At 43.1% G+C, this 121,896-nt stretch overlaps 1 protein-coding gene across 1 annotated transcript; it reads right to left on the bottom strand.

The window, feature by feature from the left end:
* Window positions 1–11,045: 11,045 nt before the first annotated feature.
* Window positions 11,046–109,585, bottom strand: MYOCD (myocardin). The gene is made up of 15 exons (XM_012777447.2): window positions 109,221–109,585; window positions 70,609–70,674; window positions 65,922–65,965; window positions 60,834–60,889; window positions 59,448–59,523; window positions 54,857–55,018; window positions 41,113–41,288; window positions 37,934–38,059; window positions 33,610–33,866; window positions 32,351–32,504; window positions 24,118–25,044; window positions 21,840–21,983; window positions 21,227–21,355; window positions 18,775–18,832; window positions 11,046–16,811 (listed from the first exon to the last, which is right to left on the bottom strand). Exons 5-15 carry the CDS (start codon window positions 59,461–59,463, stop codon window positions 16,240–16,242), a joined length of 2,721 nt encoding a protein of 906 aa, XP_012632901.2. The 5' UTR covers window positions 59,464–59,523; window positions 60,834–60,889; window positions 65,922–65,965; window positions 70,609–70,674; window positions 109,221–109,585; the 3' UTR covers window positions 11,046–16,239.
* Window positions 109,586–121,896: the final 12,311 nt, after the last annotated feature.

The following is a 121,896-nucleotide window of genomic DNA, read 5'->3' as shown; positions in this document are numbered from 1 at the left end:
AATAGATGAGAAATAGCATTATTATACTGTTTTAATTTACACTTTTCTACCACATTAAACATTTTCCCATGTTTTGTAGCCATTAGTATCTCTTCTTTGGTTTATTAATTCTTTGTGTCTTCAGCCCATTTTTCAGTTGTGGGTTCCATATTTTCTTATTGGTTTTTAAAATCTCTTTAGTGATATTAATTATACTAATGCTATTGTATCTAATGGCGAATGTTTTCTCTAGTTTAGCTTTTCCCTTTCAGCATCTCTAATGCTGATTTTTATCTTCCAGGAATTTTTACATTTTTAATGTGATCAAATCCATCAATCTTTTCCTTTATGTTTTATTGCCTTTGGTTTTAATGCTTAGAAAGCCTCCCTTATCCCCAAAGGATAGAAATATTCAACTATATTTTTTACCTAAAACATTTATGTGTTATCTTCCTTTATTTATAGTAAGTTTTACATTAAACTTTTAGTACCAAAATGTTAACCAAATCCAGTAGTTTTTTACTCATTTGTTCCTCCGATATAAATTTGAAATAACTCATCAAATATAATAGAATAATTCTATGTCACACATGGAAATTAGAGAAAGGTCCTATTTGTGATCAAATGGCACAAGTGATTTCTGAGTGAAGTGAATTCTGACTGGGCAGAATTTACCGTGTGGTAACCCTTTGGGGGAAATTAAGCTGAGATCTGCGCTGTTTCTAACACACCACCTTTTTGGCCATCTCAGCCACCAAATCTGGACTAACCAGGACTCTCTGTGTGAGCCTGAACAAACAGAAAAAAAGACTCAGTAGTTCAATGTCACAGTGATGATGACAAAGCAGATAGGAATAAACCACATGGCCAAGTACTCCTATGAGTGTTTTAGCATACATTATCTTATCTACTCTTTAGAAGAACTCCAGGATGAAGGGTTTATCATACCCATCAAACAAACCAAAGCTCAGAGGGTGAATTGCCGTTCAAGCATAAGAACTGGGACTGAAACCCAGGTTTTCCTAGTTCACATGTCTGTACTTTCATTATAGGCTGTTACCTCCATAACACAGGGAGACTAATCTGAGAATTCAGAGAAAATAGCTTCCAGTGAAAAAGTTATGCAGGAAGTAAGGGAAGTTTTTTTTTTATTTTTCTCACTCTAATTTGTATTCTTGGTGAGAACTGAGAGAACGTTGCTTTAATATAATAGGGTCTGGTTGCCGTGAGAAAGAGCCACATTAAACCAGAAAGAGTTCTTGGATAAGAAACACATGACTTCCAAACTAATGAAACTCAATGGAGGCAGGAAACAGCAGATTTGGTACTGCCCAAAATGGAAGTAGTGCACTGGAAGAAGGGCTGCAAGAATGCTCCCAAAATTCAGAGGGAAAAAGTAGGTAATGCAATGAAATGATGAGGAAAAGGAAAAGAGACATGGAATTGTTTTCCAAAACATTCAGATATGTAATAGAATTTCCAGACCATATGATGAAGAAGAAATAACCATAAAAATATTAGAAAAACATTTTGCAGAGCTGAAGAAAGGCCCAAGTCAAAATTAAAATAATTCACAAAGTGCTAGAAAATATTACAGCAGGTGGGAAAAAAAAAAAACCCTAGATATATCTTGCTTAAAATTCTGAATTGCAAAGATAGATACAAATATAGACATAAGTACTATAGAGAAAAAAAAGAAGTTTGTCTCTGGAAAGAAGAGCTGATGTACCCTATGCTTTGTGCCTGCAGCACTCAATGCCAATAATGTTCGGAGCAACATTTTACAAAGCTCCACAGAAACAGGTTGCAAATCAAGTGTAACTCAAACAGTCTACATATGGCCCAATATTCACAAACAAGGACAAAAAAGGTCATTTTTCAACATGTAACTGGAAAGGTTTATCAACTACTCATCCTTTCTGAAAAGAAAATATTATTCAAAAAATTGTTTTTTCCAAAAGAAATAAAAATAAAAAACAAGAGAGAAAAATTTCCTCATGACCTTATGGTAAACAATGATTTCTTAAACATGATACCAAAAACTCTAATCTCAAAGGAAAACTGATAAATTAGACTAGAGAAAAATTAAGAACTTTTGTTCATGAAAGGATGCCATTAAGAAAATGAAAAGGCAATCCTTAGAGTGGGATAAGTTATTTGTAATACATACATGTGTGAAAAAACTCAACTTCGGAAGTATAAAGAATCCTACAGATTAATAGGAAAAAGGAAAAAAAAAGGGAAAATGGACAAGAGACTTGAATAGGCACTTTACCACAGTGTCTATCTAAATGGCCAAAGAACATATGAAAAGTTACTCAACCTTGTTAATCATCCAATATGTACCAATTGGTATTATAATGAAATACCACCACATATCCACAGAATGGCTACAGTTGAAAGAGACTGGCTAAACCAGTGTTGATGAGGTGGTAGAGCAACTGGAACTCTCATATATTTTGGTGGGAAGGAAATCAGTACAAGTACCTTTCTTCTTTTCGAGATAAAAGCTTAATTCATTAATTTTTTTCTCATAATATTGAAAAGCACTTCGGAGAACTGTTTTGTAGTATCTGCTAAGGCTAGGCAGTATGCATACTTCATGACCCAGCAATTTCACATGTTCGACAGAAATGTATACATATTTGCAATAAAAGGCATGGTATAGTCACACAGTGGAATACTATATGGCAAGGAAAATGAATTATTACTGCTTCACCTAACAATGGATGAAAATATGGATGAATTTCACAAAGAAGGCTGGGCAAAAAAGCCAGATTCAGAAAAGTACACACTATATGATTCCATTTACATAAACAAGCAGAACAAATCAATGATAATAGAAGTCAGGATAGAGCTTACCTTGGGGGCGTGGGAAAAGGTACAGTAGGGTACAGTGTCTACAGTTCTGGCAATAGAAATTGTCCTATTTTTTGACTTAAGCAGTGGTTACATTGAATATACTCATTTTGTAAAAATTTATCTAGTTTTACTCTGGTGATTTATGCACTTTTCTGTAGTATATTATATTTGAAAAACTAGTGTTTATATGTAAATTATCAAATAAACACTTAAATACTTGCATATTATTATATAAAGCAGTCTTCTAAGCTATCTCTTACATCAAAGAAGAAATCAAGAATGTAATTACACAATATATAGAAATATATTACTATGTAAGCATTGTATAAAAACCCATATTTTTATCTCAAAATTGTACTCAGAAGCAAATTCATATAAAATATTTTCAATATTATTGGGAAAATATAAATGAATTAAGCTTTTATCTCAAGAAGCTCAAAAAGCGGAAAAATGCCAAATCAATATGAAGAAATATAGAGGAATAGACTAATAAAGGCAGTATAAGAATATGGATAAGAAAAATAAAATTCATTAATAAATATAAATGTACTGTTATGATAAAACAGTAAAAGAAATATATGCCAAGCCCAAGAGAGAAAATATAAATACACAACATTAGGAATGAGAAAGGGTAGTAGGTTCAGATCTCAACCTGCAAACACAGGTGTATTTGCTATAACTGGACTTTGTATTTTGAGACCCATTCTAGGAGTAGAAGAAACTTAATTTTAGGCCTTTGAGATTTAGCTCCCCTTTCCTAGGTTAGTACTCAGTTTTCTTGGAGGCAAGGGGTGTGTTGCATGTATATTTTGGAGGGTGGTGGAGAGGCAGTTCAGCTTCAAGTCTGGGTCATCATACTTCTTTGCCATCATCTGCTAAGAAGCCTGTATCTGTCCAATTTCTGGATGTTAGTTTATGTAGGTCACTGTTGAGTGCCCCTTCATTGCAAACCATGAGACTTTTTTGCGAGTCTCTCTCTTTTTCACCTAACTTCAGTTCATGCTTTTCACAAGTGCTAGGAGATAATTCTACAGCTTCCATGCCACTCTAGGTGATAGGCAACTCATTTGCACCTGTCCAAGGCACTCCAGCAGATGCAGTCTCTTGGATGGCCAGAAATCCCCTATGGTGATTGAACAGACCTCAGAGGCTGGCTCAGATCTGTCTGTCGGTCTTCCTGGATCTCACAGAGCAAGGACTGTCCATGCCTTGCTTGCATGTTAACCTTAGACACCTTTCCTTCCCTCAAAGAATTTGGTGGTGGAGACAGGGTAGATGCCTGGGGCAAGAGGTAAAAATACCTAGGGAGTAGAGCAAGGAGGGAATTCATCTGTTGGTTGATCATCAAAATCTCACGTAACAACACACAGAGGCAGAGGTCAGAAAGATAATTTTAAGAGAATGTGATCAATAAAGAGCAAATCTTTAGCAGGCATATCATGCTGGGCAGGCGCTGTGGTAGAGGCAGGGGTATAGAGGTAAATACAGACTAGAATTACCCTTGAATCCTCCCTTTATCCTTCCTCTTCTTACTGCACCTCTTCTAGTCTACCAATTTGTAAGTCCTTTTGTTTCTGGTACTGCCTTCTGCAGGCGTCCTCAAACTATGGCCCGCGGGCCACATATGGGCCACCTAGCACATTTATCTGGCCCTCCGGGTGTTTTTGGCACCGCTGTCTGTCCTGCTTAGCAGCCGACTCATCCCAGGCCCACAGTGCACATGTGTGGAATGTGCATTGCACTCTCCAATGGTCTGAGGGACAGTGAACTGGCCCCCTGTTTAAAAAGTTTGAGGACCCCTGGCCTACTGAATACCACTGAATCTGCCCATCTTCCTCCACTTGATTGGTCACCACTCTGGTCTTCTGTCTGGGTGTTGCAGCAGCTCTTCCCAATCCTCCTTTCCCCCAACCCTGGCTATGCCACCATCCTCTGTTCCAACTGCTCTAAAACCCTTCCAGCTTTTTGCAATGCACTTTATCTCTTTGCCTGTAGTTTTTCACACATGTGAATCCCTTTGGTGGGAATGCTAGTGCCTCCTCATCTTTGATGTGCCAAACTAAATGTCTAGGAAACCTTCCCTACCCACTCCCCTGAATATGTTCTTGTCCCAACTATATGCTCTAATATCACCCTGTATTTCTTCTACCATGGTCCTTACCACCTTTTATTGCAAACACAAATGATAAGAGCTAACATTATTGAGTATTTACTATGTGCCAGGAAGTGGACAAAGTCGTTTGAAAATATTATCTCATTTAATTTGCACCACAGCTTGGAGAGGTAGGTACTATTATTCACCCCATTTCCTCAGAAAGGAAATTGAGGCTTAGAACAATTTTTAAAATTTGTCTTAAATTGTATAAGTGGTAGTGATAAGATTCAAACTGAGGTCTCTCTCATCCCAAGCTCTTGCTCTCTCTCTCATCTGTTGACTGCACACCTGGACGAAGACTCCCTTCAAAACACAATCAATGCAGGCAGTGGTTAATTCTTTCTGAGAGGCTTCACCTTTGCTGTCCCCCACTGAGAGGTTGCTGGGATGAATTCTTTCCACAGCCCTGAGGCTGGGTAAAAACACCATGGCTCACGTCCCTGGAGGTCTTAGGCCCTGCTCAGGCTGTAAGCGCCAGCAGATCAGACCTTATCTCCTCTGCTTTCATCTCCATACTGCTGTGTGCTCCCTCGCCACTGGTCCAAACTCTCACTGCTCCTTTCCAAACTTCCTCTCTGTCCTAGGATAAATCAATAGTAGCTGTCCTGCAACATCAGCTACTGAATTGCATCTCTCTGCTGAACTCTCAAGTGCAGGTTGCCCTATCTCCCCCTGCCCACATTCCTTGGGATTTGACTTTGGGATTGAAACCCTCCATCTCTCATCCCTGCATCTACACTGCTATTAATTCATCTTCATGCAAGAGCTCCTGCTTATTGAAGGTTCTGCTATGGGGCTATGGGGTTCTACCACTCTCCCTCCTTCCTTCCTATTGTCATCTTCGTACTTCCTGGTTGTTTCCCCTCATTCGAATTTTGAACATGGCTTGATCTACTTCTGCATTCCATGTCCTGCTGTCATTCTGTGTTATACTGATGTCTACATGGCTGGGCCACCCAACATGCTGGCCTTCCAGCCTCTTACATTGTCCACCCCAGTGATTTTGACATCTGCTTCCTTTCAGCTACTTATCCCCAAAGAACCCTTTGGTCTTCATATTGAGCTTCCTTCTACAGAATCTTAAATTCAAACATGGGACTCTTTTTATTTATGGGGAGTTCTCAGTTTAGTGACCTCTCTTGATTTGTATAGGTAAGGCAAATAGGCTGCCACTGTTCTGAGGACAGATATCCCCAAAACCCAGATCAATATAGCTACTTCTCCAAATACCTCTCGTTATAGAGAATGCTGAAGAAGGGTGGATCAGTTTGTATATGGATCCCAGAGGCTTTGAGGAGGAAAGAAACCAAGAGGCCAAGCCCTTGGCTTAAAATTAGAAGTTAAAGAGAACTTTCAGGCCTGGGTAGAGTGGGTTGGATCTAAAGAAGAATGGGTATCAGGCAAGGGGCAAGGTTGCCACTTAAATTACCCTGAAGCTAGAAAGAGGTAATACCAGTGGCCTGGACCCTGCACCAGGTCAGCTGATCAATTGGGGTACATGAATGTGGATGGGGGTTCCATGTCCTCAGGTGGCATGTATTTAGGGTGACCATAGTCCTGGTTTGCCTGGAATAGTCTTGGATGTGCTTATAGTCTTGGCCTCCTTTAGGATTTAGCATTGGTCCTGGACAACAGTGTCATGCTCTAGATGACAAATTATGTAGTCACCCCCACTGGATCATGCATGTGATTGTACAGAGGGCATTATCTCCTTACGAGTTTGACATACAGCAGGAGCATGGAGGACTCATATCCTGTCCTGGGCTTGGGAGAGTAGCAAGAGCACAGGATTTAACACTCTGTTCTAGAGGGTCATGTCACTCAAAGAGCAATGGTGCTCTCCCCTGGGGGAGTCCAGCCTCACTTTATAGGGGATTTCCTTGCCTGAGCATGACACCCAGGGAGTAAGACCACGTCTACTAAAAAGCCTGTCCAGCTGGTGGCAGTAATTTGTGGAAAGTCCCTGGACTCCCGTCTTAGCAACTGTGACACCAGTTCTCTAGCCTAGAGGCTAAAAGCACCTCAGCCCATCTCAACCCCTCTAAGTTGATTGTTGTACCATTCTCTAGTATTAAAGAATATACATTTCTGTTCCAGTTCCACTACAAAAGACAGGAGCATGGGGTCTCTCTTTCCATCAGTGGACACAAAGGCATTCCTTGATATTTGGGAGTGATATGGGTTTTGGGGTGATAAAGTGGACTTCCTATTAATCTAGGCATGTGGAGCACGAGACTTCCACTTTGAACCATTCCTGGGAAACTGTTATTTATCTCTACTAAACTCTAATATTATTATCATGATGATGACAATAAAATTACAGTATTAGTAGTATTGCATCAATACTTGGTCCTCTTCTAGTTTCTTGATTTCACCACTTTCTGAGACCAGTCTTCACCTACATATACAATAACAGTGTTTATTCCATGGTTCACCATTTTACTTCCTTTTCAGTCATATCCCGAGTTACCCAGTTCTGTTTTCTTGCTTTTATACCCATTCCTGCAGCATCCTCAACTTGTCTCAACTCCCGTCTCTGCTTCTCTGCTTTTAATGCCAGTAATGGGAAGTCCCACCATTGTGCAGAGGGCGTGATCTTCAGCCAAGTTTTCCAACTCTTCCTAGGCATCCATCCCGATCTTCTCATTGATTTTCTCTCCTCTTCTCCATGGCTCTTAATCCTGTCTATCTCCATTTTTACTAAAACTTCCCCCCACCAGATGACCATTGTCTCTCCATCTTGCTTCCAGTATGAAATGGAAGCTGCCACCTGAGAACTCCCTTGGTGTCTTCCCAAGGCACCTGCTTCTCTACGCACCCTCCCTTTTCTTTCCTGCCACAGCTACCGGTTTTCTTTTTCCCTAAAGCAAAGCAACCTGGATCTCATTCTCTGCCACCTTCTCTCTTTTTATACTACCTAATTACCATTAGCTTTTAAATCAACTCATATTTAATAGTTAGCTCCTCTTGAAAATGAATCCTTTTAATGTTCAACTCCCCGCTATGGCCTTGTGTGTCTTCTGCCTACATTGCCATACTTCTTGAAAGACACAGCTGGATTCACCTTATCTCCTTTCAATTCCTCACTCTACACCTGCCTGGCCTCACCACTGCAAACACATTGCTCTTTCTCAGCTTGGTTACCAGCCACCTCCTCATTAGTCAATCAAATGAACACTTTTCAGTCCTTGTCTTAGTGGAACACAGTAGCATTAGACAGGATTAGAGACCCCATCTTTCCTGAAATTCTCTCCAGCCTTGGTGATGGAAATACCACCCTCTCCTGGTTTTCTATCCACTCCCTCTCATTCTCCTGTGCCAGTATCTTAAACGCTGTCATTCCTCAGGATCCTCTTTTCTTCTCACTCCACACATTGTGTAGGTCAAAGCTCTTCCTACAGTCTCAATTGATGCCAATGTGCTGACTCCTTCCATGTCGGTATCTCCATGCAAAGGCTCTCTGAGCTCCAGACCTCCCTAGTGAAGACTTTTGGCTTGAGTGTCCCACAGACACTAGACACTCAAACAGCAAATTTATTATTTTTCCTGCCAAGTAACTCTTCCTCATTCTGAGTCTCTTACTGTGACCGGCACTAACATACACCAGCATCCAACTCTTCTTCCCCCAAATCCAAAGCCCCTCTTTTCTTCACCACCCCCACCCAATGCTCAAGTCCCAGCTTTTCCATTCTATTAACATGTCCCGTGCCTACCTTCATCTCTCTGTTCCCACCACCACTTTCTTAGTAGAGACCACCCTCTGCCCCTTGACAGGGTTATTGCCACAGGCTCTACTTTCACTCTTGCCACCCCAACCCCATTATTCTTTGCATACTGAATCCAGTATGTTGGGTTTCTCATCATTTCTCTTTAAGTTCTCATGTCTGTAGAATAAGGAGGACACCAGTGATTTACCAAACAAATTTACAAAAATGTACTGGGCTGCCCTTCCCTTGCCCTTGACACTCCAATCCACACCATAGCTGGAGTCATCTTTCTAAAGCGTGAACACTGTTAACAGCACTTCCTTGCTTAAAACCCTTCAGTGAAACCCACTGTTTTAAAGAGCAGTCCATACTCTTCGATGCATCTTATGAGTATTTGACTTTGTAGTCTGGTCCAGGCTTGCCTGTTCTTATGGGTTGAATTGTGTTCCCCCAAAATGTACACATTGAAGTGCTAACCTTCAGCACCTCCAAGTGTGACCTTACTTAGAGACAGGGTCTTTACAAAGGTAAGCAAGTTAACATGAGGTTATTAGGGTGAGCAAGTTAACATGAAGTCATTAGGTGAATCCAAGATAACTGGAGTCCTTATAAAAAGGGGAAATTTGAACACAGAGACAGACACACACAGAGGGGAAGACAATGCAAGATGCAGGGAGAACACCATGTGGACACAAAGATGGCCATCTGCAAACCAAGAAGAGAGGCCTGGGGCAGCTCACAGCCCTCAGAAGGAACCAACCCTGCCAGCGCCTCGATTTCAAACTTCTAGCCTCCAGAACTGGGAGGCAATACATTTCTGTTGCTTAAGCTCCACAGTGTGTGGTACTTTGTTATGACAGCAATACAAATTAACATAGCTCCCAACTTTTTCTCTTTTCCTTCCTACATTCCCACCCTCAACGTCCCTACTCTTCCTTTCCACTCTCTAGCTATCCTGAACTTCTCACGTTCCCTGAACATGGTAAATTCTCTTTTATCTTCCGGCCTTTGTGCACGCTGTCTCCCTGGCCTGGAATGCTCTTTTCCTTGATTGTTTGCCTGCCCAACTTTTGTGTCATTAATATCTTGGCTTGGTGGTCTCCTTCTCTGAAGATTTCTTCCCGACCATCCTTCCCCACCTCCACTCCCAAGACTTTAGTAAGCCTGGTGGCACATAGCACGCACTTTTCAGACTGTGTATCGTTCCCTGTGCACTTGTTTGTCTCCTCTCTAGATGGCAAACTTCTTGAAAGCAGGGATCATGTAGTAGAAATCTATTTCTGTGTCCATCCCCTCATTTGGTAAGAGCACCCCAATTTTCCCTTAGAAAACCTCACCTTCTCCATTATCAGTCCATGAGAAACAAATGACCCCATTCCACAGCTCAGGGCTGAGTGGGGGATCCAGGTCCTGGAAATCAATTTGTTCCTCCTTCTCACAGCCACAGAGATGGCTTCAGGGATGGTCGGGACCTGCCCAGACCACTGAGAGCCAGCTGTGAGATTCCTGCTGGGACTCCTAGGAATGAGAAACTCTCTTGTGGCTGGAATTGCCACACATGGGGCTGCTGGCAACCTTTGACCTTGTTGTTTCTACACGAAGAAAGCCCACCAGGAAGTAAGGCTGATTGAAGGCAGGGGAAGACAGAGCCATATGGAGAAAAATCAGTTCTTGGCTACATCAGGGCTTGGGACGCCCATTGCAGGGCTCTTTCATGATATCATAGGTCCTCTATGTGGTTTATATATTCACCAATGAGATGAAGACAAGCAGGAATAAAATTAGGAGAGAAAAGCTGATAAAACTAGGTCTTAAACAGTCTGAGTTTATACATATCTTATGGGCCATCTTGATGCCCAGCGTATTCTACATTATTATTCAATGTGCTCAGTTGCTAAACTGATGAAAACATTGGGTTGACTAAGGTGTGTGTGTGTGTGTGGGTGTGTGTGTATTTTAATGGGCATATAAGCAGCTTGAGGATCAGTTTTGCAAACATCCTCATTATATTACTATGACCAGTAGTAAGTGCAAATGCAAATAAGATGGGTGGTGCTTAAGCTGGGGGGCTGTGGAGGGGGCACATCACAGTCTGACTCTTGGCTCTGCCACTTTTTCAGTTGTGTAACCTCAGGCACTTTATTTAGCTTCTCTGAGCCTGGTTCTCTCCATTTGCAAAAACAGGGATAATAATGGCACCACTCCATGGGGCCCTTGTGAGAATAAAAGGAAATAATACACGTAAATGGCACATAGCACACGGCCTGGGTACATCAGACAGCCAAGGAAAAAGGTTTCTTTTTAAAATAAACATTTTATTTAAAAATATACGCATTTTTTTTTTTTTAAAAAAGAACACATGCCAACTTTGGTATTTTAGCCACTGCTTCTTGCCTTCCCAGTCACCCACATTTCTTTCTGGTTATGTGGAGTTGAGCAAAGGAGACCAACACGAAAACACCACTACGCAGGGGCCTGCAGAGAACACATGCTTGCTCTTTGGTTCTCTGGAGAGTGCCTCTTTGTGCTTCCCCGAGGGAGGACTTTCAGCACCCAGCAATACATTGCCCCCCGTCCTCATGCAGGCCATTGGAAAGGCACTCTGGAGGCATTGTGGGTTCTGTTCCCTTGGAAAACATTAAATGGCTCCCAGGATCCCAATCTTCATACTCTCTTTCCCCACAAACACTCAGGAGATGTTAAGCCATTTCAAAAAATAAACGCATGCTACCAGTGTCCATGGTAGGAGCAGATGGTTAAAATAAGCACCGGAGACATTCAGGGGGTTGTTTGTCTTAATCCATAGGGAAAAATCACCAAATTCTATCATCAGAAGGGAGCCTACATGTTATTGGATCCAATGAGTCCTATTACCATGTCCCTGGCAGACGATAATGAAATTCTTCCCAGATCCTTCCTGTCTTGAAATCATTTCCCCATGGACAGTCTCCATCTAGCCCGGGGTTCTCTGAAAAGGTGGACTCTAGAATCAAACCCAGCTCCTTGACACAACTGGCCAGCTCTCGGCACTATATGACCATCTTGTTCCAGGACCTGGACTCTGTGTCTCTATTATTACCATCTGCCTTATAAAACATCTGTACCACCCTACTGGTTTAATATTAGATTTATGGGAAAACCAAGACCCCAGATTCTTTTCACTCCAAGTTTTCTCATATCTGATGGCAAACTGTGTACCAAACTGTGATGGCAATTGTGGGCTTCCTGCTGTGAGGAGGGCAGCCAGTCCTCTGCATTGCCTCCCTGCTCTTTGGAGCTTTCCTCTTAAGGGATGGGGTCTCACCATGGATACCCTGTTTCTCCCCAGTAAGTGTCCCTTTTGTCTAGAGAGCTTGTTTGATAATTGAGGGTAGGGGTAGGACCAAAAATAGTGTTTCCTCCACCCTCTCCTTGTTTTCAAGGGGCTTCTGTATCTGGCAACGAAAACAAATCTTCAAACTCTCACTGATGTTTTAAGTGGTGGGAGGTTAAACGATCTTCAAGGGATTGGCTACTGCCGTGTGACAGCAAAGAAAGAGACAGGAATCTTGGTGTAGGAGAGAGCTTTAGCTAAAAAGGGCCCTTCAGTTTCCCTTCTGAAAAAAAAAAAATGAAGAATCCTTTTTATTATAAAGAAATGGTTTTCCAATGTGAGGACTGGGAGATTCTCAGTGTTCTTGCTTATAGACACTACAAATGCCCAGTCATTCAAAATCTGAACAATCTGGGCTGAATCAATTCAGTATTGGAGAACTGAAGGTTTGTGTGCTTTGCTCATGGTAGTCATCAAATAATTATCCACTGGATGAGTGGGTTTGATGTGGGAGTTTTCAGTCAGACCAGAATCTGTTTCTAGAAGAGCTGATTGAATTTAAAATAAATAATATTTGAAAAAAATTGTCTCGAATGTTTGGGATAGGTTTTATTGATTCTTTTTTTTTTTTTCAGATTGGAAATAAATGGTTTTGAAAGCAAAAGGCTGAAAGTTCATAGACCCTTGAATATTCAGATGAAGGCTGTCTCAGTTTTTTTTATTTACTGGTGCAATCATTGTATTGTTAAGAATGACTTCTCATTTAAAAATCTGTGATTCATTTTACATAATGTGACACCTCAGCTGAACTGAGAGGTTCATAAATCAGGAAGTTGGCCTCTTTTTATTCTTACCCCCACCTCTTCCTCTCTTCCTCTCTCTCTCTCTCTCTCTCCCCCCACTGCCACTACCCCCATAATAGAACATGTGTTGTCCCAATATTGATTGTTAGAAGTAGGGCTGCTGCTGATGGGTGCTGGCTTACTGGAAGTGCTTGCATGAATACGTTTTCTGACTCCCTTGGGTAAGTATGAATCTACCAGACTGCGGCAACATTAGGAATCACTGCAAATGTCTGCAAGTTCCCATCACCGTGGGGACGCCAAGGATCTTAAGAATACTGCCTGTGGTCACCTTCAGGTTCTGAGAGCATTCAGAAACTTGAATGTGGACATCTTCATAAGTCACTGTACATCTTTTAGTCATGCCTGATTTGTCACCCCAAAAGAGGACATATATAACAGTTTAAATAAATTTAAAATAAAAAATCCCCAATAGGAGACAGATGAATTAACATGGATTATCTGATCCACTGAGAGCAGCTAACTTCATCAATTTTCTCCCAATTATCTCCAGTTTTCCCCCTGACCTCCGAATCTCACATCTGAGCTGAGAAGAGACAGGGCGAATATGTTTTGTGGAGACGGCAGGAGGAAGATGAGACCAGTTGTCCAGGAATCTGCTCTTTGGACTGTGCTGGTTTGCAGCAGCCAAGTCATCTTTTGTCTGCTGTGCATGTGGATGTCAGTCCTGGGGAATACCCTAAAAAGATCCTAGTGAAAAGGCACAGTCTGGCAAAGTACAAAGGACCCCAAACTAGGTCTAGTCCCTCAGATAGAAACACCCAAAGGAAAAAGTAATTAGCATTCTGACCAGGGACTCAGGGCAGGGAAACCATGTGAGTTTGTTTTCCAAAGGAAGTAAGGGGGGGGGAATAATAACACACAAATCACAAAACATGATACCTGAAACGTGTACTGACCAGCAAGCTTTGTCAAGGCCCCAATAAAACGTCCACCTCTGAGGAATGAACAAATGTGTGGAATGTGTTAATAAGATTTTCTTCCTCATAGCTTCATCTTCAAAGAAAAGACTGGTAATTTTCCCCTCTAGATTTCTGTATCTGATGACTGACATAAAAGCAAAATAAAACATTTACCATGTGGATCTTTTGAAGCACAGTGTGGATCAAGGAATGTAAAATGGTTTTCATGTTCCTTTTATGCTCCTCTACAAGAGATTGTGTTACCATTTCCAGCTGCTAATGGTGAAGCTGTTCTGTCTCTTCACATCCATATTCATTGCCAAGGTGAGCTTGTTCGTGGTAAGCAAGTGGCTGGCTGTGAGTCATCAGTTGGAGCCGTTAGTCATACACAGAGAGGCAACGTGTAGTCTGGTTGATTGATCAGGAACTCGTAGTGAGAAAGGCCAGGTATCATTCACAGCAGAATAACAGTTAAAGGCTTTTGGTATTGAACTCTGTAACACTGCTTTTCAAGATACACGTGCACACACGTGTATGTATGTATACACATACACATATTTAATATACACATATGTATATATCTATACACATGTGTATATATCTATACACATGTGTGTATATGTATTCCCCGCCGAATAAGATTTGGCAGCTTTCAGAGTAGCAGTCACCAAAAACACTCTGTGTTCACACATTTTTACAAGTTAACAATGGAATGACTTCTAAATCTTTGGTTTATCAAAAAGAGAACTTCTAAAATCACAACATTTTTGATTATTTTCTCTATAAGTGCACAGTGAACAACATTTTTTTTACAAAAGAAGAAAACAGTGCCTTAGTGATTTAAATAAAAAAACAAAATAATAGCAATAGCTCCTTTCTACAGCATGCAATACTATAAAATGGTGAATTGGAGCCACAGTGAGCCTGACAGAAACTGTCCTGCAATTTGAGTTTTTCCCAACTCCCAGCCAAAGCACGAGAGGTAATAAGGAATGCACATTGGACCACTGTCTTTTCCCTTCCATCGCTTTCAATGTGCAATTGTGTTTTCTTTCAGAAACTCTGAAATACTCTCTCTCCTGCAAATATCTTCCATATTTATCTTTACAATATAATGATTTCCAATTTCCCCAGAGCAACACAAACTGGTGGTTGCTTGTCGATCAAATGAGAATAGAATGATATTTGTGACTGGCGGACCTAGCCACCAGTTTCTTCCTAATGAAATCCTTACAACTTCCTTTTGCAGAAAACTGTGCACGTGGAGAATGAGTTCTCCAGAAGAACCTGGATTGTTAACATGTTGAAAGAATGGCTTTATCAGGAGTGTGGCAGCTTGTGAGAACTGAGAAGTCCTCCCCTCCCAGTGTTGGGGCAGAAAAAGAAAGATTGTCAAGAGAGGAGCAAGAATGGATTGATATCGTGAAAGAAGAGTGGAATGGGAGAAAAACTGATAATAAGAGAATGAAAAAAGAAGTTGGGCCTCCATAAGTGTTACAGTAACCCACGGTATGTTTCCCAGCGTATGTGAAACGCTGCTGTTCCCTAGGCCTGTCTGAGTGATCCCTGATGCCGCCTCCTGTGCCTGCAGGTAACTTTCCGTCTGCCCCTGTGGTCTTTGGAACGAAAGGGGGCTGGGCTGGAGAAGCTGAGGCATCTCGTTCAGGGGCAGGAGCTTTTCCTGCTTCAGGGTCCTCACCTATGACACATGCTTATCCGCACAGAGACGGTGGGAATGACTGGGCCACTGGCTTAAGGAGAAGAAAGTTCTGGATGGAGTTCTCTGGACTCAAGGCAGGTTAGTTGTTATCAGTGACCACAGAGTCCTGGCTACAGGATCGGAACCGCCCTGGTGGGGCAGTTCTATGGCAGAGGGCAACTGAGCTGACTTTGCTTCCCTGGGAACGGATTGGTTCTGTCCCTTGATTCTGTCTCAAGAGCTCTTTAACTGATGCTGGGTCTAGCGTCTCTTAAAAGACAGGCCATGGAGACCTGGGCCATGGCCTCCACCATGGTGTGTCTTCCATAACCTTTGGGGGGGCTGGCTTCCCTGTACGCCCCAAACACTTTACATTTTCTTCCCACAGGATGTCTAGTAAGCTCATGGGAAAAGCTTATGCCCCAACAATGCCTGAGAAAAATGATGGGCTAAAAAAATACTGACATTTGAAAAGGCAGTGAAAGAATTTTTTTTTTGGCAGCCTTAATCTGAGAAAGCAAATTTTTGATTGCATTGCTGAAATAAATCATTAACAGGTACTGAATGCTGGTAAATATTACATGATATGTATTTTAAAAATTGACTCCTATTTGTTCTTGTCGATTGTCACAGAAGCCTCCGTTGCTTCTCTTAGATTCACTCCTTCTTCTTCTTTTGGATATTATAAGTATTTATGGTTGCATGCATTTCCCCAGGGAATTCCTCCTGGTCTTCCTCAGCGCCTGTGCGCCAGGTGTTCTACCACTGCTGTAAGTGAAGGTCCATGGGGGAATTCAAATTGAGATCCGTGACATCCAGGAAATCGATGTTAAAGATGCTGGGGCCGCTGGTGGCCAGGGAGCTAAAGCCGGGTGTGGAACTAGGTGGCGTGAGGTCCAGCCACTCCATGGTTTCCCAGGGAGACTCGGTGAAGCTCAGCTGCAGCCCGCTGCTGTCCACGGAGGAGGGTGAGAACTGTGTCTGCATCGGGGACAGGGGGCCTGGCAAGATCTCGTGTGCACTGAAGAGGTCTTCCGCAGCCTTCCCGGAGAACCCATCCACGATCCCGTCGAAAGCAGGCTCCTCGCCCCCAATTTTCAGAAGCGCGACGTCACTCACCTTTCCTAAGGGGCTCTGGGAATTTAGTAGGACTTCGAGGTGCTCATCGCTGTCGGTGGCGTAGTGGTCAAAGGGCATCTGGCCTCCTGAAGACGCTTGTTCGAAGGAGGCAGAGGGCTTGGGGAGGACGGCGGCTGGGCTCCGGGAAGGCCCGGGTAGCTTCGGGACTTTTTGCAGACACGAATGATCCTCTCTGGCATCAGCTGGCATTTCTGTCAGTGAAACACAGTGTGAATCGTTAAATCACTTCAAATTGCACACGCCACACTGTGTGCGTCTTTGGAATGCTTAGACACTGCCCTGGTTGCTGCTCATGGCCTCATCCCTGAACTGCTGTGCATAATGTATCCCCAATTCGCTCCCCAACCCTTTTGTTCTGGGAATTCTGGTCTGTGATGATCAAACTCTGCCCTCTGAGCCCTGGCTGCATCCTCCGCAATCCTTGGTGGGGGCCTGATGGGAAGTGACGGGTACCCGCCCACCGCCACGTTCAGATTGTCCCCCTGCCCAACTTCTCATAGCTCTGCACTGGTTCTGGGCTTTGGGTCTCCGTCCCCAGCCTCCCAGTCAGTCCGTATCCACCGCAAACTCTACTCCCCAGTCCATCATCTTGGCGCCACTCCAACTGCGCGCATTCTCTGTGACTTCAGCGTCCGTCCTCGGAATCCCCGGGGCCTCCCAGGGTCTCACTCCCCCCGCAACTCCAGCGATGCGTCTGTCCCCACCCTGTCACACATGCCCTGTAGCCCTCTGAAAGCGCAATTTCCAGCAAAATCTGCCACTCTCTGTTCATCCCCATCCCCTCCCTCCAGGTCATGGATGAAATACCCTCTTGACAATCACTCCTCAGCCACTTGGACTCAGGCCTCTACTACTAATCCACTGCCTCTACTATTTCATCACTGCTCACCAGGCCCTTGCAGGTTTCACCTCTTTCCTTGTCCAGCCAACAATCTCTGAGCCACTGTGACAGTTACACTGTCACAGATACCCTCCTTTCACTGCACACCCCTGGCAAAACCCCACACCTGGATGAACCTCACCATCTGCCCTCTCCAAGCCTGCCTTGGACCAGCAGAACATTTCAAGAGGAAAGTTACGCAACGAAGCCAACTGCTTTCACTTTAGATTCAAGTTGTCAAGTCTGCAACTGGCATTTAAGGCTGCCTAACAATCCTACCATGTTTCTCTAGAAAATTCACCCGTGATTAAAATTCATAACTGTCCTTCTTTTCTTGAATCTCCCATCCTCCCCTCCTGCACCCTCACTTTTTGCTGTTCTTGCCACATACGTCATTAAAAAAATACAAGTGTATTTGACGTGAACGCTGTCCTCTTTCAATCACAAAACTTACCACATACACACACCTGTACCTATCCCTGTCCTGTGGCAATGGAGGAAATGTCTGTTCACGTGCTTGTTGTCCACCTCCCATACCAGACCGTGAACTCCAGAAAGGTGGGGCCTTTGCCGGGTGCGGCATTTAGCCTAGAACAGTGCCTGCCACCCCTCTCAGAGTCCTTTGCTGCCTCTTTCCCTGAAACTTTAAATGTGGTTGCTTAAGAGTTCAGTCCCAAGCTCTTTCTTTTTACCTACACATCCTCCTTAGGTTATCTTACTCATTTATATGTTTTCAAATTGTAGGTATACACTCTATAATGTTTCTTGAAATAAATAAACAAGTGGATTAAAAGGAGGCAAAAAGAACTTGTTGATTATCTTTTATTGCTAGCTTGAATAACATTTAAGCCTGAATGGACTATCCCGCAGAAGATTACTAATTGAATTTCATTTTGAGGGTAGGTAGCACAAAGCTTTCATTATTGCTTTGTTCTTATTCTTAAAATCAAGAAGACAGGGACGTTGAGATTAGAACAGCAGAAAGAAATAGTGTAGCAAGAGAAAACATTTAGGGAAATAGGGATTGGGCTGAAAAATAAAAACTGTTCAAATGATTGGTAAGAAATGTTCCTAGCACAAAGGCAGTGAGGAAGCATCCACTATGCCTTCTTTTATCTGCTCCGAAAGTGCACAGGAAGTTCAGAGGAAATAATTCTACCTGTGGACTACCTGGTACATATGACTCACAGAATGCACCTGACCTTGGCCCTAAGAGCTCATTCCCTAGAGTATGCTCAGAGTGTCCTGATGGATGGGACACGAGGCGGTCTTACCTCCACTTTCAATGAGGACATCTAGGAGTTCATCCATCTGCTGACTCCGAGTCATTTGCTATTATAAATTAACCAAATGAGAATAGAGAAGTTAGAAAGTGGTTACTTCTATAGGAAATCATTAGAAACAGTGCTAGGTTTTTGAACTAGATTTGGTTCATGTCTATTTATTTATTTTTAATTGTTGTAAAATACACATGACTTAAAATTTACTATCTTAACCATTTTTTTTTTTGGAGACAGGGTCTCACTCTGGCTAGAATGCAGTGGGATCATCACAGCTCACTACAACCTCAAGCTCCTGGGCTCAAAGGATCCTCCTGCTTCAGCCTCCCAAGTAGCTGGGACTACAGGCATGTACCACAATGCCCAGCAAATTTTTCTATTTTTTGTAGAGATGGGGGGTCTCCCTTTTGCTCAGAGTGGTTTTGAACTTCTGGCTTCAAGTGATCCTCCTGCCTTGGCCTCCCAAAGTGTTAGGATTATAGGCACAAGCCACCACACCTGGCCTATCTTATCCATTTTTAAGTGTATAGTTAAGTGGCATCAAGTACATTCACACTGTTGTGCGACCATCACCACCATCAATCTCCAGAACTCTTTCCATTTTGCAAAATTAAAACTCTGCACCTGTTAAACAATAACTTCTCACCCCTGTTTTTCCACCCCCTGCCCCTGGCAATCCCCATTCTTCTTTCTGTCTCTATGAATTTGACTATTCCAGGTCCCTCACATAAGTGAAATCATAAAGTATTCGTCCTTTGTTACTGGCTTATCTCACTTAGCATCATGTCCTCAAGGTTCATCTATGTTGTAGCATGCGTCAGAATGTTCCTCCTTTCTAAGACTGAATAATACTCCATTGTATGAATAGACCACATTTTGTTTATTCATTGATCTGTCAGTGGATCTGGGCTGTTTCCACCTTCTGGCTACAGTGAATAATACTGCTGTGAACATGGGTGTACTGGCTGAAGGTTTTTGAATGATGTTTCATTAAATCTCAGCATTGATTTTAGGCAAGTAAACTACTGAATGAAACAATCTACTACAACAAGAGAAGGGGAAAAGAAGGCAGAGTGCTTCCCAGCTTGGAGTACTATAGAGTAAACTCAGTAGTTTGAGAGGTTTCCACCCCAGGTGTAGGGCACCCTAATACACAGAAAATAGCTTTTGCTCATTTTAAAGTGACTCAAATCTATTTCTTGTTTGAAATCTGTGGGTTTGGCCCAAGAATGGGGCTCATATTTTGTTGGTTCCTCATTGCAATAGCTTGATCCTGTAGACACTGGTAGGGCACACCCCTCCTCTCTCTTATTTCTGGAAGTCCACTCTGCCTGGCCTTTTTCTTTGGAAACCGTGATGGATCAGCTGATGTTTACAGATACCAGGGAAAGGGAATGGGGAGGACAAGGCATACATCTGTCCTACAACTCTGCGAGCCCAAACCCTATAACATAGGCGCTAATTGTCAATACAGACGAGGGCACTGATCAAAGAATGAGTCGTTTGCCAGTCCAGAAGGTACGAGATACCTGTGGGGTCTGGCAGGGGACGTAAATGGGCCAAGTATAGAATAAGAAAGAGAGGTAGAAAGCAGTGCACAGCTGAGGCTCTAAGTGACAGGGGACACTTCGCTTTAGGCGATTGTTGTCTGGTGGAAATGTGGCTCCCGGTTGCCAGATTCTCTGGTTTTTCAGAAATGAGCAGGCCCACTTTGCATAACATGTCCTGATATTTAAAACACTCTCTAAGCCAAACAATACTTAACTGTAGGCTACTGGTATCTGTGGGATACCAGCCTGCAGCAACTGATGTAGACTTTCTTTCCGGGTTGAGCACACAGGAAAAGCTCTCTGATACCTCACCCACGCTCAGACCACTTGAAATATAAGATCAGTAATTGTCTTTCTTTTTCTTACTTTTTTATCTTGAAACTTTCCAGATGCAAATGAAAGCAGAAGATACAATGAACCTCCCTGCATTCATTACCCAGCTTCAATGACCACCAATATTTTGCCAACATCACTGAATTTTCTAGCTAGAAGGAGCCTTAGAAAGTACTGCCCTGACAATTGCTCTCATATCTTCGAGTATCTATCACGTGCCCGAAAAATGTGGTAAATACTAGATTATCCAGAATCCTTACCAGTAAATCTCGTCCCTATTTTATAGAAGTGGAATATTGGCCCAACCTTAGTGGAAATGGCAGCCGGCAGGGGGCAGAGCTGGGCACCAAGGCTGGGCACGTAAACCTCCTCTCTCTCTGCCTTCCACACCTTCTATACACCTGCAACACCTGACTATAGTTAGTATCTAGGTCCTTTGCTCTTTCTGGTGGGGAGACTCCCGACACACTTAATATGAGAATTTACAAACTGCACAAAGTTTAATAATACGACACAGTGTCCATGTAGTCTATTCTTCTGTAAAGAACAAATCACACAGTTACCTGCTTTACGGCATCTTCATAGGAGGGAGGCTGTGTTACCTCTGAAACTGTTGGACTTGACTTAGAAAAAGTTGGGGATGGAATTGAAAACTTTGGCCCTGTCTTATCAGAAGAGTGTAAGCCAGCCATCTGTGTGGGTAGAATACAGAGAAAAGCATTCAATTCACGGTCAGAAACGATACTGCTTCCGTTCTAGAAAACCCCATAGCCAGTTCCATCTCTTCCTGTTTCCACAGAGATGCACTGTGACCCCAACTTTCTGGACCTTTACAGTCCTGGCTACGGATCCATATACCTCTCTCCTTCTCGAGCATTACTTTCCCATATACCCTGATTCCAAAATGCAACTTCATACAGACTGCCATAGAAATACTGTGGCCATTTTAGTCATCATGATTTCTGGGATGAACCTAGGAGATGACTCCTTGGGATACCTCCTAACTCACACGTGTATATCCATTTCCATGCATTTCTAGTGGACTTGCTTCTTGCTAAAATGAAATTTAACTCTGCCTTTAAAGGAAACCTCATCATTCATTTTGGAGGACAGGGGCCACAGAAGGGAGAAGAGCCAAAGTTAATTCCAGGTTTAAACCTTTTTCCAGGTGCCTACCTTTTGCTGTACACCCGGGCTTTTTGGACAAGTGTTGCCCCCAGGACCGTGACTGCTATCTGCCTGGGCTCCAGAGAAAGGTGGGCAGAGGTTGGAAGAATGGGAAGCAAAGCTTGGAGAATGGCCGTCGTGTGCCCCTGAGTTCTGTAGAAAGGAAGAAGTGACACATTAAATGGTCAGCAGTGGCTTACTTGAGTGGGGCCTTTGCCCTGCCCTGTGTCCCCTTGTGTCTTATCTTTGCAAGCCTTCCTAAATTCCATTACCAAATGAGCTTGCCTAAAACTCTTGGTTTTGTACATATCACCTAGTGCTCAAAGACTTCCAGTGGCTCCCACGTATCTCCAGCATAGGGTCTGTACTTCTGTACTTCTAACCTGGAGAAGTGCTCAAGACTCAACAGTTTAAATTCTACTGTAGCTGCCACACACCTCCCACAACAGGCCCCGTATATTCTACCTCCCCATCTTTGTTCACATGGAGTGTCCTTTCCTGCTTCTCTACTTTTTAATGCTACACTTCCCACCAGACCAACCCCACTGCAAAAGCTTCCTGGACCTTTCTAGCCCTTGTGATCAATCTGCCCCCTCCCCCGTCAATTTGGTGCAGTATTTAGTGTCCTAAGTGTGGATCGGTCATGTTATCTTCTATTGTTCTTTATCTTTTTATCATGAAAGTTTTAATGTCTTCAAAGAATCTTTGTAAACCACAGTTCTTCTTGGGAGTACCAATATCATCAGAATTGAAAGTGTTGGTCCAGAGCTGTGTCTCAAGTATGATTTTTACCCTCGTTGTCTCAGACAGTATGCACTCAAGAAATGTTTGCTAATGATGATGACGGTCCATTTAAGCCCCGGTTCCTCTCGCAGTGCCCCCTGAGGAGTGGGCAGCATTTGCTGGAATGTGTTGTTCTGGTAGGTTTGTAAAAATTTATTCCCATTGCCTTTTGCCATGCCTCATACTCTCAGAGCAGAGATATTCCATGTGAAAGGGGCACACACTTTAGAATCTACTGATCTTGGTTTGCGTGATCCTGGCCAAGTGGTTTAAGCTCCCTGAGCCTTGTTTTCCTCAACGGCAAACACACAATAATAAATTGGAGGTCATAGTGTTGTTGTAACAATTAATGAGATTACTTATATATATGCCTCTTACTATTTGACATGTGGCAAGTATCTAATTAATGTGAGTTTTCTTCCTATTCCTTTTCTAATATAGATTTTAGAACCTTTTGATGGTGTAATTTTCTTTCTCAAATAGATTTATATAGACTTTCCTAGTAATTCTTCAGCTTCATGTGCAAAAGGAAAATCTTTTCTGATCACCTTGGTCTAGTCTTTGAATTAGTAACTCTTCCAAGCCATCTCCTATGACCTTCCTCTCATTCTGCTCCAGCCACACTGGCCTTCTTTCTGATCCTTGAACATTTCCTGCAGGCTCCAACCCTAGGACCTTTGCACTTGCTGTCCCTCCTCTGCCTTCAATGCTTTCACCCCAAATATCCACAGGATGCTTGCCTTTACCTCTTTCAAAGTTTTGCTCAAATGTCCCCGGCCCTTCTATTTAAAGTGGCAAACTGCAAATTCCTCACATCTCCTTTCCCACTTTTTCTCCATAAGATGTGCCATCTTCTAATACATCATATAAATTACTTTTAAATTTTGCTTACTGTTTTCCCATGAGAAAAGGGATTTCTGTTTGGCTAGTTCAGCACGAATGCCCAGAGACTAGAACAGGGCCTGACACACAGCATGTGCTCGGTGAATATTTGCACTATGCAGGTCATTACACACAGAGCAGAGTGAAATCTGGTGACTTCCCTTTGGCCCTCTTGAGGAACTGGTTGGCCTATGGTAAGGTTTGACACCAAGGAGTCTTGAGAACCACTGTCAGCAAACCACAGCCCAGAGGCCTAGTCTTTTGCTCACCTCTTGTTTTTGTAAATAAAGTTTTATCGGAACACAGCCATGTGCATTGACTTACGAGATGTCTATGGCTGCTTTCCTGACACAGGGGCAAAGCGGAGCGGTTGCGGCACAGACGGCGTGACCCGCAAAGCCAAACGTATTCACTTTTTACAGAGCAAGTTTGCGAAGCCTTGGAGGATGAGTTTGGCCTACTGCGAAGGCTCTGGGAGGTGCCCTGGGCCTTGGAAGTCGGCCCTGGGCCTTGGAAGTTCCAACATCAGCTCGGGTGGCTGGAAGCCCGCACCCCACAAGTGCAGAGGGAGCGTGCCCGGCCTGGTGGCCTGGTGGCCCGGTGGCCCGGTGCGGCGCCTTACCTGTGCGGGGCAGGCCTGGCTGCCGGCGGGCGGGGAGAGCCGGGGCGCCTCGGCCGCTGCCCCCGCGGGCGCGGGCAGGAAGTAGGCGTTGTTGGGCGACGGGGGCAGGCTGATGTGCTGAGGGCTCTTCACGGCCCCGAGCGGCGAGTGCTGCGGGGAGCACTGCGGGCTGAGGAACGTGGAGGAGAGCACCCCGGTTTGAGCCGAGGGCTCCGCGCAGTGCGCGAGTCCCGGGCCCGGGAGAGGGGCGGCGCCGCAGGCCTGCACCGCCGGGCTCTCCGCTCTGCCGCCCTGCCGTGTCGCCGAGACTCGCTGGGACGCAAAGGGACAGCTGGAGACAGCCTCCTCCTGCTTGATGGGGGCGGCCAGGAAGGGCAGCGGCTTCTGCTCGGGGCAGTGGCTCCTCTTCTGCTTCTGCAGCTGCATCCGCAGCTCCTCCACTTGCCTCTGCTCCTGCTGCAGCTTCCAGGTGAGCTCGTTGATCACCTTCTGCTTCTCCACCAGCATCTTGTCCTTCTCGGAGTCCGGCCCGTCCGGCTCGGCCCCGTTCAGGCCGCCCGCCAGCGCCTCCTCCGCGCACAGGTGGGCCGGGGACGCGTGCAGGCCGAAGGCGGGGGACGCGTCGTTGAAGGTGTCCGGCAGGGACCCGGCCACGGACAGGTCGGACGAGGCAGGCGAGATCGGGGGGCTGGAGCTGGTGCTGCCGAAGTGGTAGAAGCCGTTGGACAAGGCGCTGGTGGACGGGGAGGACTGGTAACTGGGCAGCGTGCTGGGGGTGACCGGGAAAGTGACCGTCGTTATGTCCCCGAAGTTCGGCACCGGGTTGCCGGAACAGTCCTGGAAGGGCCGGAGCCGGTCCATGAGGGCCGTCTTGGTGCCTGACACCGGCAAGCCCCGGATGCGAAGCTGCTGTCTTAATTCAGAGACCTAAACAAACCAGGACGCTGTCAGTACGCTCGCTAACAACAACGTCTTCGAAAGTGTGTTTATTGCATTAATACGATGAGCTTTAAAACATCACAAATGCAATTTTACCATATCCACCTCTGTTTAATACTTCTTTCCAATTTCATCTCCTATCCCTGATATAAATTGGTTTTGCCCAATTTTAACAATTGTTTTTTTTTTACCTATCCATGTTTCTGCCTGGGTTTAGACACAAGTCCTCAAACAACAGGCCCAAAGCGCAGCCAAGCGCAGGTCAAGTCTGGAGTTGACTTTGAGAACCATGGGCCCCATGTTAACATGTACGTCCTAGTTTAGATGACTGGCTGGATAATAGTCATAAACGGAGGGAGAGTACTGGTGATAAGATCATCCATCCGAATTCTGACCCTTCCTGCTATTAGCTCAACAATCACTTTGTGCCTCAGTTCCCCTTCTGTGAAATGGAGGTAATCATACCTACCTGATACAGATTTGCAAAGGTTAAAATGGCTTAAAATTTGTAAAGCACTTGGACTAATGTCTGGCAAACAGTTGTGTAATTCGAGGGTTTACTATTATTATAATATTATGTTGACTCACATGTTATCCCCACAGTTTTTATAATGCTCATAAATTGAAAATTATGAATATCCACAAGTGCGAGAACTGGTTAGGTGAATGATGAGTATGCAAATCATGGAATACTTCAGATCCATTAAAACTGATGTTATAGGCCGGGCGCAGTGGCTCATGCCTGTAATCCTAGCACTTTGGGAGGCCAACTCGGGAGGATCACTTGAGCCTAGGATTGGAGGCTGCAGTGAGCCATGACAATGCTACTGCACTCTAGCCTGGGCAATAGAGGGAGACCCTGTCTCGAAACAACACAAAAGAAAACAAAACAAAAAACTGATGTTATAAGTATTTGTTGACATTGGATGATGAATAATTGTTTATGGTATATTATTAAGTGAAAAAAAGTTTAAATTGATTCTATTTTTCTAAAAATTATATAAACAGTGTATGTATATGTATATATTTCAACCTATGCTTACATATAAAACTCTTGGTTTTGTATATTTTAAAGTGACTCAAATCTATTTCTTGTTTGAAATCTGTGGGTTTGGCCCAAGAATGGGGCTCATATTTTGTTGGTTCCTCATTGCAATAGCTTGATCCTGTAGACACTGGTAGGGTACACCCCTCCTCTCTCTTATTTCTGGAAGTCCACTCTGCCTGGCCTTTTCCTTTGGAAACCGTGATGGATCAGCTGATGTTTACAGATACCAGGGAAAGGGAATGGGGAGGACAAGGCATACATCCGTCCCACAACTCTGCGAGCCCAAACCCTATAACATAGGCGCTAATCGTCAATACAGACGAGGGCACTGATCAAAGAATGAGTCGTTTGCCAGTCCAGAAGGTACGAGATACCTGTGGGGTCTGGCAGGGGACGTAAATGGGCCAAGTATAGAATAAGAAAGAGAGGTAGAAAGCAGTGCACAGCTGAGGCTCTACATAAACATATGCTCAAATATTAATAATGGTCCTCCTTAACTGTAGGCTCTAAATATTTCACATAAATATATTAATTCTGTAATTAAAACAGGAAACATTAAATACCTAAATTTCAATAGTTTTGTAAAACAGAAAACTATGGAAATATTCTTCTGATATTCTGTAGGGAAATATCTTTCGAGCATAAAAGGAAAGAAAGTAATCATAAAAATATTGAAAACAACGGTTAAGACTTACGTCCAAAAACTATAAACAAAATGAAAACACAAATAGCTATCTTGGGGAAAAAAATAATTGCAGCCCAAATAAAATGTTAAAAATCTTAGTGTATCCAGTGTGCTTATCAATTAAAAAGAAAAAGATTGATACCCAATATAAAAAAGGGCAGAGGATATGATCCAGCTCTTCACAAACAAAAATAAAATTTAAAATATGGCCAATAATATATGTATACTATCATCAGTGATACAAGAAACACAAATAAAATGAATATGTACAGATGTTTCTGTTTATTAAATTGAGGAAGAAATGAATAACAACACTTTGTGTTAGGGAAGTAGCAGCAAAAATACATACATAAAAATGTTTTTAAAAAAGAGAATAGCTCTTTAATACCTGGCTATTCAAACTGTGGTACTTGGACCAGCAGTATTGATATTCACTGGGAGCAAGTTAGAAGTGCAGAATCTCAGGTCCCTCCCCAGACCTGCTGAATCAGAACCTGCATGTTAACGAGAGCCCAGGCGATCTGTGCACACAGTAATGTTTGAGAAGTGCTGCATTAACATGCTGCTTCTGGGAAGAGGCTGGCGTAAACATTTAGGACAGAAATTCAGCAATATGTGTCCAGAACTTTAAAAAATACTAATATATTTTAATTCAGGAACCTCATTCCCATGTAGTTAGCCTGGGGAAATAACCAGAGAAATTAATAAATGTATGCACAAAGGTCACTGAAATCATATTCCGAATAACAAAAATTTGGCAGCTAGTTAAATGTCCAGCAGTGAAATGTTAAGTAGGTGGTGGAATGATATGCTGCTATTAAAAATAGAAATTTTATTGAATATTGAAAGTCATAAAAAATGTTCATGATGTGTTAAGAAAAAGTATGCCAGAAATTTATGTGCACATAAATTTTTTAAAACAATTATTTTGAAAAAAATACGTTAGTATGCATTTTCAATCTAGAAGGAAATATAATCTGTAATGCTTTCAGAGAGTCTTAATTATCTTTTAAAATACTGTTTATTTTTCTATACACTATCATACTTCAACAGTGAATATATATTTTACTTTATATATCAGCTAAAAGTTATCAAAAAAGGATTGAATTAACTTATACTAGCAATAAATATGCTATTTCCCCCATAGTCTTGCTGGCATTATTTTATCATTTTCTTTTAGACTTGCTGGTTTGAAAAAGCACAAAATGGCAACTCATTATTGTTTTAATTTTGAATTACTTAAAATTAATGGGTCCTACATTTATTTTTAGAATCTTTTCTGGCACTGAATAATTTAAACTACATTATTAAATAATGCAGCTCATATTCTAAAATAAAATGAATACTGGTTGAGTTCAATTTACCTTAAATTTCAGAATATTGTGCTGTATGGGCTTGTTTGGCACAAAGGTTTGTATACATCTCTTTGCTAGATTCGCTGATGGATAATCATGGATAACTTTTAAAGCTATTTATTATGGAAACATTCAAACATACACAAAAATAGATAGAAAAGTCTAAAGAACCCCATGTACTTATCAACCAACTTCAACAATTATCAACTCACGACCAATCTTATTTCTTTTATACTCCAACTCACTTATGCCCCTATCTTTCCTGAATTATTTTGAAGCAAATCATGTAATTTCATTTCTAAATATTTTGGTCTCTATCTCTAAAAGATAAGTACTCTTAAAAAAAGACATAGATAAAATACAGTTACCACATTTTAAATATGAACAATTATTTATTATTTTACTTTTATATACGTATCAACACATGAACAGTTCTTGAAAATGTGACCTTCACTGTACTACCTTTCAGATTACTATTTGGGGGGATCACTTTCATCAATTCCTCTTATTTCTCCCCTTCCCTAATTGGGGTTGCATCGTATGCTTCCTTTACTCCTCATCTCTCCTTCCCTCCCCTCTCCTTCCTTCCCTTTCTCTCTTCCCATTTTGCTCTTCCTCAACCTCATTCAGCCTTCTAGCTCCAACCCTCCCCACATTGCACACAATTCTGAAGTTTCTGTTCCTACCCCTGACAACACAACTTGGCTCCTTCTTACCGATAGAAGCTGGCTAGACTTTTTCCAGACACTCACTTTTGCTAGACACCAGTCTAGACACCCAATAGGGTGTCCTATTGGTTCCTGCAATTCGGCTTTTCCAAACCAAATGAACTTGCCACCATACCTTCACATCAGCCCCCTACTCTAACGTCCCTCTTTCTGCCATGGGTGTGGCTCTCCCGGGGTGCAGGTGACGCCTCTCCCCATACACACAGTGAGTGGTTAAGTCCATCCAAGGTCCCGCCTGTCCATCCTGCCCTTCCCATTCTCAACTCTCATGACAACAGCAAAGTCCTTGAATTCAGTCCCTTAGGTGCAAGCCCCAGTTTTGTCATTTATAAGCTGGTTAACTTGCTTATCACATAACTTTTAAAAAATTTTGATTTTGATTTTCACTTGTTAAATTGGAAAGATAAAACTTACTTTGCAGGGTGAAAATTAAAGCAAATCTATAGGGAATGGCTGACTGATAGTTCATGCTCAAAAAATGGTAGCCTCTATCACCATCACCATCATCTCCTTAGACCTGTGCTAATTATTAGCACCATTGCCAGCGGGTGATTCTGAGCATGTGCACATGGACAGAAGTGCCTCTGGGGGCTCAGACACATGGCACCATGTCTGGGCCATGTTTCCCTGGGGCTAAGGCACCTCCAGTCCTACTTGATCCAGGGCTTTTATCCAGAGATAGGCTACTTAAAAAAATATTTTTTATGGTGGTAAAATAAGCATAACAAAGTTTATCATGCAACCATTTTGAGTGTACAGTTCAGTGGCATTAAGTACATTACGAGGTTGTGCAATCATCACAACCCTCCACCTTCAGTACTTTTCATCATCTCAGATGGAAACTCTGTCTCCACTAAACAACTCTTCTGTGTTCCCCTCCCGCCATCCCCTAGTAGCCACCATACTTTCTGTCTATGAAGGTCCCTCTTGTGAGCAGAATCATACAGTATTGGTCCCTTTGTGTCTGGCTTATTAAATATTTCACTTAGCAAAATTCTTGCAAGGTGAAATCGCCTACTTTTATTTCTATGAATTTATAATTCGGGGAGTGGAGAGTGGATGACCCATGGTTCCAGGAAGCATTATCATAAGCTTGGTGTCCTCTTCTAGTTTTATGGATACTAAATTAAAACACGTTCAGTGAAACCTCACCCATAAAAAACAATGGTGAATTAATACCTCTTGTATTATCCTGAATGGAGCTAGAGACCTTCCTTTGAACTGGAAAAACAAGCACCACTACCATCAAATTGGTAGTAACTGATCAACACTTATGTGCACACATGGAAGTAACATGCATCGGGTGTCAGGCAGGTGGGGGGGTGGAGGTGATGGGTAAATTCACAACTAATGGGTGTGGAGCACACTGTCTGGGGGATGACCATGCTTGTAGCTCTGGCTTGAGTGGTGCATATGCAGTATATGTAACCAAAATGTTTGTACCCCCATAATATTCTGAAATTTAAAAATAAATTTAAAAAAAGAAACTACACATTTTTAATACACATGGAAGGAATAGAGGAGGCTTTGATATCAAGACCCATTATATATCTTATTTGCTGGTATTGGTGGTTGGCAGCCACAGAATTTCCTTTGATTTGAAATAAACACAATCCTACCTTTTTCCCTGAAGAAAATAATGACTGAGGAATGAGAGTGGGAATGAAGGTATACACAAGCATTGAGCACTGAGGAGGGGCCATAAGATTGGCATGATGAAAGCTATAGGGACCTTTAGGAATTTGTTTTTTGGGAAAAATTATAAGATCCTTTGGGGAGAGTAATAGGTAGGGTAAAAACCAGGTAAACAGGAGTAATCGTTGAAAACGGAATGAGGAATTGAATTGTGCTCACAAGTTTGAAAAGTCAAAGGATAGTGCATTCACCTTTTCCAGTTGTATTGTGAATGCTGGATAGAGGAATGGATATGCAGGTCCTGAGGGTTGCTGAAAGGACTCAGCTTCAACTCAAAGGTCAGTGTCATTTCAGTGGGCTGAGATCCATGTGACCCGCCGCAGGAAGTTGCTAGCACACATACATCCTTTAACAACATGCTGCTGTGCTTCAGGGCAGAAGTTCCCCGATTTGGGGATTTCAATTATAATTATATTATTGAAAATAATTAAATTATATTATTGACATCAGGTTACCAATTTTTTTTTGGAGATAGAGTCTTGCTCTATTGCCAAGGCGAAAGTACAATGGAGTCATCATAGCTCGCTGTAATCTCAAACTCCTGGGCTCAAGCGATCCTCCTGCCTCAGCCTCCTGAGTAGCTGAGACTACAGGTGCATGCCACCACACATAGCTAATTTTTCTATTTTTTGTAGAGACGTGGGTCTTGATATACTGCTCATGCTGGTCTCAAACTTCTGGCCTCAAGTGATCCCCCTGCCTTAGCCTCCCATGGTGCTAGGATTACAGGCTTGAGCCACTGCACTCAGCTGGGTTATCAACATTTTATCTTGCTCAGTAAGAACTAAGATCCTTATTTAATTATATATTTAATAAAAAGTAACAAATAAAACCCTATCCAAAACACTCAACTTCTATTCACTACCATCATTATTTCCTAATGGAAAGGCTATTTTAAGATTCAAAACATTAGGAGGAAATATATACTTTGAAGAAAGGTTAGTTAGATATGTGGAACACACTTAGATTTATGAAAAGCTCTTTACATGGTTCTTATTTTTCTCATTTCATCAGAAATTGGTAAAAATTCATCATGGAGTTGACCACTGGTTTAGAGAATTCTGGAAGCTTATATCAATCTCACACCTAATCTGTGCTAAGCTCCATTATGTATATACTATTTCACTTGACTTTCACAATAACTCATTTATACAAATGAGGAAACTGAGAATCAGAAAAATGTAAAAACTAGCTCCAGTTTGCATGGCCTGTGAAAGCTGAGCTAAGGGCCTATAATCCTCTGTTCTTCCATGCTATGGTTTGAATGTGTCCCCCCAAAATTCATGTGCTGGAAACTTGGTTGCCATTGTGGTTATGTTAAGAGGTGGGGACTTTGGGAGGTGATTTTTGTCATGAAAGCTCCACCATTATGAGTCTATTAATGCCATTATCACAGGAGTTTGACCCTCTTTTCTCTCTGTCTCACATGCTCTCACCTTCTCTTGTCCTCTTTTGCCCTTCTACCTTCCACCCTTCCGCCATGGGATGACCCTTGCCAGATGCTGGTGCCATGCCCTTGGACTTCCCAGCCTCTAGAACTGAGAAATAACTTCCTTTGCTTTATAAACTACCCAGTTTCAGTTCTTTGATAGCAGCACAACATGGACTAAGACAAGCAGGGTATTCAAACACAGCAGCATAAATTCTATCACTCCCTTGAATGTCTCCCATATTTTTCTTTCCTCCCACTCTCACTAAAGAATCAGTAGGCAACAATGCTGTTAACAATATACTATTGTATTTATTAAAAAAAGAAAAAAGAAAATAATGTAAAATCCTCTACCTTCAGATCATCCAGGTTAGGTGGGAGTGGGCCTGGTTTGAGAGAAGAGACACCAGTTTGTCCAGAAAAACTGTTTTTGACAGGGGACAAGGGGGTATTGCTCAGTGGTGTTGAAGAAGAGTTTGAATTTCTGACCATCTGTTCATTTGGTTCTCTAGAAAACAAACAAAGAGGCACTTAAATATGATCAAATATATGTAAGATTGCTTGAATTTAGATCAAATCACAAAGTAATTGCCTACAAGGATCAGGCAGGTAATAAATCAGCAGAAGAGGGCAGGATGAAGAGAAACAACAGCGCAGGCTAGATGGTGAGTGGCAGGTGACCCTAGAGCTTTGTTTGGGGAGACAAGAGGTGGGGACTATGGCACATGGGAGAGGGCATGTCCATCTCCTGGATAGCATGGCTGGTGAAGCTTGGTTGTGTTCAGTGCTCAACATAATTGCCAGCATGGCCTGAGGATGACCAGAAACATGTGAGGAACCCACATCTCAAAATTATAGGTGGGGATACTGACTGTTTAAAAGGTGACCTAGCAAAGTGGTCACATAACCTGGCCTCAGGAGTCAATTTTTGAGGCTGTCTCCCTGCTGTTCAGCTCTGTTGCTTCCAAAAGCAGAAGTGTATTGGAATTGCTCACAATTCCGATATCACATTCTTCTATGTTACACATTCTTCTATGTTACACAATCCAATTTGGAAGTGCTAATACTTTTCCTTTTTCCTCAAGGGGCATTGATTTACAATAGTCCCCTCTTTCCTGCAATTTTGTTTTCCAAGATTTCAGTTACCTGTGGTTAACCATGGGCCGAAAATAGATGAGTATAGTACAATAAATATTTTGAGAGAGAGAGAGACCACATTCACATAAATTTAATTACAGTGTATTGTTATAATTATTTCATTTTATTGCTAGTTATTATTGTTAATCTCTTACTGTGCCTAATTTACAAATCAAATTTTATCGTAGGCATGTAGATAGAGTTTGGTACTATCGAAAGTTTCCAAGACCCCCACATCCACTGGGGGTCTTGGAATACATCCCGCTTGGATAAAGGAGGACTATCATTTGCTTCCTCCCAGCCATATGCCCTGAAAAAGTGTGCAAGGTTTCTTGAATCATATTCCAGACATACTGAATGAGGACATGGTACAATATAGGGCTGGCTGGGTCCCAAGGTGCTGGCCTTGTGTCTCAGTTAGAGAGACCATTCCCAACCTCTGCCTGTAGCCACCACCCCTGGCTGGCCTGACTTACTTAAGCTGAGCTTGGTGCATCCCAGGGTAGCCGAATCGGTGCTGCTGCTGCTGCTGCTGCTGCTGGCTGAGGATCTGGAGCTGCAGGAACAGCTGCTGCTGCTGGAGCAACCGGGCGTAGGCTGAGTCCATGGGCGGAGGGGACTTCTCTGCCTTCTGGTCTGGGGGAATGTACTGGTGGTACTTGAGCTTCTTTACTTTTGGCTTGGGGTCCTTGGGCTTTTTGTGGCGGTTCTTACTGTCACCCAAGGACTTGGACTGCAAAGAGAATGGGGAAATAACGTGTGCTTTAAGTGATGACTGAAAATAGCTTGGCATCATAGATTTTGTCTGATGGACATTCTTGCATCCCAGAAAACAATATATAGCAAAGGCATGACATACAAAGAACTCCCAGGACATTAGTGTATCTAATGAACGAATCCACTGCAAATGCATCACACTGAAAGGACACTGCTCAGGCAGGGAATCTTGATTCTTTGAAATAGCTCCAGGATTTTTTCCTTTCTGGAGTAAAGTGAGACCAGTGATCAAAATAGAGACTATAAAAGATAATATTGAAATAATAACAGATGCTCAACAGTTTAATTGTATCTATAACCTGCTCCTGAAATCAAAAGGCCTTCATATATTAGGAAGCAATAAGTTCGTCCTGTTATCAGTTACAAAAATAAAATTTCAAACCTGACTTTGTTACAGAAGGTTGAAATGGAGAACATGGATGTCATGACCGCAGATGAAGGAACGTTTTGTAGGGAAAGTGTGGTACCAGCGGTGTCCAGAAGAGGGGGCTCCTGAACAGCTGGCAGCTAGCTTGGCAGCTTCCCCACTTTAACCACAAAACACACATCTGAATGTGACCTTATCCAAAGGAGCCTACATCTTGCTTTGACTCAGCGCATCCCACCACCGAAGGCTCTTTTGTTTTCTCAAAGAGACTTCTTCCTGGGGACTAATGAATAATGAGCGCAAGTATTTCTGTGTGCGTGGTGGCTCTATTGTCTCCCTGCTCATTAATCGATTAGTGTTCTAGTTAATTACTCAGTCTTTTGTCCTTGGAGGGTTTCTACAGGGCTCCTGCAGCCAGCTCTGCCCGGCCTTGCTCCAGCTCTGCTGCTCTTCCTGCCTCATCCCAGGCCTGGCTGGTCTGGAAAGGATGGAGCTGCAGCCCTGGCTGCATCTAACAGTTAAGTCAGAGGTCGAGGTGGGTTTTTTTCCCCTCCTCTATGTTGCCTTAGTACATGGGCTCTGAGCATTCCAGAAGATACTGCAGTCAGACCATTTTCTCTGGCTAGAGTCGGGTAATGACTACTAAACCCATGGAAATATGTAGTTTCATTCTCCTTTTGAGCACAGGGGATACGGAGGTTGTGTTTGTTTTGCTCTTTTGGCTGCATGGCCAAGAGAAGAAGAGCCCATTCGTCTTTCTAAAGATGGATCAGAGGTGGCTCCCCTCCACCGCTACATACCCAGGCATGGATGTGTGAACCGGGTTAACGTAAGAGGGAGCAGTGAGGCCAGGCCTGTGGCTAGAAAGTACAAGACTTCCTTAAGCCAATCTGAATCAAACACACACACACACACACACACACACACACACACACACACACACACAGGACACTGCCAAATAACACACCACCCTGGTAGCCCCCAATCCATTTGCAGGCCCTGCTCTGCCAAATGAAGTCCAAATTCTGTAGTTTGCCAAGGAAGATGGTTCACCAAACTGCCTTTCCAAGAGTGTACACCTCCTGCCCCTTTTCCTTGCAGTTTTATTCTGTCTGCAACAACCTCTCCCCTTGCTGACTCTGGCCCGTCCTTCGAGGCTGGCCCAGACCTCGGCTAACTCACAGTGATGTCTCCTGTCTGCACTTCTCTTTTAGCCTTTGAGGCTTCCTGCTACTGGTCACATTGGTGTGCATCTGCTGAGGGGTGAGGGAAACTGAAATCTACCCCCATTCTCCTTCCTACTGGCTTTGAGGCAGGCCTATGGCAGTCGGGGGAAGGAGAACTTCCTTTTTTATTGTTGTAAAATACAAGTAACATGAAAGTCACCATGGTAACTATTTTAGTACATTCATAATGTTGTGCAATCATCACCACTCTCTAGTTCCAGAACATTTTCATCACCCCAAGAGGAAACCTGCTACCCATTAGCAGTCACTCCCCATTCCCACCTTCCTCCAGGCCCTGACAACCACCAATCTGCTTTCTGTCTGTATAGATTCACCTATTCCATTTATTTCAAATAAATGGAATCATACAAGATGTGGCCTTTTGTGTCTGACTTCTCTCACTCAGCATAGTATTTTCAAGGTTCATTCATGTCGTAGCAGGTATCAGTACTTCATTCCTTTTTATGGCTGAATAATATTCAATTGTATGAATATACCACATTTTATTTATTCATTCATCAGTTGATGGCCATTTGGGTTGGTTCCAACTTTTAACTACTGTGACTAGTACTGCTGTGAATATTCAGGTACAAGTTTTTGTTTGAACACCTGTTTTCAGTTCTTTTGGGTATGCACCTAGGAGTGGAATTCCTGGGTCCTATGGCAAGTCTATGTTTAAATTATCAAGGAGCTGCCAAACTGCTTTCCACAGCAGCTGCATCATCTTACTTTCCCACCAGCATTGTATAAGGGTCCCAGTTTCTCCAAATCCTCATCAACACTTGCTATTTTCCGTATTTGTGATTAAAGCTATCCTAGTGGGTATGAAGCACTATTCCATTGTGGTTTTGATTTGCATTTCCTTAATGACTAATGATGTTGAGGATCCTTTCATGTGCTTGACGGCCATTGGTCTATGTTTGAGAAATATCTATTCAAGTCCTTGGGGGCATGTCTTTCTTACTTGCACAAAACACTGTTAGGGCTAGTCGTGGTCCAAAGACCCAGTTAGACTGTAGGCTCCTTGAGGGCAGGAATCATGTTTTATTCGACTTTGGCACACATACTCTGAGACTGCAGAGTACCTTTTGCTCACATAGGATTTTTAGTTTTAAATAGTGTTGTTGTGCATTCTCTCATTAGCCTCATGTGAATCTTTTAAAGCCATCAGGGTAGAGATGTTTTTCCCTAGCTTGGCTGCCTTCTTCTTTGAGAAGCCTGGTGACATCCTCTGAACTTAGAGGTGATGCATGTTTAGCCACTGGGAATGCATAGGCATTGAACAGTCAGAAGGGATGATGGCTCTTATGTAAACAGCCAGTCCTCCTGGACCAGCTAGGTGTCCGTATCAATCCCCTGCTTCATTGAAAGTGACCTGTCCCTCTGGGACCCTATCACACTTGCTTAGCACAGTGAGGTTGAAGACTTTGCTAATTTGAATTACGCAAAATTTAAATACTATGATAGAAATAGTCACAAAATCTCTCTTTATACACATTAGAAATAATGTGAATCTTCCCCTCCTTCCTCTGCAATGAACAAAATTCTTCGATAGTCAGACAATTTCAAACCTGTTGAGTTGAGTGAATCGTAAGCTGGGTTTATTTAACCCAGTGTGTGGTTTGGTGGGGGAGCTTCACTGGGAAACTGAAATGTCTATCATCAATTCAGAGCAGAAAACTGTCACTTTATTATCAATTCCTACTTCAATTTACAATCTTTTTAAAAATTCCATGAGAGTCATTTCAACATTCATTAAGTGGGGACACTAGAGCTGAGAAAACATGCTCCCAAATTAATGAGAAGTTATTTGGGATAAAACATTATGAAGAAGGCCGTATAACTACCAGGCAGTTAATTGGTGAGAGAGCACTCTGTGTACCATAAGATACAATGCTGAGAAAATTACATAAAAATATGCTAAAATGATTGCAGCTATTTGTCTACTATGAATGCAACCCCCTCTCATTTTAATTTCTATAGGACGAATGGCTTGAATGATAGAGGTTTTATGTCATGTAGGTTTTTCAGGGCTGCTTCCCTTGCATAAAATTCGGCTGCCCTGTACCTATTTTATGGCACTTGCAAATCCTGCGTGCATTATAATCAGCTGTGTGTATCTCAAAGGTGAGCTTATAAAATCTTTTAAGACAGAAGCATGCTGGCCGAGCTGTGATCTCGAAGAAATGAAAACGCACGGCTTCTCCGTTGTGGAGGAGACCTGTGCTTCGCTGCGCGGCTAATAGACTCTTGGTTCACATACACGGGTGGCTCATTTCTCACCTCCTGTTTTGAGACATTCCTGGTAGGGGGAACCTGTGCATGGGTCTGTGTGGCCCTCTTCATGTTGTCTGTCCTAACACAAAGCCCCACGCCGCGCTGGCGCTTGGTGTGCGTGTGCGGGGAAGCTGGGGGCTGGCGCGTGCGTACCTTTACAGCAGCATGCACGGGGAGGGGGGTGCTGCTGGGGCCGAGCCCCGGCTTCCCCGCGTCTAACTGGTGGCCGGGCTGTGAGGCTGAGTCACTCCTGTCATTTTCTGAGCCAGAAGCGAGATCCTGAAATGTAAATTTTAGCGTTACTGTACGTAGGAATAAAAGTTGTGTGACACGGAAACGTTAAAGCAGAGCCGTTACACACTGCTCTGCTGCTTCACACACACACACACACACACACACACACACTCTCACTTTGTCATCCAACTGAGGGCGCTTTGGGGCGAGAAAGGGGGAATTCTTAATGATGATTTCAGAAGACAGATATAGAACTGGCCTGCTCTAGGCAAGCTGGGATGTCTAGTCACCCTGTGTGAGGTTCCACTTGTCTGCGACAAAGTCCACCTGTTGAACTTGATAATGGAATCGACAAACAAAGGAAGAAGGGAGAGTGGGTGTGGGAATTTGCAGGGAAAGTAGGCCAACAGACAAGGTAGAGGAAAACGGTGTTAGCAGGAGGGAAAGTGTGTGTGTGTGTGCACGTGTGTGTATATGTAAAAGTATATGTGTGTGTATATGTGCATCTGAGTGTATATGTGTGTGTATGTTTATATGTATGTGTGTAGATACACATGTATGTGTATGTTAGGTATATATATGTGTTTTAATGTATATGTCTCTGTGTGCATATATATGTGTGTATACACATATATGGGCATGCCTGTGTGTGTATCTGAGTGTATATGTGTGTGTATGTATGTTTATGTGTGTGTAGATATGTATGTATGTGTATGTTAGGTATATATGTGTGTCTCTATGTATGTGTGTCTATGTATATGTGTGTGTACACATATGTGGGCATGTCTATGTGTATATCTGAGTGTATATGTGAGGGTGTGTGTATGTATGTTTATGCACGTGCATGTGTATGTTAGGTATATATGTGTGTGTTAACGCATGTGTGTGTCTCTATGTATGTGTGTGTCTATGTATATGTGTGTGTACACATATGTGGGTATGTCCGTGTGTGTATGTGTGTGGAGTCATAAAAACCTTTACGAGGCAGACTCCAAAAAGGGACTCAGTCTCCTCTCCTCCTCTCCTGCATTCCTTTGCTGGAAGTCTGACCAAAGGGGCCAGGCTGCTCAGGGCCCGGGGGTCGGGACTGAGCCCCTCTCCCGGAGCCTGGCACCTGTCAGAGGCCGGAGGGCTTTTCTCTCGGAGCCTTAGTGTCGCCTGCCGCACACGGTTGCCTGGCGAAACGACATAAGGTGAGCTTTGCCTTCTGCCCGGCATCACTCAGTGTAGGTTTCCTTCTTCCCCTCTCCTAAGGTTAAGCAGAAGAGGACTTGTCTTCTCCCGAAACCATTCTTAAATCAGAAGCTGAGGAATTTACTGTCAGAATAATGCGTCCAAATGGCCTGACAGACCGTTTGATGTTATCAAAGAAGCCTGGCTGCAGCGGCCAGCTGTGGCGCAGGGGAAGGAAGAATGCTTTGATTACGAGCTCTGGCGCAGGAACGCATGAACTCCTCGGCTCTGCTGCTCGTCCCTCCCCCTTCCCCCCATTGCGCACTTTCTCCCTGGCAGCTGTAGGCTTGGTTTCATGGGCTGAGCACAGGCGTGGCAAAATCAGTGACTGGCATGGTTTCAGGGGGGGCCCTGGGTACTAATTACTGTAGCTGTCCCTACTATCTGTAGGGTGCTTTTCAGTGGAAAAATATCCCCAAATATATCTAATTTCAGTCTATTGCACAGTCCCGTGAGGCCAGAGGAGTAAAGTCTCCCTGAAGGGGAGCGGTGGAGGGCCCGGGCTCTCCAGGTGGAAGCAGAGCTGAGCTCACACCTCACTGGCACACTGGGACACCTGCTCTTGCCACGTGTGGACGCCCCCTCCCTACACGTGTGGACGCCCCTCCTGCCACGTGTGGACGCCCCCTCCCTACACGTGTGGACGCCCCTCCCGCCACGTGTGGATGCCCCCTTCTCTCAACGTGTGGACGCTCCTCACGCCCACGTGTGGATGCCCCTCCCGCCACGTGTGGACGCCCCTCCCCTCACGTGTGGACGCCCCCTCCCCTCACGTGTGGACACCCCCTCCCATCACGTGTGGACGCCCCTCCCGCCACGTGTGGATGCCCCCTTCTCTCAACGTGTGGACGCCCCTCCCGCCACGTGTGGATGCCCCCTTCTCTCAACGTGTGGACGCCCCTCCCGCCACGTGTGGACGCCCCTCCCGCCACGTGTGGACGCCCCTCCCCTCACGTGTGGACTCCCCTCCCATCACGTGTGGACGCCCACACTCCTCTCCTCCCAGGGCCTCCATGAATGCCATGGGGCTAAGCTGAGGGAAGCCCCCATCCAGCCTGCGTGCGGCTTCTAAAGGTGGCTTCTCCAGGGCGCGGACGCGGCTGTGTCCCGGAGACCACCCAGTTGGCCCCGCAGAGCTCAGCCCCTCCCTGTCAGGATGGCCGTCCATGAGACCCACCTGCAGGGAACTGTGACCTCAAGCGAGAACCATGTGTAGAGCGCCCGGCGCGGCCCGGCCCAGAGTGAGCACTTGACCCATGGCAGGAGCCCTTGTTCATAGTCACCATTATTTATAAATGTGTTTTAAGAGCGTTTTCGGTACATATTCCTCATGCTGGAGGGTTTAGAGGTTTGTCTAGAAAGAGGGGAGTGTTATGCTTGGGTCGAGGCTGGGAGTCGACGGCCTCCCCGCCCGCAGACAGTCAGCACTTCCTCCTCCCAGCTGCCCCGGAACCGGAACCGAGAGTGACTCCTGGCTGTCCGGAAGGACCGTGAGCTCCGACATCAGCCCTGCTCTGGCCGCGTCTAGCTGGGAGACTGGAGTCCGCGAGTGCCCTAGTCTCGCCGAGACCCGTCACTGTGTCCATAACAGTGGAGACAGAGGCATCTGCTCGGCAGAGTAGACGCTTAACAGGTAAGGCAAAGCGCACAGTTCCGGGGGTGCTCGTTTAGTGTCCCCTGGAGGCTTTTGCCCCCCACCCGGACCCCGGAATGCAGAGGGTGACGGAGGCATCAACCTGTGCCACCAGGGGACGTCTCTGGTTTCTAAACGAAACCAGCTGTATGTAACAGCGTGGATTTTTAAGACTGTGAAGAGATGACAGACTGAGATGCCGGGTTTGGTCCTGTTTGTTTTCTGTCTTTACCTGGATGGTCCCCAGAGGGGCAGCCGAAGGGGTCTCTGAGGCTTTGGCGTCTGGAGGGGACCCCGCTGAGCCCGGGGGATCTTCGCTTCGAGTCTGGTCTGGAGAAAGCCCATCGCTGCTGCTGTCCTCTTCAAAGGCAAACGCATCCGCTGACTTAGAGAAACTCACCTGGTTACCTGCGGGAGTGGAACCCGAGAGCTGAGTCGATCGATTAGGAAACGCCCCACGTGTCATCCCTGTGGGAAGCGCACACGTCTCTCCCCGGGTTGGTTGCACGTTCAGGCAAGAGTGAAGACAGAGGTTAAATTGCCTGGCTTCCTGTGTGGGAATTCGTGTTTACGAGAGTGGTCTGTTTGGCGGGGAAGACAGAGTGATACAGTGGGAACTCCGTCTTCGTTGACTACACTTTATGTTCGGGTTTCTGCATTTCTTCCCATTTTCTGTAAGAGCCCATACCTTTGTGAAACTAGACGGGGGAAGGTGAAGGAAAGAACAGGGAATGCAGGATGCAGAATGAGGTCAGAGGAGACGGCAGCAGGAGGATGCGCCTGTCCCCCTCGGGTTTTGTGACAAGAGATGGAATTGAGATGACAGCCTGCCATTTGCATCATCTTCAAACATAGAGCAGGGTGCAGAGCACAGACTGTTTAGCAAACTTTGCTAATAAGGATAAGCCAGGACAGCTACTAAGTTTAAACTCCTAAATGTCAGAATTAGCTAATGTCACCAGAGTGTCCCAAAGAGCCATTCAGCTAATGCATGACTGTTTATAAAAGCCATAAATGTGTCTTGGAAACTTCAGCCTGATCCTTATTTTTTATTATTTGGAATTTTTTTTTTATTCCTCCTATCTTTGTGTCTATTTTGGAACCGCTCGATGGCTCACACAAGAGACTCCACCTCGCAGCCTGCGTGGTCTTGCTGAGGGGTTATCGGACCAGATGGGACTGTAATGACATCCTTATATGTCCCTTATGCTTTTATTTGCCAAATTTCATCTGGTTTATTATCCAACTGCACAGTACACAGTGTGCTGAAGCCACGTAGAAGCTCTCTGACCTGATTGCGGGCCCTGCTCCGCTAGAGGAATTTAGGTGTTATCAGGAGGTCTTTCAGCCCGGTATTCCGCAATCGCACGGACAAGAACTTTTGACTTGCTTTGTGCAGATAAGGGAGAGGGGCTCTCACTGCGGCGACTGGAAAGGCAGCAAGGAGCTGGAAGTAATGGAACAAATGTGGCTCTGGGCTTGTCATCGCCACCACCGCTGGCATCTGTCACGGGCCCTCACGCAGATGTCTAAGTGTCAAATCGGGAAGGAGGCCACGCAAGGACAGGGCAAGTGGGAACACCAGGCAGAGCCTGGTGACCAGCATTTCTGCTCCACGGGTTGCTTATAAAAGTCATTATTGTTTTACTATAATTACAAAAGTAATATAAATTGCTCATCATAAAAATTTACACCATAGGAAAATGCCTAATGTATATAATCTACCTCCTGTTAATGATTTGTTGCCTCTTCTAGATTTAACTCTATGCACACAGAAGGACATATACAGACATATTTAAATGTATTTCAAACAGATAGGACTGGGTGAAATATACTATCCTGAAACTTGCTTTTTTTCTGTTTATTCTACAATGTTTCTTGGAGATCTTTCCAGTTGAGAACATAGAGTCTTCTTTATTCTTTTTTAAATGGCTGCACAGTATTCCATTGCATTGATGGGTACTTTTATTTTCAATTTATCCTTGCACTTTTTTTGAACTAGAAAAATTTGAAACAGTAAAAGAGAACAGAGAATAATATAAAACAACTCTTTGTCTCTAACCTAACATAAATAAATGTTAGAATTTTCTCATATTTGTGCCTGAAACCTATTTGTTTCCTAGCAGGGAGTTGTCATTGGGTGTTTGAACAAATGCTACATTTTGGGGACATCAGAAGTCACTCTTCTTCCTCTTTAGTATATTCTGGTCCCAAGCCCCTCTCTCTCTATTTTAAGAGTCCAGAGTTAGCTCCTACTCTTCTTTTTTCCCTTTCCTTACAGCAAAACCTAGGCTCTGCAGATGGCTTTATACCTTATTTTCAGGCAATGTCAATGAATGGATTCACCATTTTTCCCTTCTTAGGGAGATCACATGCCTGAGAGCTTCCAAGCAAGGCCCTTCCAGTCGCCTCCGTGAATATACTTCCATTGTTACCTCAGTCTGTACATTTCTTTACTTTATAAGCTATGTTTTCATTGAAATTTGAAGTCCAAGTTTATGTGTGGAATTAAAGACTTTGTCTCTCTTAAAAGGAGTATGTATATTATTGAGGGCCTGGTAGGCAGGGGAGCAGGTGAAAGCTAAGCGCTCCATACCCTGGAAATCACAGCATTTCGTTGGGATCTACTGGGCACATGCCCCGAGCCAACACCTTCACATTCTCCCAGTGTCCACGCGGGACCCTTCCACTAAAAGCTTCCTTATCTGAAATACCCTCCTCGCTTCCTTCTAAAGTGGGTGTGGATCTTCTCTGTGTGGTCTGACAGATGCTTCATGTGACAAACACTCTTCTCATCTCCACACGGAGTATCACCTCCCACAGGTGTGCAAAATAGGGGGAATTAACCAAATCGCAAAGTTGTCCACAGATTCTAACAGGTGAGTAGAAATTCTTTTAAACGAGGGGGTGAGAAAGAGAGAGTCATTTCTCTTCTGATCCCTCCCAAACCTCTTTAATTATTTTTAAGTGGAGAGATAGAGAACGATAAAAATAGCAGTTTGTATCACCTAATAGTGAGGCAATAACACCTCAGGTCGAGGAGGCACTAAACAGATGTGGAAAAGCCTCGAAGCAGAGTATCTGGAATAAAGGTGTAGGCAATCGGTTCTCTTTCCCCAGGGCTGGGCAGAGCATTCCTTAGTTACTTTTGTTCATCTCCAGCCTTCCCACTTGAGAGGAGCAGAGACAAGCTGAAGTGTAATCAGGTAAGATATGGCAAGGAGGAGAGACAGAAAACCATGAGAAAGGACTCCCGAGTGTCTACGGGACCCAATCAGAGATGTTGGCAGAGGCCAGACTGCACGGCGAGTCGTCCAAGAAGCCTCCAGGAGGAGGGGCGGGTTGGGTGGGGGCCGAAGCGCCCGGCAGGGGTGCACGGACAGCAGAAAGAGGGGGGGGGGCATTTGACGATGGCGAGAAAGTGGGTGAGACATTCTAGGGTGGAGACTAGCAGACTTGGGTGGGCAGGATGAGGGGAGACTCTTGCAGGGGGAGGATTATTTTTGGAGCCAACTGCTGGAGTCTATCCGGTGAGACCCAGCATTTAAGAAGCCTCCATTGCTTAAGTCAATGAAATAAGGAAGGCATGGGGCACCTAGCTGCACACAGGGCAGGTGCCGACACCCAAGCAAACACAGGGTGAGCACTGGGGCGCCAAATATGGCCCCATCTGCCGTCTAAGAAGCACGACACGTGCCGCGTGAGAAGATGCCTGGATGCACTGAGGACCAGGCCAAAAGGCTCTGCCACGGGGGCCCTGCCAGTCACCACTCCTTCAGGACTACGAGTGGTGTGGGTTCGCCACTGCCAGGGCAGGAGCCCAGGGAAAGGGCAAGGAGCCCCGACAGCTGCACACTTGCTCAGTCCCTGTGGGCAACAGCTCAGGGGCCCCGAGAGCACGGGGCAGTGGCTTCCTTTTGACATGATGTACGTGACGTTTGATGTGGTCATAACGACTTGGGTTCTGGAGTCAGAGACACGTGGATTTGTATTTCGATTCTACCACTTTGGTGACAGAGTGACTGTTGGCAAGTTAGTCAACATCTCTGAGCCTCAGTCTTCCCATCTATAAAATGGTTATAATAATAATGATGATAGTGGATTATATAATATGACATACGGAAAATCCCTGATGCGTAAGTGTTCAGTGATTTCTAGATGTTATTGTTTTTGGTAGGAGCATCTGCTCGTCTGGAGTAGAACATCCACAAAAATGAAGAGACCACCCAGGACGCGTGTCCCGCGGTCAGCTTTGGGAAGGTCGGCACAACTCCAGAGCCAGAAAGACTGGTTTGTCCTGAGAAGTTCGTTCTGGGAAAGAAAAGACAGACCTTCCCAGGAGTAGGGGTGTCCTGGAAAGGCAGGCACTGTTACTCCCTCTCCTTCCCGGTGCAAGCCAGGCTCACGCAGAGAGGGACAAAGGCCACCTTATCTGAACAGCCTTTGTGCTGTGACCCTGGGCCTCTGCTCCAATCTCCCAGGGAGCAAGGCTGGCTGGGAGCTGCTGGAGAGCAGAGTGCTGGCTATTGTCCCTGCAGACACGTCAGCCAGGCCGTGTGATGACAAGAACCTGCTTTGGGAAGAAGCCCTGACGTCACCCTCTGGCTATGCCCATGGGGCTGGCTCTGGGCACTGGCCCCCTGGGGCTCTTGGGCTGGCGACTCTGAGCTTTGCCTCTCCCTCTTGGAAGTGACCAGATGAATGAGTCAGTTGTACTTTCCTCTGCATAAACATCTAGAATTCCAAGATGGAAGTGAGATAGTTGAAGTCCTGGTTACCTTCTACTGGGACCCGCACCTCGGCCAGGAAGCTGTGCAGTGGAATGTGAAGTGCACCCTGCTGCTTATCTGTCTCCCTGCAAGCCGGGCAGCCACCGCCTGCCAGCTACTCTGATTCCAGCACAGGCCACCTCCCAGCAGCCTCCTGGAAGAGACTGAAGCAACATCCACTTCCTAAGGGAGGAAGCCGGACACGTAAAAGTAGCTACCCTTTAAATGTGGTTCTACCTAAAGGTATTGGAATTGACTTAGCATGGCGTAGTCTGTAGACTGATTGCATTGTCTAATCAGCATCAAAGCTCACTGTTCTTGGAGGGGAATGGATGCCTTTATCATTATAATAATATTATGGTTATGCCTAAGTTATTATTTGTATATTATAAATAGTTTAAGTGGATGTTTGAACAAACAAGGATTCCTTTTCCTCAGATCCCTAGCACTTCAGAAATTTGCCTTGAGTTTTTTTGATATACATGATCCTAGGAGCACACATGTCAGGAAAGAGTTAACCAGCGTAAATATTTGTCTGGCATCAGCCCTTGAGGTTAATTCTCTAGGAGGAAGAATGCCATCAAGTATGAGTGTGAAGATGCTTTGGCCTCTCTCCCTTTCCTCTTTTATGGGACTCAGCAAACCCTCCTAGCTGCTGAGGGGTTTCTAGGAGTCTGTCCCTAACCTTGGTCCCACTTGGTCGTGCCCTACTCGCCTTCCAGTGATGCCTGAGATCACGTCAAGAGGGGCAAAGCCTTTGATTCCCCGGGCAGCAAAGGCAGACTGCGGGAACTGCCTTCTCTCTCCGAGCTCACCCTTCCCTCCCGGCCACTCCCACGCTACCAGCAGCGGTCCTCTTTCCCCACCTCTTTCCCAGAACCATGCTCAGAAAAGTATTTGCTATGTGCCTTAGCGTGTCTCTTTCCCGCAAGGATCATTTGATCTTCGGAAATTACTTCTCATTATGGAATGATAGGTTTCGCCCATGAGCAAGTCGTGCCAAAGCAAACTTTTTCTTTCTTACGCCAAAGCAAACAACTCTACCATCTGGCTCAGGGCCATGGTTATTGTCTGTCTGTCTTTAAAATGAGTGATCAGAGAGTGTCGAGACTTTCAGCGTCTCTGAAGAATGACTAGATTCTTAGCGAGTTGGACGGTTGTGTTGTGAAGTCTAAGCATGGGGGACATTGGCCAGCAAATGTGAGTGTCGAATCTTTTATAAATGGAAGTGATAGCTGGAAATGGATGGTTTCCGGACCAGCTCTTGGGGATCGGAAATGTCGCTTTCTATATTAAAGGGTTACAAGTGATAGAAAGAATTAATTTATCTTTGACCATGTAGTTATATGTTCTGGGACATGGGTCAGGCTTTCAAAAAGTAGTTGAAAACCTGACTCAGGTGGGAAGACTGGCCTAGTCCCAGGAGAAGACGAGAACACTTTTGGAGGAGACACCTGTGTTTTGGAGCTGAAAACCAGACCCTTCCACTGTTTGCAGAGTCAGGAAAGCTGCCCTGGGCTCTGTTTCACTCCAGCCAGAAGTCAGGAACCTGGACAATAGATGGCTTTCTCGGGAGCTAAGGGATGTTTGTGTCAAGTGAAGAAAATACTCTGATGACCAGCAAGAGGGTTAAGAAGCTAGAGCAAGCCCGCAGGGGGCTCAAAACAGAGGGATATTTACATAATAATGACCACTCATAAACTGAACAGGCCATGCCAGACTCCAGGGTATAGTTTCTGTTCTTATAAATCGCCCCTCCATGAAACTTCATGTTTGTTGTATCCAGTGTTCTGGCAGGATTAGTGGTTTTCCACAAAGGGGACACAGGCAGTCAGGGTTACGTTCTGAGACACAGCCCCGAGGACCCCAAGCCCCATCTTTCTCCGCAGAATGTCATTGTCGGGTGACAAGCCTGCATTTCCTCCAGCTGGAATCTGTCGAAACTCTACTGACTTAGAAAATAAACTGGCAGGTTGGGAGTGAAATCAACAAGTGGCACCCTAAACAAGAGGGGTGATATCTGGAAGGGACAAGGGGAATCCCAGGGAAGGGGTGGTTCTGTGCCAAAAGTCTCCTTCCCTGTGTTGATTCTAGAGGTTCTAGATTCTAGAGGTTCTTTGGCAGGGTTGGAGAATTGTTGGTCCTTAATGAAACTTGGAGGGAGAGAGACAGTGACTAAGTAGTTCTCTTAGAGCTTGGCAGAGAGGGCTGGGAAATGTAAACACATCTGGAAAGGCACGCAGATGCAGAAGGGAGAGTGCACAGAAGCCAGGAGAAGGATACACAGTACCACCCCAGCCCTGCATCACCTCCTCAACAAGAGGGGTGACATGATCACAGGAAGTGACAGGCGGAAGAGTGGGCTGGGTCATGCTTGCAGCTGGAATGCTCCTCAAAGCCTTCTCTCTACAGCTGATCTCTAAACAACTCCCACTGTGTTTACGACGCTTCGTGTTGTGCAATCGCCCTGCCCATAAAACCTCAAATGCACATTGGAAAGATCACTGCTAAAGAGACGCTTGGTTGAGTGACAGGTGCTCAGTTGCTCGTTACTACCTCTTTCTCCAGCCATTCCTTCTGTTTATCCTTCACGGATTCCCTGCGTCTGTCTTAAATCCTGCTGCACGAGAGCTTTATATTTAGCCCTCTTTGGATACGTCCTCCTTCCACCCTTCTCCCCTGGCTGCTCGTCAGTCTTCAATCCTTGCACTACCTCTATTCTGACAGCACTCATCACTCACCTTCTGTTATGGTATATAGTTTATTTGTTTATTATATCGTTGTTGATTGTGTATGTCTCCCCAACTAGAATGTCCAGCTCCAATGAAGCAAAAATCTTTGTTTTTCTCACTGGTATGTTCCGAGTACTTAGAATAGTGTCTGGCATACAGGATGAAATAAATGAACAAAAGGGCAATCTTTTCTAGTTCCTCAGCTGAAATGATCATATATACTGAAATTTCTCGAGTCTATGGCTCTAGATTAATCAACCCTCTCTTCTAAACTCCAGCTCCACAGAACTCACTGCCTACTCGAGCTCTGGCCTTGGATTTCCTGTGGGCTCCTCAAATTCAGCAGTTCAAAACCAGAATGCATCATCTTCCCCAAATCTGTTGAGCTCTCTGGTTCTATTCTGCCTCTCCTGAGTCTGCTTCACGGGGTGGTCAGAGAGACCTTCTTACAGGCAAAGTCTTCCACTCTGTTCACCGTGTTCACACTCAACTCAGCCCTGGCTCCCACTGGAAACCTTGCCAGAGGCTCTCCACTGCTTTATTAGTACCAGGTTTCCCTGAAAATAAGACCTACCCATAAAATAAGCCCTAGCAGGATTTCTAAGCATTTGCACAATATAAGCCCTACCCCAAAAATAAGACCTGGTGATGGGTGTGGCTACGCAGCATATCTGCATAATCCATGCATTTTGTCTCAGAGTGCTAAAGAAGATGAGCAGCCCTTCTCATCTGCCCTTTCATGAGAGCTACTATCCCAGAGGTGACCGGAAAGGTACGGGCAGCCCCACCAACAAGGTTGGCTCCACTTCTCAGGTCCCGGCCAATTGTTTTAAAGGAAATAGAGTCGTAAGAAATTCAGGATGGAATTAGGGATTTGGAGAGTTATGATGATGTTCCAGAAGAAGACGACTTAACTATATTTGAATAAATGTAGATTGTTGTACCGCACTTAAAAAAAAATAACACATCCCCTGAAAATAAGCCCTAGGGTGTTTTCTTGAGGAAAAATAAATATAAGACCCTGTCTTATTTTCGGGGAAACATGGTAGTATTACTATTCTAAACAATGGTTCGCCCTGTTGGGCAGGTAGAAAAATGCTTATATTTATTCCCTTAAATGATGAGAACTATTCTGAAGTAGTTCTAAAAGCAATCTTCTATTGCTTTTAAAATACATTTTAAGCTACTTTTATATCTGCACTAGTTCCATTCTTACCACTCCGCTCTACCTCTCTCCCTGTAGGACTCAGCTAAGAAGGCACCTGCTCCATGATGTCTCGGGGATGCATACATGCACTCCCCTCGGGACTTTCATCTACTTCTTTTTATGAGAATCATCACAAGGAAGGATAGTTTTCTTCTTCCATGCCTCTTTTCTTGCTAAAGCGCAAACTCCTGGAGGGCAGACATGGAGATTTTGTTCACTCACGTATCTCTGATGCCTAATTCTGTACACGAATTATTTAATTGATTCTACCGTAGAAAAAAGCCCCCATGAGACAGGCAGCCATTATTGTCATGGGGACTTTATAGATAAGGCAGCCAAGGCAGGGTAAGACGAAATAACTTCTCTGTGGCTGCAGGGCCCAGAGTCACCAAGTCTGGGTTTGAAAGCAAGGCCCATGAAGTCTAAAACTCCTGCTTAACTCCCTTGAGACAGCTTCATAGCCTGTCTGTTATCTTTTGAAAATGTCCTTCATATTTTTTCTTTTCTCTCCATTTCCACTGGCAAAGCTCCTGCCCATGCCCTTCTGATGCATCACTTAAATGGGTGCATATTTTTAAAACATTCCCTCCTCCCCCTTCTCGCCATCTGCACCTGCAGCCTGGTTCATCTTCCAGAACCTCATTCTCCTCGTGGAGATTTTCCTGCTCAACAGCCTGGACTAAAGGCAAAATTGAATTCAAGAAAAGATACGAAAGCAACAACGTTTATGAATAAAACCATGAATTGCTTCTTTCAATAAAAATGAAAAACTTCTAGCTAGTGTAATAAAAAGCGAGGGAGGAAGGGGGAGAAAATACAAATCTACAGCATTTAGAGTGAAAGATAGAGTCCAAGTCCAGGTTTGGAGAAACTTAAAACAATTGTCAGCCTATTCTATGTGCTACTTGAAGCTCATAACTTTGAAATTCAGGGACATAATGAGAGTTTTTAGAAAAAGGTTAATACAAATTAACTTAAGGAGAAAATTTGAACACAGAAATAACTATGAACAAAATAGAAGAAAAGTTATCAAAAAACTACAACTAAGAAAGGTACTAGGCCCCTTCGATTTTAATAAGCAATGTTTTCAAGCAACTGATCATTGTGATCATACTTAAATGTTTCCAGACCATGTAAAAATATGAAAAGATAATTATAAGTTGTTTTGTGAAGCATGAATAGCACAGACATTTAAATCTGAGAAATATAAGACAATAACAACAGACCAATATCCTTGATGAACATTGTGGCACGGACTAGCTATTTACCAAGTTAATGCAGAGATACTGCTGGAAATGGCTCTTCAGCCAGAGAATGCCTTTCTCAGCCATATGTCCTACTCTCATGATGGAATGTAAGTGGAAGGCACGTGTTCATTTCCAGGTTGAGCCTTTTTAATAAGTGAGTGAGCCTTCTCGTTCTTTCTTTCCCTTTCACTGGATGTCTTCAGAGGATAACAAAGATCTAGGGCAGAGATGGGTAAACTAAGTCCTGTGTGCCTGCTGCCTGTGTTTGTAAATAAAGTTTTATTGGAACACAACCATGCCCATTTGCTTACCTACCGCCCATGGCTATTTTTCTGCTAACCTCAGAACTGAGTAGCAGAGACAGAGACAGCCTAAAGTATTTACTATCTGGTCCTTTGAGAAAAAGTACCACCCTCACTCTGATAAATTACTAAGATAAATTATTAAATACATCATAAAATTATGGAAAAAATAAAATAAAACTAGACCTTAAACCAAGTACTTAAATAATTTTAGATGCACTAAGTATGGTAGAGCAACAAGACTGAAGGAGCCTGCCATGGAGGACAAGCTATGGCTATGGAGGAAAACCCTCCCTGGGCTGTTCGTGAACAAGAAATAAACTTTTCTTGTTAAGCTGCTGAAGTTTTGTGGTTTGTTTTGCAGATAATGTTATCTCAACGAATTGCAAAATAGATGAAAAATCCCAAATAAAATACTAGAAATTTCTAAAAGAAAAAAAAATTTTTACGGAAGATTTTTTTTCCAGAAATTCATGGAAGACTAGGAAAGGCAACAACAGCATATTACTAGATCAAAGAAGAAAATCTATGTCATCACCTTTTCATACATTTTGAAGGTGCTTAAAAAATTCAGAATCCATCTTGCAAACTACTATTAGCGGAACAGGAATAGGGAAGTACTTCCTTAGAATATCTATCCTATAACAAAAGCTTATAACATATATAGAGGTGAATGACTAGAGAAATTCCCATTTAAGAGGGAAACAAAACAAAAATGTATGTTATCATCAATGTAACAAACATAACATAATATAATATTGCTTTTGAAGCATTGGCAATGCACCAATAATAATAGCATTCTGCTATGTAATATATCCATAAATTATATATTAACATATAATTTATTATATAACACAGATGTGTTTTATATATTTCATATATATGATTTGATATATAAGATAAATATTTATATATGATATAGACATTTTATATATTAATAATAAAATTTTATTTGTATAATATAGTATATTTGACTTTATAACATATAATTTATATAAAATTTATGATTTATAAATAAAAATGTATAATATATTTATAAATAAAATATAAAAATTATATGCAATTTGTTATTGATGTATTACATATACTTTTAGAAATGATATTAATTACATAATGTATTAATACATGGTGTTGCTTTTCAAGTACCAGCCAGTGAACCAAGGCAGAAAAAAAATGAAGCAGGAAACAAATTTCCACTATTTGGGCTATGTGATTGTGCACCTAAGCAACTTGAAATGAACTGAAGAACTATTGGAACTAATTAAGGGAATCTTCAAAGATGCTCAGTTACAAAATAAATGTGCAAAATTAATAGGTTTCTCATTTCCTAGATGTCAGCAATAATTGATATGACTTTACTTAAAAAAACAACAAACTTTCCTAAGAGAACTAAAAGAAGACTTGAATAAGTAGAGAGGGATACTGTATTTCTACCTTGGAAGATTTGTATATTTTAAACATATGAATTCACCTTACAGTAACCTATACATTTGCTGCAATTCCAAACAAAATTGTAACAACACTGAAGTTGGCATATGAAAAGCAGATTCTAATTTTTGCCTTAAATACACTTGTGAGAGTAGCCAAGAAACATTAGAAAAATCAGACCAATGTAAAGAAACTTTTAAAGACAGATACTAACACAAATTATTAAACACATCATAAAATTATGGAAAAATAAAACTAAACCTGTATCTTAAACCAAGTACTTAAATAATTTTAGATGCACTAAGAATTTAAATGTAAAAATAAAATTATATAAATATTAGAAGACAATCTGGGTGAATAAAGCCTATATTCTTGAGCTAGGAAATATTTTCCATAAAAACAAATTCAGAAGCTACAATGAAAAAAATGAATAGAAATTAAAAACTGCTATAGGTAAAATTCACTACACACAAAATCAAAAGACCAAGGACAACTGGCAAAAGGATGTATAATACTATGACAGACCTGGGGTTAGCATTTTTTGCCTCAAATATAAATCGCATAGACAAAGCAGTATGAGAGGAACATGCCCAGCAGAAAGAAAGAGGAAAAGCCATGAATTGCCAATGATGTATAATCACATGGGAAAATATAATCTCACTATAAACCAAAGAATGCAAATTAAAAGGAGATCTTTTGCCTATCATATAAAAAGTAAATCATAAATTTACATGCATGGAACAGAATGTTTTAAGAAATGATAAGAGATGCCCGATGGAGATTTTTTTCTGTCTGAGATCTTATCGGAGTGAAGATGGAGACAGTGCACTCTTGAGTACCCTAAGCCAAGTTCAAAGGCGCGGGATATTTAGTGGGGAAGGAGAGAGGGAAGGAGAGAGAAAACGGCAGTGGGATATTTAAGTGGGCACTGAGAGATGAGTATATTGCCTATCCTGGAGTTGCTATTTTCATATTTGCAAGTTCCAAAGGCAAAATTCACATGACTTCTGAAAAGCTGGGACATAGTGAGATTTTAGACTGTGAATAAACTTGACGTTCAGTTTCACAATAAACTTAGTTTTGGATAAAATGCCCTTATATATACTTTTTGACAAGGTGTCAAAACACTTAAATACATATTGCTTATTAGAATCTATCAGCAGTTCTCATAGCTGTTTGTGCACATAACTAGAAGAAAGTGAGGTTGCCTATGGGAATTTTAAGCTCCCCTTTCTCTCCCCCCCCCCCCCCCCCCGCCTTTTTTTCAAGACAGAGTCTCACTCTGTTGCCCAGGCTAGAGTGCAGTGGTGTCAGCCTAGCTCACAGCAACCTCAAACTCCTGGGCTCAAGCAATCCTTCTGCCGCAGCCTCCCGAGTAGCTGGGATTACAGGCATGCGCCACCATGCCTGGCTATTTTTTTCTATATATTTTTAGTTGTCCGGCTAATTTCTTTTTGTATTTTTAGCAGAGACGGGGTCTCACTCTTGCTCAGGCTGGTCTGGAACTCCTGAGCTCAAACGATCCACCCGCCTCAGCCTCCCAGAGTGCTGGGATTACAGGTGTGAGCCACCGCGCCCGGCCCCCTTTCTACTTTTTACAATAGTTTTTCCAGGTTCCAGCCCAGACCCTCCACGAATAAATTCAGCACTCCCCAGGCTGTTTGGGTCCACTGGTGTCAATTGTTCAAAAAGTCTATGAAACGATTTTATACAGTGTAAGACAGAATGAATGTCGTGTCTCCTCCTAGAGTATTTGCACTTTGGCTTCAGGGGGCACGTGAGCCTGGTCGAAGAGCTTTCACTGTGTGACATGCACTTCACTCCCAGGAGCTGGGCAGGGTTGGGTTTTGTCATACCCATCTCAGTGAGGCGAAGTGACCTGGGCAACTGAGCTGGGAGCCCGGGTCTTCTGGTTTGGGGCCAGTGCTGCTTTCTTGTACTCCTCTGACCCTTTATAAAAGAAGAAAGCTGAAGAGGGCTGTAGTCATGACTCCTAAGTGATAGAACCTAACAGGGGAGATGTTTTGAGGACTATGTCTGGTCAGGTTCTCAACCTGCCAGAGCAACTAGAGCAAAATTGGCCTGTGTTGACTTGACCCTACAGGGTGTGTGGATAGGGGTTGGAAGAACCCTCCCAGGACCTGTGGTTATGAGGAATGCACCGGGACAGCCACCATGGCATGGCTCTTGTCCTGGGAGAAGCCCCCACCTCCAAAGTCCCTAGTGCGTCAGAGCTCAGGCTGCCCTGGATCTCGGGCGCCGGGGACAGGCACGCGACATGCTCCAGCTACCTTTTATGGCCTCTTTCACAGCAGAATCCACAGGGAGAATGTTCTTCTCCACCAGCTCCAGTGGCCCCGGTCGGAGAGCAATTTTTTCATTGAGATCGTCTGCAAGTCGGGCTCTTTTCAGCTTCATCTGAGCAGTTGGAATGGAACTCTCTGCAGTGGAGGCTGAGGGGTTGAAGTTTGAAGTGAAAAGGATCAGTTCTAGAATTTGATGTGGTTTTCCTTTCTTTCTTTCCTTTTTTTTTTTTTTTGGCTTGTGGTTACAAACATTGTGTCACATTGTACTCTACCATCCTAATAATTTTTCAATGCAATCGTCATCACCTCACAAGAATTAGCACCAAAGACCAGACACTTCCAAATAAAGGCAAACACAGAGGAACATAGAAAAGTTAGAGAAACTTGCCTTGCGAGGATTTGTGAAAAAAATGTGCAATTTGGCAATTTTGTAAGCAAGCAGTCTGTGGGGCCTACGTTGCTTGCCTGATCCTAAGCTACAGCATTTGGGTGCACATTCAGTAGACAGGCATAGGCTGAGCCTGCAGTAAATATGACCTACTGTCAAAATTAGTAGTTGTAGTATGACTGTTGAAAGAGTTTTAGACTAGTCAACGCTGTGCTAGTGAGTCAAATATCCAGGTCAGTTGTAAAAGAAAAATGCATTTGTTTGAAACAGTTACTTAATTGAACAATGGAATTTTTAAACATTAAATTTTCTCATCAATTGAGGGGTGAGAAAGGTCATGTACAGAGCCCTACATCTATCTTCATGTAGCTGACACCAAATTTTCTCTTTAGACTGGGCCCCGCCTTATTTCTGTGAAAGAAGTAGGAGGAAAATGAAGTCAAAGAACTGTAAGTTAAGATTCTACAAGAGCTTGCAGCTTCACTCTCTATTGCGTACATTTAGAAGGCGAGATATTTACCGACAGGACTCTCAGCGCCACTATTTTGTCATTATCAATCTCCTAATCCAGACCTTGTGTCTGGCACTGATCTAGAATTTTCCATGCAGAAGAAGTCTAGGGATGGCTCATCGGTTGCAACAGATGGGCCTTGTCTAGAAGCTGCATCTGCGAAGCACTTCGCTTGAGACTGAGGAAACGTCCATACTCCAAACCAGAGAATGGGGCAGCCTCAGCCTAAATCCTCTCCAAGCCACCCCGTAGAGGTCCTTGCAAAGGCTTGTTGCTGGAGCCCATCCTGCACACCAACTCAGGACTTATCTTCAGAAAGTCCTCCTTTCTTTTAGTAACCCCCTACGAGATGCTCCCCTCCATCCAAGTCAGTTTTTCAAGATTACTGGAAACCAAATCCACCTTCCGTCATGACCTGAGGCTCTCCATGCCAAATCTAGCACTCCAGAGAGCCCGGTCTTTTCCGTCTTCCCTCTGTGTCTTACTGAGTTCACCTTTGCACCTTTGCTCACTTCATTTCTCCACCTCGAACTGCTCCTCCTCCACTCCCCACCACTAACATCCTACTTTTGGGTCCCAGCATAAAGCATTCCAAATTCTCTCTGTTCTAACAGATCCCTTTTGCTTTGACCGCCACCAGCTGCTACAAGCACTGGCCCTTCATCTTGTTGCTTCTGAAATTAGATGATGAATTCCTGGGGGCAGGGGTTTAAATTGCCCTTGATAATATTAATAAAAGGCCATAACATAAGGTGGGTACTGTGGTAGGGGCCTGAAGTCTGCAAAGGTATAGGTATACACATGTATATATACATATACATACATACATATATAGGGCCATCTGCATATATACATATACATACATACATATATAGGGCCATTGTTCCCTGGCTTGCTCTTCTATAATTGCTTACTACTCAGGAGTCACATAGCTGCTGGTCATGAAGATTCTTAGCTTTCTTCATTGCTCCTATGGATAACATCACCCTTGTGAAACCTAAGGCTGATCTTTGAGATGTCTTCCAGGCCCTGCATTCCAGTGGACCAACTGACCCAGGCAGACCAATGGCCCATACCAACGAACTAACTCAATTGGTCCTGGGAATTGACTCAGCACAAGAAGATAATTTCTGCTGCCTGACCCTATGAGTTCATCCCCAGCCAATCAGCAGACCCAATTGGCTAGCCCTTTGTCTACCAAACTATTTTTAAAAACCCTGGCCCCCAAATTCTCAGAGGGACAGATTTGAGAAGTCCCCCCCACCATCTCCTCTCATGACGCCCTGTGATACTAAACTCTTTCCCCTCTGGAACCCCTGCTGTCTCCACCTACTGATTTCCTGTTGAGCAATGGGCAACGAACCTGGTTGGGTGGTAACAAGGCTATTTAGTATCTAGCAGATCTTTGGTGCTCCGAGGTGCTAATTTCCAATTTCTGCTGGGGAGAAGGGGGGATCCCACGAGAGCTGCCAGAGACTTGCCACTGCACCAGGCGATGCTGTGGTTCACACCCTGATATTTTGATTCAAGACTGTAATGACGTAAGAAATAACATTTCTTATGCTTTTTGGATTATAGCATTGGTATGTACTCATAAATGTGAAAAATGCTAACAGAGTACACCAAAACAAAAACGAAAGTCTCAGGAATCTCCCCATTTAGAGTCAACTATTTTTAATACTTGGGTATATTTGTTAGCATTTTGTATTTATTGTTAGGTCTATGTTTTTTCTTCCCAGAATCTGACTGTAACTACGGTATATGTTTAAGTCTACATTTTTTCTTCCCAGAATTTAGCTGCAAATATAGTTTTGTTTACTCCTCTTTTCACTAAATGTTGTAATCCTTTTCTCATTAAATCATTGTTCTCTGCAAGCCTCGTCTGCAGTTGGTGCCTGGTATTCAGTCACATGGATGATCCACACTTTATTCAGCCAATCACCTGTCTTTGCACATTTCACCATTTTCAATGTTTCACCATCTAAAGTAATTCCATGATAAACATCATTATAACAAAAATCTTTGTGTGTCTGATTATTTTCTTCATACAAAATACTAGACATATGACAGGGCTAAGGGTGGGCACGTTTTTGAGGAGTCCGATACCCTTTGCCAAACTGCCCTCCCTCCAGCAGTGCACGAGAATGCACGCACTTCCCACACCCGTGCCACACACAGTATTTATTTTGATTTGCTAACCTGATCGTTGAAAAGTCTGTATCTCATTTGAAATGGCATTTCTTGGATTATTTGTGCAGCTGTGATTTTGTGCTGACACAGCAGTTGCTTCTAGGCTCTTAGACATCATGGCGAAGAAGGTAAGAATTTTATCACCTCCCCTTGAGAGCCATGGTTCCCTGTTCCTGAGGTGCTTGGCACCCTTTGGCTGCCTCACGCAGGTCAAAGCCTCCCATCCCACACAGTGCTTCCCTTGGGTCCTCCGTTGTCCCCTTTCTCTCTCTTCCCTACCCTGAAAACAGTTCTCTGTCTGATGATACCCCACCTATTCCTGGGCTGGAAAAGGGTCAGTCAGCCTTGGAAAGGCAGAATAAAATCAGAAGTGATGCTGGTCAAAGAACCACGATGCAAAGTTCCCATGATATTTCAGGACCTTTCACGCTACTTAGAGCTAGCGTCCAGTCCTGCAAGGAAACCCGCGTTCCAGAGGAACAGCACTCCCGTCTCGTACATGCTGTTCCCTCACGCTGCAACGCCCGTGCGTCCCTCTCTACCTGACTCAGCCCCTACATTCCAGCTCATTTCCTCGCTCCTCCCCTCCACTCTCACTCTCTGATCCTCCCCAGCACACCCCAGCACCGTGGTGCATTTCCTCTCTTTTCCTGCTGGATTGTAAATGTCATTCTCATGTCCTCTGTGATATTATGAGGATCCTCTGAGGGCCGGAGCCTGTGCCTTGTTCGTCACTGTACCCACGAGGTCTGGCAGAAAAGCCAACTCCTAGCAGACATTGAATACACAGTGCATGCAGTGAATAGAGTCCCCCAAACTGTGAACTTAGGGGTTGGACCTCTTTGAAGGTGGGCACCAATGGGCTGGGGCTGGGGTCTTCATCCCAGGGGAGGCAACTCATCAGGTGGGCCTAGAAGCCTCTCCTCACCCAGATGTCAGGATGTGGGGGCCAACTAGGTGCTTGTCTTATCTCACGCTCGCCAGCACAGAGGCAGCACCCCTAGATGAAACTGGGCCCGCCTTGGCCAGCACCGATTTTCTCAGATTGTGGTTCTGTGCACACCAGAACATAAAGGCATCAGCAAAACACAATCAAACGGTTCCCTAGTGGGTATGGATGCAGCTAGGGAGGAGCCCTGATACCATTTTACAGTGAGTGATGATCCACATTAATAATAATTGGCAACATGTGTTGGACATTTCCTATGAGCTCCGAGAGGTGATGTGATTTTCCCAGGCCTTAGAATTAGGAGATGGCACAGCTGAGATTGGAACCCGAGTCTCACACCTTCTTAACTGTTACATGGCTTCCCGATTTGATTGTCTGTTATAGCCTAGATGCTCAGATGACTGCTTGAAACCACCATTTTGTGACGGCAGGGGAGATTGTTAAGAAGGCTTAGCAACCGTGCAGAGACAAAGAACACTGGAGAAATGGCCCGCCATTCGACAGGCATCTCCTGGTTTACGATTTCGTGCAGCCTTACCTTGGAGTATATGCATATTAACCAAGTCGGCACGTTCGGGCCTGTTTCGGGCTTTGTGCTTCAGGGAATTTTCAGTCTGTAAAACCCAAACAAAGAATCACCCAGTTTTACCTTTTTACAAAAGATCAATTTCTCTCAAAGGGGAAATGTACTTTTTTCTTTTTTTTTCTTTTTTTTTTTTTTTTTTTGAGACAGAGTCTCACTTTGTTGCCCAGGCTAGAGTGAGTGCCGTGGCATCAGCCTCGCTCACAGCAACCTCAGACTCCTGGGCTCAGCAATCCTACTGTCTCAGCCTCCCGAGTAGCTGGGACTACAGGCATGCGCCACTATGCCCGGCTAATTTTTTTGTATATATATTTTTAGTTGGTCAATTAATTTCTTTCTATTTTTTTTTTTTTTTTGGTAGAGGAAATGTACTTTTTTCTAATGACAAATGGAACATGCAACTGTCCCGGGTCTCCTACACTTTGATAAAGAAACACTAACAAAAGCTCTTCCAGTAATTTTCATGTGGGAAAGAAAATAAGATGAAAAAGTAAAAATTGGGGGTACACATCAGGACTAACACACTTAAAGGCCTTCTAGGGCTAGGCACATAGGTACATGTCAATAAAATATTAATATAACAGTCCATGATACTAAGCTGCCTAGATTATAATCAATCCTATTCCACTGCCTCTTAAAGTAGTCACAAAATTAACCCAGGTTGGAGATGAAACTGCCCAAATCCATCCCATATAACATAACAACATATGATTCTTCCTGTTCCTCGCCTGGCGGACGTGTGAAAGTGTAAAGCCTGCAGATTCAGACCCACTGAGAGTCGGAAGGGCACTTAGAGGCAGATCATTTACAGAGCCGCGCTCCCTTCTCTACGGTGGGGTGTCTGCAGGGAGGCTGTAGAGTATGTGCAAAATCTCCCCCTCAAATGTTAAAAAAAAGTAGGGAAATAAACATTCCTTTTGCCATCAAGTAGCTGAAAATAAGCTCTGTATGCATAGACCCTACCTTACCAATAAATTGGATTTAACCAAATCTGATTGCTGCTAAGAAAGGACTGTAGTAACAGGGAAGGCAGCTTACAAACCAACTTTACTTCCTTTTTAAGGTCTTTTAAACCTCTACTAGCTGTGATTTCTCCCAACATCAGAGAGATTTGGGACTTTTTGTAAAAGCTAAAAAAGTAGCAGTTTTAGAGCTAATATAGTCGATCCCGTTTCTACAGGCTTCAGTTAATAGGAGTAAGATTCCATATGATGTGGGGGCAGGGGACTGGCAAATGGATGGAGTTCGTTGTAGAAATTCTACGTGCGTCAGGTGAAGTTTAGCATTCAGAGATCAGTCACCCACAGGCTAAGCTCAGGAAAGGTAGTTTGCAAAAATTACCTTGTCACTATCCAGATTTTTTCTCTGCTCATGGAATTCAGTTGGACTTCTCAGTGCTGAAACAGAAAGACAAAGACATGAGCAGAGGCTGGGGGAGGGGCATGGGTCGGCGTGGCGGGGTTTGCTGGTGTGCTTGCTCAGCTAGGCACAGGATGGAGGTGACGGCCTTTAATAGGCCACAAGCAATCAAAAAGGACAGGCCTGAAGGACGCCAGCGGCCCTGAAGCCATAGAAGACAGAGGAAGGTGGAACTGAGGCTTCAAACAGAGGGAGCGGCAGAGGCAGAATGTGCAACAGGAAGAGAAGTGCTAGACACAGGGCATTCCAAGTTCCTGAGGAAACAGAGGGGGCCGGTGGGAGACTGGGCACAGAAATAACACTCTTGTTTGGAGGAGAGGGGTAGACTGGGGTGACTAACACCCTCTTTCACTCTGCTCTGCCCTTGTGTGCAGGTGCTGGGTCGATGGCTGTGATCTGTGTCGGGGGGCGGGGGGTGGGGCCTTGGCTTATTGCAGGGAGGGACTGTACTCTGGATAAAGTACGTGGTTGGTAGGTCAGGGACATGCAACCCAGGGTGTTGAGTGAGAAGCAGAGAATCAGACTTTGAGGGCTGGAAGGAACCTTGGAGACAGGGGAGTCTAACTCCAACCTTGAACAGAATGAGGAAACTGAGGTTCACAGAAATGGAATGACTTGCCTAGGGTCACAAAGTTAGGGCTAGGGGTGTGGGTCCTCTGACAACCCTAATTCCTTTAGAAGTGTGATGTTTAAAATATTAACAGCCAGTAGACACAGGCACTGGTCAGTCATATATAACACACAGCAGCCGTGAACACCTTGGACCGGGTGCCAGCCTCCACTCTTTCCACTGCATCCTCCTCATCACCATTTCACAGCCACCTCTTGGTGGTGACTTGGTAAACTCCTTTGACCGAGCAAAGAAGAAGATTATTCTGCAAAATTCTATGTTTCGCATTAATTTTCCTGGTCCCCTGGAACAATCTCAATCAGGAACCACATATGATTGCTTTTCATAGTAAGTGATAAGTTTGATTAGTGGTTACAGAATTGCATTAATTTCCCCTCCCCCCCCATGAATTGTAAGTCTAGACAAGTTGATGGATCACAGGATCCAGAGTTCTAATATTACTCTAATAGATGTCTACCTTGAGCTGCAAGCAATGAAGTATTCTTCCAAATCATGGCCAGCATAGAAATTAGGTTCTTAGCCAGATCTGTGTGTGTGTGTGTGTGTGTGTGTCCATGCATGTCCACACAAGTGTGCCTCATTCAATCCTCAAGGCCATGCTAAATCTGAACACTGTTTTCAGCAGGGCTTGCTGGACATCAAGCAGACATGGCTGTGGTCCTGGTGGCCATCATAGTGGTGGTTGACCATATTATACTCTACCAGGATGCTGCTTGGGAAGTTAATGAGACATGCTCTCTCTGGATCTCCCTGCTCACCTCAACATTAACAATGTTGACCAAAGGAACATGCAGAACAGTCCCAGATGGCTGCCTTGTGCCAAATATAGTTGACAGGCATGCTACTCCTCACCTTGACCAAAGATTAAGAGGTTCCCTTCTTACAGGAAATAAATAAATATGTTGCTTGAATATTACATTTCCCTGTGACCTGGAAACTGATTTTCCAATTTCTCTTTGATTGATGCTTTTCACTCTTAAAATGGGATTCTCTGCAAAACCAGTAATTTTTTTTTTTTTTTTTGAGACACAGTCTCGCTTTGTTGCCCAGGCTAGAGTGAGTGCCATGGCATCAGCCTAGCTCACAGCAACCTCAAACTCCTGGGCTCAAGTGATCCTTCTGTCTCAGCCTCCCAAGTAGCTGGGACTAGAGGCATGCGGCACCATGCCCGGATAGTTTTTTCTATATATATTAGTTGGCCAATTAATTTCTTTCTATTTATAGTAGAGATGGAGTCTCGCTCTTGCTCAGGCTGGTTTTGAACTCCTGACCTCGAGCAATCCACCTGCCTTGGCCTCCCAGAGTGCTAGGATTACAGGCGTGAGCCACTGCGCCCGGCCAAAACCAGTCATTTTAGATGGTACTTTCTCTCCCCATTTCTTGCTATTCGGTGATTCTGAGAAATAAATGTGCAGCTCCACTGTGTTGCTCATGCATTTTCCTTGTTTTGGGTCCAGTCACCAATAATAAGGAGATTTGCCTTTCCCTACATTTGGTCACAGCTGGAGTTTATGCTGAGGGTGTTCTGAAAGGCAGCTCTCATTTCCCCCAGGCAACCAGATTGTGCAAGGTCTGCTTGAAGTCTAGTTGCCCTTCTGAATCTGCACAATCTGCACCAAGAGGTCTGCAACCCCGTCCCATTGCCTGGTAAGCACTTAGTTAGGTGTCATATATTAAAGTAGCTTATTACTTACACAATCCAGAAAAGGAATTGATCTTGGTGTGGCCTTATTAAGTGGTTAAGAATAATAACATACCCCTTTCCTTAAGAAGCTCCCCGAAGGGAACTGTAGGAATATATCTTGAGATATTCCTTATATTCCAAACACAATTGGTTTTATGTGGGCTTGGGACTTAGGGGAATTTTATCTGGTTCTTTTGTCCCTGAGACTGTTCAATTCTTATTACCAGAGCTTATTAATTGTTCAAAGAAACACTGCATTTCGTGTGTCTTAGCTTTGTAGAGCTACAATTCATCACTTCTTGATGTTAACAACTCCCCTGTGAAATGATTCACACAGTCTAGTTCTCTGATGCCAAGAGCATAAAGATCTTCTGGAACCTTCTACCACAGGGAGGGAGAAACTATGCCCATCCAGCAAGGACTTGGGAAGAAAGCCCAAGTGGTCCACATGCTGCATTTTACCACATGCCTTTCTCCTCAGGGCTTAAGGGGTGCTATATGGGGGACTGGCTTAAGGTTCCATCATGGAAAACTACCCTGCCACAGCCCTGGGGTTGAGGTTGGCCTTCTCTGTGACTCCAGAGATTGTGGGTTTGAGCCACCTCCCCTGAGGGCCAGCAAAAGCCACGATGTGCCCCGCTTCCTGGTGGACTTTTTGGAAAATACACGAAGAAACACATTTGCTGCCAGCCAACCCTAGGAGTATCTAATGGCAAAATGTTGTATTTAGAGGACATTGACATTTAAGATTGAAAAAGGAATTTGGGTTTCTAAATTAAAAAAACAAGTCCATGCAGATGTCAAATTAAAATACTGTTGCAAATTCAGTCAGCCACACAGCTAACTCGTTCCCCCCGGAGGAAGATTAATCTCTCCTCACAAGGGAATCCGTGTTCTCGCCTCAGAGTTTCGTTGTGGGCTATTCCTATTTCTGTCCCCAGAGCTCTGGCTAATTTGGGTCAGCTGTGTGTATAAACATTTGCTTACTTAAGAGCTTAGAAAAAGATCCTGAGATAAGGACAGGCCTCCCGCAGTCCCCCACTCTCCATTCGAACCTCCTGCCTCCAGCGGTATCCTAGACAAAGGCGCAAACAGGCCACAGGGACACTAAGTGCTCAGAGAGGGCAGGGCCCGGCTCCTCGGCACAGGGCGGGTGCCTGGTGCAGGGCCAGCTTCCCTCAAGGGGACCCCTCACTACCAGGCTTGGAGGGAGCCCAGCTCCACTGCTACTGAGAGGACTAAGAGGCAGAATCCAAGAGCCAGGGACGTGGGGCGGCAAAGTGTGGCCCCTGGACCCGCAACCTCAAGCATCAACTGGAGGCTCATTAGAAATTCCAATTCTTGGGCCCCAACCCGGACCTACAGAACCAGAAGCTCTGGGGGTAGGTAGGGCCCAGCGTTCTGTGTTTTAAACAGCCTTCCAGACAGTTCCGATCTGCGTGCTTGAGAAAATTTCAGTGGACTTTTATAGGGCCAGCGAGTCCTGATCTAGGCTCCTTGGCAATCTAGGAGTTCAAAAAGGGAGCAATGGATTGCCAGGACTGATTCTCAGTATTTCAAAAAGCTGAAGGGAAAGGGTCTGTGCTGCCCAGAGGAAGACTGCTTAGTCTCAGCAAGCCATCGCTTTCCATGGCCGCTGCCTGGCACCATGGCAACTTGGTGTGGTTATGGTTCCTCTCATCAGAATGCACTGGCTGGTAAATTTACACACCATTAATTAATTATATACCAAAAATTACTTAATTAAGCACCATAAAATTAGTTAATTATTAAAATGACTCTTGGATTAATAATTAATGTATGTAGAGTTCTTTGGGGTGAAGACAAAACTGTTTCAATCATAAGACCTATGGTAGTGATAGCTATAATTAAAGAAGTCCTGGATGATTAAAAATTTGGGAACCGTCTGTTTGGGCTGTGTCCCTTCTCTGCCATCTATTTTCGGTATAAATTTGAACAAGTCTGATCGTCTTCTTGTGGTCTCAGTTTCCCACTTATAAAATGGGCTTTGTCATGCTTGCCCTCTCTTTGGCTTGTTTTTACAGACAACTTAGATTGTGAGCACTTCTGAGCAAATGGGACACATGCTATGTCTCTTAATAAAGCTTTGGAAATTATATCTTCTCTTTAGGTTGGTGATAAATTGCTTATTCACCACCCCAGTGATAGTCTTAGTGGTCTGAAAACAGTGCATTTTCCTAGCAGAGCGTTGTGATATTTAAGACCTGGTTTGCACACTTGGAAAATTTGATGCAACATACATGAAGACTTTAGAATTTCTCAGAAGAAGGGTACAGAGACAAATCCAAAGTGTTGCTGTCATGACTGCTTTCCTAGTTTCTAAGGAATAGGGAACTGGAAAATTGAAGGAGAGATGGGGGAAAAGAAGGAAGGTAAGATTGTTGACCTGAAATCCAAGGCACCTTTTCCTGTCTCTGAATTTGAGGTGTTAGAAAGAAGGGAAGAGGCAGATAGATTAATCCCCTTGTGCCGTGTTCTGCTCAGACAGCCGACAGTGTGTGGTAGGGTGCTGTGGGGGAGAAGCCAAGTCAAACGAATGCACTGAGCAAAGGAAGAGAGACTTTGTCCAGGCAACTTCTCAAAACTATCGTGAAGCTGCATGTGGTGTGGGTGCAGGAGCTGCCCCGCTCAATCTTCTTGCTATTCAGAAGTATCACAGAATTCAGGGATTTACCAAGGCTTTGCGGTAAATATGTGGCTGCTGTAGCTTGGATTAGTCTGCAAAAAAAATAAAGGCAGCACCGTTCATAGACAGCTCATGTATCTTTCAGTTCATTTACATTGATCAGACCATGGAACCAGGCTGCCCAGACATTTCATTCTGGCCAGCGGGGGCTCTGTGGACAGGCAGCGTCCTCTCTGGTCCTCTAAAATCCATATTAGTTCTCTAATCCCGTCTTCTGTTTTCCAGAAGAGTGAGTTAAACATTTTCTCCTCTCTCCCCTGGGATCCGCCCCATGGACTCACTTTAGTGGCAGAGGGAGAGAGAGAGGAAAAGTAACCTTGCCTCCAATCTTTCTGGATACCCACTCTCATTCAGTGGAGTGGAGTTGTCCAAAATTGTTAGTGGCATAATTAAATGGGAGTGATTTAGGGACATTTCTAGACTGTAAGCCCTTTGAGACAGAAATCATGACGGTCTCTTCTGTATGTGTCCCTCTGAGCCTTTCTCATAGACGATGATTAATAAATATTTACTGAAGTGCTCCACGAGCATTTCATTGAGTTCTCAGTAGCTGGTCATCCTTCTACGCTAAGGCTTCTGAAGTGGTTGGAATAAAATGGTGTCATTGGAGATTTTACCCAGGAAAGTAATACCCAGGGGAAAGAATTGTAGGAGAGAAAATTTGCATAAGACACGGCGAATGGACTCCGTAGGTCTAGGGGAGGTTGGCTCTGACTTAAAGCCATGAGAAAGTAGAGATCTTGCAGCCTTGAGCCTGACAGGGAGGGACAGTGAAGCCATTCCTTTTGAATCCTAGTTGACGGTGGCAAAGTAGGCAATTTGAAATCTCCCTTTTGAGATTCAGAGGTGGGATTTTGGAGACAAGTTCAAACCATAAGTAAGTAAGTAGTATTTGTAAGTTAACTTTGAGAGGTTATTTCATTAAGATTTCATGACTATTTTGAAAATGTGAATTTCACAACTGATATACTGTAAATGCTCCTGGCCCGAGAACCCTTTTCTTACTGTTTAAAATTGTTCTAGGGGTTCAGTGCTGGCCTCAGAACCCTGCCCATCTTGAGTCAAGAGATGGTGCCTTTAAATTCATTCAAAGCACTTGAAGAGGGAAAATTCTAAACTCAGTGCACACACCTAAGAAGGAAGTAAATGCTTAAAAGAAGTGATTAAGGGGTATCATAACAAAGAATTTGTTGCCGGTTGCAGTGGACTGTTTGTTACTTAGCAGCAACCTCAAAATCCGTAGGGTGCATGCCCAGGAAGAGGGAAGGAAGAAAATCTCAATCCAATTGGATTAGTTTCACTAGCCAACGAAAAATTACACATGATTCAGCTCAGCAGAGTCAGTGGGGAACTCAGTTGTAATTTAATCATCAGTTTGGAGTGCAGCTGAAATGAGATCTGCTGTACAGCTTAGTCAGTGGGATTTTTCATTCACTGTTGGTCATGGCGAGGTGTAGACTTTGATGCAGCCATTTTATTAAACCCCAAAGCCATTTCATTAAAATCATTGGTTCATCCTTGGAATTTTCACACATCACTTTTTTTTTTTAATTTACCAATTTCCAACTGAATTTTTTGGCCACAAAATACTTTATGACAGCAATCTAAGTATGACCTTTTTAAAAGGTCAAGCGATTCCTCTTGAACATTTGAGAAAAGGGGTCTAAGCAGCGGTCAGGGGGACATAGGCTCTGGGCTCAGCTTCTCCACAATAGGAGGAGACGACGTTTTTCCAATGGACAACCATGAAGGTTTAACCTAACGTAAAACTCAAGACTAATTCTGCTGAAGGATGGCGGGTGTTTCTGTTGACCAGTTAAAAATAGTACCGCTTTCTGATAATAACCTAAGGGCCATTAACAACTTACTTGGCCATCAGCTTTGAATTTAGGGAATTTACGACAGGTTTTAAACTCTGGGGGGGCGGACTGTAATTATTTCAAATCTTTTGGATCGAGTGCGATTTTATGAATAATTTTATCCTGCATGCATGTAACTTCTCATAAATCAAAACGATAGAAAATGAAACCACATTAGATCTGGCTTTGGGACATCGGGGAAAAAAAATCTCTTATGCCTCCTCAACCTGAGTTTCATGAACATTCAAGATAAATGGGGCTGGGGCTAGGTCAGGGGTTTTCCAACTCTTTTCTGAAGAGGATTCTCAGCGGGCTTCGGGAAGGGACAGGAAAGGTGCAGTAAATGGGGCTGAGGCCTCTCTGACACTGTTTCAGCCGGGGTGTGTGTGTGTGTGTGTGTGTGTGTGTGTGTGTGGCATATGAGATTTCTGTAACAATTAAAAACATTAAAAAAAATCACAGAATTAAGTAATCTCTGAAGACTATAAATTTTTCTTCCTTCCTTTCTCCCTCCTTCCTTTCTCCTTTCCTCTTTCCTCCTGTTTCAAAAAATGCAAGTAACAGAATGAAGAAATCAAAACGGCCTCTCGAGGGATGGGATGGGTCCACACTGAATTATGCTTCTGTGTGTTTCTTGTCACCATTTCCCCTAATGCCCGGAATCTCAGTGAAGGACCATCTTGCTCATTAGCCTTGTCCCTGCAGTGCCTGGCACGGTCCCCTGCACATAGTCTGGTATGTAGTAACATTTGTTGAATTGGATAGAATTGAAAAGCCCCTGAGACTCTTGAGCCCTTGCTTCTCTTGATTGTGCGTTCCCACACGTCCCCTTAGGTGCCCGAGGAGCGCGCCACTGTGCACTGCAGGCAGGTTGCACGTCCAGGCTCTGACTGCTGTTCAGGAGCCTGACTGTCAGCAGGTGCAGAGGGTCATCTCGGGTCTAGCTTTCTGAGACGAGCTGAGCAGAAAAGGTCTGCCCAGGCAGGGCCTGCCGCGTGCACCTGCACCACACTTTTCCACACCCAAATCCACACCCTTGGAAAGCCTGGTTGAGAGCAGGTGGCTAAAGACTAGGGAAAACCTTTATCACTTTGCTGAATGAAAAACAAAGATCATTTCATTATTTGCAAAACCTTTTTTTCCAGAAATTATCTTAATGATGCAGTGGTCTACAGATGCGAAACTTCTGTGAAGCAGTGTGTTCTTAATGTCTGGGCTGTTTGTTTCTGGAAAACCTGGAGGAAAAATATCTCCATTGGACACTCCTGTCCAAGTGAACATTTGGTTTACACAACTTACTTACGAGAGAGGTGTTACTTAAAACCATGTGATAGGGTTAGTTACTATCTTCATTGGATATTTCTACTGATTTCTAGATTTAGCTTGATGTACCTAAAAAAGAAATGTTTATTTTCATCCAAATGAAATAAATCTTGGATTTATTTTCATCCAAGTCTTTCAAGCAAGACTTGGGCTCAGAGTATTTAAGCACACGGGTTGCACTTCAAATCAGTTGTGAACACTTTGGGCTGACCGAAAGAGGACCTCGGCAGGGTCTGTCAGCTCCATTTGCCTTCCATAATCATCCCCTTAGTGAGGGGAGAGAGTCTCAGGTTGAGTGAAATTGTGTTTACCTGGCCTGACATCTGTGGACCTTCGGTTTGTCTTTAGTGTCTTGAGCGTCTCAAAGGAGGGGCTAAGATGAAACAAGCCACACGCAGACCTGCTTCTTTGCTTCCTCAGCATGGTTGTAAGTGTTGCTTAAACAGACTTGACACTGCAGGGCGAGCTGTTTCTTGTGTGCTTGGCAAACCTCTAAAAAATGGTTCCACTGTAAGGTCACCTACTGCTTCCTGTTTGTGGGACTTAGCCATGAACAGAGAGTTCCTTTTGAATCACAAAAGGAAATGCCTGAAAAGTTCTTCGTTCTGAGCTGGCTCTGAAACATACACTATACTTAAAATTTTTAGGCTAGGGGTCAATATCAATTTAGGCTAGGAGGGCTTCCATATCGCTAACCTTAAGGCAATTTGTCAAGAGCAAACTTCCACTTGCTGCATGCTAAATTCTGAATAGTCAAGAGTCTCATGACAGCATTATACAGAGGCCTGGATTTCTTCGAGAGTCATTATGGTGATTTTTAAATTTTGTTGGTGGGGACGTTAGAATGTATGGGCTAAAGCAGCTTAAACTATGACTTTATTCATCCAGGGCATGCTTTCCCTATTTCCATAGCTAACCAAGAGTTAGCTTTAATGGCTGAATTGGTAGGAAATTTCAAATATATCTTCTAAAAGATATGATAATCCTTCTTCTTTGACCCAGATTGTGGCCAGTAATTCTATATTATATCATTTATGCAAAACTGGTATTGCTACTCAATCTTCCAGAAAGGAAACACTTGACAGTATTCAATTACTTGTGGGCGTAAATACCCCAATCAGACTTGGAACCGAGGAGGTAAGAAAAAGATTGTGTGATTGATACTTCTGAAAAGAATAGTGATTATATCCAATTTTAAAGGTAGGAGAAGGCTGGGAGATGCCCACAGTGAATTATGTTTACCCTGAGAACAAACGCATTGCATCGGGATTTTAGGCATAAGCAGTATCATTGAAAGAAAGGCCCTTGCAGGTGACTAGGTAGAACCTGAGTGAGACAAAGCATCTGAGGTCTGGGATTTCTGCTGACACAGATTCTATGAGGATCACGGGAGACCCATACATTAGACGAAATGGCCTCTGAGGCACTTTCCAGCCCCCGGGTGACATGGTCTTACGGTAGCGTATCAGTAAATGAGAGGTGCAGGTACTCACGTGATATGATGCCTTGGTTAGCCAGCTGTTCCTGGGTCCTCCTCTGTTGAAGTCGTAACTGTAAGACTTAGAAAATGAAGTGTTAGTTTGTGAGTGGTGCTAAATAGGATTGCAATCACATATTTTCATCATACGTTGATAGGTCTTTTCATTTTATTTCTAGAATAGTTCTGAAAATCACTGTGAAGTACGTTTTTATTTCTGTCGTAGACGCAGAGAATGGAGGCGGAGAGAAGCTGATGGGGTCGCAGGGTTTTGCAGCAAGTCTGTACCAAGCGAGGATTAGAACACCGGTCTCCTCTTTGAAGTCAATGCTACTGTCATAGTGCCACACGCCCTCTCTCCCTGCTGTGTTGTTCACAAGATGAATATCATCAAATTCTGCTGGGGTGGCAGCCTGTGATACCAATAGGGAATTCAGAGTCTCCCCTGGGGTCAAATCCCATCTCTGCCCCCTTAATAGATGCATAACCCTGAGTGGCTATCTGAGGATTCTGAACAGTGAACAAAATGGGGCAGATTACAGAGGGGAGTTCAAACTTGGACTTAAGTGGCTTAGGTGGGGCTGTTTCCCTTTTTGAGGAGCTTTGCTCTGAGACTGGGCTGTTGTCATGAGTGGCAGGTCACAGGCAACTAAAACTCTAATAATAATCATAACAAAACCCCTGCTCATCTCTCTGACCAGAGGAATTATGAAAAAGTGGCCAGACAACATGGTGGATCACCAGAGAATGATGGAGAAATCATGAGGGAAGAGAGTTGGAGAAACAGGAGGTCCCTCAATTTTGTACATGAACCCTGCAAGTTTTAGGTTGATCCCTTAATGACTTCCATGGAACAGACTCACAGCAGCATAGCACAGGCTTAAAATTAAACTGAGATTTGAACCATCGTATACATAAGAGAGAGCTTAAAGTTTATATCTGCCTAGATTAATCATCTGCTAAAATAAAAAACATCAGTTTTTTATTTCCAGAGGACTGCAACAGAACTCAGAGTCTACATAACAGAAGACTCACAATGTCCAACATACAATCGAAAATTACACACAAAAAACTTGGAAAATATGACCCATTTCAAACAAAAAAGACAATAAACAGATGCTAACCATGAGATGAGCCAGATGTTGGAATTATCAGACAAGGACTTTAAAGTAGTTATTTTCAACATTTTCAACTATGTTCAATAAAGTAAAAGAAAGGATGCTTGAAATGAGAAAGGTAGGAAATCTTCATAGCAAAATAGAACACAAAAAGAAACCACATGGAAGTATTAAAACAGTGTAACATCTGAGATGAAAACAATATTGGAGGGGCATAATAGAAGAATATCAGAGGAATGGGTCAGTAAACTTGAAGATAGATCAAACTGAAGGAGAGAAAAGAGGTGACAAAAAATGAACAGAGCCCCAGGGGCTGGTGTGACAATATCTAAAAGTCTAACATCAGGTAATTAGAGATTCAGAAGAGCAGAGGAAGAAATAATGGCTAAAAACTCCCCAAATTTTATGAAAGAAATACATTTACAGTCTCAAAAAGTTCAAAAACCCCAAACCTGACATATTCACAGAAAATCACACTGAGGTATATAATAATTCCATGGCTAGAAAAATCAAAGATAAAGAAAAAAAATCTTAAAAATAGTTAGGGAAAACGCATTCTATAAAGGAAAATACTGGTTTAAATAACAACAGACTTTTCTCCAGAAACCACAGAAGCTAGAATTTAAAAAACAAAACAGAAACAAAAGCAGAAAAACAAAAAAACTGTCAACAATAGAAAATGTCCTTTAGGAACGAAAGTGAAATAAAGATATTTTTAGGCAACGAAAAAATAAGATGATTTCTTGCCAATGGACTTCACTGCAAGAAATGTTTAAGTAAATTCTTCAGGATGAAGGAAAATGATATGAGAAGAGCACCTGGCTATCTAGGAATGAATAAAGAGTACCAGAAATGGTAACTATCTGAATAAAAATTAAGTATTTTTATTTTTCTTGTTAATTTTAAGAATATATATATATATCATTAGAGTAAAATTTTAACATTGTCTCGTGATGCTATTAAGGCACATACATGTAACATGGATGACAGCTATGAGAACCCCTCATGACTGCAGAGTTTCCACACTTTCCGTGCAGTGGTATAAAATTAACTACAAGTACATTACTGTGCAAGATTCAGGATTGTGTTGTAATCCCTAAAGCACTTATTTAATTTATTGAATAAATAAAAATACGAAGAAGTGTAACTAAAAAAATTTGGTAAATTACATGATTAAAAATTATCAAGTAATCCAAAAGAAGGTAAGAAAGGGAACGTAAGAACAAAAAGTAGAGAAGCAAACAAAAAGCAAATAATAAAATGGTACATCTAAATTCAATCACGGCAATAATGACATTAAGTTGTAATAGTCAAAATGCTCAGATAAAATAGAGATTATCAGAAGGAATGAAACAAAAGCCAAATTTAATTATGTGTTGCCTGAAAGAGACACAGTTTATAAATGAAGACTCAGGTTGGCCAAAAGTAAGTAGATGGAAAGAAGATACACCATGCAGACAGTAAACATAAGAATATTAATTTTATTAATATAAGATAAAATGGACTTCCAGTCAAGAGTAATACCAGTAGAGTAAACTACATTTCATAATTATAAAAGAGAGAGTTCATTTGAAGGACATAGCAATTATAAATAGATATGCACTTCATAACAGAACCTCACAATACATGAATCAAAAATGGACAGAATTGAAGGAATGGACAATTTCAAAGTCGGAGCAGGAGACTTGAAGAGTCCTCTCTCAGCATTTGATAGAGCTAAATAAAAACATCACTAATGACATGGTGAATTTGAACAACGATAGCAAACATCTTGATTTAATTAATTAATATTTGTAGAGCACTACACTTAACAACTGCAGAATAGACATTGTTTCAAGTGTGCATGGTATGTATATTCACCAAGACATACCAGGCCATAAAGGAAGTTTTTTGTTTTTTAAAAAATAAATTTGAAATAATTGAACTCATATAAAACATATTTTCTGATCATTGAAATTAATTAGAAATCCAAAGCAATATGCTATTAAGGGAAATATTTGACAGTACACTTCTAAATAATCTATAGGTCAAAGGATAAATCACAAGGGAAATAATGCAACATATTAAAATTTATCTCATATTGCAAGTAGCCTATATTATAACTTACGGGATGCAGATAAAGCAGTGATTAGAGGGAAACTTAGTTTTAAATGCTTATATTAGAAAAGGAGAAAGGTTTAAAATCAATGACCTAGCATTCTACCTTAAGATTTTAAAAAAGGTGTGCTCAAAGTAAGTAGAAGTTAAACAAAAATAAAGGCTAGAGCAGAAATCCTTAAAGTAGAAAACAGACAAGTAGTAAAGAAAATTAACAACACCAAAAGCTGGTTCTTTTCAAAGATCATCAAAATTGACAAAACCCTGATTAGACTATCAAGAAAAAAAGAACATTTACCAATATAGGGAATAAAAAATTGGTTGTAACTACACACCATAGACATTAAAAGAGAATATAATTAACAAACTTATGCCAATAAATTTAACAGCTTCGATTCACTGACAGAAAGCAGACATTTAAAAGACAATAAAAGAATATCATTAACAAATTTGTGACAATAAATTTAACAATTTCAGTAAAGTGGATACATTTTTTGAAAACTACAACTTACCAAAATTGAAGAAAAAAACATGAAATTTGAATAGCATTACGTTTATGAAATAAATTGCGTTGATCATTATAAATCTCCCTCCTCCCCCCATATACAAATATCCAAGCCCAGATGGTTTTATCAATGAACTCTGTCAAAATGTTGTGATAGGAATAAGTTGTTTTCCAACCTCTCCATCAAATAACACATTCTACATACACATTATACCAGTTCTAAGTAAGAATTCTCAATTAATTTGTCTTTTAATATTACGGATCTTAATCTAATAAAGAGAAAAGTTTATAGAGCTCTCCTGTTGTAAGAATCTGCCAATTTGAAGACTCTTTAAGTTCTCTAGACATTAAGCTATTTTGACTTAGATTGAGTTGGATGAAGGCAATAGAAATGGAAACGAAAGAGGAAAATATGCAGAACATTTTGAACAAAATAAATTGGAAGAATGTGGTGATATGAGGAGAATAGAAATATGTGTTACTATCTATCAAAGGGGTTGTTAGCCTGAGGTATTTACATATGCTGTAGGAAATTTAGCTTTTTTATGTGTGCAACTATGGTTGCAAATTGCATTTTTTTCCCCTTGGGAGTGGGTCCATAGCAGCCATCAGAATTCCTAAACAGAGCCAAGGCCTCCAAAATTTAAGCATCTCTAATCCAAAAATGTTAAAAATGAGACTATGCCTTAGAGTTGCAGGATAATGAAGTTGGAAAAGAAGTCTGAAAAAATGGTAAGTTTAATTTTAGATAATCTGAATTTGGGGGTGACCTGGTAAATAATAAATAATGTGCCCGAAAAGCAGTTGAGACCTGGGATTGGAGAAAGGCTGAGAGGTCAGGACTAGGACATTGAAACGTCAGGACTAGGACACTGATTTGGGGTATCATCTCTAAATAGGTAGCTACAAAACCTTTTTAGCAAAATTCCTAAAGAAGGAGAGATACATCTTCAGAGGAAATGGAATTGAAGAAATAGGTACATTACAAATAGCAAAAGGATGATATTGAAGATGAGCTAGTAGAGGGAAAAATGCATTCTGTGCATCTACTATAAAGAAATTGTGGCTGGGCATGGTGGCTCACGCCTGTAATCCTAGCACTCTGGGAGGCCAAGGCGGGCGGATTGCTCGAGGTCAGGAGTTCAAAACCAGCCTGAGCAAGAGTGGGACCCCGTCTCTACTATAAATAGAAAGAAATTAATTGGCCAACTAATATATATAGAAAAAATTTAGCTGGGCATGGTGGCATGTGCCTGTAGTCCCAGCTACTTGGGAGGCTGAGGCAGCAGGATTGCTTGAGCCCAGGAGTTTGAGGTTGCTGTGAGCTAGGCTGACGCCACAGCACTCACTCTAGCCTGGGCAACAAAGTGAGACTCTGTCTCAAAAAAAAAAAAGCGTTGACATCACTCATTTCCATCTCTTTGTTTTTTGGTTAATAACTTGCAGGTTTTTCTACAGTTAGAAAGATTGAAGGCATGCATTCATTATATGCATTCAATCATTTATTACACATTTGGTTGCCTACCATGTGAAAGACATTGCTTGCTGTTGGCATACAGCGGTGAAAAGCACAGTTACTATTCTCATGGCCATGACATACCAGTTGGGGAAATAACTCAATTTTGCTAAGTATAAAATAAATCCCCTGCAAAGAACCTTGTCTTCAAGAGCTCCACCAATTCCCTGAAGCTGTATGCAAAAATGTTGCTTGCATGTGTGTATGTGCATATTTCTATGGACTGACTTATGCCTTTTATCAAATTTTAGTAAGTCTCTAGGACTCACAACAGTTAAGAGCCATCAATTCAGATCTAGGCTAGATCACCTCACATCTTTGTTAGCAGGCTGTCTCTCGGCAGCATACCTTCCACAGCATCACCAGACTAATTTCCCTAAACTCTAGTTTCATACGATTACTTTGTGCAGCATCCTATGGTGGCTGCTTATTCTGGCCTTTGAGGTCTTTTCCTGCACAAGCTATTCCCACACAAACTCCCTTCTCCAGTTCAGTTTGTGTCTTCCCGTGCCTGACACCTATCACGTGTGTTTACATCCTTTGCCTTTGACTATAGTATTCCCACATGTGGAATTTGGTATATGCTTGAGGGTAGGCTATAACTCTAATTTATTCCAAAGAGTTGGCAAACTATATGTCACTGTCATTTATTTGAACAATTTCCTTTGCTCACTGATTGTAATGTCAGCTTCTCCATTTGCCAAAGTTCTGATATGAGCCACGATCTCTTTCTAGGTGCCAAGTCCTCAATTGTACTATTTACGATTTTCTTTTTCTTGTTAATATTTCAATAGATTTACAGAGTACAAGTGCAAGTTTTGTTACATGGATATACAGTATAGTGATGAGTCCTAGGCTGTTAGTGGTACCCATCACCTGAATAGTGTCCATTGCACACATAGCAGCATTATTCACAATAGCACAAAGGTGGAAGCAATACCAAGTGTCCACAGATGGAGGAATAGATAAACAAAGTGTAGTTGATGAATACAATGGAATATTATTCAGCTTTAAAAGGAAGGACATTCTGACACATGCTACGATCTGAATGAAGCTTGAGGATATGCAAAGTGAAACAAGCCACTTACAATAGGACAAACACTGTATGATTCCACTTTTATAAAGGTCCTAGAGTAGTCAAACCCATAGAGAAAGTAGAATAGTGGTTTCCAGGGGCTGGGGGCAAAGGGAATGGGGAGTACAGAGCTTCAGTTTTGCAAGATTAGTGGTGGTTACACAGCAATGCGAATGCACTTAATGCCACTGAATTGTATACTTAAAAATAATTAAGATGGTACATTTTGATAAATGTTATTCCTATATGTCCAAGGGTGTCAGGTAGGTGGGGGGGATGGGGTATATACAAACACAAAGAGTGAGATGTGCAACGGTTGGGGGATGGTCACGCTTGAGGCTGTGACTCAAGGGGGGAGGGGGGCATGGGCAATATACATAACCTTAACACTTGTACCCCCATAATATGCTAAAATAAAAAAAAGAAAAAAGAAAAGGAGGGAGGGATGACAAAACTTTAGATACAATTAATTTTTTGCTTTTACATATTTTGTGACAAAGAATACTGAATGAATCATATACTTTTGCATAGTTTGGTTGGTGAAGAAAAATAAACACTCTCATAGTTCCTTTGCCAGGTTTTCCTGGAAAAAAAAAAGATGGTACTTTACTGCAATTTAAAAATTTCGAAAAATAATGAAGATCAAAGAAAATTTAGTTAAAATAGACAAACTCAGGACCCACACATTTCACCCCTCCCAAAAATCAACTCACGCTGGGTAATAGACTTGAACCTTAGGTGTGAAACTATTAGAATTCCAAAGGAAAACGTTGGAAATACTCTTCTAGACATTGGCCTAGGCAAAGAATTGATGAAGAAGACCCCAAAGGCAATCAAAGCATCAACAAAAATAAATAAATGGGTCCTTATCAAATTAAAAAGCTTCTGCACAGCCAAAGAAACTGTCAAGAGAACAAACAGACAACCCACAGAATGGGAGAAAATTTTCGCAAGCTACGCATCTGATAAAGGGCTGATAACTAGAATCTATTCAGAACCCAGGAAAATCAGCAAGGAAAAATCAAACAACCCTAACAAAAAGTGGGCAAAGGACATGAACAGAAATTTTTCAAACAAAGACAGAAGAATGGCCAACAAACATATGAAAAACTGCTCAACATCTCTAATCATCAGGGAAATGAAAATCAAAACTGCAATAAGATATCACTTATCTCCAGTAAGAATGGTCTTTATCAAAAAGTCCCCAAACAATAAATGTTGGCATGAATGGGGAGAGATAGGAACATTCCTACACTGCTGGTGGTACTGCAAACTAGTTCAACCTCTGTAGAAAGCAATTTGGAGATACTTTAAAGAGATACAAGTAGAACTACCATTTGATCCAGCAATCCCGCTACTGGGCATCTACCCAAAAGATCAAATGACATTCTACAAAAAAGACGCCTGCACATGAATGTTTATAGCAGCACAATTAAACAATTTCAAAGTTGTGGAAACAACCCAAGTGCCCATCAATACATGAGTAGATTAATAAAATGTGGTATATGTATACCATGGAGTACTATTCAGCTTTAAGAAACAATGGTGATCTAGCACCTCTTGTATTTTCCTGGATAGAGCTGGAACCCATTCTACTAAGTGAAGTATCCCAAGAATGGAAAAACAAGCACCACATGTACTCACCAGCAAAATGGTATTAACTGATCAGCACCTAAGTGGACATATAGGAATAACACTTATCGCGTGTCAGGCAGGTGGGAGGGGGGAGGAGGGGGTGGGTATATACATACATAATGAGTGAGATGTGCACCATCTGGGGGATGGTCACGCTTGAAGCTCTTACTCAAGGGGGGAGGGGGGCATGGGCAATATATGTAACCTTAACATCTGTACCCCCATAATATGCTGAAATATAAAAACTCAGATTATCTGAGAAAAATTAAAAAATATAGACAAACTCAAATGGATGGCTGAATATCATCATGAATATAGTCAAAAAATGAATTAGTGAGCTAAAAGAATTGAAGAAGATTGAGCTTAACTGTCCTTTCAGGATGTAGCACAAAGGGATAAAGCAGTGAAAAGCAAAAATAATACATACTCAATGCAAAAGCATCGCAAAATACAGAAAAGCTTCCGGGAGTAAAAGTACTCATCTGCTGTGGCCTGAATGTTTTTGTCCCCTCAAGAGTCATATATTGAAATCTTAACCCCTAAGTTAATAGTATCAGGAGGCAGGGCTTTGGGGAAGTGATTAGGTCAGGAGGGCAGAGCCGGCACATGTAGGGTTGGTGCCCTATAAAAGAGGCCCAGGAGAGCTGCCTTGTTCCTTCCACTATATGAGGAAGCAACGAGAAGGTGACCTTGACCTAGAAAGGTAGCCCTTACCAGGCACCAAATCTGCCTGTACCTTGAACTTGGACTTTCCAGCCTCCAGAAGTGGGAAATAAATTTATTGTGGCTAATACGTTACTCAATTTATGCTGTTTCGTTATGGCAGCCCAGACAGATGGAGACATAACCTCTGAACTAGAGATAACTTTTATTAATATTTGATTCATGAAGTTGCGGTCCTTTTTCCTGTACGTTTATGTGGGATCACATTGTAAGTTTCCCTTCGTTACGTGCTCTTAGTCACATGTCACAGATCTATTCCCATGCCACTTAATATCCTTCAAATGATGCCATTTTACTAGCTGCAGAATATTTCTTTGTTTTCATTTTTTTGGTTATTCCATAAGTCATTGAACCAAATGGACATTATCGGGCACAAACTTTGTTTCCAAGTTTTTACCATTAAAAGCCAGCAATGGACATGCTTTGTAGTTAATTTTTGAGTACACCTTTGATAGTACTTTAAGAAATACTTCTAGAAGTAGAGCAATTTGGTCACAGGAAGTGTCACATTTGAAGGCTTTGGTACATGTAACCACAGTGCTCCCGATCAGTTGTTCTGGTTTTCTTTCTGCTTCCAAAGTGTGGCTGGGTTGCCCCTTTTCCTTGGCCTTGTCACTCTCATCATGCGGAAGCTGCTGTGGTCCTTCCGTCTGAAGCTGGAAGCCTGGCTGGCGGGTCAGTGCTCCAGGTCTAAAAGGAGTGGCCCTTGCCCTCTACTCTCGCACGGCTGGCCCCTTCCCGGACGCCCTCTTGTGCCTTGCTGAGCAGGGCCTTCCCGCCCTCCCTGCTCTCTGTGTGCGGTGGCCCCTTGTGTTCCCAGAGCTCTTGGCAAACCTCCACTGATCCACTGTCGCTAAAAATACTCTGTGCAGAGGGTTGCTTTTTGGCCCATGCCTTCTCCCCACTCCCAGTTCCAGCCACTTACAAATGAAAGGTATTCGTGGAGTTTTCTCTTCACTTCTTTTGGGGCCATATGATTATTCTTGAGAGGTGATGGGAAGTGAGTTCTTGGTGTCTTTTCTATGTCGTCCTAATGTGTTTTATCAGAGCAGAAGTCTCTCTTGTGGTTCTTTTATTTATTTATTTTTTTGAGACAGAGTCTCACTCTGTTGCCCAGGCTAGAGTGAGTGCCATGGTGTCAGCCTAGCTCACAGCAACCTCAAACTCTTGGGCTCGAGCGATCCTCCTGCCTCAGCCTCCCGAGTGGCTGGGACTACAGGCATGCGCCACCATGCCTGGCTAATTTTTTCTATATATATTAGTTGGCCAATTAATTTCTTTCTATTTACAGTAGAGATGGGGTATTGCTCTTGCTTGGGCTGGTTTTGAACTCCTGACCTCAAGCAATCCGCCCGCCTCGGCCTCCCAGAGTGCTAGGATTACAGGCGTGAGCCACCGCGCCCGGCCTCTCTTATGGGTCTGACATTTGGATGTCAGTCTTTCTTAACGTTGTCTAGAACCAAAGCTGTTTTTTTCCTGTTTTTGCACTCTTTGGGCCATTGTTATCAGGATTGAAAGTCAAATGTTTGTGTCAAGTGGGTTCTTTACTCAGAAGTCTGGGACTCTGCATTCTGATTCCTTATCCGTCTGGCTATTCTTGTCCCAGTGTTCCACTGTTTACGTTATTCTAGACAAATATATATTTTCATGTCTGGAAGGGAGAATCTTATATTACCTTGTGTTTTTTTTGAAAAAAAACAAACAAAAAACATAAATGTTTCTTGACAACTCTATCATGTGCTTTTTCTCCAAAATGAATTTTAGGGACTGAGTAGCAAGTTCTACCACCACCCGAAGCACCTACCTCCCCAAAGGAGGAGGAATATGTCCCTTTAATACTCTACAATCCAGGAATAAGTGTAAAGCCTCTTCGGTCAGAGAAGCCACCCCCTGTTTAATGATTATTTAAAAATGCATAGAGACTTGTGGGTCAAGGATAGTGAAGAACCAGGTCTGGGTTCTCTGCATGTAGCTTGGGCCGGAACTCAAGATGGGAGCTAAAGCGTCTCTGCACACCACTGGAGAGAGATGTCACTTGCCTGTGCCCAAGAGAGGCATCAGAGCCACTCAGGAGAGAAGTGCCCAGGGGCAGCTGTGCAGGTGTCTTGACAGTTGCAGGCTGAAGAGGAGGGAAATATCAGGATTGATGGACATTGTGGCATTTCTTTTATCACATAGACAGTCACCTCTGCCACATGCCCAGTGCTGGTGGGCAGGCCTTTCTCGATGCCAAAGAGAGGCAAGGTCAAGGCCAATGGAAATGGGAAACACAGATTCACCTTTCACTCTGCCAAGCTCTGTAACCTGGGGTAAGTCTATGCCTACGAGTCCTTGCCTCTTCCCATGTGTAGATAGGAATGACATTAGTATTAAAAGCAAATAATAATCACCAACTTCACAGCATTATTGGGAGGGAGTTAGTGAGTTAACCACTTTCTAAACTCTACAAAGTTCTCAAACACCTTCATGCTTCATACTGATGATGGTTGCTTCAGGAGAAGGGTCCCCCGTCTGTTCCTGGTTACAGAATCTGAACAAGAAAAGGGAGCTTTAGGCTGCAATCAAAACTCTATTGTGTGCCCTTTAAAAAGTCGTAACTGCCTTCATCGTCCATGCCCAGGGCTGACAGTCCCTGGGGGACTGTCCTATGCCATTTGTAGGAAGAGAGGACTGAAGGCACACAGGTAACACAGCATGCAGAATAAGGTGGAAAAGACTGAAAATGGGGCAAATAGAAGAAGGTGAGTTGTTAACTCATCACAGATCAGTTCTTTGTCTTCTGTTCCCTTCTTTTTCTTTTCCCTATCTCTCTGACATTGATAATTCCTGATAAGGAAATGGAAGGGGACTAATTCTTACTGAGAATCGAAAAGTGCCAGTTTCAGGGATAGACGTTTTTCTGTAAATCATATCATTGGCACCTCCCAATAATCCTGAAGGGGTATGTATTACCCTCAGGTTACAGCCTCTAAGGTCCAGAACACATAAGTGCTCACCCAAGGCCATGGACATATTATGACGTGGCAAGCAAATTTCCATCCCATGATTTTGGATTTGAACTTCTGTCTCATGGGTGCAAGTTCCAAATGGAACTATTTGGATGGGAAAACAGTAAATTTTGCCATGTTATACCTTGTGTTTTAGTGCATTTCTCCCATTTGGTGGTGGTTGGCGGGGGGGAAGGGCTTTTTTAAAATGAAGAATCAGAATCCACTAGAACATGAAGGTTGTTTTCTGCTACCTGTCCCCCTGCATAACTCAACATAAGGGACACTCAGCTCAGAATCACTGCCTGCAGTGTCTCCATGGCAACAGTCAGGTAGGGTACCATTCTCTTTCTGGAGCCAACAGGCAGCTTCCTGGCTGTTGTGACCAGCACAGGTGATGGCCCCGGCCAGGTCTCCAATTAGGATGGGGCTCCTGAGGGATCCCAGGCTCCGATGGCATCACATGGAGTTGTTGCCATGGTTTTGGTGAGAAGTATTGCTTTTCTGAGGATTGCAAAACACTTTATGTTCCAACCCCGTGCTCGCTCATTCCTGACAGAGTGGAAAATGTGTCTCCTTGGCTGAAATGTGCCTCTTGAGTCCAGCCCAAAGATGACATTTTTAGGAAAGTTTGAGAAGAATCCTGTGGCTGTTACACTGAGTCACGATACAGTGGAAATGGATCTTTTCTATTTAAAGAGCTTTGTGCTACTGTTTGAAAATGTCACATTGCTAGGGAACGGTGGAAATGGAAAACTTTCCATTTGCTATCAACAAAGAAAGGTCGTTCCTGAATGTGAAACAATGGCATTGAGAAATCTTGTTACCTGTCTGACAGACGGAGGGGGAAGTTGTTGGGAGTTAAATGTAAGACTATTGGTCTGAATAAGCAAGGTGCTCTCGAAAGAGATTGCTCATCTGGAATACAGCACTCGTAATACTAGACCCCATTTTGCTACTAAATAGCTGCTACGTTAGACAGGTCCCAGAGCCTCCTCGAATCTCAGTTTGAATATAAACAGAAGGAAGAGATTACATTAGATTTGATCAGAATTTCTCCAATTTATCTGATATAAAAATCGCCTGGGAGCCTGATAATCATGAATTTCCCTGGTCCCTTTTCCTGGATACTATGGTTTAGGAGGTCTGCGGTAGACTGGGAATACATTTTAGCAAACATTCCAGGAAATTCGGAGGAAAAGGTAGGTTTGAGAAATAAAAATAAGCAAATATGATAGGTGCAAAAATGAGAGCATGTTTCAATACTGTTCTGTGTCTTGCTTTTTTTGCTTGCAATATGCTGTTACTTTTGGTGTCTGCGTGTATGTGGAGACTCATTTTTAATGGCTATATAGTATCTAACTATACTCCAGTATTTATTTAACTAATTTCTTTTTGTTGTATATTTAATTTTTTCCCTCCAGTAAAGATGTATAATTTTGCACTCCTACTAGGACTATAGGGAGTGCCCAATTTCACTATACCCTTATTAACGATGGAGGCTACCATTAAAGGAGGAATAAAACTTTGCTAATTTGCTAAGTAATAATGGTGTCTCATTATACTTTCTAATGAGTCAAACTTGACTATTATTAGTATCTTTGCTTTTGCAAACTACTTGATAATATTTTTTTGGCAAATTTGCCATTGGGATCTTTTCTTATAGATTTAGGAGAGCGATTTATATTTGACATACATTAAACATAGCTGTTTATGTTGTAAATTTCCCCTGGTTTTTAGATTATCTGTCAACTTTGTAATTATTTTTTGGCATTTAACATTTCTATATACAATCAAAATATTCTTTTATGATTTCTGTCTTTAATATATAATTAGAGGGATCATCCACATCCTAGATTATGTATCATTTAAAAGCTCTTATATATTTATGTTTTTGGTTTTTGCATTTGACTTTATGATGCATCTGGAATTAGTTTTAGTGTATATACTACAAAAGGCTCTAATTATTTTTTAAATTGTTAACTAATTGTTCTAATATCATTAATTTCCATAGCAATGGATTCTAGATAATGCTTGTCATACAACATATACAACATTGAATCTGTTTCTATTTTTTCTGTATAGTCTAACCTCCAATATTTTGTTTTGTTGTGTGTCAAACTAGGTTTATACTGACTAAAATATTTATTTATAGGGTGTGGGAGTCTAATTTGGGTTAGGCTGAACCCCTAGTTAAAAAATTCCAGTTTAGATTCCCCAAACCAGGGCTTCAGGATGGTTTCCAAGCAATTATAAGATTTCAAGAGAACAAAAAGTAGCATGTAGCTTATACCTATACCAGCAATAGAAGAAACATGTCAGATGAGAGAGTAGTGCTATGTATTCCTATAAATGTTTACATACAACAGGTAGAAAATGTTTAATCTGATTAAATCTGAATATGAGTCAATTCTAAATGTACCGAGGATTTTAGGGGAAAAGAAGAGGAAGTGGGAAAAAGTAGAAAGAGGAAGTAAAAAAGTCAATGAGAATAGGAAAAAACCCCTTTTTTGTTTATTGTAGGAACAATGTGTATGTGTGTGTTTGTGTGTGTGAATACCTACTCCAGTGATGGCTAATTAATTCATGTTTACTTAATAGAGAATTAAAGATGTGACAAATCAGGTGCACCCAAGGCCCTGCCTCAGGAGGGAAACAAGAGACAGGCTAAGTGACTGGCAGAACTCTGCTGTGTAAGGCAATACTTTTGCCCACATCATGAGCTGTCTCCCTGGGCCCAACAGAGAGTTGATTCAAAGAAAAAGAGAAATCAAGAAACAAAAAGAAAGGAAGGAAGGAAGGAAGGAAGACTATCCAATTCTCCCAGCACCATTTATTGAATAGGGATTCTTTTCCCCAGTGTGTGTTGTTGTCTGCTTTGCAAAAGATCAGTTGGCTGTATGTGGATGGTTTTATATTTGGGTACTCTGTTCTATTCCATTGGTCTATGTCTCTATTTTTGTGCCAATACCATGCTGTTTTGGTTACTACAGCCTTGTAGTATAGTTTTAGGTCTAGTAAGGTGATATCTACAGATTTGTTCTTTTGCTTACGATTGCTTTGGCTATTTGGGCTCTTTTCTGGTTCCAAATGAAGTGTAGAATTATTTTTTTCTAGATCTGTGAAATATGACATTGGTATTTTCATGGAGATTGTATTGAATCTTTAAATCACTTTCGGTAGTCTGGACATTTTAACAATATTGATTCTACTGATCCATGAGCATGATATGTTTTTACATTTGTTTGTGTCATTTGCAATTTCTTTCCTCAGTATTTTTTTGTTCTCTTTGTAGAGATCTTTCACCTCCTAGTTAAGTATATTCCTAGGTATTTTGCTTTCTTTGTAGCTATTGTGAGTGATATTGAGTCTTTGATTTGACTCTCAGCTTGACTGTTATTGGTGTACAGGAATGCTACTGATTTGAGTACATTGATTTTGTAACCTGAGACTTTGATGAATTTATTTATCCATTCCAGGAGTCTTTTGGTGAGGTCTTTGGGGTTTTCTAGATAAAAGATCATATTGTCAGCAAAAAGTGATAGTTTGACTTCCTCTTTCGTGATTTGGATACCCTTTATTTCTTTCTCTTGCCTGATTGCTCTGGCTAGGATTTCCAGCACCGTGTTGAATAGAAGTAGTGACAGTGGGCACCCTTGTCGTGTTCCAGTTCTTAGGGAGAATCTTTTCAACTTTTTCCTACTTGGTATGATATTGGCTGAGGGTTTGTCATATACAGCTGTTATAATTTAAGCAATCTTAAGTAAAAAGAACAAACTGGAAGGCATCAGTCTTCCTGACTTCAAGCTGTACTATAAAGCAATAATAGTTAAATCATCCTGGTACTGGCACAAGAACAGAAGCATCGATATTTGGAATAGAACTGAGATTCCAGAGATGAACCATCTGCATATGGTAACCTAATCTTTGATAAAGCAGACAAAAATATACAATGGGGAAAAGACTCTCTCTTTAATAAATGGTGCTGGGAAAACTGGATAGCTACATGCAGAAGATTGAAACAGGATCCCTACCTCTCACCTCTCACAAAAATCCACTCAAGATGGATAACAGATTTAAACATAAGGCATGAAACCTAATCCTAGAAGAAGATGTTGGGAAAACCCCATCAGATATTGGCCTAGGCAAAGAATTCTTGAGGAAGACCCCCAAGGCAATCACCACAGCATCAAAAATAAACAAATGGGATCTGATCAAATCAAAAAGCTTCTACACAGCCAAGGAAACTATCATTAGAGCAAATAGACAACTCACAGAATGGGCTGTTATAATTTTGAGACATGCTCCTTCTATGCCTAGATTGTTGAGGATTTTTATCATGAAAGGGTGCTAAATTTTGTGAAATGCTTTTTCTGCATCTATTGGGGTCATCATATGATTTTTTGTTTTTGCTTCTGTTTATGTGGTAAATACATTTATTGATTTCTATATGTTGAACATCCTTGCATCCCTGGGATAAAGCCTACTTGGTCATGGTGGATTATATTTTTGATGTGCTGGTGAATTCAGCTTGCTAGTATTTTATTGAGGATTTTTGCATCTATGTTCATAAGGGATATTGGTCTGTAATTTTCTTTTTTTGTTGTGTCCTTTCCTGGCTTTGGCATCAAGGTGATACTGGCTTCATAAAATGAGCTGGGGAGGATCTCCTCCTTCTCAATGTTATGGAATAAACAGAATTCATATCTCTCATCACTCACAAAAATTAATTCAAGATGGATAAAAGACTTAAATGTAAGGCATGAAACCATAAGAATGCTAGAAGAAAGTGTTAGAAGAACTCTTCTAGATATAGGCCTAGGCAAAGAATTTATGAAGAAGACTCCACAGCAAATACATCAACAAGGAAAATAAATAAATGGGACTTATTTAAATTAAAAAGCTTTTGCACAGCTAAGGAAATATTTGCATGCTATATATCAGATAAAAGGCTCATAACCAGAATCTCCAAAGAACTCAAGCAAGTCAGCAAGAAAAAAAAAAACAAAAAAACCCAAACAATCCCATTAAAAAGTGGGCAAAAGACATCAACAGAAGTTTTTCAAAATAAGATGGACAAATGGCCAATAAACATATGAAAAACTGATCAATGTCACCCATAATCAGGGAAATGCAAATTAAAATCACAATGAGATATTCACTTTACCCCAGGTAGAATGGCTTTTATGGCTTTTATTAAAAAGTCCAAAAACAATGGATGCTGGTGTGTCTGCAGAGAGAAAGGAATGCTTACACACTGTTGGTGGGACTTCAAATTAATGCAGCTTCTATGGAAAACAGTATGGAGATACCTCAAAGAACTAAAAGTAGACCTACCATTTTATCCAGCAATCCCACTGCTGGGTATCTACCCAAAGGAAAATAAGTCATTTTATCAAAAAGGCACCTGCCCTCAAATGTTCATTGCCTCACAATTCACAATTGCAAAGGTGTGGACTCAACCCAAGTACCCATTAATTCATGAGCGGATTAACAAAATGTGGCATATGTATATCATGGAATACTACTCAGCCATAAAAAAGGATAAATTGATACCTTTTACAACAATTTGAATGGAGCTGGAGACCATTATCCTAAGTGAAGTATCTAAAGAATGGCAAAACAAATACTACATGTACTCGTTATTAAATCGGAACTAACTAATGAGCACACATGCACACACAGGAAAGTAAAACTCAGTGGAAATCATGCAAGGAGAGGACTGGATGGACAAAATCCTACCTAATGGGTGCATGAACACTATCTGGGTGATGGGCACACTTATAGCCCTGACTCAAGCATAACAAAAGTGATCCATGTAATCAAAAACATTTGCACCCCATTAATATTTTAAAATAGCAAAAGGAAAGAAAGAAAGAAAAAAGGAAGGAAGGAAGAAAGAGAAGAAGAAAGAAAAGGAAGGAAGGGAGAGAGGAAGGAAAAGAAAAGAAGAAACAAAACATATTTTTACATGAATGATTTGCTGTGAGAATTTCAGAATGAATCTGGCTATTTGCTCAACTGTTTGGATAATATGGAGGCACCAAACTGGGGGCCATAATTGTTCAGGTAAGCTTATTACCCAGTTGTGCTTCAGTCTGGGCTGCACTGACAAGGGTGGGATCTCTAACTGAAACCCAGAATTGTCTCCCGTTTTTGACATTCAGGGTGGAGAAGCAGCTGCCTTTTCCTCCAATGGGTATAGACTTCCTAATGCTCTCAGCAATACTGCTGTCCCTAATCAATAACACCAGGTATCTTAGTGTTCCCCAATTCTTTGGAAATTGCTAGTTCTTGTCCATCCCGTGTACCACATGAGCCCATCAAGTTTTATCATTCCAAGAATCACAGAAAAGTTACTGGAATCTGTGTATCCATCTTCTATTTTGCCCATCCAAATAAATCATCACTGTTCAGAGCATCATTCCTTCCCAATTCATCTCCCATGTTGCCATGGATACAATACTTTCTTAACACCATTATATTATTCACATGGTGATTGATTTTCTTTCTATCTTCTCTCTACTCACTTGTTTGTTTTTTTTTTCTCTACCCAACTCTGCCATTTATTTTAAGTAAATTCCTTGCAGTCTTGCTTGGCCTACTTGTCAGCCTTCTTGCTGCAACCTCTGTATCTTCTAAGAATGTCATATTTTCTATAGAAACACCAGAATGCATGGCCTGACAAGGTGTTTTTTTTTCTGACATAAATTAATTTGCATTTAAACTTTACTAAAGTCATAAAATAATTTATATTTATAACATATTTGCTAAGTCACCTTTTTGGAGAAGAAAAAAATGCAAAATTATTTTAAAAAGGGTGACCAATGAAGAAAACGAAGGATGTGTACTCACTGTGGCAGCCATACATCCAGAATCCACAAAGCCACCTTCCTCTCTTTCTTACAAATGTTCCACGAATTCTAGTCCCTCTAGGAATGGCTCTGCCTTGACTATGTGGGAAGGTGAAAATAACTCCCCAGATTTTGCTGAGTAAACCCACATGTCTTTTTCTAACAACACTTCAAAATAATAATGCAAGAAATTCCTTTCTCTGGGCTCCAACCTCCTTACCCATGAAGGGAAGGACTAGGTTAGAATTAAGTGGTTTCAAACTTTTTTTAAAAAAAAAGCACTGAAAATATATATACTTAACTAAAAATTTTACAGGGAAAGAAAAGAATTGCACAAAGGGCAACAATAAAAGCAGAAGCTTTCACAAAACGTCAGGGCTATACGGAGCAGAGTTTTAAAATCACCAGGCTGGATGACACCCTAAACCCCTCCCACCTTAAATATGCTCTTTTTATGATTTGGTTCAAAAAGTCTCAGACCTCCTAAAAGACATTGTTCAGGATATGTGAGTGATTTTATTCAGGAGTGAAGAGTGGGGGTATCAACATAACCCTGTTCCCCCAACCCATCTTGGTTCTTGGAATCTTCCTTGCAGGACAGGGAAGGCTCCAGAGCATTGGAAAGCTCCCAATTCCAGGATGGAAGCCAGCTCCCTTGGCAACAGCAGAACAGGGAAGCTTCCATTTACATCAGCAGATGGTGGTGGGCTTTCACTTCTTCTGCAGCACCTTCTTACCATGGACTCTTGGCCGCTGTTAGAATCTTCTGTATCCTGCCTAGCAACCAGCGTCCTTGGCAACTACAAGAGCCATCATTCCATCACACCCATGATGCTGCTTGCCCATTCATCCCTCTATATCGTGTACGCTGTGTCCACGTTCTGCATATGCAGCAAGCCCTATGTCTCAATGAAAACCCTTTTCATAATTTGAATGTTGGATGGTTAGATGCCAAATTCCAGGATTTTGTAAAAAATCAATTGTATGTTTTTTTTTTTTTGTTTTTTTTTTTTGAGACAGAGTCTCGCTTTGTTGCCCAGGCTAGAGTGAGTGCCATGGCATCAGCCTAGCTCATAGCAACCTCAAACTCCTGGGCTCAAGCAATCCTGCTGCCTCAGCCTCCCAAGTAGCTGGGACTACAGGCATGCACCATCATGCCCAGCTAATTTTTTCTCTATATATATTAGTTGGCCAATTAATTTATTTCTATTTGTAGTAGAGACGGGGTCTCGCTCTTGCTCAGGGTGGTTTCGAACTCCTGACCTTGAGCAATTCGCCCGCCTCGGCCTCCCAGAGTGCTAGGATTACAGGCGTGAGCCACCGCGCCCGGCCTGTATGTTTTTATTTTAAATAAGCTGTGTCTACATTCAGTTTCTGCTTTGCACACGAACAAAATGTCTACAGGTAGTGATTAGAAGGTCTCCCAAAGTTCTGTCTGCCCCAATATATCAGCAGGTTGTGCCTTGCAAGTCACAGAAGAGTTTGGGAGACGAGGCCCTGCTCCTCCCACTAAATAGTTATATGACCTTGGTCAACACTCTTCACATCTTGAGCTTCAGTTTCCTCCTCTTTAAAGCAAGAGAGATGAGCTGATGATCTCAAAGGCTCCTTGGAGGGCTAACATTTCATGATACTTGGCCTCATTTTTGACCAAGGTCTTTCTTTGTGAGTCTCCAAATTCAGAGCTCTGAGATTTCCCTTAATCTCAAATTTTTTCCCATGAGATTACAATATTTCTTATAATAGTTCTTAGTGTTATGTTCAAAGTATAGGAAAGAGCTTCCAGATTGTAAAGTAATATCCCACCAAGAGTTCTAAGAGGTCAAGGGTGAAATGCAGGGTCCCAAAGTGACCCTCTGGAGCAGCGGTCCCCAATCTTTTTGGCACCAGGAACCGGTTTCATATAACACAATTTTTTCCATGGCCGGGGATTGGGGGGAGGGTTTAAGGATGATTCAAGAGCATTACATTTATTGTGCAGTCAAGCCTCTCTGCTAATGATAATCTGTACTTGCAGCCGCTCCCCAGCGCTGGCATCACCGCCTCAGCTCCACCTCAGATCATTAGGCATTAGATTTTCATAAGGAGCGAGCAACCTAGCTCCCTTGCATTCGCAGTTTATAGTAAGGTTGGAGCTCCTATGAGGATCCAATGCCACCGTGGATGTGACAGGAGGCGGAATAAGGCAGGGTTGTGAGAGATGGGGAGCGGCTGTAAATACAGATGAAGCTTTGCTCCCTTGCCCGCCGCTCACCTGCTGTGTGGCCTCATTCCTAACAGGCTACTAAAGGTCATGGGCTCGAAAGTTGGGGACCGCAGCTCTAGAGGAAAGTGTGAACTAGAACAGCTATTAATATTACTTTTATGGATATCATAGAAGACTTTCGGATCACCAGGCCAACCTGGTGATTGTGCACTCATGCATGTATTTACCAATTCTGCTTCTTGAAAAAATATTTAACAATTCTTTGCTATTTGTTGAGGCATTGCTAGACACTGGGGATGACACAAAGTAATTTAAGGCATGAGTAATCTAGTGGGGAAGAGAAGGCATACACACTTGGGTTAGATAAAGTGTTAGGCAACATATTACTAAAGAATATATATTTGTAAAAGGCTACCAAGGGCAGAAATATTGAACCTTTAAATTTTCAAGTGAGTCTCTTATGGGTTAGATGATAAAGGACGTTCTTGACCAAGAGAATAACGTGCATAAAAAAAACTTGAATCTGGAGTAAACATGGCATGTCCTGTCCAGGGCTTGCCCCAAGAGCATGTGACCTGTGCTATCACAAAGCTTCATTTTTTAGAAGGGCCCTATGCTTGGTTTGATGCTGTGTTACTACCATCCTGAAATTCCTAATTATTTTTGCACAAGGAGCCCTGCATCGTCATTTTACACTGGGCCCTACAAAATATGTAGTGTTCCCCAGCACGCTGCCTTGTTCAAGGAAAGGGTTCCTGCTGAGGAGCGGTAAGAGGTCATATGGGAAGAGGAGGCAGAGGTTCCGGTGTGGAGAGCCTTGAACGCTACCCTGCAGTGTTTGGACTTAATCCTGCAGAAAGCCAGCTGCACTGGCATTTTGTGTTTTTTTTTTTTTGAGCAGCACAATAATATGGTACCATTGACATTTTAGGATGACTAATTTGATTCTGACGTGATGGGGAGAGATGGGGCTGGTTTGGAGACTCTCACCATGATGCACGGAAAAGGCGAGAAAGCTCACTTGGAAAGAAAAAGGAGAGGGCAGATTTGACAAACAAGTGAAAAAAAGAATTACTATTTCTTGCTAACAAATTAAGGAAACATGGAGAGAAAGAGCGAGATGTGAATCAAACTTACTTATGTGACAATCTCTTTGATCAGGCTTCTGAAAAAAATATAAAGCACTGTTAACTGTGATTATTGGTAGCGAAGTCAGTAGGGCTGCCAGGAGCCGTTGACGTGATGCTTTCGTGGAGAACCTGGCAGTAGGAGAACGCACTAACCTCATTCATTTGTCCACTCATTCATTCCGTTTATTCACCATTTATTGATCACCTACTGTATGCCCAGACACTGACTTAGACGCAGGGAAGCCAACTGCGACTGAAGCTGTCACAAGTCTGCCTGTGTCATGTTTACAGTCCAGGGAGGGAGAAAGATGTTACACAAATAATTACAGTGTGTGGAGTGTCGTGGAACAGGAGCTCCAGGTAGTTTAGGAATTGGGGAAGCCTTTTCTGGTCTTTTCTCCTGGGAAACGTAAACAAATAAGTAAATAAAGTTATCAGGCCCACAGCACTTAATTTGCTTCCTTAGAGTCCCATTTAACCACAGCTCCTCTGCGTGTGTGTTTGTGTATGTGTGTATAGGAGTAATTTTTATTTCTGAAAGACTTGGCATGCCTGACGAGAGAGAGAGAGAGAGAGAGAGACAGAGAGACAGAGACAGAGACAGAGAGAGACAGAAGGGAGAGGGGCAGTAAAGTGAGCGGCAGAGCGAGGAATGAAGGAAAAGACAGGAAGCCAAGCGGTACCTCCTTTTATTCTTTTCCCAGATGGTTTCCCATTGGGGTCCTTAGGACGCGCCTTTCTCCTCTGCTATCCATGTGCTTTTCGTCCCTTTTCCTAGTCACAGTGTTTGCGCCGAGCATGTGCTTCCTTCCTCCCAGAGGCTTTTCCCTAGGAGTTTTCTAGATGGCACTTAGAGAGAGCAAATGCAGCAGCTGTCAGGGTGGGAGGTGGGGGAGGCGTTTTCTTTTCTTTTTTCTTTCTTTTTTGAGACAGAGTCTCACTCTGTTGTCAGGGCTAGAGTGCTGTGGCATCAGCCTCGCTCACAGCAACCTCAAACTCCTGGGCTCAAGCGATCCTCCTGCTTTAGCCTCCCGAGTAGCTGGGACTATAGTATAGGCATGCGCACCATGCCCGGCTAAATTTTAAATATATATTTTTAGTTGTCTAGCTAATTTCTTTTTATTTTTTAGTAGAGATGGGGTCTCGCTCTTGCTAAGGCTGGTCTTGAACTCCTGAGCTTAAATGATCCTCCCGCCTCGGCCTCCCAGAGTGCTAGGATCACAGGCGTGAGCCACCACGCCCGGCCAGGGGCGGCTGTGTTCAATCCTGGGAACTGAGAACACAGTAACACTGACATAGAGGTGGAAGACAGAGCACAGAAGAGAGCAGAGGGAGTGGCCTGAAGGTGTTCGGACCCCCAAGTCCAGCTTATTTTCCCTCAAGCCCCAAACACCTTCCGGCCGCTCAGCTCTATGAGACACCCCAGTAGGTCTATAAATGTTCCTTTCTGCTCAAGCTTGATCTAGATTCCTATTGCTTGATTTTCTACTATTTGCAAACAAAGAGGTTCTGTCTGGCTGGTACTGAAGAGCAGCACCCAGTGGTGGCAGAAAGCCATCAGCACAACCAGGTAAAGCTTTGAGATTGACTTTGGAGTCCTGTTGCACCAATCAAAGACTCCTGGGGGTGTGGACCCAGTGTTTGCGAAGCGTAAAGGGGGCCAAAACATACACACCTGACCTGACACACTTGGCAGTTGTCAGGCAGGCCACAGAAAGCAGCGTGGATGGCTATTTGTGCTGTGTCCTCTCTACACTGGGCCAGGCCAAGATCACAAGCTCTGGACACAACAGGGCGTCACCCGGCTGAAGCTTCTCCCCTCGGGAAGGGCAGTGGCACCTGTTTATAATTTCGTCTTTGACTTTCCCCTTTTCATTGAATCCTACCCTAGGTTTAGCTGGCTGCACCTTCATCTACAACCCTTGACCTTGACACCATTGCCTTCAAGGACATTGTCTGGCACAGGCCTTTGGGAAAGCTGTCGGCTGATGGATGATTTTCTGGAAAGTAGCAAGTGGGTCCTGCTGCTTCAGGTCTCCTCCAGAGCCGAAAGCCGATATTGTGGGCACGTAGCACAGATACAAATCTCCACTTCTCACCATGCGGGTGGTCCTCCCACTTCATTCTTTTCTCTACCTGGCTTCATCTGATTCGGGGACAAAGCCACCATTCCACACCGGTGGCCTGTGTCTCTTGTGGGTCTGACACGTTCGTCTTTGGGGTACAGAAGCATCAGATCCCCTGGTAAAGAGGAGATGGGGAGGTTGACACAGTGCTGCAAGAACATGACATGGCAGGCCAGGTTACCCATGCCATTCCTGCCCTAGTCCTGGCCACGTTTCCCGCAAAAGGCTGAGAGCCAGGGATTGTTTTTGTGTATAGAGCTAATGCCCGAGCACACTCTGCTCTTTGCCTTCTGATTCCAGGTACCAATAATAACTGTTCCCTGGCCAAATGTGCCCTGTGTACTGTCGTATGGCCAAGCAACCACACTGACCAAGAACAACATAGGCTTGACTGTCCACTCATCTGTTGCTGGCAGCACCAGAGCGGAGCAGGTGAAAATGAGCATAGGATCACCGATGAAGCGCTCGACGGTCACAGCAAGGGACAAGGCTAGCCCAGGGGATGCCGGGCTGGCCTCAGTTGCCCTCACAGTTGTGCACACATGCAGGAAGAGGGTGAGATCAGGCACACACTGTTCTTCCTCCATCTTAAGGGGTGTCCTGACTCTGATTCCTTAAAGGAGAGTAAGAGACATTAATTCAGGCAGCTTCCAGTGCTGGGCATTCGGAGGGTCAGCACCAGGAGAACACAAAAAGCCAAAGAGCTCGGACTCAGAATTATCCTGCGGTTATTTCAATGATCGAGCCGAGCACACAGGCTCAAGTTGTTTTAAAAAGATGTCTGTTCACACAAACACCGCGAAGCTATTCTTTCCCTAAGCACCACACTCTCAGTTTGTCAAAACATTTGAAGAAGACTAATTCATGCCTCAAAAGGAATTCTCTCTCACTCACAAAGCTGCCAGGTTTGTGAGCTTAAGGCTTTCATGTTAAAATATCTCAAGACACTGGAGGGGTGAGGAACAAGAACCTCAACTGGAAATGCCGGGGGGCTTACGATGTCACCACGGGGCAGCATTCCGGATTTGAATGGGCTCTGGGAGGGTAGGATGGGGCAGTGATGTGGCCACAGCTCTGACCAGTTAGGTACCTGCGGGAAGAAGTACAGGGTAGTAGTCGAAAACATGGACTCGAAGCCACGGGTGCATGAGTTCGAGTCCCAGCTTTTGCATTTAGGGGTCCTGGGATGTTGTGGTAGTTCCTTAACTGCTGGGCGCTTCCGTTCCTCATTTGCGCAGTGGCGGGGTGTGACAACAGTCCTTCCTTACAGGACTGCGGTGAGGACCAAATTAGTCAATACGTGTGGCACCCATGGAGCATGCCCACAAACAGTGGGCACCAGACAGTTCTTGGGGTGCCCTACTGGGGCTGTGATGAACCTCACTGCACCCCTCTTTACGCTGGGGGAAAGGGGCGGATATGGAAGCGGCAGGCCACTCTGTCACCAGAGCTGTCCAACTAGGACAGCGGTTCAACTGCAGAGGGAGTTTTTTCTTCCATCACCAACAGGTCCCTGAAGTACAGAACAGAAACTCGGCAACTGACATAAACAATTTCAAACAATAATTTCAGAAGACAAATGGCTCCATTTGGGCACCAAGATTCCGCCCCGAGGCTTTCCCCACTTGTTTATGTGTTCCGTGGCGCAGAGCCATGCGTGAATTAAGCAGACAGCACGCACGCGCCCGGGTGGCGGGCGGGGCCCGGGGAAAAGGATCTGCCATTTGACCCGCTTTCCTTGAAAGCCGTCGCTGGGAGATCCGTGAGACATAGCGACACGGATTCACGCCTCCTTGTGTTCACAGGGCCGGGTCACCAGATCTGGTGCCAGGAGACCTGAGTTCAGGCTCTGCTCTACCATGCCCTGCGTGTGCATTTGGGCAGGTCACTAACGCTTTCCGGACCTTGGTTTCTCACCCCTAAAAAGGAGACGTTGTTACATACCCACCTAGACCAAACTACGACCGCTCTAGCAGTGATAAATCACTACACAAATATTAATAAGGTCAATGTAGGCACCCACTAAATAGCTGAATCAGAATTGATAATAAAAAAGAATTAGAGTTTGGAACAAAGGTTGCATTTTATGGGGGCAAAGAAATTCTCCCCAAATTAAGAGGAGATTCTTCATTCCTTGGGGAAATGGTTCTTTTTTTTTTTTTTTAATTTTGGCATATTATGGGGATACAGATTTTAAGGTTTGAATAAATGCCCATTTCCCCCCCCTCCCCCCAAAAGTCTGAGTCTCCATCATGACCATCCCCCAGATGGTGCACATCTCACTCATTATGTATGTATATACCAGCCCCCCTCCCCCCTCCCACCTGCCCAATACCCTATTACTGTAGTACCTATGTGTCCACTTAGGTGCTGCTCAGTTAATACCAGTTTGCTGGGAAATGGTTCTTGAATATAGATTTAAGTTCTTTTGAGATTCTAAGGTAAGCTTGTGGTATGTACTAGACCAGCATTTAGAGCATATATTGCCTTTTCTGATTATAAAACAAATGCATGTTCATTGTAGGAAATTTGAAAACTGTATAAAAGTTTCAGGATGGAAAGTGAAATTAAAACAAATTCAAGTCTGCAGGGTAAGCAATGCCTGCTAATACTACTTTACCTTTTTTCTTCTGATTCACATGCATGTGCATGTCTATAAAAGGTCTCTACCCTACAATTCCTCAAGAGTTGGGATTGCATTATATACACAATTTTGAAACCTCCTTCTTGCATCATAAATCTCTTCAGACCTCATTCTTCTTTGAAAGTACCATATTTAATGTGCATATTATATCCCATTTTCAATGTGTTCAGACATTTTTCCTTTTGTTGGACATTTCAAGTTTTCCCCCCAATTTTTCTGTAGCATAGATACCACTGCAAAAAGAATCCTCAAAGATAAATCTTCAACTCCCTTATACTAAATATATGCTATATATACATATGCATATGCACATATATAAATATAGGTATATTAAAAATATTTTAAGTGTTAGAAAATAATCTTGGCCCTACTGTTAGACACACGGATTTGAAGCAACCAAACATAACACTTGAGGAATCTTTCTGTCTCTGGAATACGTTCTGCAGCATCGGGCTCTAATCTATGTGTTAAGAATAGAATCTTCTGGAAAGGGTGGCATTTCTACTAAGCCAAGGGTTGCTCTGCTATCTCTAGGCTTCATTCTATCCTGTCCTCACAGCCAATACTGACTTAGACGTGCTGAATTTCCACCTCTCCAGTTCAATTCTTTCAATCTTGAAGCCGGCGCAGACGGCTACTACCTGCGAAGAAAGCTTTCAGCAGCGGGACCGTTATGTTGAGAAAGAAGCGGGGTTAAGCGCCAGGCATCGATCTGCCTCTCTAAACGGACTGTTCGTTTTTCTCCTGGGCTGCATGATTTCTCTTGGTTCTGCAAGCCCAGAGACCAGAGTTCTAGTTCTGGGTCTATTGGGTGACCTGGGCACAATTTCTTAACATCTCTGAAAATCAGTCACCTCATCTGTTCGACCAAATCTCACAGAGTTGGCAGGATTTTTTGGTGGGGGAAGGGGAATGTAATTCGCCATAGAAATATCAGGTGTTACACTCTAGCAGGCTGTTCTACCAGCTGCCTGTTCCCAAAACTTTGTTCTCTTTGGAGACAGCTCTTCTTTTTGGTTTTATTTTTAGACACAACAGTATTTTCAATTATAGGAGAAGAGGATTTTGGACTCTCAGTAGTGTCTGAAAATCAGCCACAAGCCTTACCTAATGCTTGTAGCCAGGGGTAACCTTGCTAAGAGCCAGACAAGGATTGGCACCTTCAGAAGCATAAAAAGACCCGATCAAGCAAAAAAAAAAAAAAAAGCACACACTTCTCTGGAGAACAAGAATGACTAAAAAGCCTTCTTCAAACATTTTCTTGAAAGGAAGAGAATAAGTGATGACAGGTATATAAAGCACTTTATAGAATGCAAGATAAATTTTATGATGACAATAATTATCTTTATAACTCTTAAGCACAATCTAGGGTGAGAAGAAACAATAATGGGCAGGAAATCTTAAGAGAGAATCATGAGAGGGTGATCGTTGTTATTTTAGAATCAATAATGATATTTTATAACAACATAAAATTATTTTGAAACATAATAAATTAACATACCATAGCATAGTAATCTAAACATTGAAATGAGAGTTAATATATAATTAATATGCACGTGTGAATAAAACAGCCACCATTTATTGAGCACATAAGCATATCCTTACACTATGTCAGGCACTTTTTATGTGCTTTTTCACTAAAGCCTCCAAATTTTCCAACGAGGGAGGCATTCTTGTTCTCACATTTACGAATGAAGTAGAGTGTTGTTGAGAGCTTAAAAGCATGCACTCGAGTTCACAATCCTGGTGGAGCCAGGATTGAACCCAAGTCAGCCAGACTGCATGGCCCATGCCACAATATATAAATTCAAAATTTCCAGCATAAATTAGTATTAGGAGTTGTGGGTTTTCAGTCTCTTAGATGAGAAGCAAGTTTTCTTGGCTGTGGTTTGAGTGTGAGAATGCTCTAGGATTGATGGGAATTTGAGAACTTCTTAGACCCCCAGGGACTCAGCCAACTCCTGATTTAGCTGCTCTCAGATATGGTATCTTTAGCTTGCCTGTGCCTCCATTGCTCCGTGACTTAAAAATAAATAAGCAAGAAACACTGCCGATTGATTTATTTTGAAAGTTATTCCTGATGATTATAGAAGATATAGGAGATACTAAATAAATATTCAAAATGAAGAATATAGGAAATAACATGAGAAACATTAAAAGTTACCCATAACTTCACCAGCCAGAGCTAATCACTTTGGGAATGGGTCCTTTGAGGCTTTTTTTTAAATGCATGTGCTATATCGCACTTTTGGAATGTGTATGGTGTGTTTCGATTCCCAACTTGCTGGGTTTAAAATTTTTCAGCCTTTAAAATATTTCTCTCTTTTTTTTTTTATTGCCTCATGGTAAAGAAATGAACCTGATATTTAGAAATTATTGATGTTTCTATGTGTGTGTGCATGTATGTGTTTGCTGGGGGAGGGTGGTAAATTTAAAACTGTCATCTAATAGTCTATAAAGCATAAAAGGCTTACAATGTATAATCAAATTAACTTTAGTATTCATGTCCTCTAAATCCTTGCTGAAATTTTTGTCTACTTGATTAAAGACTTATAGATATGTGTTTTTTCCCACCATTATTATGATGTTGTCAATTTCTTCTTATAATGTAGGCATAGATAGAAATTACATAGATACCAATACATTCTTGTTTTAAAAGATGCAAATGGTAAAGAAAAGATAAGACCTTTCACTCTCTACAACCCTGGGTATCATTGTAAACAGCTTGACTGAAGCTTTTTTCTGTGTATTTACATATAAATAATTTTTAAAACAAATGAAAACGTGTTGTCTGGTTGTTTCTTTAAAAATTTAAACATTTATCGGACAGTGGGCAGGTGGGAGGGGGAGGAGGGGATGGGTGTATACTCACATAACTAGTGAGAAGTACACCACCTGGGGGATGGACAGGCTGGAAGCTCTGACTGGGGGGGTGGGGGTGGCAAGGGCAATATATGTAACCTTAACAATATTTGTACCCCCATAATATGATGAAAAAAAAATTGTGTGTCTTGGAGATCTTTCCATGTCACTTCACATAGAATTTTACCATTTCTTTTTTGCTCTGCATTGTATTTCATTGTACTGCATGACATATGATTATTTAATTAACAGTGCCCCCACAGATGGACGTTTAGTTGTTTCCATCTTTTTTTAGGCTGGGCATTATAAACTATGATGCAATGAAAACACCTATACATACAAGTACTTCTTTAGATCAGATACCTTAAAGTATTTCAGTTGATGGTGAGGCTCATTTAAAAGTCAATAAAGATGGTGAATTTCTGTTTGTTAAGCCTTTACAGATGTGGTTGCTTATCAACAGAGTGTGTGTGCCTATATCTTCATACTTCACACTTGATGTTATCAATATTTTAAAATTTTGCCAATTTGAGGTTAAAAAGTGGTATCTTAGTCTTTCAGTTTGCATTTTATTGAATGCTAGGAATTGAATGTATTTCATGTGCTTATTGACCATTTTTTCCCCTTGAATTGCCTTTCTCTTAGATTGTTTGCACTTAATCTTATTGTTTATAGAAGTCCTTCTAGTAATTTTGTCTCGAAAACACTTTCAAGTATTTTCTTTCAATCTGCTGTTTGCCTTTTACATTTCTTTTGGTGACTTTTTTTAAGTAAAAATTTTAAGTGACCAAATATGTCCTTTTTTATCTTTGCTCTGGTCTTGGCGACATAATTGGGAAGCCTTGTCCCACTCTGAGATTATATCATTGCTCTCTGTTTTCTTTGAATATTTCATAGATTTCCTTAGTTCTTTAATCCATATGGAATATATTTTAAGATATATGATAAGATATCTCAATTCATTTACTTCCAAATGGATAGTCAATTTTCCCAACAAACTTTCATTATGTATTTTGTTGTGGATTTGGACAGCCACCATTATCAGAGGTTAAATGTATACATATATACATAAATATATATATGTATAGTATATATTTATGTGTGTATTTACACACACAATTCTGATCTGCTGGTAATATTTTTCTGTTTTATTCCTGTTACTAATTACTAGATATTTCTTATATAACTCTGTTTAATGTCTTAGGGCAAATCTCTTATTATTGTTGTTGGTTTTCAAAACTTCCTTGAATTTTTTTTCTCACATAAACTGAGGTTTACATAGTCAAGTTTCATTTTAAGATCCTGGGGTTTGGGGAGAATGACATGTATAATTCATAGATTAATTTGTACTAGAAACAAGTCACTTGGTAAGTCACTGTTTAGGAAATCACAGACAATAACAAAAATTGGGTATATGCATGGAGTTGTGGTTCAGAAAGAGATATATTAAATTCGCTGGGCAAGATGTGGGTTTATGCAGTGGGTGGGGTGGGGAGACAGGCGAGATTTTGGTTACAATAGTGATAATTGTCACAGTACAATGGAACAAACAGGATCATATCTAGCTTCTAAGTTGTTTAATAATTTTGAGCCTCAGCTTCATTGAGAAGATGTGGTTAATCACACTTGTCTCATAGCATTTCTGTAAGGATCAAATGAGATAATAAAAATGCCCACAGATAATAGGTCCAGTAACTCCTAGTCCTCTGTCTTTCTCCTTTGATGAGGTATCAGTCATATTTGGTAATAGGTGATCCTCAAATAGCAGACCACATGGAAGTTTCCAAAGGTATAAGCTTCCAATTGTTTCTCATTTTCCTTTTCATTCTCTACTGAAAAGGTGTGAAAGACTCATTGAATACCAGTGACCACTGGATAAGTCCCCAAAGTAACTCTGAGTTAGTTCTACTGTCAGGGAAAACTTTCATCGCCAAATAGAAGTAGGCCTAGGATTAGGTTTGGAACATTGTAAGTGTTCCAGAAATACTAGCTACCATCATGGATCATAAAGATTCAAATCCTCTTCCCACACTTAGGCATTTGCTCTAAATAATGAATATCCTGTAAAACAATCCAAAGGAAGAAAGATATTTTCTTCCCTTGCATAAAGGATTTCGTAGTAGTGTTATGCATAAAGGTTTTCTTAGTAGTGTTATTTTTAATATAAAAATTATAACTGGCTTAATTTTCTAAAACGAGTAGAAACATTTTAGCAAATTTCTATGCACTCACTTGGTGGAATATGACACAGTCTTTAAAACAAGAATTATGCTGCTATGTAGCAGTTTCCAAACTACTTATGATACTATGCTTACTGAAAAAAAAAAGGCTGAGAACCCATATAATCTGATTATAACCTTATAAAAATCTTTATGCATCTGGACAAGCACAGGAAGGGAATACAAATAATAATGCAATTTAAAGTGTTGAGAAGATTATTGTTTCATTAATGCTGAACAGCATTTTCTGAGTTTAACTTTCTTTGGAGCCTTTTTTTGGAAGCTCCAGACAGGACAATAAGTCTCCAAAAAAGAGTCGAATTCAGAATATGCTGTTCAACATTGAATAGCAAAAATTTCCCGGTGAAACTTTACCTCAGCCTGAAAAACCAGCCCAACCAGTCGTGAAGGAAACAAGATTGAATGGCTTCCTCAAGGGAGAATGTTTCTGGAAATTGGAAAGGCCGAACAGCTTATGGGGTATTTTCCCAGTCATTTCACATCGTCTGTGAAATGGGGATATTCCCTGGAACCACTTGACTACTTCTTACGAGAAACAACTGACGGATGCTCTGGCATGCTTAAGAGGCCAAGGGAAAGGAGGGGATTGACCACATAAGTAGAAAATTTACTTATGTGGGCATTCAAGCTTGGGCGCCGGGTGAGAGGTGCTAATCAAGATATATCAAGTATTTGAGAGGCTAGGTATCCATTCATCATTGCTATACTCACCAGGTGACAGCTAAATTCCCATACGTGAGAGAACCCAAAAAACATTTTACAATAGTGCAGTGGCTTAATTCACTTTCAATTCTATTGATTCTCTAGTGTTCCAAGGTAGTTGACTACAGCAAACATCAGAATGATTATACTGATAAGAGAAGTACTCCAATAGTAGAAGGAGAGAATTTATCTTCCCTCCCCTCCAGGAGAAAAGACATTATTTTCCCTTCAGTGGTTCCAGAGGGCATTTTGCTGTGCTCTGGAAAAATAAAAAGTCAGGAATCAGCCTTGTTTATTCTAAACTACTGGGAATAAATGATGCATTTTATTTTAATACAATTTGGAGGCCTCTCTATGTTTTATCTAAGAATAATGATTAAAATCTGGTGAAGTCAAGTCTGATTTACTAGCTATTCTGGGGAAAAAAAATAAGCAGTACCTGCTTAATACAATTGAAAATCTAAGTACTAAAGTCATAAGGCTGCAAAACTATTATTTGGCTAGAGGTTGCTGCTGTTGTTATTAACCCTATTTATGTCCACCAAAACCTTTCAGCTGCTCCATGCTTCTCTCTTGTGCAATTCACACGCCAGCAGGCCCAGTAATCTATTCCCACATTGTGACTATGAATTTCTTTCTGTAAAAGATCTTTTTCTCATAGAGTCATGGGGACACGAAGGCCATGAATCATTTTACCGACGTGGAAATGGAGAACCACTGAGCTGAGCTGACTTTCCCGAGATCGTGGAGTCAGAGACGGGCACCCACCCTGGCTCTGCCCACGGGACTGGGAAGGCAGGGACCTGGGAAAATGCACCTGCTGGCTCCTGCTTCCCCATCTGGACAGAGATGCAAGGTACCTGTTCACTCTCCATTAGATTACTAGCAACATCTCGCCAATTAGATGGAAATAAAGGAGATGAAAGACATTATGCTCCACCATCTCCGATTCAGGTTTGGCTTTTTCAAAGCATGTCAAATTCTAACCCTGGGGTGGAGCACTTGGCTTCTGCCATGCACTTCTACTATTCTACAGTTTAATCCGATTAGAGTGGAACCTGTTCAATCTAGTTCAAGCCAATGTGACAGAATCTTATTGACTGTTTCTGTCATATGCTGTAGCAGATAAAATATGAATGCTACTCTTCCTGGTTTTACAGAATTTACACTTTTTTTAAAAAGGATTTCAGGTATGCAGAATTGGATTAATCACAATCCTTGGCCCATGTCACATTGTTACACTATCCTCACTGATCTATAGATGACCCTCATTTAATTATTTGCTTAATAAACATGCATGCAACTACGGCCTAACGTAAAAAACACATGAATAACCTGTTAATCTTTGAGCTATTCCCCGTCTCCCAATTTAGCTTCTCCCACCCTGCCATGACTCTGAATTTTGTATTTATATTCACTCCTTCCTTTTAAAATCTAGTTTTAACACACATATACTCATATGCCTAACAATAAACAAATATTGTTTATTTTTATTGCTTTTGAATAGTCTTTGAGGCAAGAATAAAACATATTTATTCAACATGTATTTAATGGGTGCCTTCACTGCACCAAGTACTGTTCTAGATGCTGGAGAATAAAAGTAGTGAAAACAAGCAAACAAGTAAAAATTTCTGTCCTTATGGGCAAATAGTAAATAAGAGAAAGGCTTGGTCGGTCTAGTTGCGGTAAAGAGCTACGGAATACACCAGGGAGGGAAAGGTGGGGCTGGGACCTGCCATTGTGATTACGATGGTGGGGACGGCCATGGTCTGGGAGGAAATCTGGTACAGTCGGACTTGAGGAGAGAGCAACTGTCTCAAGCATGTGTCCTGAGCCAGATCTTGGATGCTCCTTTGGCTTTTAAAAAAGATTTTAAGTTACCATTTAAGAATTAAAATGCATTCATCTTTTAAGTTCTAGCTAATTGTATTTTCATACAGCAATGCTTTGATCAGGCATTTACAAAAATACTTAAGGCCGTTCACTTGGAAAAACATCAAATCTTAGGAATGGAAGCAACTTCGGAGATGAACCAGTCAAAATCCTCTATTTTGTAGATGACAAAAACAAAGTGTAAAGAGGTCATTTACATTGGAGACATATACATATATACTACGTATTATGGGAAAAGCATTCTTTTAGGTTAAATTATTTGTCTTAAGCTAGAAAATTAATTATTGGAGAAGGTAGGACCAGGGTCTGGGCTTCTCTTGAGCTCATGGTGGAAATTTCTTCAATAGTGCTCATTAGGGTAAAAATCTTGGGGATCAACCTCTTAGTCCAGCCTCAATTCATAAGAGAGAAAATTCAGTCCCAGAGATGTTGAGGATCTATCGTAAAGTAGGAATCAGTAGTCCTTTAGGTTATCTGAGGGATGGAGACGAGAGAAAGAACGGAGAGGGATGACCGGTCCCACTGAGATGACCCTAGCTCTCTCGGGAAGGACAAGCAAATGCCTGCAGGCATGAGAGGCCTGATTCTGGGTGCTACTGGGGCTAGAAGAACACAGTGTTGGTGTGTTCCACTACCTGACGTTCAGCCGAGTTTAGCCCCTGCTCTTGCGTGGCTGCTTTGCATTCACCTTTGGTTTCTTTTAGCTGCAGCTCCAAGTTCTGGAGCCCCTGCCTTCTGAGCACCAGCCTGCCCGCCAAGCTTATCTGGTCAGAGAACCGGAAGCGAAGCCCCATGTTCTTCCTCACTCTGGACTCCAGGGGTCCCGGGGGGTCATTCCCATGGCACCCTCTCCACATTCCCAGTCTTCCCATTTCATGCCTAAAATACAAGTTTTGCATTTTGGGGAGTCTTTGGGGACCCAGAATCTCAAGAGCTTGACAGGATATTGGACAGAGTAGCAGAGTGTTGACGAAAGACTGCTCGGATGGTAGGTAGGGTTGCCAAATAAACTCCAGGAGGCTCAGTGAAATTCGAACTTCAGATAAACTATGTCCCAAATATTGCTATGTATGCATTTAAAAAATGAATCATTGTGTGAAATTCAAATTGAACTGGGCATCCTATATTTTTATTTGCTAAATCTGACAACCTTGCATTATCGGGGGTGGGAGCGAGGTCATGGCAGTTACCGGAGTTTGCCTTTGCTTGGGGCTGTTCGAGAAGAGGAAAGACACAGAAGCAAAACAAGCATGATGGTTCTTTAGAAGCAAAACCCATTAAGGGATCTCTCTCTACTTTTGATCCTTTGTGTATGAGGGGTGTGTATGTGTGCACGTGTATGTGTATATGTGTGTGCAAACTACATATGTATGTGCCCTTGGGTTTTGTAAGACACGAGACTGATATTGAGAAAAATCATTGACAGCGACAGTGATTACAAATATTGAATGAACAACAGTGAAAAGATTATTGCATTTATGTAAAGTGACTACCCCTTATGCCCAACTGACACACAAACCAATCACAGTTCTGCTTGGTCACAGTCAACATTGATTTTCAGAGAACTATAAGGTGTCACCAAACCTTGACATTTACAGATTAAGTACCCAACACTCAGAGAGAGGAAGTGACCAACCAAGGATTCCACCGCACATTAATATTAATAATAGGCCGATATTTTGTGAGGCATTTCTAAGGGCCAGACATTGTTCTAAATGCTCTACTTGTATTTTCCCATTTGAGTCTCACAATGACTCTATAACCATCCTCATTATTCAGGTGCCTCAAGTGGAGGCACAGAGACTTACACAATAAGGTTCAAGGTCAGACAGCTAATAAGTAGAAGCAACAGCTAAAAATCCAGCTCGTCTGGCCCCAGAACCACACACTAAATGGCCTCTCAAATAAGATGAGTTTATATCACTAAACATGTTCATATGTGTAAACTTTCAGTTTGCTGCTGCTGTATAAATAATTTTGTCCTTTTAATCACAAGGTCACTCAAATATAGCGTACAGAAAGTTGGTCAGATGCAGTTGGCATCCAAGCAGTTATCTATTCACTTATAAACAAGCCCTGTCACAGCAAGTCCGTTGCTCTCATCAGAGAAGAATTTAGCTGCATTTATTTTTTTAAATATTTTTAATGAAATACATAATACCAGTATCTGCTATCAAAGCAAATATTTGCAGTGAGATAGAAACGACCGTATGGGTTGACGGTTTGAGTTGTTCGTGAAAGACGAGAAGAAGGAGAGGAGAAGAACAAGAAGAAAATAGAGAGCGAGAGAAATCAAAATGAAGATGAGGAAGACGAGGCCCTTATTATCCATTTTTAGTGACAAAGTAAACAAACCGAGCTCACTCACAGAGAGGCCCTCTTGGTACCATGCCGCCAGCCAGACCTCACGCCGCTGCGGCTCTACTCGGAATTATATCCAGAAAGAAAAACCAGCACCCTCAACATTGCATTTTCTAAGTTTTTACATTCTGCTTGTTTTTTTTCCCCTCTGTCTTTCAAGAGACTATCAGTCTTTGCATCTCAGATGACCAAACCACTTTGTCCTTTCCAGACGCCAGGTTGCCTGTTTATCAAAGACGAAGGATTAAGCACGCCTGCTTCTGCTTTGCTATCATCTTTTCCCCAGCTACCCTTACGACACAGAATCCTGTACAAGCTTGAAAAGAAAAGCGAGGCTGGAATTTTCTGTAGCTCAAGGAGAAGGGGCTGCAGGTCTACTTGGGAGACCCCAGGACTCCACAAATCTGCTGAGATGGGAATTGCTGGCTGCACAAAAACGGCCTTCCTTCTCCTCTGTACTTCAGCTGGAGGAAGAATTCCTTTGATAAGTCTGTTTTGCAAGTCTACTATCACGTACATCACCAAATCCTTTTAGAGACAATCCAGCCCCTCCCCAGCCTCCCACATTAAACTGGCAAGAGAGTGCAATGAATGCAGCTTCATGCAAAACAAATCTACATCCTCTGTTCTTCAGAAAGGTGGCAGTGTTGCCTTGCGGTTTTAACCCAATTACAAAGCAGCGGTGAGGTCTCTAGTTGATTAACAAACCAACCACCTTACCAAGGCACGGGAAGGAAAGGAAAGACTTAATCCACTGCTGGCCCGGGAGGCTGGCGACCTCGACCTGGAGCTTCAGGGGCACTGAGCTTTGTGCCGAGGCTCTTAGGTTTTCAACTTGCTTCAGCAGTGCAGATCCTAAGAAAATCTCCAGTTGACCCCAAAGACATCTAAAAACCAAGGGCACCTAAGAAAGTCATGGATGACCCTTACTTCCTCGCATCCACTTTTCTCATTTTCGAACCATCCACCCCAAGTGAAACAATCGGGTGGCCCTGCTTCGATGGGCTAAGGAAAACTTGGGTCTAGCAAACTATGCCAGCGTCTTCCTAACACCTGTTACTCTCACATCAGAGGTCTCATAAAACTAACCCATCTCCTAAGTAGAAGTTCTGCCGTTATTCAGTGGACTGTTAGCACTTTTATAAAACCAACATTACATGCAGAGCTACTAAAAACTCATTTCAGGAGTAAATGTGGAGATCCACACTGACCGTCTACGGGTGCGTGCTCAAACCCTTCTCAAGGAGCAGTTAGAGTTCCCATCGCTCCCTTCTACTCACCTCCACTCAGCATCTTTTGAGACGATTCTCCATGTGCCACTAACACAGAAATTTGGAGGAAAATCCTCTGTTTATAAATATCAGATGGTTTGGGAAAAATATTTGTGGCACTGGGCTTTCTTTCTTTCTTTTTTTTTTTTTTCCCTACAGTGATGTCATTTCAAATACTTGGTGTGCTCCAAATTTGCTATTTTTACTTCCCCCAAGTGACTTTTTTGGGAAATACATTTGTTTGGATTAGCTACATTTTAAGTGACCCCTGTACCTAATACACAGTGTCAGGTTCATCTTCTCAGCAAGTACAACTGATAGCACACAGCTCCCAGGCTTGAAATCCCTTATTTGTTCATTTTCAAAGTTTCTCCTTTTGGACGTACCCCCTCCAAAATTTCTATTCACAGATCCAGAGGAAAATAAAAATAAAATAAAATAAAGGAATTGTTGGCCTTTTCCCAAACGAAAAACCACATTCAACAACTCAAAGCATTTGCAACGGAAGACATTAAAAGGTCCCCAAAGTCAGATAAAATTCTTCGCTTCCAAAATGTGCTTTTGGGGAACAAAGTCGAGCTAGCCACGGCGGGCTTCGAAACATTCAACTGGAAAGCGGTTCTAGAGTGGAGAATGGCAGTAGAGGAAAGTGTAAGAAGGAATGCTAAATGCCTTAGCCCTACCTGATCTGAACTTGCTCCTAATCAGCAAAGAATGCTCAGACCCCAGAAGTGTCATGTTGACAGGCTCAGGAAGCCGCCGGTCCCTTTGCCAGACGCCCCCTGTTTTCCACCAGGAACAGGCTCTCGGGAGCCCGGCTGACCGCAGCTAATAGCCCAGAATTCATCCAACTCTCGGCGAGCTCCCCTGGGTGGGAGTACAGTGGCAGCCAGAGTCCCCAGAACACTGGCGCCTCCCCCCGCGCCGCGCGGGGCTAATTAACTCTTAGCCGGCAGGACCCTCCTCCTCCTCCTCCTCCTCGGAGGTTGGCCAGGAGCGGCGGCATCCCAGGCGTTCCTGGCTGATGTCATAGGCTGCCGGCGATTGCGGAGTATCGCCACCACGCCTTTATGAAGGTCCCAAGTTTGCTATCTGATACTCCTTACTACTGACAGGCGCGCAGCCAATCAGGAGCGGCGAGCGGCCCGGGGCCCTGCGCGGCGGGCGAGGGCTCGGGAGCCGGCTCTTAACTCTTTGCTGCGGGCCGCGGGAGGGCCCGGCCGGGACCCGGGCCAGCGCCCGAGCCGAGCGCCGAGGCGCGGAGGGCCGGGCAAGCGCCGCGACGCCGCGGCGGGCTTGCAGGTGGCGCGCTCGCGGGCGCCCGGGCTGGGCGTGCGCCCCGGGCTTCCCCGCCGGCTGCTGCCCGCGCGGGACGCGGCGCCCGATCGCCCTGCAGCCGCGGCCGAGGCTGCGCCCCGACGTGCGCGCCCGGGGGACGGGCCACGCGGGGCTCTTTGGACACAGGCCGGACCCCCTGAAAAGCAGCAAGGCTTCCAACGGACCGGACCCCCTACATTCCCTCCCCGCTGTTTGAGGGGCTCAGTGCACAGACAGGACCGGTTACGCGTGTCGCAGCTCCACGATCAAGACTTGGATACGTTGCCACGGAGAAAATGGAAAGCCTTTCACTTTTCTGGGATAAGCGTTTTTGGCACAAATCTGACTCAATGCGTCTGGCGATCCAGCCGGGACACAATGCTCCCACCCCCCCACCCCTCCCGGGGAAGGGGGGCACGGGGGAGGGCGGGGGAAATTTCTCGAGCCAAATACCCTACTGGGCTCTAACCAGGGAGGGGTCCTGCAGCTGGGGGCATGTCAGAGCTTTGGTTGGGGTGCGATTGGAAAGGTTCAAAAGCTTCTCCTTCCAGTGAGTCCCTCCTCTGGGGAGAATCCATTGCATACCCAACAGGGAGTTAATGCACGTTTAGAATGCGCCAGGTGTTAGTAGGAACATCAATAAATAAAACAAAGACGCTGGTCTCCAGAAGCTAGCTTAATAGCTGGCAGCACAGAAAATAAAAGCCACGCTCTATACGTACATAATATGGGTTTAATTTATTCACAACCTCATACGCACGTGGGCCCTCTGGTGTCACCTATTACATACATGCCTGCCTATGTCTCAGTACCCTGAACCCTGAAAAGATGGGTTGGTTGGTGACAGGTGGAGATCTGATGTGACAATAGTTCGTGGGGACAACCTGCGGTGCCCTCAGTCCAGGCCTCTGCCTCCATCCTCTGCTGCAGCACACACCTTGGGATGGTCACCCTGGATCTGACCAGGTCACTTCTGTAAACCGGTCTTCAGAAGTAGACAGCTTGCTTCCTGGTGTGTCAGGGCAGGGGCGGAGCAACCCAGCCCACGTTCCTCTCGGGCACCGCGTGCGCACAGGCTGATTAGGTGTGTAGGGGCATCTCAGTGACAGGCAACATTCCCACACACCGTGTGTTACTTTCCTATTCCTGCCATAACACATTATCATGCATTTAGTGGCTTGAAACAACACAGATTTATTATCTTGCCGTTCTGGAGGTCAGAAGTCCGCAATGGGTCCCAGGGGGGTCAAAATCAAGGTGTCAGCAGGGCTGTGTTCCTTTCTGGAGCCTCTTGGGGGCACCTGCTTCTTTGCCCTGCGCAGCTTCCAGAGGCTGCCTATGGCCTTTGGCTCGTAGCCCCTTCCTCCAATTTCAAGGCCAGCAATTGTGGGTCAACGCCTTATCCCATTTTATAGCTTTGTAACGCCCCTCCCCCACTTTCTTCTCCCTTCTTCTGCCTTAACTTTATTGTAAGGATAAACATCTTAATTGCAAGCTCAGCTAATTAGTGTCCTTAATTCCATCTGCTGCCTTAATTCCCCTTTGCCACCTGATGTAACACGGTCACAGATTCCCCGGACTGGGACGCAAACCTGGGCGGAGAGGGCGTTATTCTGCCTGCCACACAGAGAGACGCCCTCCCCCGCACCGCCCTGTTGCTCCGTGCAGCCCCGCCTCCTGGTCTTCCATGCCAGGAGGTGAAGTGGGGGCAGGTCCGGGCCTGCGCACCCACAGAGCCTGGAGGAATTCCCCCCAGCTTGGAGATGTGTGTGGCAGGGAGGTCCTCTGCGGGGAAGAGATTGGTGGGATAAGGAATATTGCAAAATTATCTGAGTAGAGAAAACTATTTTGAGCAACATTTAAAAAAAAAAAAGCAAAAAAAAAAAAAAAAAAAGCGAAAGCCAAACAGATTTTTATCCTGAAGTCTTTGGGGCTGAGAAGAGATACATGGCAATTTAGCAGAGCGTTATTTTTTTCAGTGAAAGTTGGGATGAAATCAGCTGCGGCCGGCATTGAATGTAAGGGTTTGCATGACCTGGATGAGTTGCACAGGAGTGAGTTGTTTTCCCTCTGCAGGCCTGGGAGAGAGAGAGAGAGAGAGAGAGAGAGAGAGTGTGTGTGAGTGTGTGTGTGTGTGAGTGTGTGTGAGTGTGTGTGTGAGTGTGTGAGTGTGTGTGTTGTGTGTGAGTGTGTGAGTGCGTGTGTGTGAGAGTGCGTGTGTGAATGTATATGTGAGTGTGTGTGTGAGTGCGTGTGTGTGAGTGTGTGTGAGTGTGTGAGTGTGTATGTGAATGTGTGTGAGTGTGTGTGTGAGTGTGTGTGAGTGTGTGTGTGAGTGTGTGTGTTGTGTGTGAGTGTGTGAGTGCGTGTGTGAATGTGTATGTGTGTGTGTGTGAGTGTGTATGTGAGTGTGTGTGTGAGTGTGTGAGTGCGTGTGTGAATGTGTATGTGTGTGAGTGTGTGAGTGTGTATGTGTGTGAGTGTGTATGCGAGTGTGTGTGAGTGTGTGTGAGTGTGTGAGTGTGTGAGTGCATGTGTGTGTGAGTGCGTGTGTGAATGTATATGTGAGTGTGTGTGTGAGTGCGTGTGTGTGAGTGTGTGTGAGTGTGTGAGTGTGTATGTGTGTGTGTGTGACTGTGTGTGTTGTGTGTGTGTGTGAGTGCGTGTGTGAGAGTGCGTGTGTGAATGTATATGTGAGTGTGTGTGTGAGTGCGTGTGTGTGAGTGTGTGTGAGTGTGTGAGTGTTGTGTGTGAGTGTGTGAGTGTTGTGTGTGTGTGTGAATGTATGTGAGTGTGTGTGAGAGTGCGTGTGTGAATGTGTATGTGTGAGTGTGTGTGAGTGTGTGTGAGTGTGTGTGAGTGTGTGTGAGTGTGTGTGTGAGTGTGTGAGTGCGTGTGTGAATGTGTATGTGTGTGTGTGAGTGTGTGTGAGTGTGTATGTGAGTGTGTGTGAGTGTGTGTGAGTGTGTGAGTGTGTGTGTGTGAGAGTGCATGTGTGAGTGTGTATGCGAGTGTGTGTGTGAGTGTGGGTGAGTGTGTGTGTGTGTGTGAGTGCATGTGTGAGTGCGTATGTGAGTGTGTGTGAGTGTGTGTATGTGTGTGTGTATGTGAGTGTGTGTGTGTGAGTGTGTGAGTGCGTGTGTGAGTGTGTGTGTGAGTGTGTGAGTGCGTGTGTGAGTGTGTGTGTGAGTGTGTATGCGAGTGTGTGTGAGTGTGTGTGTGAGTGTGTGAGTGTGTGAGTGTGTGAGTGCGTGTGTGAATGTGTGTGTGTGAGTGTGTGTGAGTGTGTATGCGAGTGTGTGTGAGTGTGTGTGAGTGTGTGAGTGTGTGTGTGAGTGTGTGAGTGTGTGTGTGAGAGTGCATGTGTGAGTGTGTATGCGAGTGTGTGTGTGTATGTGAGTGTGTGTGTGTGAGAGTGCATGTGTGAGTGTGTATGCGAGTGTGTGTGTATGTGAGTGTGTGTGTGAGTGTGGGTGAGTGTGTGTGTGAGTGTGGGTGAGTGTGTGTGTGTGAGTGTGTGTGAGTGCATGTGTGAGTGCGTATGTGTGTGTGAGTGTGTATGAATGTGTGTGTGAGTGTGAGTGTGTGTGTGTGAGTGTGTGTGTGAGTGTGTGTGTGTGTGTGAGTGTGTATGTGTGGTGTGTAGGGGAGCACAGTTTCTTTCTCTGAGTGAATTTGGGAAATGCTGGTAACCACAGCCCTCCTCAATTTTCCCATCGTACTGCGGAGCTGCTGACATTTGTCCTCTGAGATTTAACCCCCTAGGGCTTGGCGTATCTATGAACATAAATATGCTCATATAGAAGTTCATCCTTTCCCTCTCTCCAGTCAAGCATTTTTTCGGGGGGAGGAGGGTGGAATTTGGAGAGGATGCTCCCGAGGAGACCAGAGCTCCCAGGCTGCTGTGCCTTGGGAGGCCACCAGGCTCTGTCCTGCGATTCCGCCACCGCGGCAGCACTTCTCCCGTGCCTTGTCACCCTGTGACCTTCTCTCCGGGGCCCTAGAGTGAGGAGCGCGATGTAAGGAGAGACATGAGCCGATATCCTGGAGCGAGTTAGCAAAGTGCTCTGAAACACTCAGCATCTTGTCTGTAAAATGGAGTTAGAAATACTTCCCAGAAGAGTTGGGACATTTAAATGAAATGATGCATTTGGAGTGCCCAGAACCATTCTTGCTGGCGTGTTTTAGGCTTCTTTCCCTCCTCTTCCCCAACCACCTGCAGCCATTCATGGTGGCCCCAAGCAGCCCTGCACCCTTCCCCTTAGCTGTGGCTTTCTTTACTTCAGCGTTAGTTATCTGTGGCTGTGTGACAAATCACCACCACAAATTTAGCAGCTTACAGCAACGTATGCACTGGTTATCTCACCGTTCCTGTGGTCAGAAGCCCAGGCGTGGCTTGTCTGGGGCCACCGCTCGGGGTCTCACAAGGCTGCAGTCAAGGTGCTGGCAGGGCTGGCAGACTCCGGAGAGGCTTGGTGTCTTCTTCCAAGCTCCCTGGTTGTGGGTGGAATTCAGTTGCTTGCTGCTTTAGAACTCATAATGGCTTGCTTCTCCAAGGCCAACAGAGCATGTCTGTCTTCAGTAAGACCAAAGCCCTCTTTGATTGGGTCAAACCCACCGAAGATGATCTCTCTTTTGATTAACTCAAAGTCATATTAATTAGGAACTTTAATTATATTTGCTAAACCTCTCTAATGTAACCTAGTCAGAGCAATGCACCCATCACATTTACCTGTCCGTCCCATGCTCAAGGAGAGAGGATTAGCCAAGGGGCGTCACTCACTGGGGAGGTCACCTTAGAATTCTGTCTTCCACAACAGTGGTCCTCAGCCCTCCACCAACATGGGAGTGATTGTGTCTGTAGGCGCGAGTCCAAAGCACAGCACAAGGTAGTCAGCTTGAACTTTGACCCCTGGCAAACATCCTTTCGCAGGGGCAGCATGAGGTCAGCCGCTGGGTCCCAGAAAGGGCAACAAAGGGCAAGAGTGGAAAGCAGAGGGACGGCTCATCTATGTTGACCTCAGGACCTTCAGTCCTGCCCACTGAGGAGGCCCCTTCTTAGCACTGTCCCCTCAACCCACCAAGGACATCACTGTCTTTAGGGGGTCTCATGCTCTTCCTGTCCCCAGTGCCTGTTCCTGGCATCACCTCTTGTCTGTTTTCTTTTGCATGTTTGATGGATAAGCAACTTCAAGGGAGCATTTGTTCCTCTTTCATCCATTCATTGAAAATGCATCTAGGTTTGTGTGCTAGTCACCGCGGCACGTGCCCTGGTAGGCATGCAGTACGAGGGGACAGCTTTGCAAACTCCACTGAGTCAAGTGGGTCAGAGATAAGAGAAAATGTGTGTGGGAGGAGGGTTGCATGCAAGAAACTGGACGGCAGATGTCTTGTCCAAGTGGGGCAGCCATGACCTAGCTCTAGGTGACATAGCCACGTGGGAGGGAATACGGACCCTCATTGTCACACCCTCCTATTGCCCAAATAAACTGGAAATCCGGTTTGTAATGTTAAATGTATTGGCTTTTTAAAATGTGAACAGCTATAAGTAATTAAAAAATATTTTAAAACACTATCAATGAGGGGCAGATCCAGATTGTGGGATCTGAGCTTTATACAATTTGAGGGCCCTTTAAAAAGTGAATGCAAAATTGTAGATATGATCTTTAGTGCAAGAGTGACTATTCACAGAGGATGAGAAATGAAATCACAACTAACTGCAGCGTGGAAGATTCAGTTCCTTTATGCGAAGATCCTTTAGTCATTTGGCCAGAGATGGTAATGTAGAACTGCTTCCTAATTGCATCCTGGCTTCCACTTTCTGCCTGGAACTCTCTATGACTCCCAGCTACTCCCAGCACTCACCGGCTGGGGCAAGTGTGTGTGTGTTTGAAGTGGGGAAGGTCCTGGAGCCTGAGCTTCATTAACTTCACGGTAAATCCATCTCTGGGGCCGTTAGCACAGGTCTTCAAGCTGAGTGAGGCTCCTCTGGCACTGCTGTGACAGTTTCCTTCTGATCTCCAAGAGGTTCTATCTGGACTCCAGTAGGAAGGATGAAATATCTGTTCTACCCAGTTACCTATTTGAGGAATTACCTATTTAAGAAATGTAGCCTCAGCCTCTCAATTTCTTTCAATTCCAGCGATATTATTAGGCACAGACTGTGTTCTAGCACCATAGGGGATATAAAGATAGAGCAGATCTGGTCCAGGACCTCTAGGGACTAGGAATATAGTGACGGGGTCATCCACAGAGTCCCAACCAACCAGAAATTCAATGTCATTATTCCACTAGTTAATGTCAGGAAATCTCAGCTGGAACTTGTGTCAGCCACACTACTAATATAACCTGCTTTTTTTTTTTCATGAAAGTGAATATAAAAAGACTTTTGCTTAATTAAAACAAAGACTTAAAGTTAAACAATGTAAAGAAAATAGTTTCAGTTGCAGGGATCTGCCACAGCCCCTTCGCCTGCCAGCCAGCAGTGCTTTTTGACCCCATCTCTCTCTCTCTGCATTTCTCCGTCCTAGCTCCTGCCCAAGAAAAGAATATACAGTTTACTCCTCCAGATTTAAAGCCATGGGGTTGAGCCACGTTTACTGGAAGGCAGGGTCACTATGTTGCTTTTCTTTGTCTTCTTTACTCTGAATTTAAGAGAGTGGAGACGGGCATAGACCAGAAACGATGAGCATGCATTGTAACAGCATGTGACTGCATCCCGCCTGTCACTCCAGCGCCACTCTCGCTTTCAGGTTGCATGACATAGAGATATTGCGCAGGCTAGTTTGCACTGGATTCATGCAGTGATAGTGGCCTGGGGGTCCAAGATGTATCCGAGGGGGCTGTCTCACCGCTGTCACCTGCTTGCCATAGAGAATATGGACGATGGAGATGTGTGTTGCACAAAGATGAACTCTGAGTTGCCATTCCGTCTTGGGTAGGTGCAATTTGCATGGTGCAAATTCTTCAACTGTACTTGTTTTTTTCTGTTCTTGGAAGGCACCAAGATGAGTAAGGATCACTAGTTTCCAACGGACACTTATCAGTGTTTCTAGGTTCTCCTGAGACTGAGCATTGTGATTCTTTCCTCCCTTTCAACGCCCCTTCCAAAAAGTTTCTATCTGAAACTTTCCTCTTGTGCTCTAGACTCTTTTATACAAATGCTTTCTCCACTTGAATCTCCCAAAAGATCTTTGAAAACTACAGGTGCAAAATGAACTCAGCACTTCCTCTCTGCGGGTTTCCCTTCAAACCCACTCCTTTTCCTGCACTTCCTTCCCTCTCCTTTCCTGCTTATTCCAATGAGTGGAAAGAGAATCCACCTAATTTCTGGCTTGGGAGCTGGTCTACAATCCACATTCCTGCATTCTCTTCATCCTCAACCTACCGTTATGCCATATCCATTCTCTTCCCTAAATACATCTTGAATGAATGTTCCTCCTTTTATTTATCACTGATGCCTCTTCCTTTTTTCCAGCCCTTGTTGATATTTTTTTTTTCCTGGTTTATCACCTGCGTCTCTTGAGCAGGCTCCTTCCTTCAAGACTCTTCCTGCTTCAGTCTATCTTCCATGTTGTCATCAAAGTGATATTTCTAAATCATAAGCCAGATCATGTTGCTTCCTGCCTAAACCCTTCTTTGGCTCCCTAGAGCCAAGGGATCACGTCCACACTACTAAGTATGACATAGAAGGCCCCATGTACTTTGGCCCATGTCGACTTCTCCTACTTCATTTTTTGCCCTTTCTTCCCAGCTTCATGCTCTACATGCTAGCAATAACAAACAAATTTATAAAACATAGTGGGGGCTTTTCTCTCTATCCCTTCTTTGCATAAGATGTTTCTTTTGCCTAGAATGTCTTTCTTCTGCTCTCTGTCTAAAGTCATCCTATTTATGCTTCAAAAACCATCTCAGACATTATCTTCTTCAGGAACCCTTCCTGACAGCCCAGGCAGAGAGTTAATTACACCCTCCTTGCTTTGCTATTTTCCTATCCTGTATATATTTGCATTATTGCATTTGCAAAGAGTATTATCAATTGCTTTTTAACATAAAAATTCCTTAACTAGTTTGTGGGCTATTAGGGAACTGGAATATGGTTTTCATTTATGTCTGAACACACTATTTTCCTTTTAATCCTATTTTGTTAATATCCTACATTACTCATCCCATGATAAACTGCCCTTGGACATACTTTATATTTGAATTATTAATACAGGCTAATGTTTCTTGTCCTTTATCTTTTCTTCTGCAAATAGATATAAACTTGAGGGCTTTGGCTATGTCATACATTCTTTGACTCCCCCAAGGAATCTTATACGGTGGCTTTCAAAAGTAGTTGCTCAACAGGGTTGCTTGTGTGATGCCTGGGTATAGAGACTGTTTTGTTCTGATTCACTCCATTCGGGGCCTGATACATTAGGCTCTTTCCAGAGATGATGAAACCACTTCTGGTTCATAAAGTGTGATCTGGAAGTTTGCTTTCTCTTCTCAACTGTGTGTGTGGGGGTGTGTGTGTGTGTGTGTGTGCAATTGGTTGCATTTTGTTTCCTGACTCCTCGTTTGCCTTGTTTGCATGCCATCTCCCCCACTCCCCTTAAAACAGAATGGAAGCCCATAAATCCCTGACCTGCTTCAGGTGACCTTGCAAATCATTCATGCCTCGTCTCATTAACCCAGGATGCCTATTATGGCTAAGGAATGGTGAAGGGCCACCCCCATGAGCAAGGGGAGAGGGAGGGCGGGGCGAGGGCCAGCAGGACTGTCTAGTAGACAACACTCCCTCAGAGCTTTCTAAGCGTCTATACCTCACCCCACACTTCCAGGGCTGTGAGTCAGGGAGGAGAGCAATCAGGCCTAGGGGCCACTGTCTGGGAAGGATAGCTCTCTCTTTCTCTCTCTGAAAACAACAAGGCCCCTTCAGGGAGACAGAACAGATTAGCAAAAACTGACATTTGACTATCAAAACTAGTGCATTCCAAGTGAGAATGTCTGAAAATGCCCAAGGGCTATTAAAATGATAACAGTAAAGAAAATTCATGGTGGGAAGCTGGTTCACCAACCTCAGGAAGCTGTCTCAGGAGCCCAGTGTTCAGTCAAAGGAAACTTAAAAAAAAAAATAAAATCATTCAATCTGTCAAATGGCCAAGCGATGTTCAGATCCACTGAGTTCTGAAGCACAATTCCTTTTTGTGACTAAGATTTGAACAGCCATGCTAGTTTTATAGAAATCGGCTTGGGCATTCCTCAGACTAAAACCTGCATGAGGCTCAGGCAGAGTTTGCCACCCCAGGCTGTCATATGTAACCTCCCGACAAGGATCTTTCTGTTTTACCATCGCACCATTTTCACCCTTCTTTTTCCCAACGTCGTATGTACTTTTAACTGTTTAAAGCCCTTTCTTGTGTACTTTCTTCTGAGGTCCTCCTTGCAGTCCAGGGAAGGATTTAAGATCCTTTCGACCATTGAAGAAATCGATGAAGGAGAGAGCTCACAGATTTACCAAAAGCGGCCCCTTTAGGGACAGAGCTCACATTGGGTCTTGCGTCTCAAGCCTTCTGTGCCACTGTTCTTTTCACAAGCTCAGGGGGCCTCTAATTTGACAGGTGACTGGGAAGGCTGCTCAGGTTTCCTTCGCTGGGCAGCCACGTGCCCTGCCAAATCACTGCCCGCCTTGGCCAGGCGTTTTTTTTTCTTTTCTTTTTTTTTTTTATTCCCCTGGGTGGTCGGCATTCATGTCAAGGGAAATTTAAACATCTCTAAGTTGCTTCCTGGCTCATACAGTCTTTTCTTACAGTACGTTGCCAATTCCTAGTTTTTTTTTTTGTTTTTTTTTTGGAAAAATCTTTATTACGAACTGACCTTGGTACTGACCCATTCCATCAAAAAAACTGAGGATTTTGTTACATTATCATTTAAAACTAAAGAACAGCAATTGTGTGTCTAAGGCTTTGGAGACTTGAGTCTAGGATATCTTCCAGTGTGTTTGACAGAAAATTTGTTAAAAATGACCAAATGAGAATCCCAGAAGGTCCAATAAAATGCACATGACTACGGATGGTTTGGGTTTGGAAGGACAGTTATTGAAACACCTAGCTATTGGTGGTGTAGTTCTTCATCTTATATGCAGGGTCTGTTGTAGCAAAAAGGGTAGTTATGGCGAAGGGTATGGGTTCTGGAGCCAGGAGCCCAGGTGCAATTCCTTGGCTCTGCCTTTCATTGCCTCTGTGACCTTGGGAAAGTTACTTAACCTCCACCTAGCTCATTCGTCACACAGAGAATTCAATGGGCACATACATGTAAAGCACTCAGGACAGAGCCTGGAACATGGTAAATTCCCCCAAATGAGAGCCATAGTGATTTTAATAATGACAGTGATGAGGATGAGGATGCAGATGCTAGAATGCATATGCACCAACCAACACATTCACAGACAAAGCTACAGTGCACAGAAGCACCTTATATATTTTAAAGTGCTCTACAAATGCTACCTATGTACAGTTTGTGATGACAACTTTTGGGGAGATAACAATTATTATTTTTTTTTTTGTGGTAAAACTGCCAGAGCAATTCCAAACCAGTGGGAAGTTCAGCATCCTTTAAACAGGTACCTGTTACATCAGAGCAGGCTGTCCTTGCCCAAAATCAGCACCTTGTGGCTGAGGTGGCTGATGCTGGGGCTGGGGAGGGGTTGGGGAGAGGTTGGGGGAGGGGTGGGGGTGTGGCTGTTGCTAAGGATCCTGCAGTCAGACCCCCTGAGTTTGGATGAGTTGGCATCTGAGTTTTTTCTGAAGATTCCACTGGAAATATAAATGTGGAACGAGCCATGCTTAAGTTAATTATAATAACAGAAGGAATTACATTCAGTCTTGAGGCATTTAGACTCTGGAAGGTTTGTTTTTGCTGTATTTGAAAAGAAAAAAAACCCACAGACTACTATCTGCTTGGGCAGAACTTTGCGAAGCTAGAGCTAATGATTCCAAAGGTTCTGTGCATTCTTTTCTGCCCACCTTTGGCTTGTTGGTCTGTGATTTTGAAGATAGATATATTAAATCCACCACACCTGCCACAGAATGCAGCCAAGTGTTAAATATTGACGGACACCTCTGTCTGCAAAGGTTTTCTGAAACTGAGCTACAACATACATGTTCATGTGTATGTATTTACATGCACAGGCATGAACACAACGATGTCGGCTGACACTAGGTGAATGCTTACTGTGTGCTAGGAATCTGAATGGTTGTATTATCTCATTTAATACTCACACCGACCTTAGGAAGTAGGTGGGATTTTCATTCCTGTCTTACAGGTAGGAAAACTGGGGTTCAGTGAGAATACTCTCCTTCGACCAAGTCATGTAGGGCCTCCAGCCCAGATGCCCCATCTCAGGGACACCCCTGTACTTCGGAGTGCCTCCCTTGACAGTTTCTAAGTTTTCTTGTGGGGCCTGGGAACTGTGGAGGTCAGAGGTAGCGTCTGGGCCAGGTGCTCTGAACCCAAGTCAGACAGGTGGGCCCTGCCCCTTGGCCTATATTTCTCCCCTCAGGGTGCTGTCCAATCCTCTCCTGCTTGACTGTCTGGTGGGGTCAAGCAGATGCCCAGAACTTGGGCCCAGTGCGGTGCCCTGGGACTTCATGACCACACGTAGCCCCAGGAAGGCAGCTGACTACCTCTGTGTCATTTCTTCTGTGGGGTCACAAGATTGGGCTTCCAGGAATTGTTTACATAGACACGAGTCCTGCAAAACAATATTTGCCCAAAGCCCTTATACCTTCTATTAATTCGAACAGCCCAGCTTAAGAGGGGTAGAGCAATTTCACTCAGGTTATCTGGCTGGGTAAGCAGCAGGGCTGGCGTTTGACCTCAGGTGTGTCTCAAGTACCCACACATTTATTCTTTATTTTTAAAGATATTAGGAGTTGTGATCTTTATATGTAAATTTTGTGACAGTAATCAATCTTCTCAACACTATTTACTAGGTCTTTTATGTGCACCAAACAACCCTTCCACAATTTTCTTTGGTCTGTGACCACTTTCTATGAT

This window comes from Microcebus murinus, chromosome 18, assembly GCF_040939455.1.
Source record: "Microcebus murinus isolate Inina chromosome 18, M.murinus_Inina_mat1.0, whole genome shotgun sequence".
NCBI classification, from domain to species: Eukaryota; Metazoa; Chordata; class Mammalia; order Primates; family Cheirogaleidae; genus Microcebus; species Microcebus murinus.
This window is presented reverse-complemented; position numbering and strand designations above follow the sequence as displayed.

Coding starts and splice junctions, on each gene's coding strand:
- MYOCD (XM_012777447.2), bottom strand. Junction 38,060..41,112: donor CCCCTCTGGGGACCATCCAG/GTAAAGACAGAA, acceptor TTTACATTTCAG/GATCTCGCTTCTGGCTCAGA. Junction 32,505..33,609: donor ATGCACCAAGCTCAGCTTAA/GTAAGTCAGGCC, acceptor TTTGTTTTCTAG/AGAACCAAATGAACAGATGG.